The sequence below is a fragment of the Seriola dumerili genome, unplaced genomic scaffold (assembly GCF_002260705.1).
Source record: "Seriola dumerili isolate Sdu_G_001 unplaced genomic scaffold, Sdu_1.0 BDQW01000149.1, whole genome shotgun sequence".
Taxonomy (NCBI): Eukaryota; Metazoa; Chordata; class Actinopteri; order Carangiformes; family Carangidae; genus Seriola; species Seriola dumerili.
The window spans coordinates 11,209,530-11,334,836 of NW_019174404.1; the positions used below are offsets into that span (position 1 = coordinate 11,209,530).

General features: G+C 39.5%; 7 protein-coding genes and 1 long non-coding RNA gene across 10 annotated transcripts; 3 read left to right on the forward strand and 5 right to left on the reverse strand.

Annotated features, from left to right (window-relative positions):
• The first annotated feature begins 5,099 nt into the window (after positions 1–5,099).
• On the forward strand, positions 5,100–8,667 carry klf11 (Kruppel like factor 11). The gene is made up of 4 exons (XM_022751328.1): positions 5,100–5,281; positions 6,131–6,409; positions 6,797–7,775; positions 8,030–8,667. The coding sequence occupies exons 1-4, from the start codon at positions 5,243–5,245 to the stop codon at positions 8,329–8,331; spliced, it is 1,599 nt and encodes a 532-aa protein (XP_022607049.1). The 5' UTR covers positions 5,100–5,242; the 3' UTR covers positions 8,332–8,667.
• Positions 8,668–11,195: 2,528 nt separating this feature from the next.
• dnaaf2 (dynein axonemal assembly factor 2) lies at positions 11,196–13,890 on the forward strand. The gene is made up of 3 exons (XM_022751293.1): positions 11,196–11,256; positions 11,368–13,199; positions 13,291–13,890. The coding sequence occupies exons 2-3, from the start codon at positions 11,442–11,444 to the stop codon at positions 13,684–13,686; spliced, it is 2,154 nt and encodes a 717-aa protein (XP_022607014.1). The 5' UTR covers positions 11,196–11,256; positions 11,368–11,441; the 3' UTR covers positions 13,687–13,890.
• Positions 13,891–13,923: 33 nt separating this feature from the next.
• lrr1 (leucine rich repeat protein 1) lies at positions 13,924–19,044 on the reverse strand. The gene is made up of 5 exons (XM_022751294.1): positions 18,429–19,044; positions 16,959–17,057; positions 15,797–16,049; positions 14,840–15,314; positions 13,924–14,741 (listed from the first exon to the last, which is right to left on the reverse strand). The coding sequence occupies exons 1-5, from the start codon at positions 18,609–18,611 to the stop codon at positions 14,486–14,488; spliced, it is 1,266 nt and encodes a 421-aa protein (XP_022607015.1). The 5' UTR covers positions 18,612–19,044; the 3' UTR covers positions 13,924–14,485.
• A 1,880-nt stretch (positions 19,045–20,924) lies between these two features.
• LOC111226002 (transmembrane protein 151B-like) lies at positions 20,925–25,874 on the reverse strand. Its single transcript, XM_022751075.1, has 3 exons — positions 25,705–25,874; positions 25,579–25,620; positions 20,925–22,840 (listed from the first exon to the last, which is right to left on the reverse strand). Exons 1-3 carry the CDS (start codon positions 25,756–25,758, stop codon positions 21,209–21,211), a joined length of 1,728 nt encoding a protein of 575 aa, XP_022606796.1. The 5' UTR covers positions 25,759–25,874; the 3' UTR covers positions 20,925–21,208.
• A 536-nt stretch (positions 25,875–26,410) lies between these two features.
• On the forward strand, positions 26,411–42,267 carry rpap1 (RNA polymerase II associated protein 1). 2 transcript variants are annotated; one of them, XM_022750875.1, is made up of 27 exons: positions 26,411–26,449; positions 27,170–27,369; positions 27,587–27,735; positions 27,983–28,075; positions 28,328–28,508; positions 28,620–28,784; positions 28,896–29,126; positions 30,100–30,215; positions 30,367–30,465; positions 30,836–30,937; positions 31,033–31,200; positions 32,081–32,260; positions 32,401–32,535; positions 32,646–32,816; positions 34,207–34,364; positions 34,490–34,660; positions 34,767–34,962; positions 35,264–35,373; positions 35,558–35,753; positions 35,853–35,999; positions 36,384–36,526; positions 36,866–37,298; positions 38,192–38,310; positions 38,426–38,657; positions 38,847–39,023; positions 40,435–40,491; positions 41,551–42,267. In XM_022750875.1, the coding sequence occupies exons 2-27, from the start codon at positions 27,174–27,176 to the stop codon at positions 41,698–41,700; spliced, it is 4,275 nt and encodes a 1,424-aa protein (XP_022606596.1). In that variant the 5' UTR covers positions 26,411–26,449; positions 27,170–27,173; the 3' UTR covers positions 41,701–42,267. The 2 variants fall into 2 exon arrangements, with proteins under 2 accessions (XP_022606596.1, XP_022606597.1); XM_022750876.1 differs by lacking the exon at positions 26,411–26,449 and adding an exon at positions 26,559–26,600.
• Positions 42,268–54,215: 11,948 nt separating this feature from the next.
• Positions 54,216–64,940, reverse strand: LOC111226174 (NLR family CARD domain-containing protein 3-like). 2 transcript variants are annotated; one of them, XM_022751283.1, is made up of 6 exons: positions 64,917–64,940; positions 57,957–59,739; positions 56,378–56,554; positions 55,688–55,864; positions 55,413–55,459; positions 54,216–55,059 (listed from the first exon to the last, which is right to left on the reverse strand). In XM_022751283.1, the coding sequence occupies exons 2-6, from the start codon at positions 59,426–59,428 to the stop codon at positions 54,533–54,535; spliced, it is 2,400 nt and encodes a 799-aa protein (XP_022607004.1). In that variant the 5' UTR covers positions 59,429–59,739; positions 64,917–64,940; the 3' UTR covers positions 54,216–54,532. The 2 variants fall into 2 exon arrangements, with proteins under 2 accessions (XP_022607004.1, XP_022607003.1); XM_022751282.1 differs by lacking the exon at positions 64,917–64,940 and adding an exon at positions 61,403–61,741.
• On the reverse strand, positions 60,777–66,140 carry LOC111225897 (NACHT, LRR and PYD domains-containing protein 3-like). Its single transcript, XM_022750936.1, has 4 exons — positions 65,776–66,140; positions 62,262–62,915; positions 61,974–62,140; positions 60,777–60,806 (listed from the first exon to the last, which is right to left on the reverse strand). Exons 1-4 carry the CDS (start codon positions 66,068–66,070, stop codon positions 60,777–60,779), a joined length of 1,146 nt encoding a protein of 381 aa, XP_022606657.1. The 5' UTR covers positions 66,071–66,140.
• A 3,043-nt stretch (positions 66,141–69,183) lies between these two features.
• LOC111226175 lies at positions 69,184–71,255 on the reverse strand. Its single transcript, XR_002665291.1, has 3 exons — positions 71,184–71,255; positions 69,494–69,579; positions 69,184–69,261 (listed from the first exon to the last, which is right to left on the reverse strand). It is a non-coding gene; the product is annotated as an uncharacterized LOC111226175 (long non-coding RNA).
• Between the last annotated feature and the right edge of the window lie 54,052 nt (positions 71,256–125,307).

A 125,307-nucleotide genomic window follows, 5' to 3' on the forward strand; every position in this document is an offset into this window, starting at 1 on the left:
GAGGGTAGTGGAGGCAAAGATTTCCACCTTTGAGGGAAAACATCCCAGAACCTATAATTGACCTTTCTCGCAGCAGGCATTTTGACACATAATAGCAGTTGATTTTTTCTACTGAGACGTGTCAGTAAGCCACACTCAGCTGGAAGTTAATCAGGTCAACCTAAGTATATAGATAAACTTAGTTCATATACAGTTCTCCCTATGTTAGTGTGGGTTCACCCCAGGTGAAGTCAAATATACGAATCTCAGGTTGATTCTGAAAACACATGTTGTACCATGTGTACATTAAGTGGATGTCTTATTTTCAATACAACAAAATGAGCTTTAATTATCAGAAAAAATGCATTTGTCTCTGCTGAAACCTTAACACACTGAACACAAAAGAAAAAAGTGCTGTAAGTGTCCAGTCTCCATCTGTGCATGAAAGCAGCCTATATTCTTCCTAAATGTATATATAGGCATTCATATTTGAGATACTTAATAGAATATGAAAAAAAGACCATTTCATTTGCGGTCTTAAAAATGTGCTAGGTCTCTGAAAGCGGTGATGAGAAATAGAACAGTATGTACTTCTTTCACAGTATTGTGTGGAGAGCCACTTCAAAAGAATAACATTCCCCCTCTTGCCAGACAACCAGACGGATTACTATTCAAAGTGTATGATTTAATAATTTCACAGATTTCTGAGCCTTTATCATTAGGCACCACACATGCTCAGACCGTCTCCAGTGGAGCTCCTCCTGGGAGCCTTCAAAGCTGCCTCCTGTTCCTCATGTTGCCAGGACAGCAGACAGAGAACTAGCAGCACACCAGTCTGTGTCTCATAGCAACAGATTGGCTCTAGAACCCCATTCTGACCAATCAGGAGTGAGGCGCTTGTAGAGGAATCCCTGTTGTTGCTCCATTGCAATGTGTAGGAGGAGAGGGGGTGGAGTCACATGGTGTGTGGTACACAAAGCATCCTTCAGTGCAGAGTTGATTGTAAGAAAAAATAAATATAAAGAATAAAATAAAATAAATAATTTCATTGATCAAAAATCTTTGTCTTGACTCATTTTCAGTAAAAACTGATTCAATAAATAATATTAAAATCAATTTAACACACAATATACACAGAAAAACAGAAAATACAGTACAGGAAATACTGAAAAAAAACAGACAAAAGGTTAACAAGGAGCTGGAGCAGGAAATGAAAAATATTTCCTCTTTATCTCTTTTATTTTTCTTATTAGTGCTATTAGTGCTATATTACAGTGACTGTAATATAACATGTAAAAAGACTGAGGTGGATTTTGAACATGGAGATGACTAAATAATGACTGAATTTCTATTTAAAGCTAAAGATTTCCTTTAATATGCTCCAGCATGCTCTTGACTCCTGCAGTATGTGTCACTCACAAACAAAATATAGGTTCCCACCCACCTTCCCATACATAAATAATACATTGGGCCCAAAATAGCATTCTGATTTACAGGAATCAAGAAAACAAACTCTCTTTAATCTTTTAAGGAAGAGTTTTGGTACACACCAATTGCCCTTACTTTGGCTTGTCGTTTAGTTCATAATCTTTTGCATAATGTGGTCTGTCTGAACATCAGATTTAAAAGCAGCCAGAGAAGGGAAAAAATGAGGGAAAGAAGGAAGGAAGGAAGAAAGGAAGGAAGGAAGAATGAAGTATCCTTCTTTAGATGTTTTCTACACAGTCTGGGATCACTTTACTTGCTGTGTCCTTTCACCTAGATGCCAGCCTGTAGTGATGGTGGGGAGGAGCAACTGACTGACAGTTTTCCACAAGTTCAAGTGAGCACACAGAGTATTCTGGATGCTTGCGTAACATTAGCATTAGCTTCTTCTTTTTAAAAAATGATCACAAGACCAGAAGGAAGAAGCATAAGAGCAAGTGCTATTGCATTATCTTCAACAATAATCTGCAAAGTCTGCATTGCATCCAAAAAAAAATGTTGACAATGTTGACCAGTTGACAAGAGCATAGAGGGGTTTCACAACATCAAAACATTCCTCTTTCTGTTGCCCTAAGTTATTCATTTGGTTGTTTCCTGTTTGCTGTCCTATACAATGATAAGTGGCAATGATTAGTACCATAGGGACTTGGTTAATAATCATATCTATAACCCTTGTAATGGTGAAGTGGATGTTTTGGAATACTGAATGCAATCCCCATAGATTTTACCTTTAAATGTTCATAATATTTAACAATAAAGCAGACACTGATTATCTCTTTGAAGCATTCCCACACTGAAAGATCTTTAAAAACATATTTATCAAAAACATGTCACACATTAGCAGTCTTCAGTGTGACTTTAAGTGCTCCAAAGTTAATTCAGACAATAAGGGTGTGCTCTCACCTGAATGTAAACCAATTTAAATTTATGTAAATTTATGAACAACCTAAGACCTCATGTTGCTCCTCTCAGCAATCAGTACAAAACAACATTATAACTAGTTACGTTTTAATTATAGTCTAGTCTGTTGTGGCAGTCTATCTAATATAATAATATTGTAGATTTTGAGTGGAGATACTTCACGTGGAAGTAACACTCTTGTCTACATGACAATGCCTGTGGCTGCCTGTCAGGGCTCTGGGGCTGTTAGTGAAATATAGCCAGTAACCCTGCTGGGACAACTCCCCTCTTTCTGAGTCCACTCTTGGAGTTCCTGAGTTGGGGGAGTTGGCCTGACAGGGGAGGTGTGCATGCAGAGGCCCAGATAGGGCCAGTGTAACCTTTCCTCCAGATTCCCTAACTAAGTTGAAGCTGACTGCCCCACTTATATCACAAACAGGCTGCTGTACTTAGGCCCGGGCTGCCTGTCATGCCTGCGTGCTAACTCGTTTTCCCTGTAACTCCTCCCTCTTCCCCTCTCTTCTTGCTAACTGCTGGCACTGAGGTTGCACAGCTATAGCTCTCGGCCCTCATTGCTCCCTGAGGTCATGCTTATGTGAGTCATACTGAGGCACGGCCTTCGATAGAGGCCAGGCGCTGCCAGAGCCAGGCCAACACACCTGCTACACTCCCTTCTGCTGCAGGCAAGCTGCAAACAAACAACAGTTTAGGAGTGACACAAGCTAAAATGTGGTCATATGAGGTTTTTATATAAATGAGAAAGATTCAAACAGAATGTTTCCTGTGTTCATGGAAATAACCTTGGGTCTACAAAAATGTTCACCGAAGGATCTTGGTTATATTGAATAAGTAATATTTTTAAAAGCATATCATGGCACTTCTTTCATATCATGGCTCCCAGAAGTTTGTTGGGGCTTCTGACACATTTTTGCCTTTGTCTAAATGCAGTTGGTGATGTAACAGCAAATGTAGGTCAAGACCATTTTGAATTCTCTGACATGTACTTATGGGAATGATCTCATAGAAATAGTCTGACAATAGGCCACATGAAAAACAGCTAAACAAACATTTACATTAACATTAAGTTTAAGGAATATGTTTAGTATCAGGAGAACAAAGCATAGTATTCTTTGCTTTACATCTAGGACAACAGGTTATCAGTACAGTACATCTGCACGTAGACTTGAATGACATGGAAAATCTTTATTTTGAGGCTCATGTTTCTACTAATGTAACTGTAAAAATAATGTATGAATCGAAAACCTAATATAACCTATATGTCTTTAAAGGGAGCTCTAAAGTTAACTCCACCACAGAGTTCCTTAAATAATAGCTACATCCACAGACCATGAGTGGGGTACACCAGTTAAACTGTTATATTTATCTTATTTTAATATTTATAGAGTTTAATATGTAACCTGGTTTACTATAAAACCACCAAAAATATCAAATGCTGGAAACATTTGAAAGGATAATAATAAATTATTAGGTGTTAAAGGCCACAGCGATAACATGGATTAAAAAAGCATTCTTACGTTGTGTTGTGTTGAATTTGTGTTTGTGTAATTAAATGTGAAAGTGATTACAAATGAAGAACTTGTTTATTTGATTTTTCTGTTAGAAAACTGCACAAATATTTCCAAAAACAAGATAGTATACTTCATCTCGCACTGGTGTTGCATTCAAGTGTTGTGGGAAAGGTGGGGCAAATGACTTACATGCCCCTTCACTTTCAAGGTATCAACAGAGCTTGAAAATGTTTTCTTGGATAGATGCTAAAGTTATATGTAATCAAGTCAAGGGAGTATGGCATTTTTCAATTGCCTAAAAATAATATGTTCATAATATGGTTCAACCTTGCCAACTTAAACCTTCTTTTAAAGGTTCTGAAAAGTGTAAACTACAACCTCAACTGACAACTTATGAATAACCTTTGCATACAGTGCAAAATCAAAGATTGAGCAGCAGGGGTAGCAGGTTTTTTTTTAGTCAGAATTTTTAAATGCAATCCTTAGTGTTCCCAGAACAAAATTATTGAATATTTTACATAATATTTTATCTAAAATCACCAAATGTTGTGACAGACTCAAAAAAACAGGAGTACCTACCTTTGTTGCAGTATAATATAGTCTCAACTTTGAAAATTTCAGAAACTACATTGATAAAAGAAATGATAAATTTTAGCCTTACAAATGCACAAGAAAAATATAGTAGGCCATATATCTGTTTTTGTGAATTTGCCTTGTGTATAGATTATTTGAAACTACTACTGTGTTGTCCATATCAGCTATTATGCGATTTCTCCTCATCAAAAGATATTAATTAATTTGATTCACAATGTTGGATGGCGAATAGAGTGTTTATTCGGTAATTTATTTATTTTAATGACTTATATGTTGTAGCATCTAGCCGTCGGGTCGTTTTCAGCAAGCTGTTCCCACAGCACGTGAACATATCATAGACTGGATCGACCTTTCGCCTAGTTTGTCGGCTGGCAGTTCATCGGGTTTACCCTGACACTGCTGACTCCGCGGCCACGCCCACCAACGGCCACGCACCCTATTTCCTCCAACCGTCCAGCGAGCACGCACTGTTCACGCGCTCTCTGCTCTCATATTGGCTGGAGCTCTGCACACACTCGATTATGATTGGCCGAGTGTTGCCACCCGCCGGTGCGTGTTGTGAGTTTTGTTTTTCTTTTTCTTTTTTTTCTCCTCCCTATGTTTTACACACACAGCTGAGAGAAAAGGCAGCCAGTCAGAGAAAAAAACCACCTCAACCATACCACAGTACAGGCAGCAGCACTGGCAACCGCCGTCTCTTTGTTCTATACTGGCTTTGACAACAGAAAAGTGTTATTTAAATATTTTATTCCTCAATGCCATCGCGAAAATTCACGGAGATGGACTCACACGGGGTAAGCCAATTCTTTAAACGGATATTTATTTTGTGTTTACCCTTCAGTCCAGTGTCAGTCAGTTGTTTACTGATTGATTTGATATTTCAGTACTCAAGCCAAGTCATCAGCTTAGTTCAACATTTTTGCTTATTTTTATTAATATTATTTGGTGTCACGTTAACATCCCAGTGGTTCCAACTCAACCCGACTAAATTAAAATGGAAACACTTTTTTTAATTACGCATTTATATTGCAATTTTGCATTTGCATTTTTATTGAGTCTTTAAAATGTAATACCCCATGTCTCTCTGTCTATCTGAACAAACAGTGTAATTTTGTACGGGAGCCTGTCAGTGTCACCTGGATAAGTTTTTGTTTAGGATCAATTACATGATTTGTTTACTGTAAAAATGTATATCAAAGTTGTAACGTGATAAGCCTACTTCCTGATGTAAACCCGCTTTATGGGGATTTCACATGGCTCATCTCGGCAGCACGTCACTGTTTGGTCTATATTTGGCAATGGGAGGTGTCCTGGCTCTGAGCCAAAGCTAGTGCATGCTGGGCTGGGGTGTAGTCACCAACACCCCCTCTCCCTTATTGGCAGCATCATGCAGTTTGGCCCGGGAACTTCAGATACAGGAACAGTGACTAAATATATAACTGGAAATTGGAAGATTTTTTTCCATTCTGGTTAGTAGAATAGAAACCTTCCCTTTTGTTTGTATTTATGCCATTATCAGATCTGAGTTGAAGTTGAATCAACACAGCGTATCATGCAGTTGAAATTACCCATGAAAACTAAATGATGTGGTAATACTTTTGTTCTGTCTCCTTTGTCTGATGTTTATTTATTGTTCGTTTCAGACTGAGTACATGGATCATTGTCGGTCCTACGCAAAGAGAAGGCGGCATGACAGCGAACAGTCTGCCTCCAGTGGAACCAATGGCCTGGAGTACACGGACCTGGAGGCAGCTGAAGCGCTAGTGTGTATGAGCTCTTGGGGCCAGGGCCTCTTCCTCAGCAGCAACAGGCCAACCCCCTGCAAGCCCAGACCGCTCACCCCGGCTTCGGACTCTTGCGACTCCCTCCTGCCGCCAGAAATTCCAGAGCCCCCAAAGGACTTTGTGTCTCTCTCCTCTCTGGTAAGACACTCCTTATATATATATTGAAATCACACAGAGCTGTAAAACCAATGAGATAACTGATGTTTGATTAGTAAAACATATTCCTGAATGTCAAGGCTGACATTAAACCCCAAGGCCTTTTGATTTAATGACTAAAGATATCTGTAGTTTATGACATGAGACTGGGGGTTGACCCTCAGACAAAGTTTGTCCTTGCAGATGCAGGGTCATAAAATCTCAGTTGATAGCTCAGAGTGATCATTATTCTTATGTGTACCTGCATGCCACTGGTGATACTTATCTCTGTAAACACAGTTCCCTGTAAAACTAGGGAAACACACCATGATATTATGGTATGGGGGTACCCTTCAATTCCTTTACCTTTATATCTCCCTTCATTTCTAGTGTATGACTCCCCCTCACAGCCCCAGCTTTGTTGAGACTTCAACATCCAGCACTGGCCTCCAGTCAAGCTCCAGCCTGGCTGTGTCTACAAAGCCCTGTGGGTCCGGACTCCATCAACCTGCCCAGGCACCCATTACTGAAAAGGCCCCTTCTCTCCCCCCTCCATCACAGTCCTGCAGAGCCATGGTGACCAGCGTCATCCGCCACACCGCAGACAGCACCCCCTGCCAACACAACATTCCAGTAGCCCCCAATTCAGAGAAAACTAGAGACTCGGTAATGGCTACAATGGTCTGCCAGCAGCAACAACTGCAACAGCAGCAGCAGCAACACATGACAAAGACTGAGCATATAATAACACATCCATCTCCTCCTGCTCCTCTCACACAGTTAAAGACAGAACAGCAGCCCAGTCCCTCAAAATCCTGTTTGGACAATGTCCCCACCCCAACTCTTCTCAATACTCAACCGCAAAACAGCCCACTCCCTCCCTCTGTTCCTGCAACCCTGTCCCCACCTCCAGTCACCAGCCCTCAAATCATATGCCAGATGTTCCCTGTCAGCAGCCAATCAGGGATAATATCAGCCTTCATCCCCAGCGCGGTTCAGACATCCAGTAGTGGAATTCGGACTGCCACCACACCCATCCTCCCCCAGCCCACCTCAGCTAACACCACCCCTGTCCAGCAGTCCCTCATCGTAGGCTCAGCAGTGCCACAGGGCACGGTGATGCTGGTTCTCCCTCAGTCCTCAGTCTCTCAGGCCCCTCACTGCTCTCAGACTGTCATGACCCTGGGCAACACCAAGCTGCTACCTCTGGCCCCGGCGCCTGTGTATGTGCCAGCGGGGCCCAGCAGCAGCACCGCAGCCACAAAAATGGACTTTTCCCGCAGGAGAAACTATGTCTGCAACTTTCCAGGCTGCAGGAAGACATACTTCAAGAGCTCACACCTCAAGGCTCACCTTCGAACACACACAGGTGAGCATTTACAGCACATTCAAGAGTTTCGTAAAATTGTGTGAGGATGTGGAATAGAATGTGTGTACAGCAGATGAGTGCTGCATCCTGTTTGTAAAGCATTCCTTCTTTGGTCTTGTTATTCTTGATGGAAGAGAGTGAGCTCATTGTTTTATGTCAAACAGGGCACTGTGACGCGTGAAGATTTTATGACTGCAGTGTGACTCACTTGCTGACTCCCTACTCCATGTTTTTCCTCTCTTTCCCTCTCTTAGGTGAGAAGCCTTTCAGCTGCAGCTGGGACGGCTGTGATAAGAGGTTTGCCCGCTCTGACGAGCTCTCCCGTCACCGGCGAACACACACTGGGGAAAAAAAATTTGTCTGTCCCGTGTGTGACCGGCGCTTCATGCGCAGTGATCACCTCACCAAACATGCACGACGCCACATGACCACAAAGAAAATTCCTTCTTGGCAGGCTGATGTTAGGAGCTTGAACAAAATGGCTGCTGGCAAAACACCTCCCTCAAAACCTGGCCTTGCCACACTAAGCATGCTGGTACCTGCCAGTTCAAAGTAGACAATGAACACTGCCACCCTACCCACTCCCAAGATGCCACAGGGATATAGGGAGCAGCCAAGCACACAATGTTGCTGCTCTTTTACTCATGGGAATGAAAAAAAAAAACACATGCACTGGACTCTTTATTTCCTCTCTACTGCTCATTTGTATGTGTATTTTTCTCTAAAGGATTCTTATGTTTACTTTGATATAAGTGATGCACCCTTGCCAAAGCCTATGTATGAAGTTTGTCTTATACATTTCACTTTCTCCACCCCTCCCACAACACTTTTTCTTTATTGTGTTAATATATATATATATATATATATATATATATATATATATATATGTGTCTATGTGAATGTACTGTTTGTTTTACTATGAAATGCATTTATTTGTCATATTTGGGAAAATATTGACACAAAACAATGTAAATATAAATATTAATCAACAATACCATGATTATACTTTGATTGTATCTCCCTGTCTAACTTTTCATATTATTTAATACATATTTGTAATAAAAAAAATATGAAACAAGTCATTTTCTGTTCTCTTTGTGACTTTCCAGTATCTAATCCTGGGAAAATGATGTTGGATCAAAGTATAGTCACTAATCTTTGGTCATCTCACACAGAAATGCAGTGAGTCTGCCCACATCCTGTGTGCGTCACACAGTGACTGCCCCCCACCGCCGCCCCCCTCTTGTCAGCTGAAGCTCACTCGTGTCCTTTAAAATGTGCTGACTAGCCTGTGGGTTGCTTCCTGCTGGCTGAACGATTTTTCTTTTTTTTTTTTGGTGTTATAAAAGCTCTTGTGAGACCATCTGCAGACATTTTGTCCTATTCATTAGCTCAGAGCCAGAATGCTTGATGAGTCAGGGCAGACAAAAACAGACAGAGATTTGTTTGCCTTGTATTGGAGTTCATTAACAGATCACTTGAGCCCATTCAGCCCTGTCACATGGGAACAAGGAGGCGGTGGGGCTGTGTGGTTGTTGCATAATACAGCACCAAATTTCTTTCATTCAAAAATCTTTTATCAGTCTGGTATATTTTTGCAAAGAACTGACTATACTGAGCCTACCCTAGAAAAATACATGGACTAAGAGAAAGTGGTTTTAAGTATTCACACTTCACCTGCAGACAGTTCTGCAGTTTGCAACTGAAAATTTTATAATGTAAACTATAAAAAAGAAACTATGGTTCTGGACTAAGACTGGCTCCCTGTGATGCATCCATCCTCTCTCATACACACATTCATAAGCAGTGGTCCCACACCTAGTAACAGCAAACCCCTTCCAATCAGACAGTGAGAAATATGAACTGTTGGGGGTGCGACCAATCACCTCTCTTCCCTGCATACCCGCCCCTTTGCCTTACTGACCGACATACTTACTGGCCGTGTGCCACCTGAGCGGTGGTCTGCAGCGACACCTGCGGGTAGGGAAATGTCACATCACAATTTAACAGATGATACAGTATTAAGACACGATCGCGAAAACATGTAGGTGACAATATTTTCACACACTTCACATTTGGCGTTTATAGATAGATAGATAGATAGATAGATAGATAGATAGATAGATAGATAGATAGATAGATACTTTATTTATCATGATTATTGCCTAAACATGAAACTAGGTTGTTTGTCCTTTGCCAATGCTATTTGTAACCAGGGAACTCAAACTTTATTCATCTGCAAGGACATTAAAATTTCAATACCAAATATTCATGATATGATTTGATGATTTTTGGTGACAAGGAGTAATTATCTTTATTCTCTTTCGTCTTTTGTCCCCTTCAGTTTATTTTGTTGCACTATAATGTTCCTCTGTGTATCACTTACTAAATGAATGTGACAAAAATGACATTTCTTTATAAAAGTAACATAATTTCTTTTGCTCATAGGAAGATTAATTACAGTAGCATATAATTGAGAGGTTTGCTTTTAAGGAATCATAGTTATTAATGAGGTGGTATTGTCAAAAGGTCCACTGTACTCATCCAGACTTCACTGTATGATTCCAAACAGATTATCTTAAATTGTCAATTTGAGTATCAAGTGTAATTTTCTTTAAACAGTAAATTAAATGTATTAAATGTACTCATTTACATTCGGTTAGGAGCACATAAGTGGTATAGTGTAACTATAAAGGACATTTTAATGGCAAGTTCATTTGTCCACTAGGAAACAAAACAAAAATAATTGATTTGTGGGTTGAATCGATAAATAATGTAAAATTTTATATTTTCCTCAATTAACAACTAATTTCAGTTGGATTTAATTAGGGAGATATTCATGAAAATTTAAGTATTTTAAGCAATATGGAGTACGAATGGCATAAATCTATAAACATGGCAAGGGTAGGCCCTTTTTGTACTAAAATGTGTTAGTAGGATAAAATAACTGTAAAGTATTCACACCCCTTGCACATTTCATCGTGTTATGTAAGTAATTTAAAATTGATAAAATGTAGTTGTTTGGCAATAAAATAACCTATATACTTTTTTTTACTACTTTATTACAACTGAAATCTCTCATTCATTAACTGTAGCCTAAGTATTCAGACCTTTTAGTCCTGGTACCCCACTCTGAATTATAGTTCATTCCGTTTATTTTAATTATCCTGGATTCATGGTAATATGTGGCAAATTCTATTGCCTGGACATTGCCTGGAAGACACTGTAAGTGCAATGATCTGATTTTATTTATGTTTATGGCATATTGATAATTGTTTCTTACTCTTATGTAATTAAATTAATTATGTAATTAAAATAATTTAATAACGTGTCGAATGTGCATGAGAATGTTTCTCGGGGAGGTGTTTTCTTGTTGCATTGGCCCTCGTGTTGCTATGGTTACATCAACACAACCGGGTAGTTTTTCTGCCGTTTGGAGATTGTGGCCGCACAACACGAGCTAAAACACATTCAACTGAAGGTAAAAACGTGACAAATGCTGCGTACTTTTCGTATTTTATTGAGACCAGATTGTAGCAGTTAATGTGTCAAATTTTAACTTCGCCTCTAAACTGTTTTTTTGGACGTCTAGGTCAGAAAAGTTGGCCGGTAGATTTTGTCCGTTAACTTCAACCACCTCAACGTTTCCTCCTCGCAATCACCAGCATGGAGGTCGGAGAAAAGTTAAAAGAACTAGACATGACAGTGGATGAAATCGACAGACTGACAAAAGCTTTCAAAGACGAGAAATTCCGGGGACTGCTACGCGAATACGCACAAGAATTATCAGACCCCGAGAATAAGAAAAGGTATGAAGAGGAGATCAAACTTTTGGAGCAGGAGAGAGGAAACACCATCGAGTTTATCAACCCGGAACCCTTTAGGTCTCTCAAAACGAGCGTGAACGGCAGGCAGAAGTGTTTTATCAATATCTGTGCCAATGATAAAATTGGTAGGCCTGCATGTGAGTGTGGCGTGTCGGAGTACGGCCGCAGAGGGCAGTGCTGGTCCTTACCTCACAGTCTGCATCCAGGGAGACCAGACACAGATCCAAAAGGGAACAAGATTGTGATCTATGATGTTATTTTCCACCCTGACACTCTCTACATAGCGAGCAAAAATAAGAGATTCATGGATATGGTCGACAACACGGCCATTCAGGGGATCCAAAATGCTTTTAAAGTGACTCTGGACAAAAACAACGTGCGAGAGATGAATACCAGGTACAAGGGCACCCCTCGGCCTTGTGTCATCCGAAAACCCATACCTGGATACAAAGCCAAGGAGCCCTCAGAGAAGCCTGACCCTCTTGCCTTCCCGTACCCAGATGAAAAAAGACCTACCACATCCTCACAAACAAAACCTACAGATTCTCCTGCAACAAAAAACAGCAGTGATGTCCAACCTGCAAGCTTCCAGATCCAGCCTCAGAAAACTAAAGAGCCAACCAAACCGAACTACACCATAAAATATCGATCTTTTGTTGACCTGCAGGACTTTAGATGCTCCAGAGACTCAGCCAGGAGCCCCAGGCCCAAAGAGATAGTGGTCACCATCGACATGCCGCTGCTGAAGTCCGTCACAGACACCAGCCTTGAGGTAAAAGAGAGAAGCCTGCTGCTAGACTCCAAGAAACCAGCTTACAGACTGGAGCTGCCTCTAGCCTACCCTGTGGATGAAGACAAAGGAGAGGCAAAGTTCAACAAACAGAGAGGACAGCTGACAGTCACACTGCCTGTTCTCCCATCTAATGAGGCTTTTGATTTTGCTGTAGGGCCTGCTACCACTGTTAGCGATGCTCAGGGTGTAGGTGACGGTGAAGGGAAGGGAAAGGAAAATGAGGAGGTTAAATGTGAGGAGCAGAAGACGGGAAGTAAGGAAGGTGAGGAGGACCAAACAGGTGAGGAGAAAAAGGAAGTTGAAGAGGAGGATCTGAAGCAGCAGACAAAGGTAGAGAAAGGTGAAGAGGAGGAAGGAGATGATCAGATGGGGAAAGGTCAGGAGGGCGTAGAGGGGGAGGAAAGTGTATTCGGTGAGGAGGAAAAATTGAGAAAGCTGAAGAGAAAAGAAGAAAAAATTGAAGTTAAAATTGGTTTGGAGAGGGAGGCAAAATGGCAGATGAAATACAGAGAAGGCCAAGAAAGTGATGCAGAGGAAAGAAGAGTTGAGGATCGAAAAAGTGACAAGATTTCTGATGAAGTAGAGGAGGAAGAATTGAAAGAGCAGAAACAGGAAAATGAGAAAGAAGATGGAATATTGACAGAAAGCCAGTCCCTTTTAATAACTTCTGAACACGCCTGTGACACAAGTGTGGGGGGAGAAGTAAATCTGAACTCATGTTTGGAATCAACACCCAAAATGAAGACTTTAGACATCCAAGAGGAGGCTGAAAAGACAAAAGAAAATGTACAAGGAAGTGAACAGGTAAGATAAATCCTGACAATCTGGTTGAAGGTAGAAATGTGATTGACCTTATCTACTAAATTCTTTCACCTTTTATATGTCTCTGTTCTAGCTGGAAGCAGATGCTACATTTCTGAATCACACATCCAGTGAGGAGTCCTACACTACTGCTGCCATTACTGCTTCTCCCACGCCAGCTGTGGCCACCACTTCAAACCACAACACTGTAAAGGACTGCTGCATTTCCCAGGGGACTGAAGCGCCTGCAACAGATAAAGCAAATGAGTCGAGTAGGGTTTCAGATTCAGGAAAGCAGGAGGAGACGAAGGACATGGACGAGGATGACTTGCCGAAAGAAGAGATCTTTCAAACTGGAGAGCATGACAACAAGTCACCACCAGCCCTATTGAGGGAAATTGATAAAGATGGAAACGAAACAGTCATCAGTGATCATTCCACTTCTGTTGGGTTCATCTTCCAAAACAGCCTGATCTATGAGCTGGACTGAGGACTGTGTGAAAGAGTTGAGGAGGTTTTCTTGTATTGCAGCAGTTTTAAAAGCAAGTAATCTCAGTTAATGTCTGCAATGTCTCATATTAAACATTGTTCAGGTATTAAAATCTGACCTCTCTCTTCAGTCACATAATTCAAGTATATGACAAAAATGACATATGAATAATTTTAATATCCCAGAATAAACTACTAAAGACAAGACAGTGAATACTTTTATTTTATTTAACTTTTCACATGTATATAAAAAAGTTGTGGGTCATTAGCACAGTAAAAACCAACTCCCTTTCGGTGACGCCTATGGACCCTGAGGCACTCTGTTCAGGAGATTTATCTGATGTCTTTATTCCCCTGCTTAGTAGAAGTAGGTCAGTAGGGGAACCTGCATTTTTCTCTTGGAGGCAGGAAGAACAGAAAAAGACAACGTATGAGATTCATTTTGTGTCAGTATTACTGCCCACTATCATTACATACAGTCAGTGTCCTGTAGATACAGTCACAGCAGGTATGAAGGTACTAGTGCTCGTCTCTTAGTCCATCCTTGTGGGAAGTGCATTATAAGTTGAATGTAACGGTAAAACAGGCAGCACTTTAAAAACAAAGGTTAACAGAGTCAACACTGTCCTTTTATTTAAAGGCATTACCAGAAAGCTGTACCACTGAGCTATTTACTACTGCAGATTCCTCTTGTTATTGTCTCCTCAGATACAGTGTCTCACAACTTGCAAACTACTGCCGTATCCACAGCAATTTCCAGCTGTTGGTGTGTTTTCAGTAAAACCAGAGTTTGTCGCTGCTCATCTGATTCCTCTTTGGAGGGAGTTGTCTAAGAATTCGGAGTAGCAGGAGAGGGAGCAGAAGTGCTGCTGCACGGGTGCATCTGTGCCACCCATGTCGTCCACCAGGACCACGGTGTGTGAGACTTGGTGCAGATTCATGCTAACCGCCGTCTTGATGTAGAAACTGATGCAGACACGGCCGCAGTCACAGGTCTTGGCTAGTTCGAGGTCCTGACACAAGTGGGCAGGGATGAGGTGAGGTCCGTATGGTATCCTGTGAAGGGAATCAGAAAGAGTAAGGATTTCATGTGTTTGCTCTAAGAACAATCCGCATACTAAGTAAATGATATTCTGATCATGTTTAACTCTAACCTGAGGTTGGACACAGCTCTGGAAGCCATCTCTTGAAGCGGAAGGGGGAATGTGAGCTGCATTGTGTGGTCCAGAGGATTGGGCTGGATAAATGGGTTTCCAAACAAGTCCAGGTTCTCCAGACTCAGCTTGCGGAAGTCACTGGGCAGCACAGCCAGCTGGTTGTGCGCGGCTGACAGGAACCTCAACTTCGCGAGTCGCCCGATGTGGAATGGCAAACAAACAAGCTCATTGTCATCCAATTTGAGGTTCACTAGTTCTCTGAGCTGGCAGAACTGAGCGGGGAGGGACTGCAGTCGATTCTGGCTGAGGTCCAGGAGCTGGAGGGTCCGCTGCAGGGTGGACAGGCACAGGGCCTCGCTGAAGGCTTCCAGGTGGTTGTTGTGGAGGATGAGTTCAGACAGGCAGCTGAGGTCTCCAATGGTGGCAGGGAGTTTCTTGATGTGGTTGTTGCTGAGGTCGAGCTTGCGGAGAGCTGCAAAAAAATAGCGGAAGAAAAGTTACCACTACTTAACACTACACTAATAAAACTGCAGGAGAGAAATTTTGAAAGAAAAAAGATATCAGCAGTAGAAGTTGAGATATTCTAACTTTCTGTCACTAGTAAGGGTCAAGCTCTTAAAGCACTGGATTCTACAGTTCCCATAATGCAACTTATCAAGGTTACTTTCTCACACTTTGAAAAGGTCCCTCCAGACTCACAGAAGACATTATACAACTACTTTGACAGGTTGACTAGGACTCTTTATGACAAGTAAACTGACATCCATGTGTAAAACTGATGGATTCCGGCTTTAAACCTGTCAAACATTAAACTTATCAATGTTCTGTCAACTTGTCTATAAAAATAAAAGGGAGTCAAGTGCAGAAACAAAACATGAATGAAGCACTACCAAACTCAAGAGGCCAGAATATCATTTTAAGCACAGGGCCGACAACCTAATCAACTCACTTTACCTTTGAGAGACAGCATCCGCATGTCCACACGTGAAAGTTTGCAGTAGGAGACCTGCAGCTGCTCCAGAGAGTAGGGGAAGTTGGAAGTAAGAGGGTAGTCCTTCTTGGAGACGATGGTGAGTTTCTTCTTGGGTTGCTCTACGTCCCTGGCGCGAACAGGAGTGAGTGTGGATAGAGGAAGGCTGCTTGTGTCGCTTCCTCTGTCTGCCAAACGAGCAGCTGAGAGGAAGTTTTTCAAGCTATTTGCATCAGCCTAGAAATAAATAAATTTAATAACGTTAAAGACAGTTTGATAGATGAACAAGTAACAGAAACAGCAGAGTTTCACAGTTTCTTCTTGGGTGGTTGTGTATGAACCACTTTGAAATATCTAACCTAAATTCACTAGCCTAGAATATCCTGACACACTTCCTTTGAATGAACATGATGAACTTTTTGCTGTTGGGAATAAAAAATGTGTGAGTGATTCAGGATGGAAAGTACAAGGATTAGATGCCATTTCTGAAAACTTGTACAATCCAATACTCAACGTTTTTAAACACTGAAATGTTCATTTAAATTTAAAAGGTATCGTCATGTTTTTAGGCCAAAGTCTCTGTTCGGGGTATCATGGTGTTTATAAAATTGTGGCTTGGCAGGGTAATTGGACTTTTTGTTTTCCTTGTTTACCTGCATTATGTGGTGTCAGTCAGTTTGTGGGTATGTGAGTGTGTTTCTGTCAATGTGACAGGTTGAACTATGTTAGAATCTGGGTGAAAGGTCACCACTGTTTGAAAACAACCAGAAGAGCTTTACAGCAGCTGGAAACAATGAGGCTGCTATGGTGTCTATCCAGGCACTGGCTGCAGTCAAAACAAGGGTATGTGTCTGTCTCGTTGAAAAATTAGCACGTGAACAGCCTGACTCTTGTCTCTGACTCCTGTGTTGTTCTCTCCCTGTATGGTAAGTCTTAGAAAAGAGTAAACAACACGATTAATAAGTGTACTTCTTACACTTTTCAACAAAAGACCTGCATATGTCATATGTCATTTTTTAATCACCTGTGACTAATTTTTCTAAGAAATGAGAATGAAATTGCAACTTCATAAGTCTGAAGATCTTGTTCCCCACTTATAAACACCTTCGTGCACAGACTGTTATTACAACACGCTGGATGACGTACCTTGCTCAAACAAATGTCAACAGCAGGTTCCTTTAATCTCACAGTGGCCTTGCCTTCTTCCACAAACCACGTGAAGAACTTCTCTATGTTGTCTTTTAGCTGCAATAAAAAGTTGGCAGATGTGAGTAAAGGAAAAATCCATTTCACAACATTAGGGTGTGCAATGAGTGAATCACTTTACAAGTGTAGACAGGATTACTGAAAGCGTTTCAACCTTTATGTCATCAAGCTGGTTTAGACTGAATTTAGGGAGGTATGACTCAGAGCTATAAATCAGAGACAAGTTTTTGAGAAACAATAACAAAAAACAATACTTCCTATGGTTTCCAATCTAGGTCTTTTTGAGAAAGACAACGATGAATGATTAAATAAAAGTAGATTTAAGTGGCTCTGGGGATTGAGTAAACTGAAACGCAAAAATACAGTCAATAAAGGTTGATGTTTTGCCAATGCCTGTGTGATACAGTAAATTTAAAAAAGAAACGATGACAGAAGATCTGGTTATGGGTTGATAAATTAATACCATGGCCTCTCATTTTTATGTCTTTTTGAACAATACTCATTAGAACAGCTAAGAGGAATGTAGCATGTAAATAAGATGACCTTGCACAAACTAAAATGCTTTATGTGACCAAGGGATTTAGTCTGTGTACAAATGTATCAGACTGTATATATTTCCTTTTTGCATCAAGATATTTTCTTTTTTTGATACTTATAGTTGAAAGGAGGAAAAGACCAAAAACAACATAAGGGAGAATAACAGTCACAAAACTACTGCTGAGCTGATGTTAATGAATAAATGTTTCACTCATCAGGTCAGTAACAACATGACTTCATGTACAATCTTTGCCCTTAATCGGAGGGCTGACTCAGGCAAATTTAATCCTTATGTTTAAATAAATAAAATAAAATAATAGCATATAAATGCTGGGATAGTCTCGAGTCCCCTGCCCCAAGACAGAGGACAAAAAGTTTAGAAAATGGGTGGATCTGTGGCTGAAACATAAACAGATACTACATAAACAGACTCAAAATAACAAAAGATCCTAGACTTGTGAGCAGGAAATGTGAAAAGAACTGTCATTCAATACATTACTACAAGATGTGTTTAATGAGGCTAAACTAAATTTAACATTGGTTGTCGTTGTCATTGTGTTTTTGTACTCTTAAAGCTGCTCTTGTATCTCTCTATGATGGAGGGTATTATTAGCATAGGTTACTCTGTTGTTTTCAGACTTTATCTGGCCTTGAAATATCAGGCCTTGAGTTTAATATAAAAAAAAAAAAACCCTCTTGAATTTTACTTGAAGCAGCTTGAACAGTAATATAACCAGAAGGATCTTGCAATCAGCCTGATTTGGAAAACAACAGAGGCCACACACCCCAGGATATATTATAAATGCAACCCCAGCTGTGACAACCAACAAATACAGTATAGTTTCTAACAACAACAACAACAACAACACAGACCTTGTACTTTGATCCTGCCCTGTCTTTTGCTGTGCAGATCATCATGTAGATGTTGCTGCGCTGACTCGTCTTGTCCAAATGCCTCCCGATGGAGAGCACCGCTCTCGTTCCCTTCCCTCGACTTCTCATCCCAAACGTGGGGAGCATCCGATTCACCACCTCGACATCGCACTGCAGCTTCATCGCAACCAGTTCACCAAAGACTGAAATCCGGCTTAATGCCGAGTCCGAGTCAACTAAGGATCTAAATGCATACCAGAGCAGGAAAACTTTCGCGAAAAAGTAACGCTAGCTGGTTACTTACGCACCGGAGCTGGTGACAGACTAACATCCGTGGTCGACATGGATGTCAACAACAGCAGCTTTCTCTCTCCGCAGGGCAGCAACTGCCTCTGAAAGCCCGGAGAAGACACCTCATGCAGCAGGAATACTACAACTTTCGAGGGTAGCTGCAGTTTTCTTGTCAGTATCTTAACGAACTTTAACTATAACTATATTGTCTTAAACAGTTTTCGGGTGTCAGTTGGTCAGTTAGCTGCCGCGCTAGCACGATCCCGCGCGCTTGGGAAATGACGTCAGTGAGGCGGGCGTTAATGCTACTCGCACGCACATTGGACTGCAGAGGGACAGACCCCAGAACGGCTTCAGGTTACATTTAACAAGCGACACAGCTGTGTGCTGGTGATGTTTGACTGCGCAAAGTATCAATAATAAAAACACGACCAATAATCAGCTCCAGTGGTGGAGGAAGTGTTCAGACAATTATAACTTCAAAAAAACTAACCAACACCAAGTTAAATTATGTCTCAAGTGAACTCATCATCTTAGTCCATGTGTATAATATATTTTTTTTCTAGAGGTTTTGATTTGGAGTGATATTTACTGTTGATGTCAAACTCCATTAACTGAAGAAGACCATGAGATGTCGTTTAAAGCTCCTGAATAAGCAGTTAAATGGTCCTTTAGCTCAGATTTTTCTTAAACTACTATTTCCAAGGTACAACTGAAGAATGAGGCTTTACTGTATCTACATGGGTTGGTAAAACATTAGTTTGGTTAATAACAATTCATTGGATTGATACATGAATCAATGAAGATATATGAAAACATATTTTAAACACACGAAAACCAACCTCATAACCATAACCATAGGCCTATAACGTAACCATACTGTAAATATAGTCCTTCAAAATGGTGACATCTAGTGGTCAGCAGAAAGAAAGATGTTCCCCAAAAACTATACTATATATATTATACTATACTATACTAATAATCTCATAATATAATATATAGAAGACCATAACTCTGAATGAGGCTATGCTTCATACTGTGTACTTTAATTCTGACTTTGCTGATATTAGTTCTTCACTTTTACTAAAGTAAACTATACTACTATAATATATTCAATCAGATTCAATCAGGTGTTGATTTTTGTCATTTTTGTGGTGCTGGTTCCCGAGTTTTTTTCACGACATCATGCCTTTCTGTCTCCTCTTCCCATCGTGGGGACTGGAAAAATATTAACAGTGAAGTTTGACAGTGGCCTCCTGCTTTTGTTTCAAGCTAAAGTTTTGTGTACAGATGTGGGGCCTCTACAGGGCTTCTCATTAAGATAGCACAAACCCTATTTGCACAAACCACCCTCTGCCTTGCAGCCACAATGAAAAGTTGTTGTTTGGGGTAATTGAATATCAGCGTATTTACTCGTGAATCTATCCACAGTGTTTCTCCTCTTGCATTTGTACTTGGGGACTGCAGAGGCACCAGTGAGCCGTGAGTCTGAGAGTGTCTGACATCGTCACCTCAGATCAACAAGATCACAGGAGAAACTTAACTCTGATCTCCCTTCTTTCTAATCTTCTGTACTGATGCACACAAGAAGCACAAGAAGCAAGTTTGTGACCTTAAAAAAAAAAAAAAGGAATTTGCCACACTGATAAGATTCATTGTATGATTTTCAAGTTTTTAATCAACTCATTTGAGAGAGAGAGAGAAAAAAACATCACCTGCAATTCCATCCTGTTATGTTACGTCTTCAGACTGCTCCTTATATTATTACTATGTGTTTTCACTTTGAAAACATTCTTTTCAGTCGGACAAGGTACAAGTGAACAGATTCATATACCTTACAAGTTGATATTAAATACTTATATGCAATTACCCTTCACTTAATGTTCTCCACTCCACTTATCTCTCATTGATCATTACTAAAATAATAATAAATAAAACAAAAAACAGAATACTCATGTCTTTGGTTTCACCTTGCTCTCTATTAATAAACTAAAAGACAAAACCTTTGGTAAAAACATGCAGCTTTTCTTTTTTTTCATTCTTACATATGCCTCTAGGTGGGATGTACCCCCCACATATATACTTGACAGACATAAGAACAGGTTAAATTTAATTTCCCTTGATTTTTGAAAAATATCAGTGATGACGTGTGGGAATGCTCAGATCGTGCAGTGTTATTTATCAAAGGTATATATGCACCAATCCTCATCAGTTTTTGACAGTTATCATTTACTTATACACATGACAGAGTCTTGCTACCACAAGGAGAGTATGACAATGCCAAGGTGACAGTGTCCCAGTGCATGTAGCTACATCACACCTGCATCTGTTACTTTTGCTTCATATTTACAGTGGGATTTCCTGAAAGAGCACATAGTCTCCATAGATCTTCATTAATGTCATTCTGTCTATCCAACAGTGACCGACTCTGCATCACCATCCTTTATTACTGATCTATCTTGACTTATCAGTCAGTGTCAGTTTGTCCTTTACAGAGCCGTCTCCACACTGGACGACCCTCTCCGTATATAATAACGCCTCACCTCCCCCCCGTCCTCACTGCCACAGCCCTCAGGCCGATGTACAATGAGAACTGGGAAGAACCGAGCGTCCCTATAAGTAGGCGGGCTGTCGCTGAGGGCTAGCTGGCTGGAGTCGGACCTGTAGCACTGCTCATCCACGCAGCAGGGGTCCGTCAGATTGCTGCTGCGGCTCCTCCACAGAGCCACAGTGCGATGGGAGCCGTACATGCGGCAGAGAGAGAGGCGAGACGTGTCCGACGAGAGGTGGGACTGGAACAGTGCTCCCCGGCAGGAGAAGATGGAGGAGCAGCTGGAGCTTGTGACGGTCCTCCTCCTGCCTCCCCCGTCTCCTTGTCCAGTCAGCTCGCTGCATTGCTCGCAATCAACCTGGCTTTGGAGAGCGCCGTAACTCTGTGCAGTCTGGCTGCTGTCCAACAGGAAGCAGTTCGAGGATGAGGTGCATTCAGTGTCGTGTAGTGAAACAGAGTCTGCTGTGCTCATGTTTATCAGCATGGCCTCCGAGTAGCTGGGAATCACCTGTCGGTTGCAGCGTATGTGCCACTCCATTTCAGTGCTGTCCAGTGTGTCTACTCTGGGGACAGAACAAACAGTGTTATTCCTCACAGGCCTGTCTTCATCCAGAGGAGAGGGGCTGCTCTGGCTGTACTCTAACCCAAAAAGTTTCTCTATGCGGTAGTGCACATAAGCGGTGCGGTACTCTATGAGCACTCTCAGAGGCCAGGACAGCATGAAGAGAGCTGCCAGCCAGAAGGCAACCTGGGAAGTGTACCAAGGCATCCTGTCTGGGTCTACAAAGGCTATCAGGTTTTCTCTGAAGTCCACATTCTTCAGCTGCATCCCCTCCCTGGCCTCCATGTAATCGTCCAAACCCTCGATCTCAGAGAAGAACCTGGCTCTCTGGTTGAGGTAATCATTTTCTGGGCCTGCCTCTGTGAAGCTGAAACACTTGGTGAAGCGCAGGCGAGTTGCCGGAAATCCCTCCAAGCCTCTGAGGTCACGCGATACATCCTTCATCCCACAGTGGCTGTAGTCAAACTCTCCCTCTGCCACATGCGTGTTCACCCTCTCATGGTACACCTGTGTGGTGGTGTAGGCGTCCCCGTTACGGTATCGAGTGACTTGCCGAGTCCGTCGGACAAAATGGTAGCTGATAGCCTTCCACCATATGCAGGGCTGGGCCTGCCGCATCCGCAGCACACGCTCATACACGCTGTCCACATCTGCTTTGCACTGCAGGTCGCTCCTGGCCCTGCAGTGCCAGCACTCCACCATGTACAACACATAGAGCATGAGCAGGAAAGCCAGAGGGATGTAGATGTAGCCGTCAGAGCAGGGGCTGTCGTGGTAGATCATTGAGTGTCCTCCAACGCCCATCCCAGACGCCCCCCGTAGGGAGGAGGTGAAGGAGGCTGTGAAGGAGGAGGTGAGGGCGGGGTTGAAGCTGATCTTGGTGACCCGGGTGAGCTGACACCAGGCCACCGCGCCCATGCAGCTGTACATGAGCAGGGAGAGCAGCAGGCAGCGCCAATGGGACTCTCGGCAGACACAAGCACCCAGGGACTGCTTCACTGGACGCTGCTGCAGAGACAGAGAGAGAGAGTCATAAAGAAAAGGCACTTAGAGCAATGAGCCCCTGAAACATGGCCGTGGTATCATGACTTGCAGTAGAAATGCAAATGAACTTGGCTGCACTATAAATGGCCAAGCTTTTCCATACCTAAGCACAAAGTAAATCAAACTAAAGAAAGCTCAGTGGAATTCAATTAAACCATGTAGTGTCCCGGTGAGGCTGTGAGTCAATGCAGCTGACAGATAAATATTAACTGAACTGTTTTCACACATCTATCTCTGAAATTATTTTAATTTATATTGCAGTAGGGCAAATGTACTTGCTAGAAAGGATGCCGCATTAAAACCACACTGTAACGCTTATCTATATGCAGACAGAACCGTAAAAATCTAGGAGATTCTACCCACAGTTAGAAACAGAGCCTGATTGAAACTGGGTTTTTCATGCAGATACCTATATTGATATTTGAGATTTAAACATTTTAAAACAATATATTAGCGAATATTAATTTTGTAACATGAACAAACATTTGTGATGAGTATCGCACACTGAACGCTACATTTTACAGTGTAAATAACAATCTTGCCAGTGCTCTCTGGTGTACATACTATGACACAGTTACTTTTTTTTTCTTTGGGTTTGTTCTGTTTTCTTCTGTTAGATGTGGATTTGATTTTTTGGACAATAAGTTGAAAACATCTAAACATGTTACCTTGGGCTTGGGAACTTGTGATGAGCATTTGTAGATTAATACATGATTTAAAAAAAAAAAAAAAAAAAATGAAGCAATCGATTGGTGACGGAAACAATCATCACTTGCAGCCCAACATGACAAGAATGTTACTAAGTATATGTACTATACATAAATACAGTTTGTAAATTACTTGTACTTTACTTGAGCATTTATTTTCAAGCTAATACATACTGTACTTCTTGTCCACAGATTGAAATAATTTACTTTTCGTTCTACATATATTTACTAGTTAATAAATAATTGATCAACAACTGCATCAATAGCTGATATAATATGGCACATTATAAGACATATAAATTATACAATATATAAAATACTTAAAATTAGGTCCACCTTAACCGATATACACATATAAACACATAAACACTAAACTACTGCTTACATGTCAACACATGAGTTTTAATATAATATAATATAATATAATACACATCTGTACATCTCTCTCTGCTCTACACTTCATCTGTAGTACTGCTGGTTAGCTCAGAGCAGACAAACAGAAACAGAAAGTGCTCACCTTTGCAATACTGACCACAAGTCAAATTATCCCATTCAGCAGAGACACTGGCCCAAAGCTATTTCATCAGTAACACTAACAGTAAAAGAAGCTGGAGCGTAACCCTTTATGCATGAAGAGACTGAACCAGGAGTGAAACATTCACTGTAACTCGTTGCAAATGGAATTGGATCCCATCCTGTCAGTCACATTCATGGAGATTTCTGAATATTGTAATATTATTGTTTGTTTTTAGAGAGACATTTCTCCCTATGAGATCCAGTGATGTTGTACACAACCTCTGGTGTTTTATGGAGTGAAAGGATTTATGCTGACAACCAGCCATCCATTACTGCACTGACACAGGGGTGGAGATGTCACTTTGCTGGTTCCTCCTCAGTTATTTATGGAGCAAACAGGGATTCAGTTCTTGTGTAGCAGAGAGGAGGGACTCTTCAGTGGTCCAGGCTGCAGACATTAAAGTCTATGTACAACCTTTACTCATTTACCTTAACAGCATATTGGGTGTTTTTTTTCCATCATGTTTTTATGCTATAATGATGGGAGCAAAAATCTCCCTTTAAATACTTCTTCTGATATTTTGTCAATTTCTAAATCTAGCCAAGGTTATCCCAGTCAAATAAATAAATAAATAAATGGGATCACAGTTTATCCTTGGTCACACCAGAAGAGTTTTTAAGCAGCTGAGTGAAATCTGTTGCCTCATGACACATGGGAAAATAGAGTTTATGAAAAAGGCACAAGTTGCTTGTACCTAATGTTTACTTCAATCTACTCAACATGACCAAGTTATATGGATAATGGCTCTGAAGACAACTTGTGTCATTTTACTGACCCTGCATGGCCGGCGGCACACCGCCAATTGCCCAGATGGATGGAGTAATTGGCAAAAAAGACAGAAAGGATTGTGGAGCAAATGCAGCCACATGCAGTTACACTTCAAATGGACTTATCAACACTAAGGAGGGGCTTTGCACAAAAGATGTAACTCTCTTTGGAGCAAAATATATCCATTTGTTAATGGGAGTACCTTTCCACATCACTGGAGTCTACTGCCACGATGTGAAATGGACTATTTTGACATTTCAAACAAGCAGAAACGCTGTTTGGCTGCAGGTGCAAGCGGTTGTACTGTAATGGCAGAGAGGGGATATCAAAGGATAGCATTCATTTTCTAGTGAGCTACTACAGCACAGAAATCAAAATATAGTGATTTAAATGTTGAGCCACACAAAAGAACATTTGTATATTTTTAAGTAAAGTAAAACATATGGTTAGGAAACTTGTATCTTATTGTGGCCTTGTTCTATGTTGCAGGAACAGGTAGTTTATGGTTCATTGCTTACTTTATGTCATTGCTTACTTTTCTTGAAGTCAGTCAGTTATGAGAACTGTCAGGTATACAGTCTCAGCTGATATTTGTACATAAGTGTCTTTTCTTTTACTTAAAGCTAAGATAAAGAATTGCTTGTACCTACCTCCTCCGGGACATCCCTCTCAGCCGGTGAGTCTTCCTCCTCCTCCTCCTCCTCCTCCTCCTCCTGCTCCTGCTCCTGCCCCTGGTCCTGCTCCTGCTCCTGCTCCTGCCCCTCTCCCTCAGCAACATTGGGAGCGCTGGCCGTCGTGTCCTCCGCAGAGTCCAGTTCGGAAGAGAGCATGCTGCACTTTTCGCATGTCAGAGAGAGATTATAAACTCACTCCTTCTTATTCACATGCTCTGCTCTAGATATCTTTCCGTTTGCTCCCCCGTTTTGTGCCCCCTTCAGCCCCACAGCGTCTGGGCCGAAGCCAGCAGGCTGCTGCTGCTGCGGCTGCTGTTGCTGCTGCTGCACGGAGCGGGGATCCCGTGGTGGTCCTCCCGACTGGCAGGACGGAGGGGGGCGGGGTTGAGGGATTTCACCGCAGCAGAGACAGCAGAGGTTGACCATGATGCAGTTAGCGAGGCTTGTTGTCAGTGGCCAATGGTCTGCAGTTGAAATTACCTAATAAAACCATAAATCATAAATAAAACAAACAACATTGCCCTGTGTTCATCCAGGTACCGGTTGTCCAGTCTTCTGCAGGAGGAGCGGGGGTGGTGGGTGGGGGGTATCTTCTCTAGTATATCCTGGATGTTCCGCGACATAAATTACAGAGGATACATTAAATATTCGCTAACAACTCAGCAAACTCAATATTGTAAGCCTTCTATGCCTCTAAATTACCTACTAATTTGTGACAGAAGGACGTCGACACGCCTTCACTTCTCGGGCGGAGCTCTTATTTTGAAGGTGAGGTTTGGTGTCACATTAAAAATCTTCCGTGTGTTCCCCGAGTGTTGAGTATCACGGATCCTGCGCTTAACTGAAGGTTAGCTAACACAACCGTTAAACGCTTTAACGCAACAAAAACAGTCTCACTGTGGTGATACTTTTTGGTAATGTTTTGGATAACTTTCAAGCTTCGACTGAATCTTAGCTAACGTTAAGATAACGTTAACTGTACGTCTCATTCATCTCCGGTGCGTGTCCGATGTAAACTTCAGTACACATGAAAACAAATGAGTTTTGTTTAGCTAACATTAGATATGGGTAATTTATTTGGTTAAATAGTTTAAGTTCGTCGCTTTCTGTCCTTGCTAACCTAGATAGCGTCTGTTCCCAATATTATTAGCCACGCTAACCAAGTTCAGCCTAAAGTCATGTGCAGATATGAGATTATGTTGAATTCACATTATAATATTGGATTAAGATGGTCTCAAATCTGCCAGACAAAGCTATCAGCTAAACATAGTATGGTGAGCCAGAGTTAGCTTGAATGGGTTTTAGTTAATTTTCCGATCTCATCCTTTATCTGTCATCAGGGGCATAGCTGTTATTTTGTGTTCACCCAGCAGTTTTGGGCCCCTTGAATCTACACCTTCATCATCGTCACCTTTCACTCCAGCAGTTTTGTGCCAAAGTCTGTTTCTTCATCAAGCAGTGTTAGGTGTTTGAGAGATAAATGGTTGGGCTCAGGCTGAAGTAGACACTTGTGGATATTCGACACAACTCTTGCAATGCCATTGATACTGTGTTTTGTGTACTTCAGAGGGATGTTGCGGCGTCCCAAGCCAACCGACTCGGAGGCAGACCTCCTGAGGCAGCAGGAGCAGTTTCTGACCTCTGGTGCCCCGTCTGCTGCCAATGTGGTTCGTCGTCCTGACAAGAGGAGAGGCGAGGCTGGAGGGGGAGGAGGAGAACCCAACGGGGAGAACGAGGGAAGTCAGAGGGATGTTGTCACCATAGAAGGTATGAAAGTTTTACAGACTGACAGTCCACAACATTTTGGGGTTTTTCCCTGACTCAACATGAGGCTAAGATGGTCCTTAACTGATGTAATAACCATGTCAAATTTTTAAGGAAAATGTAACATCTGACAACAATGAAGAGCAAATATTTGTGGCATATCAATAAGATTCATTAATATTACACCAAAAATAATATTCATGTGTATGTTTTTCTGTAGATCTTCCAGACCAGCTCCCTTCTCTGACACCAGCCCCCCCGAAGAAGTCTCGTTTTAAAGCCAGTCGTGTCACCTTCGAGGATGAGGATGCTGAGCAGAGGCTGGACAGGCACGACACTCACATCAGTGCTGTTCTCTCCAGGATCGTTGTAAGTTCTGGTTTTAAAAGTCTAACCCATACTTTCCTCAATAATGGGAAGTGAGGAATCAGTGACTTTAAACTCCATGAAGTAGCTGATATTGGCAGTTGGACCTCACCCAGTATAAATGCAAGTTGTGTGTCACACGCATCTTGTGCTTGTTCTTCTCAGTTCTTCAAAGTTTGTTTCTTTTCACATAATACATAGTTTTAGTTTTTTTCACCCATGAATAAATAACATTATTCTTTATTTCCAGGAGCGAGATACCAGCTCTACTCCAATATCTCTACCAGCATTCACAGGCATGGCTTTCCCCAAAGTACTACACCGCTCAGAAACCAGCAGTCAGGTACTGAGATGTTAATGTCCCTTCTTCTCAAGCTGTTTGAATTTTGAGTGCTTAAGTCTTTAAATCAAGACAATTTAAAATTGCAGTAAACCATGGCCATTTAAAATTAAGACAAATATCACATAGTACTTTAAAAATGAATAATTTTACTGTTCATACTTGTGTCTATTGTTACATTAATTTGGCAGTGGGTAAAATGATCGTGGTTTACATGCATTGTAATATTTTAAGTCAATTACTCCTTCCGACCAGGTGCCTCTGTCTTCAGCCGGAGGAAAGAAAAGCATCTTTGCTCGTCAGATTGCAGCTCAGAGACTTAAGGAAAGAAAGACGCCATTACACTGTGCACCTGAAACTGGTCACACACCTGAACCCAGGGAGCAGAACCTCCCTCCTGAGACATGTATGGATACAGATCAGACTGATCCTGCAGGTGATCATATGAATTGTGTCCTAATTAATGAGAACAATGTTTTTTTTTGTTTTTTTTTCACCAAACACCCCTTTGGACATTATTTAATTCTCGCTCCTTTGGTTTCTCTAGAACCACCTGTAGTCTCAGGTCCCAGGCTGTTGTCTGGTCTGGGGCTTGGGGGCCCAGATAGCTCGGGGGAGACCATGAGGATCCATAGGGAGAACCAGGTCAAACTCCGGGCGATGTCTCAGTCTGAGATACTAGATGAGCAGAAGAAACTCTTATCTCAGCTTGGTAGGCAGTACTTCTCTACTTCTCCTGTTTTGTATCTTGACTAGTACATCAGAACCGCTTTTCCTTTTTGTAGGTACCACAGTGTATAACACGATTATTTCTGCTTCCCAGATCCGAGATTGGTGGAGTTTGTTAGATCTCGCAAAGCCCAGAGCGTCCTGTCCTCAGCCTCTCCATCCGGACGTCCCGAGGGCAAAATCAGAAAGGAAAATTTTCCTCTTGAAAGTGTGAGCAGAGAGTCAGAATCCTCCAGTGCTGCTGAGCTGTGTCAGAAACCCCAAGAAGTGGAGATGGAAGAAGAGGACGAGGAGGAGGAACTGTCACCGCCACCTGCTGTGATGAGTATGATGTATTCAAAATAAACCCTTTCATCACTTCTACCTTGCCAGTTCCTGCTCTCCAGATAAAAAATAACCAACAGGATTTAGGTCATGTGGATGACTAAGCTATATAATTATCTGACATCACCTCTTGCTTGGTGAATTTATAACCGTTTTGCTGAGGCTGTATAATCATTTGATCAGTGCTACATCTCAGAGCAGTAGCTCACACACCAGCTTACCTGGCTGTCTGCCTGCCATCTCTCCCTCCATCCCTGTCTCTGTCTGTCCCGATCTTCCCGCTCTTCACTTTCCTTCCCTCTTTCTCTCCACTCTCTCAAGCATCAACCTTCTAATGTGAGATGCCTCTGCTGCATGGCTCAAATCCAGACATAAAGCTGATCGTTGACTTCACTTTGTGTGATTAGCAGAAAGGCCAGACTGAGCCAGAAGTAGCCACTCTCTGCAATTAAGTTACTGCAGATCATTCAGAGAATACTCCCAGTGCTGATGAAAGTGTTGCTAATGGATCACATGAAGACAGATCTTGCACATCATTTATACCATTCTGTTTTACTGAGAAAAAACAAAAAAACAAAATGAAATGAGTAAAGCTGTTTACCCATTATTAAACGTTATTTATTGCCTCTTCTACCTGCCCTTCCACAAAAAACAATATATCCTCATTTTGGGTTGAGCCACTCGCTGCCTCAACTTCTTACAGAGCATCTTTAAACATAGCTGGATGAGAGTTTTTTCTGTCACATTACAACCCACCTCTCCAGGTCACTGTTTGTTGTCATAGCTACAACAGAGGACATTTGTGAATGCCGTTTGGCTCTGTGAAGCACTTTGTGACTCATGTCTGTGAAAAGTGCTATATAGATAAGCTTTACTTACTTAAAATTTTTGTACCAATTAATACAAACAGTCATACATTGTTAGCTAACATGCCTCCCCCCACTGTGTGTGTTTGTATGTACATGTGAATTCAGAGGAGGATCTGCTGGTGAAACCTCAGAAGGAATGGGTCCACATGGATAAGCTGGAGCCAGAGAAGCTGGAGTGGATGAGAGACTTGCCTGCACCCAGAAGGAAAGGAACCAAGCAGGTTAGGGAGATGTTTCTTACAATACCAGTCAGACAAAAAGAAACATGCCGCTTTCATTCATTTCTACTCAAAGCCTTAGTGACAGGTGAAAAGTGTTTTCCTGATTAAAACGCATTGTGTACACATTCTGTGGTTCTGTGTTTCCTGACAGGCCATGCAGGCTCGGTTTGACTTTGCTGGGAGCTTGATCCCACCCACTGAGGATCTTCCCACTCACCTGGGTCTGCACCATCATGGAGAGGAGCCAGAGGTCAGTAGGCACCAAGTTAAAGTACAAAAAAAGTCTCTTTTTATTTTAGTTTTTCCCCTTTGTGTTTGGATCTCACATAAGTGTCATAATGGTGGCTCACTGCTCCCGGTATAGCTCTTTTAGTTACCTGTATCGCCCATTTGAATGCAGTGTTTTGCGAGAGAGCACATTTATGAGGAAGTCTTTGAATCTCACAATCTTAAACATAACCTGCCCTTGATTGAAATGTCTGCCATAGCCTTGAGTGAATGTCATGGCCTTTAAATTTTGAGACTGGAAGCCAGGGTCATGTCAGAGTTTGTTTTTTAGACCCCTGGTCTTTTTTGTTTGTAATGATTTCATTCTTGACACTGAGGATTTCTCCCCCCAGCGGGCAGGTTACTCCCTGCAGGAGCTCTTCCTGCTGTCTCGGAGTCAGCTCATCCAGCAGAGGAGTCTGGCCCTCAGCACTCTAGCCAACATCCTCTCAAAGGTACACAAACAAACACACACTCACTCAATGTCACGCACATTATCTACAGTGCCTGCACTCACTCATGCTGCATTTTTTTCTTTTTTACCCTGTAGGCACGTACTGGAGAATACATGTCAGTTCTGAAAGGCAGCGTGACGTCCACCCTGCTCGACGCCGGCCTGCTCTTCCTGCTTCGCTTTGCTTTGGACGACAGTGTGGAGGGAGCGATGTCTGCGGCTGTACATGCACTTAAAGCACTTCTAGTGTGTGCAGAAGATGAAGTAAGACAACTTGAAGCGTTACAGCATGTTATTAAGGCCCCATTAAGACCTGGCATTAACATTCGTCTTCAGTGATCTGATCACAAGTGGACAGCTCTCGGTACATCATTTCACACCTGCCATTAGAATGCATCTGCATGTGCATCTCGAGTGGCCACTTGTGAGCGGATCTCAAATCCCTCCTTTATATGTAAATAAACATCTATGTGTTGTTGTTTTTATCCTGTCTGACGGGTCTGTTGTCAATGTGTATGTGTATGTGTTTGTCTGGGAGAGAGAGAGAGAGAGAGAGAGAGAGTGTGTGGGGGGGAAGGAGGGGTTGAGCGAATCATTGCACTTCGCACAGCTCACAATGAAATAAGATTTTAGCTGTTTGAAATAGTAAAATATTTTCTGTGGCGGGACTAATTAGACTGAGACAGAGGATGTCAGTAGAGTAGGCGGACCTTTAATGTGGCCCAGGACGCGTTCACACTGCTAAAATTGTGGCCAGATGTGGCCCAGACCACCTCTGAATGTGGTCTGAGTGATCGGATCTTAAATGTGTAGAGCTGTCCACTTGTGATCGGGTGTTAATACCAGGTCTGAACAGAGCCCAGAATATTAAGTTTTTTTCATTTACATAATGATGTAACTTGATTCATTTTAGCTCCAAAGACTCAAACAAAAAAAACTTAAGGAATGATTATTAAGTGGATCTGTGAAGTGCAGTTCAAAAACGAATTAACATTGACAGATTTCACAACATGTCATAACAACAGAACTGAAAACTGGCTTTGTGTAAGATATAATACAATGTGGTTGTCTGTCACTGTTCCTCTGTGAGAGTTTCTCACTCCACTGTCCCTCTTGTTCTTATCCAATTTGCCTCTCCTCTCAGGAGTGTTTGGACTGCACCTTCTCCTGGTTTCGTGGCTTGGCCTCCTTCCCCCTGCTGCCGTCTGCTCAGGAGGAAGAAGATGAGGAGGATGAAGGGCTTGACGAAAGTATGAAGGAGACAGCCAAGGACAGGGAAGAGAGGAAGAGTGATCATGATGTGGCCAGGCAGGATGTTGTCAAGGTAAAGGAGCCGAATTCATTCTTTCTTTTTATGTTTTACTTGATTTCCTTGTTTTTTTTTCAGATCTTTATCTTAATCTAATGAAGTCCTGTAAATGAGTGATTATTGTTTTTTCTTTGTTATTCTTGTCTGTGTTTCAGGGTCTGCTTAAAATGAAACTTCTCCCCAGGCTGCGTTACATCCTTGAGGTGTTTCGACCATCTCCTCGAGTGGTCCAGGATGTCCTGGACATCCTGACTCGCATCGCCAGGCACTCCTCCTCATCTGCCACACAGGTAACCACAGTAACGGCCCACAGTTTCACACAGTCATTCAGTCAAAATCATGGAATTACGATCTATTTTTCTTTCTGGCCAAATTCAGTAGGAATGTATTTCACTCTCAGGTGCTGGGCTGTCCTCGCCTGATGGAGACGGTGATGTCAGAGTTTCTTCCCACTTCGTGGACAGCGCCATCTTTGCCCCTTCCTCAGTCTGTTTATGGACTCCCACTGGCAAGCGCCATGAAGCTCTTAAGAGTTTTGGCTACCTCTGGCAGACATGCCTGTGCCAGACTGGTAAGTGTTATAACGTTGTACAAGTGTAAGGAAGAAATTATCATTAAGTAACTATTTGTTTTCTGAAATGCTTGGATGAACTGTGTCTATATTGGTTTTGATGGTATCGACAGACGTGGCTAAATATGGTGGTACCTTTACAGCTCATTGCAGCAATGCTCCATTCTTCCTGAAAAGTGTTCAAATGAAAAGCTTTTTTTTTTTTTTTTGTCTAACCCTAACCCCATGCTTGCACAGGACGGAACAAAGTAGCTTTTTTGAAAAGATTTTTCTAAAACAGCCTGCACAAAATTATTGGTAGAAGTGGTGATAAATCAGTGTACTGTAGCGATGTTTCAAGCAGACTATTGTCCTCAGTTAGTATCACAGGTGTCTTCAATCTTATAATCAGTCATTCAGCCGATTTTAAACGATGAAAAGTCCTCGTTGTGCACTTTGGTGTCACCACACCGAGCACGGGCCAGAGAAAGAAATCTACACACGCTATCTGATGAGATAAGGAAGAGCATGATCAAGGTAAAGTCTACAAGACCAAGGAGCTTGATGTTCCCGTGACCACAGCTGCCAACATTGTTAAGAAGTTTAAGGTCCAACCTCCCGGGATGTGGCCGCCAGAGGAAAATTGACCCCAGATTGAACAGACCCCACTTTTAAAAAGAGAAATATAAAAATGTCAGAGTGGAGTTTGCTAAAATGTTGACAAGACACAATACTGGGAGAATGGCCTTTGGCTGACAGATGAAAGAAAATCAGATCTTTTTGGTAACTCACATCTGTTCTGTACTCATGGAATACAACTGTAGAGGTCTATTTAAGAGCTACCAAAAGTGCTTCATTGCAGGGATTGCCTCAAAAGAGTATGCTACAAAATATTAGGGTAAGGGTCCCAATATTTTTGTCCATGCCATTTTCATTTGTTGTAGTATTTAGAATACCACGCACATCAAAAATCAAAAGTAACATGTCTGGTCTATTATATAGAGCACTTTATTAATCCCAAAGGGACAATATTTTAGATATTGAACGGAGAATAGAGGTTACTGTTTACTTTTGTCAGTTTCAACTTATTTCACACAGAGAATTTTTTAAATGGAAAGGCACTTTTAGCCACATCTGTATTTGAAAAACTGAAATTATATTATTATTATTTTTATTATTAATTGGACCATACATTTTCATTACATATTTATTTATTTATTTATTTATTTAGATTTGGATCCCCATTAACCACTACCAAGGTAGTAACTACTCTCCCTTGGGTCCACTCAAGTAAAAGGGTTCCTTTAATACTTAATACTTTAGAGTTCCTTAAATACACTGCTCACATACAGTATTTGTAACCTCTGTTGTGTATGCGTTAGTAATATATCCTGCTCTCTTCCCTCCCCAGTTAAACTCTCTGGGTGTGAGGGAGCGTCTGTCTTGTCTGCTGAGTGCTGAGCCCGGTGAGCTGCTGCTGGAGCCCACCGAGGCCCTCAGGATCACCATGGAGGCCTACAGGCTGTGGGCTGTAGCAGCCGGCTACGGACAGGCCTGCAGCTTGTACATGTAAGCTAACATCTGAGAGCAGCTCTGGTTCTATGTCTGTGTCTTTGGATGCTCAGATGTTTAATTTAACCTCTGCCCTTCCCTCTCAGTACCCGTCTTTGATTACTGTCGTTATTTTTCCACAGAGACCTGTACCCAGCCCTGGTGAAGGAGTTGCAGTCTGTGCACCGAGCGCTGAGCCCCTCAGATCCTCTGTTGCCTCTGCAGCTCCAGCGGGTCCTGGCTCTGCTCTCTTTACTCACGCAGGTCACGCACACCGCCGGATGCCATCAGGAGCTGCAGGCCGGCATGGTCAGGTACAGATGAGTGACTAAAAAGGATTGAGAAAACCGTGCTGCTACATGTGTCATCATACAACACTCCTCATCATCCACATGGTATCCTCTCTGTTTTTTACCACAGCTCTCAGGGAGAAGAGTGCCTCCCTCCTCCTGAGGTGTCTTGGGGTCATGTCACAGGGTTGCAGGCGTCCTTGTTGGGCCATTTGAAGGGGTTTGTGAAGAGCCTCGATAATCCAGTTCAGACAGACAGCAGCCTCGCTCTGATACCAGCTTACCTGGTCTACCTAGAGGCTTACTATCATCAGCTCTCCAGACAGGTACCATTTCTCACTTTGTACTCCTTACCTGTATGTGTGCAGGTAACTGTATGTGTCAGTCTCATTGCGAAGTCACACAGGTGATACTTAACAATTAACAAATCCTTGATTGTTTCTGAAGGAAACATCTGTAAAATGAGAAATTTGTCCACATCAGCATGGTTGAGCTATCTGTACTTTACCAAGCTATCAAGAGTTGACATTTAGTAGTTCTGGCTATACTTCAAGAAAAATGTAACAAAATGTAGACATATTGCTGAACCCAAATATTTATTTTATATAATGTAACTTGGTTCCTCAGAATTGTTTCAAGCCAGTGGAGACTCTTCAAGAGCTGGAGCAGCTCACATCTGAGGTTCTCGTTCCTTTGTTTTCTCACCATGCTGTGCAAAGCCTGATCAAGAACCTCAGGTATGTTTCATTTACTTTCAGTTAATTCTGTTGTCAAAATAGCAGAAAAAAGGTCACAGTTACTTTACAAAGCAGTTATTTTTTTGTTTTTTAAAAATTATAAAATATCTGTTTTACGTATTTTACAAAACCTTTTCATTAATTCTTTATTCATCTTTATTTGTTGTTACCTCTGCTACACCAGGTCTTCCTCAGTAGTGTGTAATGTCCAGTCTAGTCATCAGGACCCACAGACCAACTCTAGCCTCCCTGGTTTGGCCTGCCCAGGCTGGAAGGATCGTCCGGGGCTGGTGGTCCCCAGCTCCCCCTTCCCTCTTCTCACAGGCCTGGGGCTCCTTCTGAAAACAATCACAGGCCTCCACAAAGGTCTCAGCTGTAAGGTAAATCAGTTTACATTTCGCTACGAGGTTGCTATCTTGTGGTGACATATAAAAATCCCATATATTTAATCTCAATTTTTCCCTTTTCTGTATCTTTAGTTCACTGGTCTCCTGCTGTCAGAACCTGTCATTGGTTACCTGCGTAGTTGCAGTCAGGCTACACCCACTGTGTCTCACACCAGAGCCTGGCTTCTCCGACATGAACACCACCTCCTCTACCTACTGCTCCGGCTGGCACACAGACTGGTAGGCTCCAACTTAGACAGCGCTCTCCACCGTCATCAAAACGCCAAATGAGGCGATATCTTTTGGAAGAATGGTGTCCGTGGAGTTCAGAGACTTGTATGATCAATGCCAAGGAGCACTGAAGCTATTCTGCTGGCACAAACAGCCAAACACCTTACTAAGACACTTTTATTTTGTTTTTACTTTAATTTGTCACCTGTAGTGGCAAGAAAAAATTAGTGAACCCTTTGGAGTTACCGGTTATTTTTCATAAAATGTGATTTGATCATCTCGTGTATAAATTCACGTTTCATCTGTGATGATATTTACATCATGTATCATCACCATGAAGCTGTTTTTTTCTTTGTGTAACCAACCTCATTTTTACTTTTTGTCTTTTTTCAGGTTCCCATTGAGCCAGAAGTAGCAAGACATGCATCACTGTACCACCAGGTGGCGCTGGTTCTGCTGCCATGGTTGTTACCCGGCAGTGAATACCTGGCACATGAACTGCTCTCCACCATCCTCTTCAACAAAGACTTTATATCGTGAGTTTAGATCATTTTACTGAGTTTAATTTGGGATTAAGTGCCAGTATGTGCCAACATAATCACCACTGTAAAGAGCCTGAGATAATATTCAGATTTTTTTGTTTTGTTCACTACATATATAATGTTCTGTCTAAAATTATATTATATATATTGCTTGAAAACAAGACTCATACTTATAATCTAATTTGAGGGATTAGATTATATTCAAAATTACATTTCTTTGGAATTGGATCTAATTAACAGATGACCCATTTCCACCAAAAGTGATACTCAATGTTTTTCGCTTCCACTTTGTTCCAGTGTTTCTCAGTTTATGTTTGTTTGTTTACCTTCCAGTGAGGGCCACAGCGGAGGACCGGAGGCTGTAGAGCTGGGGGAGCTGAAGCTCCACGAGGGAACACAACACCACACCTCTCCATCTCTCCAAACTGTCGGCGCTCTCCTGAGAGAAGCCTGCGTGCAGCTGCCATCCATTCGGGGCTGCTTCCTCACACACCTGGCCCATCTGGAGTCATCCGTACTGGTGTCCCAAGACGCCATCCTCGGCCGCAACCCCTGGATCAACTCCCATCTCCTCCCAGAGGTCAACGGTCCCACCCTGCCGTCTGATTGGCCTTTCATCCCACTCATCAGCCTGTACGAGCGAACAGGGGTTTCTGACGGTGGAGGGTTAGCGGTGGAGGAGCTGCCTCAGGGGGCTCTGCAGGTGGTGACCCACTGTCTGCAGTGGCTGCTGCTGCTGGAGGTCTGGAGGGAGGACGCTCTAAAGGTACAAATTAAAGTCAAGTTGTTTGTCTAACACAAAATCACAACATAACCTTAAAGGACTTTGCAATCTGTACAACATACAGCATGCTTTATCCTTAGACACTTGAAACGAATAAGAGAAAACTTCCACAAAAATAATAATCTATTTCTGAGGCTCTGACAGTTCCATCTAAAGCTAAATAAAATGTTTGTAATAGTTAGAGCCAAATTTATACCGGATTTGTGAGGTTGAGTTGTCAGTTTGATGTAGGGGGTAACAAAATCAAATTGCATATCATCCAACTAAGTTTATAACGAAAAAAGTTAGAAATGAAACAATTACTCAGTTAAACAATCAATAACCTTTTAAAAAACAATATAAGAAAGTGCTTAACATTGGAAAAATGAAAACAATTCAGCGTCACACACAATTAAATCAGATCCAGTAAATAAAAGTAAATAAAAGAAATGGAATAAAATACCCCAAATATGATAAAATAAGATTGATGACAGAAAAATAAACAAATGCAAAACATGAAATTTAACTTCGGGCTATCATTAATAAAAGAATATGTTTATTGAAAGATGTTACTTATTGATTGATTGATTATATAATGGATTAACAATAATTTTCACACAAAAACATCCTCTGGTTCCAGCTTGTAAAATACGAGGATTTGCTGCTTCTGTTTCGTATATGGAAGCAATATGAATATCCTTTGGACGGCTAAAGCAGGGATCTGATAAAGTATATTGAATAATAGACAGACTAACTGATAATAAAATAACCATTAGTTACAGCCTTACTGGTCATTATTATTGATCCTGTGGTGGTGACGCTCCTTTGTGTGTCTCATTCAGGAAATCACACATTGCATTTGTTTGTAACATCCAGAACATTTTGTCATGTTGTAGGTGATCCCCCCAGTCGCTAAGCTGGCCCGCCTGTCCTGTGTGTTCCTGTGCTCCAGTGACTTGTTCCTGGAGAGACCCGTTCAGAAACTGACCTGGGGTCTGTTTAGATTGCTGACCAGGTGTGCTATAACATCAATAAAACGTTTAATATCCTTTTTCTTGTTACAAAAAATCTCAACCGAGCACAGAGTAGGGTGGCTTCGATCCCGATAAACAGAAGGTCTTTATTTACAGGCGATCCAGACTGGACTCTTTGGACCTGAACGCCCCTCCTCCAGGTTTAGCCTCCTTCCAGGACCTGTATTCAGCCCTTTTGGCTCAGTACGAAGCCGTGTCCTTTGGAGACCGGCTGTTTGGCTGCTGGGTGCTCTTACCCCTGCAGAGGAGGTACAGCGCCACCATGAGGCTGGCTGTGTTTGGAGAACATGTGGGGATGCTGAGGTCATTGGGAGTCACTCTGGAGCAGGTACTGATGATGATGATGATGATGATGATGATGATGATGGCGTTAGTGCTTTTAATTTTCACTTGCTTCCTTTTCATCTTTTTGAGTAGTGTTACAGCTGTTGTCTGTCTCATTTATAACTCAAATATTCTCTGATCATTCAGCTCATGATTTGAAATTATTCTGATGTCTCTGTCTCGTCATTTGAAGCTGTCCGTCCCTATCGAGCGGTTCACCTCTCCCCCTGAAGACTCCCTCCCTCTCCTCCGTCTCTACTTCCGCTCTTTGGTAACTGGGACCCTGAGGCTCTGCTGGTGTCCAGTCTTGTATGTGGTTGCCTTGTCTCACGTCAACTCCTTCATCTTCTCTCAGGATGCTGCAGCACAGGTACAGGCACAGCATGGTGGCAATGGCACCTCTATAGTTAACACTGTAAAGGCAATCAACATATCAATCAAGTTGGGGTCAATATCTTTGTTTTAATTGAAGTGTGAAAACTGAGTAGTCAAAGTCCAATGTGGCCAAAGAATGTGTTATGGAAAATGATTTTTGGAAAAACACATTATTCATTTTTTTTTAGAAATAACAATACATCAACCACAACAACAACAACAACAACAACAACAACCACATAGCCAGTTTGAAATAGCACAGAAATTAATCTGACTTTCCCAATATTTCAGTGGATGCTTAATGTATAATGGGATGTCCTTGTAAAAAAAAATTCAGTTAACTTAATGCATTTATAATAATATTACACTACTTTGCACATACCTTATTAAAGTGTTGTCAAAATGGATAAGTCTTTCTTTTCCTTGGTGGATCCATCGCAAACACAACCAAGCCACTGGCACGCAACATGTCGATTAGTGTTACAAACCAAAAACTATGAAAATACATCATTCCTCTCAGAGGTCTTATATACACAGTCAAATATTGCTCCATAATTCGGACCGCCACCAAAAGCAGTCATGTGTTACAGACGGGAAACGAAGCTTCACACGTCGTCAGTTACATCATATGTCCAAAATGATACGTGTCGATTAGAAAAGCTCAACTATACCCGACACACACTATGAAGTCTCGACCTCTCACGTAACATCACTACTACATGGCACACAGCTGAACAAAAACAGCCCTCAGAACAGATGGAAAATATTTGACCTTTGTCAGCGCTGCAAGTGTTTTCCTGGTTTATAAAAACTGCTCCCCGAGGGCTTCAAAAATGAATCCGAGCCCCTGACTGTTTATTTATGTTAAGACTGTGCTTGGTGGCATTCAAAAAAAAAAAAAATCAGCCACAGTGAAACCCTAAGGCAAACTGCCACATGCGTAATGACTTATCAAACCCAGAGGGTGCTGCAGCTGCACGGACTAAGAGGCTGGATTTGTGGGAAGAACTCATCTGTTTTTTAGGGATTTACGCACATTTTCTGCGTCATATAGGAGCTCATTGGATGCAAAATCTCTACATCTCTAAAAAAGTAGTCCTCATGTTATTGATTAACTGTCAATGGAACAGCCAAATTCAACTTAGTTCTCTCGTGTTCATAAATAGTGATTTCTGGTCATGGTATGTGACTGCTGTTTAACAGCACGGTTTTGGATTTAGCATCCAAGAATACAAAACACATTTACCAACTTAAGCTTATTTACTTCACTCAAAAACACATTATTTCAGAGCTGTGAAGCAGAAAACATTCATACACGCTGGTGGGGAGTTTCAGTAAACACTTGAGTGCGTCAGTACAGTTCATCAGTGAGGCCTTTGATCTTTAATCCCCTCGTCCTTTTCCAGGAGGTTGAAGCAGCTCGGCACAGCATGCTGAGGAAAATCTACTACCTGACTGATGAGGTACTCCTCTCCTTTGTGCATCCACTGCTTGTCTTTCCTTCACTTTGTCCCGCTCTCTCTGATCTTTATATGCTGCAAGGTGTTTATTGATTGTACCAGCTTTTCCCCTTCCTTCTCACGTAACTCTCTGACGATATTTTCTCCACATTCCTCTGACAAACCAGTCTGTTTCTTGCTGTTTTGTATCTTGTCGACCACCGTCCAAGTCACCGTTGGCCTGCTGGACTGTTCCCTTTTCCATCTATGGTCATTGTAGCTTAGCTTTTATTTCATTTGTCATGAATGTTCAGTGGTTTTGTGTTTTTATGTCTGTGGATTAATTATGTGTGTGGTGATCCTTTCATCTTTTTTCTTTTTATGTAGAAGATTTTTTCTCAAGTAATTCAGTTTCTTTATAATGTCTTTAACAATTAGTTTCTGTTTTTGTTCCAGCTGCAATTTCAGTAATAATCCTGTTCCTCTAGTTTTATTGAATAAATTTGCAACTTAAACTCCTGCTGTGATGTAATTTAGAAACCTTGTGTGGTTTCTAACAAGCCGAAGGCTTTGTTTACACTAGTGGTTCTGTTTTTGTCTGGCGTACCCCCATAGCTCTGGCATCATGTCATGTTCCACATGTTCATCTGAACTGATTTTTAAACTGGATCTGATTTAACACTATTAATTATATAAAAGTGGATATTGTTATACAGTAATTTCATAGAATTGAACTGTCACGGTTTTGGTCAGTTTGGTCAAGTTTGTGTTTGTACTGCTACAACTTGGAGCTGCAGGATTTCAACTGTTTATCAATTACTTATAACAACAGTACAAGTTATTTATTTTAACTTTTTCAGCCATTTGTCCACTGCCCCACTGGGGAATGATTGTTTATATACATTTTTAAATCAAATCATTATTTTTATGTATTATTTCTTTTAAACGTAGTTGAGCTACTCCACAATCTCCCCACATAATAACTGCAGAAATACCCCTCAGGGACCAAACACCCCAGGGTGGTCTACACCAGCTCTTCTGCTGTTCTTCTCACCTCTGTCTCTCTCTTTATTTCATATCCAGGTGTTGAGGAACCACTTGCTGCTCTTTCGTCTTCCTCAGCAGCACTCAGAGTTTGGCTTTGAAATGTACGAGCAGTTGCCTCCCATTAGGGCGAAGCGCTTGGAGAGTGTCCTGGGACTGCAGGACGGCAGTGATGACAAAGGAGACTGAATGAAGCAGAGAGTTTGGAAAAACACAGGCGTAGAGCCAAAAGCAGAAGATACAGAGAAGTGACAGTACAGGACTGAAATGGAAGGAGAGATGAGCATGAGTAGAGGATGCTGGAGAAGAGAGGTTAGTGGTGGGAGACAAAGTGAGACATTCATTTCAAATACTAAAGGTGTCTCATCAAGATGGAACAAGAGCCAACATGGTCACAAGAAAAATTTCCATTGCCTCTTTTGTTGAAGGAAAGAGAACCTGAGGTATACTTGGCCAGCCCTGAATGAAGTAGCATTCACAAATAATTTTAGTACAAAATAATACAGGACCATCACTGGTAAAGATCTGGAAGCCTGTTTAATCCGTTTGGGGGGTTTCTAAGTTTACTCTAACCTGTCTGAAACACAACACGGCCAAAAGCTAAGTACAGATGCTAAAAATTAAGTGCAGATGCAGTGACGCATGAGTCCCATAAACGTTTCCTCTAAGGGAATGATAGGAATGACATGTTTTTCCTTGTGACACCAGCACTTTGCCAGGGTTACTGTGCATCTGTGTGTGCTTAAAAAAAAAAAAAAAAAAAAAAAAAAAAAAAAACAGCCCAGGACAATTCTTGGCATCTGAGTAAAGAAAAATATCCTACTTTACAAGTGCCTGAAATTGTCTTCTTTGTAAATAAAACATGATTTCAAATATGTGTAAACTTTAGTGTTTTTATTCTTTAATCACTGTATGACTCAGCACTGCAATTATAGCCCATAAAAATAGTACATTCAGATCGAGTCTCGGAAGAATTTAGACAAGCTGAATCCATTGTTCCCTCTCAGTGTCACTGATCAATAACACTCACTCTGAATTCCTTCACTGACAGAGACTCCCAATACTTTTCCATTGAATCCGCTCTAATTGTTGCCAGTGTTAAGTCAGATTTGGAAAATGCCCATAAGGTGCTGGTGTGTTTTCTCTGCATGTGCTTGTACAGCCCCTATTAGTGCTCGGTTAGCTGACGAGTTAACTGCATAGCATTAACAGCTTATCACATGCTGGTGAAGTTAAAGTCCTCACTTCAGTCTATTAAGAGTCCCACATTATGGCGAATTTTAGGCATAACATATAGGAGATGGAATATATAATAGTTTTTGAATTACTTAGGTGCATTATAAAGCATCTGAAAGCGTTTTAAAAAATACATCTATTTTCCAGAAAACCTTATAATACGCTTCTCTTATCTTAAGCTCCTATCCTTTTCATGCTCATGGTGGCTTGCAGGATAAAGCTTCAGAAAGACCAGATACGCTTGAAAACAATGTTTGTTCTTGTTCTGGAGATGATAGCTTGGTTTTTATTTTTGGTGATGACCCCTTTGAGGCAAAGCAGTTTGAAATACAACAGGAGAAAATAACATAGGGGTAGAATTGAAAATAATTCAGAGGTAAAAAAAAACAAAAATAAAAACCCCTCCAGGCTTCATAAAAATTGCAGAACCAAAGCTGGAGAAAACTCTCCAATAACTGACATAGCCCTCATCATCAGATAAAATGAACGTGAGCATGAATCCCTTCAGATGAAATGAGGTGTAACAAAAACTGGATGCTTTGTTTGCGGTTTTGGTGTCAGTGAAAAAAGTTAAGTCAGTGCTTCCAAAATGATGACGATACCAAGAAATATGAGGAAAACAGTTTCTGGACAACAACATTTGCCTGTTAAAATGTATGCGTGATAGCAACACGTCTCATTATGGTTTTACTGGAGCTGTAAAATTCACCCTCCACCTTCCTTTTTCAACATGTGAGATGTTTCTGAAGTGAGGTCAGTCTACTCCTGGAATAAAAGGCTCGTACAAATTTCACAACAGACTATTCGATGCACCTTCAGATTCTATTTATACAGTCCATTTACCTGGTTTTGACGTCATGTGAAAATTATTATAGGCCGGCCTTAATTATGCTGAGTGTCATGTGACTGCTCTTTTTATTGAATCTGTATTTGTCTGCGCGAGCAGGATGTTTTCAGTTAAACAACAAACTCCTACAGCCTCCAGGGAGGAAATAAATTCCTTCTGGCATTATGTATACAATAACAGCAATCTGATACTTTAAAGGCCCCACCTCAAAATCACAACCAAATATATAAATTTCTTATGAAACATTCAACTTGTGGCTTCTAACACACTCTCTTTGTCTTCAGTCCATCGTGCAGTAATGAGGTTGTTGAGGTGAATTTCTGTTTCGGATTAAACTGATTTGACTTCATTTTTCAGTTTCAACGTTGTCCACATTTTCACATTACATATCAGAGTGTGGATTGGCACCAGTCAGTTTGATGTCATGTTGTTTATTCATTCCTTTGTTTCTTGAGAAACTGAACTGCCCTGACATTTTGTTTAAGTGATCTTTTTTAGACAATAGACAAAAAGTCTATTGATTTGTTGGCTGCTCTAGATTCTCGTTCCAAGTTAAATTCCTTGGTATGTAATTAGCCGGTGAAAGACAATGGCACCTCCTGTGGGTACTAATACTGGTCACACGGTCCACTCCACATCTGGTCTGTATTTGGTCACATTCATGGGGAAATATGCCGAATTGTTTGGCTACATAAGCAAACAGCCCCACCTTACTTAATTGCAAAATTGACCAATGTAATTCAAAAGTAAGTTATCTACAGGGAAACTACATTTAACGGCTGTTACTACGACTAGAATTTATCCTTTTACCCTGTTTCTTATTACTGTAAAATGTTTTTAACGCTTTTCCAAGATGATTACATAATATTTCTCAATGAACGTTTCCATTTGGATAAAAATAGTAAAAAGATTTGATAAAGAAATAAACAATAATCCTTTTTTCTGCTGCTTCAAACTTCTTCCAAACTTTTCTGCTGTAGAGAAAATTATTATCAGTGCATTTTTTAAGGACTTGTATTTTTTGGATCCTTGTATTCTCCTCTGTGTTGACTTATTCATTCAGCGCAAGTAAATTTTAGTCCTTCCCTTAAAAACCTCTGGAAGTACAGCTAGAAGAGCTTTTTTTGGATCTTAGAGAATATCATTGTGGAAAACCTCTGAGGGGATCAAATACATCCTTTAAAAAATTTCTTAACTTAGGTTTTTGTGTGTGTGTGTTAGTGTGCTGCCAGTTTGTTGTCCACATTTTCTCTAACACTTATCTGAGGGAGCTGGGCACCAGTTTCCTGTTACCTGCGGGGGTCTTGAAGAATCTTGTTATTAACTTCTATTTAAACTCCCTGGAAATATTACAATTAGTCACCTACCAACTTCTCCCCACGTATCTAATCATAAATCCGGTTTCATTTCAGCTTCTCATCTTTTATTTCTAAAATGTTGTTTGGGTTTGTGGACAAGAACATTAGATACACACTGGAAAATAATTAAACCTAATTTCCTTGTGTACTTCTCAAAGAAACAGTTTTAATGAGGTGGGATTTTTTAACATTTGTGTTGTAAGAAAGCGTCTCAATTGTAGGTATCTGAAAAATTCAATCCTTGAAAGTGCAAACTCCATTTCTTATCAGTTGGAAAAAAATATTGTTTTAACTGTGAGATCATTTATCTCTAAAACCCAAACATTCAAGTAATACTTTGACATTTTGGGAAATAAGCTTATTCACTTTCTTTCTGTCTTTTGGTAAATACAAAACAATCAGCAGGTGAAGGTGACCAAATCCACCTAACAGCACCCTATAATTTACAAATTAACGGGTTATATCTAATTAGTTTAATGTGTAGAAAAATGAAATTTTAAGAATGAGAAGTTGTGATACTTTTGGATAGAGTCAGACGAGCTGTTTTCCCCTTGTGTCCAGTCTTTACACTAAGCTAAGCTAACCAGCTGCTGGACAGACAACCACACTTGTGAGTGGTATTGAACTTCTCATCTAACTCATCTTTATCCTTCAGGATCTTTCAGTCTACACATCTGTCCCACGAAATCTGCAGAAAATCTGCATTAGCCAGGATGACAAAACCTTGCAGGGCCTGGTTTTCTGCAAACTGTGCTGACTCGATGATGTCTCAATCTTCTGTCAGCTAATAAAATTTTTATAAGACTTTTAGGATATCGAACACTGTATAATAGTACTTCAACACATCCCACTGCTGAAAGCTAAACTCCTCTGAGTCACCCATTTTTACTCAGCTGCTCTAACTCAGGAAATTAGAAAGAATCAAGAAGCAATTAAATTAATATTGCTGAGATTAAACCTTTAAATAAAGAGGTTGAATAAATAAGCTGGTGCTTTGTTTTTATTTCTCCTTTGAGAGAAGTATAAACCATTTGCCACAGAGGGGAGGTATAATTATTCCTCTAATAAAAGCCACACTTTGAAATTCTTCTCAGGTATCAAAGACAGAGCCATGTATGTATGTAATGTATTTCCACTAATCTTGGATAGTCTAGTCAACACCTACAAACATGGTCAGCTCTGTAGATACAATCTGGGTGATAACGTGTCTGAATGTGGTGTACCACACAAGGAGCACACTGGTAAGGAAAGTTAATCTCAGAGATTGTGGGACATGAAGAGCGAGGTTGGTGGATTCGGTGTCTGGTGATTTGACCAGAGCCAGCAGTTTGGTGTCTCTCTTTGATCCGGCGAGCACTGCATTGGGAAGCCTCTTAGATCTCAGACCTGACAAAGGACTCACTTCAAGAATTATGTGATGGAAAACTGGTATTAGACACATTGAGTCTCCCCACCATACATGCCTGGAGCAGACAGCGTGAGTGTGAGGTGTAAAAATACTTTCAGGCCCAGACAGAGAAAGTGAAACTCATAGCTGTTGTGAGAGCCTATGAGGACGTCTCCTTTTGGGTTTTGTTTTGAAAATGATATGATATATCATATGATTATATCATGTTATTATTCCACAAGTTTTTGTTGTTCTCTGCAAGAAAAATGTTGTCTGCTGGATGCCTCGCTTTAAACATCAGTTTGACTATACTGTATGTGAATATGCACACATCGCCAGTGATGGAAAGTAACTAAGTACATTTACTCAGCAGCTTTACCAGCTGTACCATTACACAGTATTGCACCAGAATAATATATAATTTATAATAATATCCTTTATTTTGAAATGGGGCCCCCCTGAATAATAAGTACTTTAATTTTTGAAAATTTTACATTTCTTTTTAATTATATTTTAATGCTGATACTTAATACTTTTACTTAAGTACAATTTTGAATGTGTGACTTGTAACTGTAATATTAATACTTTCACTGAAGTTAAGGATCTAAATGCTTCATCCACCACTTGCTATATTGTGATTTATGAATTGATTACTGAAAATATCCACATTCATCAGTGTATAAACTACTTGCTACTGGCACACAAAATGCTCTATTGATAATGCACACTCAAAATCCTTGAACACACTATTGTGGTGGATAGCTGCCTACTTAAAATACGAAAACAGTTATACAATAATAACCTTTTTATAATAATGTTCGGTATGGACAATAAGAAAAATGAAAAGCAGAGTAAAAGAAAACTATTCTTTGAAGATGGTATGTTATTGCTCCAGTGGCTTTCATGAATTCCTTTAATTTGAGCTGAAAGTCAACATGAGAGGAGTAAAATGATTAAAAATGAATACACCGGGGCAGCTCCCAGAGGATCACGCCTATGAGCATGCTGAGTCAAAGAAAAATGCCTGCTGGAAAAAAAAGAAGAAAAAAAGTGTTTTTTTTGGGTGTTTTTTTATTTGTTTGTTTGTTTTTACACATTAAAGGCTTCATCAGATATTCCACTCAGATCTAAAATCTCTCATCAGTTAGATGGATAGATAGATTAGATACAGTTTGAACAGACTGCAGCACAAAGAATGTCAGATGTTGATTCCTGCGGGAAGAGTACTCAACCATGTCCAAGAAACCGGCTAATGAGCTCTCTGTGATAATGAAAAACAGGTATTTGAGCTGGTCTTCCAAGATCTCTAATTAACATTAAATATTTCTGACCTCAATGACTGAGACAACGTGCCTATTATTTATGACCAGTGCGTTGCTTTCTAAATGACTCAGCTGCATAAGTAGAATAATTGGCTACCCCTGACAACCTTAAGTTCACTGCATCATAATTCACTCTATTCTTTTAGCTTTTGATGTCAAACGAAGTGAGCTTTGAAGATGAACAATAACCTTTTCTAATGTTGTGTGTAGCTCATTCACATTTGTTACAGAATCATATACAAAGCATCTTCAAAGGGCCATGCAGCACGCTGTGTTTCACATGCTAAAAGCAAGCACTTTGCACTTCATTATCTGAGGATTGTGACGGGCTGAACTCAGGTGTAGATAAATGATGACAGGAATTCACTTGGCTTCTTCTTCTTAAATGTATTTAATCTAAAAAGGGTGATTATGTTAGAGCAAACCAACAGTCTGTTTTTGGCACCCTTTTTTTCTTGGCTCTAGGAAACTTTTTTGAGAGTTTTAAAGTCTTATAGATGCTGAGGTTACAATTTACAGGTTTTGTGGAGTAGTGCTAAAACAGTTATTTGGCTAACTGGTTATATTGGATCGAAATATCTCAACATCTTTCTGGATGGATTGCCATGAAATTTGGTGCAGGCATTCATGGACCCCAGGAGATGAAACTGGTTACTTCTCTTGACTATTCCTCCAGTGGTACCTGCAGGTCAAAGTTTTCACTTTTCCAATGAAATATGTCAGAGAAAGATTGGCAAAACATTTTGTACTCATGCCTCAGGGACATAGAATCCTACTCACTTTGGTGACCCCCTGACTTTTCCTCTGGCGCCATCATGAGGTTGACAACTTTTCTGGGTTTCAGTGAATGTTTTAAAAAAACTACCGGGTTTATTGCTACAAGATTTGGCTCTCACATTTATGTTCCCCAAAGGATGAATTGTGTGCTAATTTGTGAATGTTAGCATGCTTACATGTTGTATTAAGATTGTGAACATTGCAAACATAATGACTATATAGTCATTGGGTAAACATCAGCATGCTAACACACTAATGTTAGCATTTATCTCAACAAAATCACTGTACCTGATTATAGCCTCGCAAAGATACTAGCATGGCTGTAGACTCGTAGCGTTCAACTGAAATGCCAAATATTTGATGCTTCCAGCTAATTCTCTGCATGTCCCTGTATGAATTAACAACAGTGTTAAATTCTGAATATGGAAAAATTTTGTTCAACTCCTTAAAAATTCCCCTGCAGACAGATTATTGTGGCTAAAGATTCAGTGGGCGCCTCAAGTCGAGATAAGAGATTTTCTTTGAAGACTAGGACAGCTTTACAGTATGATTTTTATGCTCAAGAATTCTTTGATGTGAAAAAAATCCTTATTGTAATTCTCCTGTCTCACCGGGAAGAGATGCTGTTTAGACAGATGTCACTCTTTCAGTTCTCTGCTCCAACTTTCCAAAGTCTGAGACATGCAGGGGCTTAAGTGGACTAAATGAGTGTCACCAGGTCCTAATGCATTAGGCGCTGTTGTAATTCACTGAAACTGATTATATTAGAGGGAGGACATGATGCTCTCACGATGTCCAGCTAACAAAGCCTGCCTTCAGGCCACAGCCACTCTTACGGCAGGTTGAAAACGACAAGAAGAGAGAGCTAGAGTAAGAGGAAAAGAGGCTAGAAATGTAAATGTGATTTTACAAAGCAGCTGGTGTGAAACTTTTAGAAAGTGTGGCGTATGCAGTTTGCATTTATAAAAAGCACAGCATGCATGCATTTGACTGTGTTAATGCATGTTTATTTGTGTGTGATGTATGTAAATTAACTGCATTTATTAGAATACATCCCACAAAAGCTTTATTAATGAATATAGATTAATCCCTTCCACTGAGCCTCCCTGAGTTCAGTGATTGAAAAAAGAAGAACATACTGAATATATTAAAGCTAATCCTGAGGAGTTGGTGTGTTCATTGTGGTGTGTGTGTGCACGCATGTGTGTGTTACAAACTTCTAAAATGCCAATAGCCTACTCTCACTAGGCCATTCATAAAAAAGACAGCACGTATGAAACAGACCAGACAGAAAGAGGGCAAAACATATGTATCAGTGTCTACATTTACACATATAATGGTTTATTTTCCCGGTAAAACTGAATTGATGCACACTAACATCCTCAAACTACGTCATCTGCTGTGTACGTGTTCTCGCTGCCACTATGTGATCGTGTCAGGTTGCCTGCTCGTATCTTGTTCTTTTTTGTCCACTGCCTCTCTCTTTCTCTGAAGTTTGGGGAACATTAAATATTCAACAGCCAGCTAACGAGGGCCGAGCCGCTCGAGCTGGGCTGAGATGTGTAAAGCTGAAAGGGCCGTGTGTCTCAGCATGAAAGGGAGGGAGTAGGATTCACAAGATTACTCTTTCAAAGGCCCCGTCGAGTGGTCAGAAGCTCACTTTAATAAGAGATGAGTTCTTTTAGCTTGAAGCCACCTGGGAATTCTTCCACTTCCGCTGTCTCTGATGTGTGTGTATGCATGTGTTTGGATAGGTGTGTGTTGAGAAAGAAACAAGAGAGAAAAGGAGAACACTACAGATAGAGAAGCAGAGAGAAAAATCTGGATTTGAGTCTGGGTTATGTAACTTCACTGTCCTTATTTGCCTTGTCAGGTGTATATGAACCAAAATGACAATTGCCAGACACAGCATTTATTGTCAGGGCAGGCCAGAAGAAATAGAATGGAATTAATTTTATGTTGTGCATGCACGTCTGCGACTGCCTGAACTATAGCTAAATAGATTTAGCACAAAAACACCTGTTTGTACAAATAGTTAAAGGATACTATCTGTTTATGAACACTACTATAACTACTTATCTTCACATTTGTATCCATCTTTTCCCTCAATTATGATATTGTACTTGCTTAAAGCTACACTAATAAAATGTGTAATGTAAAAGATGTTGCTTGAAGTGATGAACTCAGCTGACTACCGTTTCTCCTCAGCTCTATGAAGCATTTTAGCATATTTCAGTTCCTTTTATTTGTTTTTTAGCCCACAACTTTATTGTTATGGTTCATTTTAACTGCTCTCATTAGTGTGTCATTTTCAGTGGTAGGAAGCAGCTGAATAAAAGTTTTAAAATAGCCCCAGTGACTTGTGCCGCGGCGCGTTGCCCCTGCTCGAGTGAGCGCAGCTGTCAAATTTCAATCTAGTTGAACTTTGACACCTGCGCGCTGTGACGAATACCCGCGCGGCCAATAGAAACGAGGCATCCAGCCAGGCACGGAAAGTAAATGGAAAGTAGACTTGAAACCGGTCGCTGTCGAAACGGAGCGCAGACCGCGTCCTGTCTGCAAATCCCAGGCTGTGACAGCGCATTGCTCTGTGGTGTTTTGTGTTCATCATTAGTATCTGGTAAGTAAGAAATGTTAATATTTTTATACAAACAATAATTGCACTAACATAACGAGATGTTAGCTTAGACAAGCTGCCCGTGACTTTGATGGTTTTTAACGATATATAAGCCACAGCTAGCGTTACTTAGCTAACTTAGCTAGCTGTCGATTAGCATAGAGCCCCTGCATGTGACGACATCGCTCCTCTTCAGTTGTGTGTGATCTCTCAGAAAGGCAGTGTAAAAGAAATTAATCTTTTTTATGAATCTTTATAGGATGTTAATGTGTCAGTGTTGTGTTTACAGTTTGATGTTTTGGCCACTTGGTGAAGCAGAAAACCTGGCAACACATCATCATCGTATAAAGTCGTGATGGTGAGTATCGTCAAACAAGGGAAATATCTCTTTTTAGCTGCTAAACGCTCCTGTGTTTTCACAAGCTAATGGCTAACTGCGGTGGTCTGCTGTTTGGTGCTGGACAGGAGGTTTCAAAGGTTTTTCACTGAAAATAGCAGCATGTTGATGCCATAAACAGTAAGCTGAGACATGCTTTAAAGAGGCAATCTCAAAGATTTTCACTTGAGTAAACATCTGTGTAGTCACTGTCTTTCACTGAATGAGTTAACATGATGGTGATTGAGCCTATGGCCCAGTGATGACAGTATTGCAATATTTTTTTGCATTTGTATGAACTGGGCGTCTGTGGCCACAAAAAATGCTTGTATTAAGTTGCTACTAATTCAAACGAAATATTTCCTACTGTTGTAGCTTCACATTTAAAGCATTTAACTGGAGAAACAACCAACTCCTTTCATTGCGCCCTACAATTCATAGGCTTATGCCATGTACAGCATGAAATCAGATCTCTATTGCTCACAGATTGTGGAAAAGGGCTTTTTTAAAAGGATGTCTTTATTAAAATGTCTTTATTAAAATGACAATAGTTTGTTTCACTGCCACCAGAACCCTGTGACTTGTGGTATTAAACCACATGTGTTGTTAACACCAGGAACTGCAGGTGTCGTCAAATCAACCAGGAATGAAATCTTGGGTGATGACTGCACTTTGTCACTATAAGCATGATCCCTTTTTAATATAAAAGAAATTGAATAGTGCAGCTCTAACTTTAGCAATTAATATGGCGAGTAGGAATACTATGCTGACAGACCTAGTAACACTCTAAAATAACAAGGGATTCGTCCTTGTATTACCTCTGTAAGTTTACATTGCACACCACTGAATCTTCTATCAACACCCCACATGCTGCCTTTATTTCCTCAGATGTGATATTTCATGTTGTACACAGTGGATCTAAGCAGCTTGTGCATTCCTTCTGCATGAATTTCATTCATTCATCTTTGGGGTTCCTGAGGGTAGCTTGACAGAGTTGTCTTAAGATTCAATGTGCCCACATTCATGCATGAAGCTTCATGAAGCCTTTAAAATCTTTGTCTCTCAAGTGCACATACATCACATTCATCAAGATAAGCTTCTTTTGAATTCTTAAGAGATACTGAGATACAATAAATTGCAGGAGATAGATTAATAGTTATAGTTAAATTACTATCTTTATTGTCTTATGATTATTCTTAAAACATTATTGTCTGTCTTTGAAATCTTTTGTCACTTCTACTTAAAATTTTGATTTGATGTTTTTGTCTAATCTTCCTGCTATCTGGGCACAGCTGATTGAGCCTCTTTTTAGCTCTGCTAGTTTTCTCATATTACTTTTTAAGTGGTGATTATAAAATTGCTGCTTGTAAAACCTCTATTGTAGCTGACAAATTCTGCTGATTGCCATCCAATTTAATATGATTCAGTTTTGGAGCAGTTTATAACTTTTTATAACTTCATATAGCCTCTTGTAAGTTATCATTGATAATTACAGACACAGGAATATTTCCTTTGATTTCTCATTGCTTCATGGCATCATGGATAAGACCCTTTCTAATGCACCTTTCTGTCATCTGAACAGGTCTGCACTTTTGATCATATGTTAGTGATATGTCAAACCTCCCCACTACTAACTCTGTAATAACAACCTATGAGTGTGTAAGAAATGCATTAAAATCTAGGTAAATGGAAAAGGTGGAAATGTAAACGCTTCTCCATTACAGCCATTAACCTACAATAAGGACATTTCTCTGATACAGCAGTAGGTCAGAGTGAATGAGTCAGTGCACACTAATTTATTAGCCCAAAAGCTGTGTGTGTGTGTGCGTGATCTGGAGACTGAACATGCATCTGCATTCACTCACCCATTTATTTCTCTCTATTGACCAGGCTTTCTCTACATAACATGGTACAACTCTCAGCACTTTTTTCCCTCCGTCTGGAAGGAAAGGTAAATGAATCATGGCACAATGTCATTGTGCTGTCTGTCAATTGTACACACAATAAGACAAAATTAGTAAAAAAATAAGACAAAATTGAATTAAATTGTAATAAAAATCAAATTGGCAACAAAATGGAAGAAAGTAGGATAAGAAAAACAGACTTCAGTAACAGAAATGGGGAAGAAAAAAAACTTTTTGCAAATTAAATATATAGTTATGTATACACTTACCTACATATATGTATCAATGTATATACTATACACACATACAGATCAGTTCAGTTGAATAAAAAGCAGTTTTATTTTACAGGCATAACGATATAATTTGGTAAAAATAACTATAAAGAAGAATGTCATTAGTCTGCATGTTTCAACCTTTAATATATTTTACATAGTATTTGTAAATGTACCAATGAGTGCACATAGATAATCCAAAATGAAATCCCCCCTGGCAGCCATGTCCAACATTACATAAAAACAAAAATAAAATTGTGACAATTTATTATGGCTGTAATAGAGTGGTTCTCTATAAACAGACTGTGGGTTCTTACAGTCTAACCCACGTGTGCACATTTAAACATGAAATAGATTAAAATGTAAATGAAACTATTTTCTTTGAACATTTAGTAGAAAAACATTTGTAGAAAAAAACACTAGACTAGTTTAAGGAAATCATTAATACTTTCATCAATTTAGGCAAACAATAAAGTAAAAAACATTAAGTGTATCACAAACCGTGTACACAGGTTTTATCAGCTCACAAAGCAACTAGCCATAGAGGAGCTTGATGCCACCTGAAGTATCAGAATGATTAATATTGTGAACACAATGTACATTGTAAGTAAACATTTGTGAAAACTTAATGTTGACAATGATATAAACATTTTGCATAAAAAGACAGTTTTTCATTTCACAGCTTGATGTTTTACAACAGTTTGTATTTATTTTCACAATCATCATATTGTTAATATAACAGTCAGTGGTTTCACTTCATTTCTTCCTTTGCAATGTTAATATTGACTTATAGTGTGAACATTAAAGAAAAACAACACAACATAGTAATGTTTCATATTATGGTACTGAAATGATGCAGTTTGCTAATCTATCAAAATGTCAAGTAGAACATCAAGTCAATCACTTTTTCCCATCTCAGAGGTGTTCACTCTATCTCACACAAAGTCACAGTGCCTCTCTTAAACCAGAAGCCTGGGAAGAGTGGTTTTGTGAATTTGGCATGGAAGGTGTGTATGAGGCTCAGCTCTCCTGATGTGACACTGTAATAACTCAGAGAGCCACCATCCCAATCCAGAAACACTGCTATTTTTTGGCAAGGAGACAGTTGAATTTGTTCGGATGTATTTCCATGTATGGCAGTGTATCCAATGCCTGAGCAGAGCAGACTCCAGGACATGTTATTGCATCCTAGGCCACTATTTCTGTCCCATTTCCTACCCACCTCTCTATATGACACTGCAATGCCAACCATTCCTTTCCACTCCACCTCCCAGTAGCAGAGACCTTGCAGACCCTCCTCACAAAACACCTGAGTCCTCTTAAACCTTTCGTCGTTTTCAGGTCGTGCAACCTTCTCCTCCACCTTGTGTACAGTTTTGATTTTTCTGTTCCCTTCACAAAGAACAAGCCTCCTGCTTGCTGTGTCCTCATTGAACCTCAGGTCTGCAACATCTAACAGATACAAACAACACATAATTCAGTGTGTTAAGTGGTTTTTGTGCAGTTAAAAGACTACAAAACATTTAAGCATGCCAAACAACACAAATGAAGATGATATCTAAAAGAAGAGTAGATATGAATTTTATTTGTAATTTTAAACTTGATTGAAAACTTGAAAAAAAATAGCAACAACTTTTACAAATAGTCAAAGATGTCTCATGGTAAAAAGTATACATTATTACAACCTGTACTACCAGTGACATTTGGCGACAGGCATATTATCTGATCATCATTTCAAAACTATCAGGCATGACGATATACTGAAGTAATAAAATACTGGAAGTCAGTTCCAGAAAAAGACTTACATTTCTTCAGTCCTGGCTTTAACCGATGCGCTCCACAATGGTCCAAACTAAACAAAAGGAAGATAGTGGTACTGTCACTAACTGGAATTTTCAATTTAAGTACAGATTAAGCGATTTAACCACTTAGCTTATATTTAACTAGTCAGTAAGTATGAATCTTTGAACTGAACTGAACTGAACAAAATGAATCAAATCAGCAAAGTGATTCATGATTTCTTCTTCTATTAGATTTGGTGTGTAGATGTATAGTAGTACATCCTGATATCTTAACATACCACAGTGTCATCAGCTTCATATTTGAATCATCACGTATAGCAGAGAGCTCCTTTTCCCCGTTGTCTCCTGGGTGATTGTAACTGAGATCCAGATGTTTCAGGTGAGAAGCTGTGTTGGACTTGATAGCAGAGGCTAGGACAGAGCAGCCTTTCTCTGTCACCTGACAACCTGACAGCCTACACACGCACACGCACACACACACACACACACACACACACACACACACACACAGGTGTTTATGTTTCTGGTTATGACATCACAAATGAAAGTGTTTATTTCCTGACAGGTTGTTGTTTATACATTTTGAACAATTTGCTTTAAATTCTGTCACTGCATTTCCATGAATTATCTAGACTACTGCAGTCTAATGTGTGACCAGGCCTTAATGCTGACTAAGTGCTTAAGTATGTGTCCTGATTATGAAAACAAAGGAAACACACGTAAACTACAATGTGAAGGACGGTGTAATTTCCCATAGATTTTTATATCAGGACAGTATACAGTACAAATGGCAAACAAAACTAGGTCAAAACCTAGTATATGGCTCGACCACATATGGTCAATGTGCAAATTTAAGGACGTAGTAGAACCACTTTGCATTTTTATACATTACAACCCCCAACCCTGTTTGTGATATTGTGTGGGTTTTCTGTTGTTAAAAATGCATAGTAAATGAAATATACACTTACTTGAGAATCTCCAGTTTACAATGTACACTCTTTAGGCCTTCGCCAAGTAGCTCCACACCTGAATCCAGCAGGTCATTATGACTCAGGTCCAGATTTGTGAGGTTAGAGGATGCAGCCTTGAGGACTGAGGATGTTAGACCTTTGCAGGACTCCTCAGTGAGCTCGCACCAACTCAGCCTGTAAAAAGATTTGTAATCAGAAATCTTGCCGGACACATCAGCTGTGCACTGTTGCACTGGCTAACTGCTTTTAATTCTTTGGCTTTGGGATTATGGTAAATGGGAAGACAGTGAGGGATCATGTTAGTGTTGTTGCACTTATTTGGCTGTGGTGTGTAATTATACTGTAGCTTGCCCAATTTTGCAGAAAAATGGCAGAAGATTTCTAATGTAGATGTTGCGCAATTTTGCGAGCCAACATGGCACCTGACTTCTTTTTTGATCAAGTTATTAAGCCATATACTGATACTTAGTGATGATGAAGATGATTCCTTAAAAGGGAGTTCTTCCTCTCCACTGTCACCAAGTGCTTGCTCATTGCTTTCTCATATATATATATATATATATACATACATACATATAGAATTGAATTGAATTGCTTTCTTTGGCAAAGCAGAGTCAGGTGGTGAATTTGGAAAACGTATAAAATAAGAAACTTGGCTGGAGGGACTTGTGAGGCAGGCAGGATTAGATTGATGCTAGGATTAATTTATGACAAAAAATCTTGGGATAAGGTTAGTAAAGGACCCAACATGTTCTTTGTCTTAAGGTATAGCTTCACTTCAGCACATTCTATAAACCAAGCCCTATCAAGGGGGGTTTACCTGGAGACAAGTGCTTAAGTGTCTTGAAGTAGTGTTTAGAAGAGCAAGTGTTTGGAAGTAAACTCACCAGATTCAAAAAGGAAACATTGTATTGAGGGGGTGAACAGGCAGCACTTTTGAATGATGTGTAGCTGCTGAAGGAAGGGGCTGGAAAATGTGTAACTTGTGGGTAGAAACAGAGCATGTTGTGTATTTGAAGAGCTTACGGTACCATAGAGAATGCAGGACAAATGGCATATAAGCGAAAACAACTAAGATATAGGCAAATCAGTTTTGTCCATGCATGTATTAAGGAGAACTGGATGCTGCGTTCAAAGATTGCATACCCTTTATTCCTACAAAATTTGCTCGCTGGGCACATACGCCAAAGAAAAAAAAAATCTGCTTCCTCACATGCTAGCAGTGTATTTTCTGTTGATTTGAAGTATGAGGTAGCTGAGGAGGCATGTTTGTTTAGTTTGGTGGATTAGGCCTTATGATACCAGTGTTGACAACATGCTAGTTAGCTTAAAATGTTGTGAGCTATTTGTTGATTAGCATGTTGATGATAATAAAGACAGAGGTGTATGGTGGTTACTAGGGTGAGGTAGTTATAAAGGGTTGTTTGGTTTATTTTGGTGGGTGCCAGTGCTGGCAACAACACAACAAGCCTAATGATAGATCAAGAATCCTGAAATAAGTAGATTTAGATTTTGTTGTTAATAGCAAGATAATAAAATCATATTTGCAAGAATAATAATTTTTTTAAGTACTTACGAAGTAGTTTTGGAGAATTTGACCACTGGCAACATTCCCAGAAGAACTTTCTCTGATTTCAGGTACTTTTTCAGATCAAACACATCAAGATTTTCATCTGACATCAGCAGCACAAAGGTCAGAGCCGACCACTGGGAGGCAGAAAAATTTTCAAACCTTTGAGACCGTAGTTTCTTTTTGACTTCTTTAACAAGAGAATGATCATTCAGCTCATTCAAACAGTGGAAAAGATTGATCTTTTTATCTGCATCACTGATCTCTTCATTGATCTTCCCTTTGATGTACTTAATTGTTTCTTTGTTTGTCGCCTTGTTATTTTCTGTCTTTTTCAGCACCTCTTGCAGTAGATTTTGATTAGTCTCCAGAGAGAGACCAAGCAGGAAGCGGAGAAACAGATCCCAGTCTCCATTTTTGCTATCTAAAGCCTTGTCCACTGCTGTCTTGTAGAAGTCTGATGCAGGAGAGTCTGCAAGCAGATTTTCACATTTGTTACTGAATGTGTGAGAGACATAAAAAGCTGCCAGAAACTCTTGAATGCTCAGATGGACAAAACAGAAAAACTTCTTCTGGTACAGCCCACATTCTTCTCGTTTGACCTGAGTGAACAACCCTGAGAAAACCGCAGTTTTTTCTATGTTAGTACCGCAGTCTGCCAGGTTTTCTTCGGTGAAGAGAAGGTTTCCTTTCTCTAGTTCCTCGAAAGCCAGTTTTCCTAAAGATAGGACTGTTTCCTTGTTCCTTGTATTCCAGCATGAATCTGCTTCAGAACTCTCACTTGTCCCCTCTTCTCCATACTTCACATTAGCCTGTCTGCATTGCAGCAAAAGAAAGTGTATGTACATGTCAGTCAGAGTCTTGGGCATCTTCTCTTCTTCTTCTTCTTTTTCTGGGGGTAGTTTAAATAAGTCCTCCAGAACTTGTGAAGTGATCCAACAGAAGACTGGGATGTGACACATGATATAAAGGCTTCTTGATTTCTTGACATGTGACAAGATTTTCTCTGCCAAATCCTTATCCTTATCACTAAATCTCTTCCTGAAGTACTCCTCCTTCTGGTCATCATTGAATCCTCGGACCTCTGTAACCCGGGCAACTTTATCAGCAGGGATAATATTGGATATGGCAGGTCGGGATGTGATCCAGATTTGAGCTTTAGGAAGCAAGTTTCCTTTGATAAGGTTTGCTAGCAGAACACTTACTGAAGTTACCTCTCTCACATCTGTCCAATCCACACATTCACTGAAGTTAAGATCAAGGCGACATTCATCCAAGCCATCCAGGACAATCAGAATTTGATACTTGTCATAGTCCTTTATTTCTGATTTCTTCATAGTGGGAAAGAATTGATGAAGAAGTTCCTCAAAACTGTGTTCGCCCTCTTTTCTCAAGTTCAGCTCCCGGAATGGAAGTGGAAATGTGAAATATATGTCTTCATTGGCTGTACCCTCCGCCCAGTCCAGCATGTACTTCATTGATGCAAATGTTTTTCCAATGCCCGCCACTCCAATAGTTAGCACAGTTCTAATGGGTTTATTTTCTCCCGATTTGAAGATGTCATGATATTTAATTGGTGTTTCTTCTGGTTTGTATTTCGCCTCTTGAACCTGTCTGGACTCATGCTGAGCATTGACTTCTCCCCTCTCCCCCTCTATGATGTAGAGATCTGTGTAGATCTCATTCAGAAGAGCAGATGTTTTCTGCCTATCAATCCCCTCAGACACCCGGGCAAATTGCTCCTTCAGCTGAGATTTGAGGTTGCGTTGACTGGTGATATCAGGCTTCTCTGTAAGAAAATATAAAAATGATCATAAATTATCATAGTACATAGGATTACATGATATATTTTACATTTGTTTAAATACACACTCTCCAACTAAAAGAGAAGCAAGGTTTGTCCAAAGAGTGACATAAGCCACGGTAGTGGTCCCACATCTGAACCCTTTGTTGAATTGTGCAGCACATTCTCTTTTGTTAAGAATCTGCTAAAGAAGTGGCTGAATATGACTGTCATGATATTTCTCCTGTCTTCATTTACTATCCTGAATTAGGCTGTTTTCACACTTAATGGTTTACTCATTAAAGCACTAATTTGCACCATTCCCAATACAATTGTAAAGATATAATATGGTATCAAATGTAAACAGGTAAAATTATGCTTCTGTTTTTCACTGGCTCACAAGCCTGTCACACATGTGAGGGTGCTCCTGAGTGCACACTCGTGCTGGTGATGCTCCATTGTTACGTATTATTAATTTTAGTGTTTTAATATGTCTTATTAAAGGCATTTTTAGTAAGAGTCCATTTAGTTCTGGGGTAACACTAATCTAAACTAAATTAGACTTAATTAGACTCACTAAACTATGTCAGAGAGAGAGCTCGTGTAGTTACCCTGTGACATGGGCTGTGTGTGGAAGGCAGAGACATGAATGGCTCCAAGTTTATTATTGTTTGTCTGGTAACACTGTGCAATAAGGTACACACAGTCCTGAGGGATTACCAAGAAAAGTAAGTGAGTATTGAATCAAGAATGACCTGAAAATAGATTAATTCACTAATAAGTAATTACTGAATTACTCTGAATATGAAGATTAATATCTTGGCTGGACCTCAACAGCGGGGCTGGCCCTGTAATCTGGGATGTTGGTGTCTGGCTGACTGACTGACTGATGATATTTCCACCATTGGTCAGCCGAGTGCCTTGTCACTGAGTTGGAGATTCTGGTGCAGTTTCTATAAGGGAGGTGTTTACAGTCTGCAGTGTTGCCAACTTAGCACATTGTCATTAGATTTAGAGATATAAACTGCTTGCAGGTATAAACATCAGCAGCCTCCCCCTCTCAGCAGCATTACCTGCAGCAGAGGGAGGAGGATGGAGGACATTAGTGATAGTGACCTTTGTCTGTGTTTTTCATTCAGCTTCAAACAAAACTGTATGTGCACACTTCAATATTTGTTTAGTCATTGCAATATTGAACAATGTTATTGCACATTGCAATTTTTCCTCGTATCATGCAGGCCTACTTTCATTACATGTATCATTATTACTAAAGAAGGAAGAGGAATAACTAAACATAACACACCAAGCAGAGAGGAGGGAATTTGATCTATTCAGGCCAAAAATATTTGGAATGTCAAGAAAAGCAATATGATTAAATTAAATTATTCTGGTGTGAAGGAGCCAACAGGAAGTCAACCAGCTTGACCAGCACAAGTCTTGGTCTGTTGTGACTCAAGACAGCTAATGAAGCCAGCTATCATCTACATTTGTTTCTGAGTGAGAATACACTTCTTAGGTACTTTACAAAAACGTCATTTACCTGACATAGACGTATAACTCAGCATGACAAAAAAATATTCAAATAAAATAAAGTAAATATAGCCCAGCACTTCTGTAAACATGCTTGGGGTTGACTCTACCCTTACTTATGAAGTTTTTATGAGCTTACCTCGTATTTCTGTCACCTTGTCAAATGAGTCTTCAGGTAGATGTTTAGCAGATGAAGGTCTGGAGGTTATCCAGAGCTGGGCAGAAGGAAGCAGGTTTCCTTTGATGAGGTTTGTCAGTAGCACATCCACTGAGGCTGGCTTTCTGACATCTGTCAAGACATCGCTGTTGTTGAAGTCAAGAGGAAGTTCAGAAGTGTCCAATCCATCCAAGACAAATAAAACTCTGAAATGTGCATAGTTAGATATGACATATTCTTTGGTTTCCTCGAAGAAATGATTAAGAAGTCCCACCAAACTGACTTTTCTCTCTTTTATCAACTTAAGCTTAGAGAAGGTAAGTGGAAATATAAGTTCCTCATCTTTGGCTCTTCCCCTGATGGCATTTGCTGAATCTTTCAACCAAGTGAAAAATGAACTCTTATTTTCAGCCCACACTTTGATGAATTTTTGCACATGGAAGGATTTTCCAATATCAGCTTCTCCGATAGTCAGCACAGTTCTGATTGTTTTTCTGTTTTCATTTTTGAAGATTTCAGATATTTCAATGACTTTTATGACTGATTTTGGCACAGTCTGCCCATCTTTGTCTTCATCATTGACCTCGTCTGTGCTGACTTTTCTAATGATGTGTTCTGTGTTCTTCTGGTTAGGATGACTGGTGTCTTCAACTTGAGTGATTTCTCTACTAAATCTTTCTCTCAGGCTTGATACCAGCTGCTGTCGGCGCTTTGAGGTCTCTGAATAAGTAGAAAATGTTCAACATATTATACCACTTTTTAAAATTATCAGTGTAATAAAAATGATGACATACAGATCACACAATCTAGTATAACCTATGAAAATGTCCTTGTATTTTACCTTGACATTCTGTCACTCTCTGAATATATCCAGGAGGAATCTTGTCGACTCCTGAAGGTCGAGAGATGATCCAGAGATGAGAAGAGGGAAGCAAATTCCCCTTGATGAGGTTTGTTAGCAGCACATCCATGGAGGCTCGCTCCTTTATATCACTCAGGTCCTTGTTGTTTTCAAAGTCAAGATGAAGTTGACATTGTTCCAGGCCATCAAGGACGAAAGCTATGTTATACTTGTCATAGGCGGGAACTCTTTGTTGCTTGATATCATTAAAGAAATGATTAAGCAGATCTTCCATACTTTGAACTTTGTCTCTTCTTGAATTCAGGTCACTGAAATCAAATGGTACTATCAAGTCTATGTCTGTGTTGGATCTTTGTTTTGCCCAGTCAACCATGAACTTCCTTGATTTAAATGTTTTACCAATACCAGCCACTCCTTCCATCAGCACTGTTCGGACTTTGTTTTTCTGTGAAGATCCAAATATTTCTTTGCTTTTTACTTTTTCAAGTGTTTTTTTATCTTCTGTGTCTTTGAGAGTTTTTATCTCGTAGAGGTCTGTGTGACTCTCCTGTTTACTCTCTTCATCTTCATAATCCTTGACAATTCTCCTCTGCAGGTGTTTTCTGAGTCTCTGTTTAATGGCCTCTTCAGTCTCTAAAGTGAGAAAATATTGTAGAAATTGTTTAGAGACTTCAAAGAAGGAGTTATGTTGTAATCACAGTAATTTTGCACTCTGGAGTGAAGTGACGGCATCTAGATAATGCAGTGTAAGCAAAAAATAAATACATTTTTAGATCCAGTGCTCTCTCTTTAGATTTGAAAATTGTTAACCCTGAACTCAGGCCATTCCCTGAAAATCAGACATACTGTGCAATGGAGTTTCTTTGATGTGCTTATATTAATAAAGCAAACTGTATTAATGTAGAAAATGATATGTTTTAAGTTACCACTTAATACTTATGCCTACTCTATGAAGGTTCTAGTAGCTGTAACTAGTAGCTTTGTTAAAGGTTAATAAATGTTTTACTAATGTGTTATAGATCAAATTTAAAGCATAAATTAGAAAAAACATTTGGGTTACTAAGTTCTGAAAAACTGGCTGATTCATCCTCTAACATGACACTTGCTTTTGGTCTTTTTTTTACAGAAGACAAGTGGTCAAAAGGTGCACTTGGTCTTTATTAAGAATAAAAGACCCAACTCAAAGGACAAAATAAGCGTCATGCTGATGATACACACATGCTAAAGGGATTCTTCTCTACGTGGCAGCCCAAATATTGTTCTTGGCAATGGCTTAAAAATGATCGACTATATAATCAAATTATTAACCAAACTATTATCGTTAAAAAAGCCATTCATTATGCCTTCAAAACCATTTAAATAGCCTTATTAGACAGTGGTAGTATCATTATGATTTTGTGTCATCATCTCTAATCTTCCATTTTGTTCTGTCAAATTCAGCCGCCTCATCCTAAATAATAAAAGACAGAAAACATCTTAATTGTTTTGGTTTATGTTGCTGAAATGCTCAAGTGTACAAATAATTATAGACTTATGTGATATTGTGCACTTATAAAATATTTTCCACAAAACTATTCCATGGAATCATAAAGTAATAAATATTTCTTTTGTGATGTGTGCAGTACATGTGAGGGCTTTCTANGTACATAATCAAATTATTAACCAAACTATTATCCGTTATTAAAGCCATTCATCATGCCTTCAAAACCATTTAAATAGCCTTATTAGACAGTGGTAGTATCATTATGATTTTGTGTCATCATCTCTATAATCTTCCATTTTGTTCTGTCAAATTCAGCCGCCTCATCCTAAATAATAAAAGACAGAAAACATCTTAATTGTTTTGGTTTATGTTGCTGAAATGCTCAAGTGTACAAATAATTATAGACTTATGTGATATTCTGCACTTATAAAATATTCTTCACAAAACTCTTCCATGGAATCATGATGGATATAGGGCTGGCTTCCGAGCTACTCTGGTTTCCCAGCTGCTTGGGAACTGCAGAGGAGCTCTTTCAATACACTGAACCTCGCTTCCATTATGGAAAATAAACTACTGTCATCACATGTATCATAATTAATAAAGGAGGCAGAGGAATAACTAAACATAAGACACATCGAGCAGAGAGAAAGGGAGGGAGAGAGAGAAGTCATTTGTAACGAGGCTTCGCACTAACTGCTATGACCAATTCTACATATCAAACAGAGGGAGTTAGACATAAAAACCTTCCTCTAATAAACGTCTGTTACGTTCTGCAGTTGGAAGTTAATAAAAGTTAATGTATTGTGGATCCCCATTCGGTCCAAAAATATTTGGAATGTCGAGAAGAGCCATATGATTAAATGATTTTCTCCCATTCCAGTGTGAAGGAGCCAACAGGAAGTCAACCAGCTTGATCTGCACAAGTCTTGTGACTCAAGACAGCTAATGAAGACAGCTATCATCTACATTTCTTTTTGAGTGAAAATAAACCTCTTAGGTACTTTACAAAAACTTAATATTCATGACATAGACATTTTACTCAGCATGAAAAAATAAATATTCAATTAAAATGAATTAAGTAAATATAGCCCAGCACTTCTGTAAACATGCTTGGGTGTGACTCTAACCTTATGAAGTTTTTATGAGCTTACCTCGTATTTCTGTCACCTTGTCAAATGAGTCTTCAGGTAGATGTTTAGCAGATGAAGGTCTGGAGGTTATCCAGAGCTTGGCAGAAGGAAGCAGGTTTCCTTTGATGAGGTTTGTCAGTAGCACATCCACTGAGGCTGGCTCTCTGACATCTGTCAAGACATCGCTGTTGTTGAAGTCAAGAGGAAGTTCAGAAGTGTCCAATCCATCCAAGACAAATAAAACTCTGAAATGTGCATAGTTAGATATGACATATTCTTTGGTTTCCTCGAAGAAATGATTAAGAAGTCCCACCAAACTGACATTTCTCTCTTTTATCAACTTAAGCTTAGAGAAGGTAAGTGGAAATATAAGTTCCTCATCTTTGGCTCTTCCCCTGATGGCGTTTAGTGAATCTGTGAACCGAGTATAATAGGAACTCTTATTTTCAGCCCACACTTTGATGAATTTTTGCACATGGAAGGATTTTCCAATATCAGCTTCTCCGATAGTCAGCACAGTTCTGATTGTTTTTTCTGTTTCATTTTTGAAGATTTCAGATATTTCAATGACTTTTGTGACTGATTTTGGCACAGTCTGCCCATCTTTGTCTTCATCATTGACCTCGTCTGTGCTGACTTTTCTAATGATGTGTTCTGTGTTCGTCTGGTTAGGATGACTGGTGTCTTCAACTTGAGTGATTTCTCTACTAAATCTTTCCTTCAGGCTTGATACCAGCTGCTGTCGGCGCTTCAAGGTCTCTGAATAAATAGAAAATGTTCCACATATTATACCGGATTTTAAAATGATCAGTGTAATAAAAATGATGACATAGAGATCACATAATCTAGTATAACCTATGAAAATGTCCTTGTTTTTTACCTTGACATTCTGTCACTCTCTGAATATATCCAGGAGGAATCTTGTCGACTCCTGAAGGTTGAGAGATGATCCAGAGACGAGAAGAGGGAAGCAAATTCCCCTTGATGAGGTTTGTTAGCAGCACATCCATGGAGGCTCGCTCCTTTATATCACTCAGGTCCTTGTTGTTTTCAAAGTCAAGATGAAGTTGACATTGTTCCAGGCCATCAAGGACGAAAGCTATGTTATACTTGTCATAGGCGGGAACTCTTTGTTGCTTGATATCATTAAAGAAATGATTAAGCAGATCTTCCATACTTTGAACTTTGTCTCTTCTTGAATTCAGGTCACTGAAATCAAATGGTACTATCAAGTCTATGTCTGTGTTGGATCTTTGTTTTGCCCAGTCAACCATGAACTTCCTTGATTTAAATGTTTTACCAATACCAGCCACTCCTTCCATCAGCACTGTTCGGACTTGGTTTTTCTGTGAAGATCCAAATATTTCTTTGCTTTTTACTTTTTCAAGTGTTTGTTTATCCTCCTTGTCTTTGAGAGTTGTTATCTCATAGAGGTCTGTGTGACTCTCATGTTGACTCTCTTCATCTTTATAATCTTTGAGGATTCTCTTCTTCAGGTGTGCTCTGAGTTTGTCTTTGGCATCTTTCTCTAAAGTGAGAAAATATAGTGCAAATTATTCAGAGACTTCAAAGAAGGAGCTATGTTGTAATGGCAGTCATTTTGGACTTTTCAGTGAAGTAAAAGCATCTATACAATGCAGTATAAGTATGTGTTGCCTTGCTGAGTATTTCCCCTGTTTCCCTGTTGTTTGTTAATTTTCAACATTTTCAGCAGGACACCACCTTAAAGTTACATAGTCTTTTTCATTGTTTGTAAATAGAGACAATTTTTAGAACCAGTGCTCGAAGTTATATCTATTTCTCCATTGATAAATTACAATTCAAGAAATTTATCTTACAACACAACATAGCAAACTGTATTAACATAGAAAATTATATTTTATAATTAGGTACCACTTTATAATGATACCTTCTGTATAAGGTTCTAGAAGTTGTAACTAGTAGCTTTGTCAATGGTTAATAAATGTTTTGCTAACTGGCTGGGTCATCCTCTAACACGACATTTGTGTTTGGTCCCTTTTACTGAAGACAAGTGGTCAAAAGGTGCACTTTATTGGGTCTTCATTAAGAATTTAAAACTTAACTCAAAGGACAAAATAAGAGTCATGCTGATGTTATACACATGCTAAAAGGATTCTTCTCTACCTGGCAGCCCAAATATTGTTCTTGGCAATGGCTTAAAAATAATCTACTGTAATTTATTAACCAAACTATTATCCATTAATAAAGCCATTCATTATGACTTCAAAACCCTTTAAATTGCCTTATTAGACAATGGTTGTATCATTTTGATTTAGTGTCATCATTTCTATAATCTTGCACGGTGTTTTGTCAAATTCAGCCGCCTCATCCTAAAAAAGAGACGGAAAACCTCCTAATTTTATTGTCTTGTGTTGCTGAAATGCTTGAGTTTACAAATAAATTATAGACTTATGATATTCTGCACTTAGAAAATATTCTCCACAAAACTATTCCATGGAATCATAAAGTAATAAATCTTTCTTTTGTGATGTGTGCAGTACATGTGAGGGCTTTCTACCATATCTGACATATCCTCTGACCACTGTCATGAAGACACTCTGTCTAATTTCAGTGTATATGTCAATTTTGGCTGGACCGCAACAGCAGGGCCAGCCCTGTAATCTGTAATGTTACTGACTGATGATATTTTCACCACTGGTCAGTTGTGTGGTTCTTGACTGAGTTGGAGTTTCTGGTGCAAACAGGGTCTATCATGTGGTGTTTACATCCCGCAGTGTTGCCAACTTAACACATTGTTACTGGATTTAGAGACTTTTTTCAAACAGATTGCGTATAAACCTGGTACATGACTGGATCGTGTAAGGATGCTGACATGGCGGGTAAGGGCTACAGCTCTTGTTACAGGCAGTTCTGGTTTCCTGACTGATCGGGAACTGCAAGGAAGCTGAGGAGCTCTTCCAATACACTGAACATCACCTCCATTACAGCAAACTACTTTCATTACGTATATTATTATTACTAAAGAAGGTAGAGGAATAACTAAACAAATGACACACAGAGCAGAGAAAAGGGAGAGAGAACGAGAAGTCATCAGTAATGAGGCTTTGTACCGACCGCTATGAACAATTCTACATATCAAACAGAGGGAGTTTGACATAAAGATCTGCCTCCAATAAATGTCTGTTGCGTTCTGGACTTGTGAGTAAATAAAGGCTAAACTATTGTGGATCCCAGACGGCGTCTATGCTCTTTGTGAAAGACAAAATAAGACAGATAGTCCGTCTCAGGCCGCCCCAGTGACTCGCCTGGTAGAGTTCGTGCAATTTGGGCTTAATCCTTGCTGTGGCAGCCAGGGTTTGAGTCCAGACTGTTGCCCTTTTGCTGCGTGTTGCTCTCTCTCTCTCTCTCTCTCTCTCTCTCTCTCTCTCTCTCACTATGACTGTAATAAAGGCAAAAGCCTGAAAAATAACTTAAAAAAAGAAAGATATTCCGTCTCTTCTAACTTTCTGTCTGGAATTAATTTACACTAAATACAGCTGAAATCACATCACTGTCGTTGTCTTTTATGTGTTTAGTGATTTTGTTGGACGACGTTGCGTTTATAAAATCAGGATTTGACCATAGGCATATAGTGTATATACAGTATATATATATAGCCCTATATCTAGTTTATATAGCCATATACTAGATTTTGACCCAGTCTTGTTTGTACACAGGTCAGTGTTACTGCAAATCTCTTTCTTACCTTGACATTCTGTCACTCTCTGAATATATCCAGGAGGAATCTTGTCGACTCCTGAAGGTTGAGAGATGATCCAGAGACGAGAAGAGGGAAGCAAATTCCCCTTGATGAGGTTTGTTAGCAGCACATCCATGGAGGCTCGCTCCTTTATATCACTCAGGTCCTTGTTGTTTTCAAAGTCAAGATGAAGTTGACATTGTTCCAGGCCATCAAGGACGAAAGCTATGTTATACTTGTCATAGGCGGGAACTCTTTGTTGCTTGATATCATTAAAGAAATGATTAAGCAGATCTTCCATACTTTGAACTTTGTCTCTTCTTGAATTCAGCTCACTGAAATCAAATTGCACTATCAAGTCTATGTCTGTGTTGGATTTTCCTTTTGCCCAGTCAACCATGAACTTCCTTGTTTTAAATGTTTTACCAATACCAGCCACTCCTTTCATCAGCACTGTTCGTTTGTTTCTCAATAAAGATTTAAATATTTCATTGTAGCTTTTTACAAGTGTTTGTTTATCCTCCTTTCCTTTGACAGTTTTTATCTTATAGAGATCTGTGTAACTCTCATGTTGACTCTGCTCTTTATAATCTTCGAGGATTCTCCTCTTCAGGTGTGCTTTGAGTTCGTGTTTGGCATCTTTCTCTAAAGTGAGAAAATACAATAGAAATCATAAAAACTTCAAATGAAACACTGTAGTAATTTTAAACTCTGGAACACAATGATGGCAGCTACTAAATAGAGTGTCATGTGATTATCAGATTGTGTTATAACTTCAGTTAAAGCCCAAAGAGGAAAATGGCATTACAGTGTGACTACGAACATCCAGTGTTATGACATTTTAATTCCTTTTTCAAATGTATCTTTGTTTGCGTACCTGAATCTCTGGTGAAGTTAAGTGGGTCATCCTCAGACTGGATCCTGGTAACTCTGCTGGGCACTGGTTTCTGTGACTGGGTCCGGCTTCAACACAGACAAAACATTTCACTGTTCAGTGCTCAGTTTGTGTCAGTGGTGTGCCATCAGTGCGAACAGGGCACGCAGTGCTAATAATAGACATCAGTAGAGAAATACTAAGGGGGAAGCCGTATATCTCTCTTTACTGATGCATAGAACAGCTCTCTTACCCATAAAGAATCTCATATAACCTGTTGCATTCGTCATGTAATTTACTGCCCTCTTGTGGAAGCAGTAGGGTATTGTCTCTGAAAGCTAGCTTGACCACCAGCCGTTTGCATCTATAGTTTCTGTCATGTTTATGGATGTGACTGTGTCTATGCTTGTCAAGTGTAACGGAGTAGTAAGTGATTCTACTTGCTCAAACTCATCTCACACATGATCTTTCCCATGGTCATTAAAGGCAGCACCCCTGTAGCTTAGGGTTGTGCACCCCGGGGGGGGTTAGCAAATGTGGACCTCGCTGTTCCCCTGGTAGGTGCATGAGCTATGAGCTCCGTAATTGTTATATTAATTATTTAAGTTTTTTATACTAAGAAGTGGTTTAAGTATTATTTTCATAGCTCCCGAATGGTCGAGCAAGTCCTTTTTTTTTTAATCAAAAGTTGACGGTATTTTCTGTTATTAGTGTTAATAAAATGGTTAGGCTACATATGTTAGCTAACCTGCACTTTATTTAAATTTTTTTATTTTACATTTTTCAGATGTGTGTGAGAGAGGAAGGCCGGGGTGTAATTGTGTGGTTGACCCCTCTGCCAGGTCCCAAATAAAAGACCCAGTGCCAACAGTAATGGTCATCGTCAATTAATACAGTACACAACGCACACAGAGATTACAAGACCGCTACACAAGCAGAGAAGGGAGGTTATTTTTTTTATATTTGCACATTGTGGATAATCCTGGGCTCTTTGGTAGGTGACTTGCTACAGCAAAAGTGTGCTTGTCAAGCGTTCCTTGACTGAGCTTCTAACATTTTGAGATCAGTTATGATATTGCACGCATTATACACATGGACATATGTGTGTTGAAACTAAACTTGAGCAATAGAAGATTACTTCAACAGTCTTTTCTTCCTAAATTTTCCTAAGCTGTTCCTCTCAGGAGTAGCCCAACCAAAGTCCAGACAATGAGCTAAGAAAGGTGAAAAACACTCAGGCAGGAAAATGCAGGATTCTGCATTGTCATTGGGGTTTGTTGTTGAGGATTACCATAGCATTGATTTTTAGAGATTTTTCCTTCATACTGCGCATTTGATATGTTTAGTGTCAGCTCAAAGGAATAATCCTAATGCTACTACAAAAATGAAAAAAATAATTTAATGTAACAAAGATGGACATCCTATACTTTATTTGATGTCAAATGGTATGCTTCACTTTTGTATTAACTTTTACAGTGAATGCGCATATTGTTTTTCCTACCATGCCTCTCACTTTTCATGGAAACATTGCTAGGTGCAGGAGTGACTAGTCTGTCTCACTGAAGCCTTTTTTACAGTGTCAAACCTTAATATTTCTCATATTATTGGTGAGTTTCAAGATGTAATCTAGTTTCTTTTCTCTATAACTCCAAATCTTACTGTATCAGAACCCTAACGTACTAAAATATCTTACCCTGGTTCTCCTTCACTGACATTGGGAGGGTCGTCCTTCAGTCGGTCACTTTTCATGGAAACGTTGCTGAGTGCAGGAGAGACTGGTCCGTCTCGCTCAAGTGGGCTTTAAAACAGATTGTAAAAATGTTTTTACAGTATTGAACCTTAATATCGCTCATATTATTGGTGAGCCTCAGAGTAGAACTTATAATATTTCTCACACAACATTAATAAATATCTTACCCTGGTTCTCCTTCACTGAAGTTGGGAGGACCATCCCTGGACCGGTCACTTTTCATGGAAACATAGCTGAATGCAGGAGAGACTGGTGTGTCTCTCTCAAGTGGGCTTCAACACAGATTGTAAAAATGTTTTTTACAGTGTCAAACCTTAATATTTCTCATATTATTGGTGAGTTTCAAGATGTAATCTAGTTTCTTTTCTCTATAACTCCAAATCTTACTGTATCAGAACCCTAACGTACTAAAATATCTTACCCTGGTTCTCCTTCACTGAAGTTGGGAGGACCATCCTTGGACCGGTCACTTTTCATGGAAACACAGCTGAGTGCAGGAGAGACTAGTCTGTCTTTCTCAAGTGAGCTTTAAAACAGATTGATAAAAGCCTTTACACTATCAAACATGAACACTTTTAACATCTTCAATATTATTTTTGAGCTTCAAGATGAAATCTATAGTTTATTTTCTCTATAACTCTAGATCTCACTGTATCAGAATCCCAACATACTAAAATATCTTACCCTGGTTCTCCTTCACTGAAGTTGGGAGGATCATCCCTGGACCGGTCACTTTTCATGGAAACATAGCTGAGTGCAGGAGAGACTGGTCTGTCTCGCCCAAGTGGGCTTCAACACAGATTGTAAAAATGTTTTTTAAAGTGTCAAACTTTAATATCACTCATATTATTGATGAGCTTCAAGACGTATATACAGACAGAAATGTCAAAAATGTTAAAACCATCCCCCTACGTCTCCCCTACCCCACATCCTTTTCAGTACACGGTCAGCTATGAGGCTAACTTATTATTTTGTCAATTTAACACAGTATAAAAATGTCAGAAACCAAAAGAAAAAAAAAAAACATAAGAATTTACAAATCTTCGTGATAATCACTTAAGATATTATAAAACAAATCAATTTGAAAAATATATTGTTTCACTTTTTATGAAAAATACAAAGAAAAAATGTCAGCAATTCAATTTAAAGTGATTTTATCCCAATTTTTGTCCATTTTTTAATTTAAATCCTTTGTATGTGTACGCTTTTATAAATCACTGAAAATATTAATAAGTTAAATCTTTTCCCTCACAAACTTTTAATGGTAATCAGACATAAATGAGATACTGTGTGAATGCCACATATCAGCACTTTCAACAGTTTTTTCAGCTTGTCTGTGCATGATAAATAAACAAAGTTATGTTATTCTAAACAAACTCTCTCAAAAATGTTTATAGCTGCTTGTTGACAGACTTTTTACAAATAGTTAACAGCACCTTCCAAATAGGCATTTTCCCAAAGGCCTTAAAAAGTTCAGTTATTAAGCTTCCACTAAAAAAGAATAGCCTGGATGCCTCTGTAATTAGCAACTATAGACCCACATCAATTCTACCCTTTTTAAGTAAAACAATTGATAAAGTTGTCTACCAACAACTTCACAACTTTTTAACTTCAAATGGCTCTTTAGACAACTGGATCTCAGTGCTGCTTTTGACACTGTTGACTATTCAATACCATTAGGCAGACTGGAAAATTGGGTTGGACTTAAGACTGTGCCAGTCCTAAACTGGTTCATGTCCTATCTGCAAAACAGGGACAAATACAAAGTGAGCAAGCTAACATGACCTCATGAGGAGTATCATATGTGGACAACACTCAATTATATGTAGCTCTGTCAACAAGGGACTATGCTCCTATTGACTCACTGTGTCTGTGCATTGACCAAATTAAAGAGTGGATGTGCCCAAACTTCCTCCAAATAAACAAAGTCAAAACTGAGATAATTGTTTTTGGTGCCAAAAAAGGAAGGCTGAAAGTTGTTGCACATCTCGAGTCCCTTTCTTTGAAGCCTAAAGTCAGAAATCTTGGTGTTATTATTAACTCCAATTTAAATTTTGACTCCCACACAAAGTCTATTACAAAATCAATCTATTATCATCTTAAAAATATACAGTAGCAAGAATTAGGAGACACATGTCCAAACAGAATCGAGAAAAACAGGATGCTATTGTGTAGTGTCTCAAAGAATTGACTTAAAAATATTGTTGGTTGTCTGAAAATAACTTCATGGTTTAGGGCTCAAATGAAACATGCTCAGTGTGGGCACCAATGAATAGACTCGAGGGAACCTAAAAGAGATCACAGAGAATCTTTCCCACTTCAGCAGATGAATGTGAAAACAGCCTTCTAGTACCAGTATCTGCACATACAGTATCGTACATCATTCTGCACAAGGGGAAGACTTTTGTAAATATTACTTAGTAGTGAAGCATCCACATCCTGGTTAGGTTCCACTTACTTGTCAGTTGACGTGGCCATAGCTTTTCCCTCAGACAAGTTGCTTGGAGGCAGTTTGCCCTGTTTTCAATTCTCCAGTGAAGCTGAATGCAGTGGTTATATCCTATTCCTTTGTTACAGAGTTACATTATTTCCAGCTCCTTGTCTTTTTCCCCAGGCTACAGTTGTAGCAGAGTCTCATGCTGAAATCACATTCTTTGTGTTTTCCAGATATACTGGCCTTTGACACACAGGCTGCCCAACACCTTCTTTACAGCAGGCTTTAATGCAGGCTCCCTCCACATTGGCTTATGTGAAGATCCTCTACCTCCTTTTGGTATATCAAGAAAATGTGCTCAACGTCTAGGAGCATTATGCCTTCTTAGGGTGTTATCATGGGAGGACAAAGTCAGTGGTTGATGATTAATAGAATCAACTATAGTATGTGGACCTTGACCTTGATGTAGTTTATAACATCTAATATGGTGTGATTAAGGATTGATTCCCACTTTTCCATGACCTCAAAGGTTTGTATAAATCAGGAGTGTAACTTAACAGAGACAGTAAACAATGCACATTATATATGTCTAACGAATACATTTCCATTTCCAAAAAAGTGTTTTTAGCCCTTCCTACAACTAAATAATATGCTATGTTATGAATCTACAAAATAAGCACCTGATCAGAAAAACAAGTCCAGATGAAATAAGCATCACAAAGGTAACAAAGGCTACAGCCCTGATGTGAGCACATTATAAGATATCATTAGGATAGCAGTATGTTCGAGTATGTTATGCATGTGCAATTTGTATGCAAGCATGTGGCCATGCAGGTCATACATAGTTCGTCTCATCTTAAGAAAGTAAGAAAGCAAATGACTAAATCAGACAAACAAAAGTACATGATAAAGTACACAGGCTACAATCTTGACAGTACAGGTGAAGTTCAAATCCTTCAATTGCATATAATTCATACAGCCGTTATCTCTAATGTGGGCTTTGCCTCTATGTGTCTTCCTGTCAGAGCACCAGGAAGGGGAACACAGTGGAAACACCAGGGATTGAGGGGAAGACAGAGCAGATCCTAACAGCAGTGACCACTTATGTCTTTCTCTTACTATCCACTTAGTGATGGGACATTAAGGTAATACAGTAACTCAGCCTATTTCTTCTACTCCTGGCTGCCAACCAACTGTCAAGCTTCTCTGAAGTATTTTATAGGGGAACTGATGAGTGAGCCATACATATGTTGTGATATAACTTTTCAGTTTTGTAGTCGCTGGCTCTCGGTTTCCCTAAATGTCAGCAACTTCAAAGTTGTTTTCATTTGAAGCAGCAGCACAAATTGACATGTCAAAGATCCTGCGGACCTGAGTAGTGTTTTGTATGAGAGTGTGTGTGTGGTAGAGGCAAAGATTCAGTGCACATGATCAGCACCTGTTGACTGCTTCCCTCCATGTTTTTTCATTACCTGTGCAGTTCATTGAACCCTAATTACCCTCACAACATGACTCACCTCTTCCTGCTCCTCCTCCTCTCTCCTCATCTCTTTACATCTGCTAACCGTCCTCTACTTTCTGCCTACCCTCCGTAAAACAATAATTTTGTATTGCACGTCCATAAAGTTGACTCGTGAGACAAATTAAAAGAACAATGGTCAAAATCTATGCAGCAGAGTTTGGATTATACAGACTTTTACTAAAAAATAAAATGCCTTAAAATGCAGGAGCAAGTAACTGACAACAGGCAAGGGACAAAAGTTCATTTCAGGCAAGTGTTTGAGAGAACTCAGCTTAAACCTCAGTCATCTTCTTGTGTGTGTCAGCCTTATTTGGTTGTCAATGCTATTTTTTTAAATTGAAAAAACACCTTTGTGCTACATCTTTCAGACTCCCTATTTTCAACAAACACTTGACAACAAAAAACAGTCCAAGCACAAGCTGAGAAAGATAATGCATTTTTAATATCAGTTTATTAAGTAGTTATAAGTAAATAGTAATAAACAAGATTGCAGGGTTACATATGTGATCCTGGTGCACAAAAACACAAATAAAAATAAGGAGAGAAGGACAGAAGGAAAGAGAAAGGCAAATTGTTCACTTCTGCTACTGAAGTGCAGATGCAGGAACATGTGCCACATCAGTAAATTTACAGGAGAGAACCTGACGATAGACCTTTGTGTACTTTGGACATGAAGTGATAAAGAGAACAATGAAAATGAAGAAATGATCGTGTGTGTGTGTGTGTGTGTGTGTGTGTTGTACTCCACTAAAAGGTCATTTTGTAAAACAAGCGTTTTGCCACTAACTAGTAGTGCTAACCTGAGGTTGACATTTGTGATTTGTGTCAGCAGCTATCAGAGGGATTGTCATGATTTGTGGTATAGACATCCAGGTCCCTTTAAGGATGAACTGTAATATTTTTTGTTTTTAATGGCACAACAGAAGGTGTGAGCAATCATGTTATGACCCCAGTGGTGTTGTCTGGCGTTGCTCTCTCTCTCTCTCTCTCTCTCTCTCTCTCTCTCTCTTCTCCTGCTCCAGGTATCGCTCCTCCCCCAGTGGAGTAGGTGAGCTTCATGCAGCTGTTCCCACTCACAGTTAGCAGGAGGTATAAGAGTGGAGAGAGGGAGCCCAGTCAGTGCCAATGGGCCAGTGTATGGCTGTGTGATTGCTTAAGCCTTGTGCCGAAGGAGGATGCCCTAATTACCTGTGTTTTCTTTTGTTCCTTGGCAGTTATTGTTTAGCTGTAAAAATCCTGAGTTTTCAGATCATGAACTGCTCCTGTTCTATATCTGTCTCTACATGTAAACCTGTTATTGTGACTGAATACATAAAGTGAAACATGTCTTTCACCTCATGGGATAAAGTACAAGGCTGGGCTAAACCCAAACTAGAACTCTCCACACACAGTAGACAAAATTCGTCATCCTCAAAGTTTTGTCACAATACAGGGTTGTGATGAAACTGTATCTCCCATGAGAAGAAATATTTTGTTCTCTTTTTTGTAACAAACCCAACCTGCCCTGGCAGAAGTGCAAGGATCACTTACTGGTGAGAGATTTGATATAGCACAGCTGATGTCATGAAAATCACACTGTGGGAAATGAACAATCCCTTCAATCTATTTTCACTCTGTGCTTTTCTGTCCCTTTCTCTCCTCTTTCATTCTGTCTTTATTGTTTTTCCATCTCTGTGACTTCCTTCTCTGTCCTCCTGCTTTAATTTTACTTTCTCTTTTGTCAAGCATTCCAGCAAGATAATACACAGCATTGTGTAGAGAGGTGGAAGAGAGGAGTGTGTGATGCAGACAGGTGAGCTAAATGAGTTGGCAGGGCAGTCAGACTGTGGGTGACTGACAAGATACGTTTATTTTAGCCAGAAGTGTAATTACATGACATCTCAGTTCACATCACTCACTCTGCTATCTCAGTGCTTTCTCTGTTACACCTTCCTGCTTCTCTCTCTCTTTCTCTCTCTCTCTCTCTCTCTTTCTCTCTCTCTCTCGCTCTCTCTCTCTTCTCTCTCTCTCTTCTCTCTCTCTCTCTCTGTGTGAGGGGCGATGTAATCGGTGTATGGATGTGCTTATAAACCCATTAAAACTGTCAATACTGAAGTAATTACTTGGAACAAGAGCTTAATTAATCATTATTAAACCCCCTCAGTGTGATGTGATGCACTTACACAGACACACACACACACACACACACACACATGCACTTTCAAACACAGACAGTTATTGATCGTGTTGGCAGGATGTGCAGGATGATCATAAAGTAGGATTTAGTCGACCTAGGCAATGCCCGAGCCACTCCCTGGGGTTATGTGTGTGTGTGTGTGTGTGTGTGTGTCTTTGTGTGTGTTTGTGTGTGGTCACTACTCAGTTTGTCCTTGACTCCAAGTGAATGTTTCTGCCAAATTTGAAGGGATTCCCTTGGGGAGTTCCAGAGATACTGTGTTCACAATGCCAAAATTGTGTTTTGTGAGGTCATTGTGACCTTGACCTTTGACCCATGACCTTTAACCACCAAAATTTAATCAGTTCGTCCTTGAGGGAAGGCGAATGTTTGTACCAAATTTGAAGAACTTCCCTCAAGGCGTTACTGAGATATCGTGTTTACAAAGCCAAAATTGTTTGTGCCAAATTTTTTTTTTTTTTACAAATGTTCACTTGGACTCAAGGGTGAACTGATTAGATTTTGGTGATCAAATGTCAAAGGTCAATGTGCGCTCACAAAACATTTCTGGCCATAATTCATAAGTCATACACTAATTATGACACAATTCAAGTCACATATCTGTAAGGACATGTGAATTGAATTGTGTCATAAAATATTTTAATCATATTCCAATTACATTTTAAAGTAGGTTTTGTAATATATATATATATATATATTTTTTATAGCTTTCTCTGGCATTCATTGTTCATTTCCAACCCCATACTGATATGTTTTTTGATAATATCTTCAGCAATATTTATCTGAAAAATTTTCTCCATCATGCTTTTTTTTTCTTTTTTTGTTATGGCAACAAACACATACAAACATGTATTTTGTCCTTGTTTCCATGAACAGCAGCAGATTACACATGTGCACTACTGCAGGCTGCAGACAGCTAATGCTGTTGCGAAAGCAGGGAAATCTGGAATTTCACCTCCTTTCCCCCTGATGTAGTCATTTAACTCTCACATGGTTTGATGTGATTCGTTATGAGAATTTAATTTAGTTTCAGTTTGGAAGAGCTCAAGCCATTAAGGCTCAGATTGATGTGCAGTACCAGGCATAGAGACTGTTTGGGGGATATAGCAGTAGGCGGTCTTCTGTCCCTGCTGCTTTGGCTTTCTCTACTTTACTCACTCAATCCAGCTGGCAGGTCAAGCCACATTCATTCTGGTGATTCTGTGTGTGTGTGTGTGTGTGTGTGTGTGTGTGTGTGTATGCGTGCAGTATGCAGTTGTTTTGACATTCCATATGTGCAGACGGCCATGACGTTACTGGCTCTGTAAGGACCACATCATTTTCCCCCTGCAGAGTCCATAAGCTTCACAGGTTTTCTCAGAGAAATGCTCTTTATATCAGAATAAACAATTCTCAGGACAGATTCAAGTGTAATTTGCAGCTGAATGTTTGATGGTATGATTGTTTCTGAAATGTGTTTGTGGATGGAAAAAGAGCATGCTGGTGGTGAAGAGAAAGCTGGTAACATGAAAGAAAAATGTAAACAGACTAGAGATGTGGTAAGTTCATCTGCCACCTCCTGTCATACCTCAAACATCACAACTTTCTGTTTCTTTACCATTTTTACACCTGTAGATCTCCCTCTGAGTTTTATCCCTCAAAGGTTTTACGTTTTTCTAATTACTTTTGAACCCCTGCAATTTGGTTACTGTGTGTTAAAAGGGTATCTTTCACATAGTTGTTTTTATACTGATGTAAAATTAAAGCTGAGGCTTGGTACTTAAAAGTAGTATCCATTGTCATTGTTTCATTTCAAATTAAGTGTGATGAAGCACAGAGCCTGAAGAAACAAAACAAAAAAATGTGTAATTGTTCTAATACCTGAGGTCAGGACTGTACATCATCAACCATTGTTTATTCAGGGAAGACTGAGCATTAAGCTCTTTTACAGCAATGCCCTGAAATCACACTCACAGAAGGATATAATATACAATGACAACCACATTGCTAATAGAAATAAGATGATGAAAAAGTCCAATAACACAAATAACTAGAAGGCATATCTGGTAAGAATGGTATGCAGCAATAAAAACAGTAAAATGTAGAAAATATTGTATAAAAACAATAAATAACCATATCTGTGAATCAACCGAAGCAGGAACACTGTACAACAACTATATCATCTAGCATACACTTATAATAACCTACTGACACAAACCTGTCTAATTTCAACATGTCTTGGAATTTGTTCCATTTATTTGGTAAACTAAAAGTTTATTGCACCAAAAGTACATCCAAAAGTACGACTTCAGTATTTATCAGAGTGGTTTTGAGAGAAGATGCATGACCGTATTCTGTGCAGTGAACCCAGTTTAATTCTCACCTTCTTTGTGAGCTCGAGCATGTGTTTTAAAGGTGCTATTTGTAAGTTAGCATTAACAGCTGTTAACTGACCAGTCTAGAATAAATGAATTAGCATCAAAGAGTTCAGCATCATTTTTCATTCCTTAATTACCAAGAGCTGTCTCCAGTGGTGGAAAGCAAGGCTTTTGTTTTGCTTCTATTTCTAGCATCCAGTGTTCCCTGAAGAAGTAGCCCTGCTCAGAGGGTGTATTATAATTACATGGCTCAAGCTCTTGGCGAGACTGGTAAGTAAACAGCTGTTAGCTCCTTTAAATGAAACCTTCTTATCCAGGCAAATGCCCAGATATTTGTAATTTTGATATTTGTCTTTGAGCTGTCCCATCCAGGGAATGAATACTGTAGGTATAACAACCACACATTCTTCAACTTGTAAACAGTATAGATTTAGTCTTAGACTCATTTAGAACCAATCTAGTATATTTTAAGGATATCTGCACGCCGTCAAATATATCTAAGATTTGACACAGCATGTAAATGTGCTTTGCAGTTGACTGCTGAGGCACAGATGTTAATATACAAAGTAAACAACAATGGATTACAATGGAATAATTTGAAGAATTTTACAACAGTTTTTTTTTCTTTTACTGTATGTCCTTCAATTTTTCTATTTGTTTTGGCCACTTTTCCCTAATGTCCTAAGTTTACCTTATCTTTTTAAAGAGCTTCGGCTCCTTGTTGTGGGCTTTCAAATCCCATACAGATTTGATATAGATTTGAAAAATTAAATTTGACTTGATTTAAAGCAGATTAAAATACAAGGTCATTTTAGGACAAGAGAAGATACTGACAGGGTGACAAATTAATGGGTGACATTATTCAAAATTATGCTTGCCCAAAAATGTTTGGCTTGAGTTCTTCTCAACAGGAATGTATGTGTATCGTTTTCATTGATGATTTTGCCAGAGACAAAGAGAACATAAATTAATTAGTATCTGAATAAGTGATCTCCAAACTCTGTGCTTTGAGTGGCATGATGGACCTAAAGAAGAACTACTCTGTGCTCACTCAACACCGTGCTCATCCATCACCCCCAGAACACACTAACAATGAAATTCACATTAGAGAGCTGCACAGTCATTAATAACACCAGCTGCAGCATCACTGTCAGGCTCATGTAGAACGTAAAGCCAAAGATATTCTCTTTAAAAAGCCCTCTGAGTGCAGGTTTCCATTTCAACCCCCCCACCCCCACCACCACCACACACACACACACACACACACACACACCTCATAAAGCTGACACAGCAAGGCATGGCTTCCTGATGCTCCATGCTACATGTTTACATAGCTCGTCCTGTCAGATTACCCAGCTGCTGTAGGCACAATATATACATTTCCTGGGATTTGTTTTCTCTCCACTGCATGGATATGCAAATACTGTAAATGTGGAGTCCAGAAGGATTAGACATCTGTATGAAATGGCTCAGGTTGTGAAAAGCCTGGTAAAGTTACTCTTTAAATCTGCGGCATGTGTACAGCACATATGGAGAGACTCCCCTGAGCTTTGAGTTGCCTCTCTTGGCTTCAGGTCACAGTCAATTTGTTGTGGAATTTTCCCATTTCCTCTGGAGTTAGGAAGGTGTCCCACTTTTTCAATATTGCCATGAAGACGGGATTTGTGGGTGTAACCTGAGGTTTGATGGGATGAGTGATTGGAGTGTGTAGCATGTGAGTGTGTATGTTTATGTGTAGGTATGTACTGTATTACCAAGTGTGTTCCTAGTCCATTGCCGTTATTTCCCATCTAGGGGGAAATGGACAGCGCCAGGCCGTAAGACATTACTTGCAATTACAGTTTCAAAAATGACATCTACTAATCCCAGTAACACTCCATTCCTTTGACACTTTGGGGGTCGTTTTTTTTTCTGTCTTATAGGATGTTAAATGCAGGGCTGATATCAGTCTCCTCTCTGTGTTCAGAGGACAGACTGATTCCAGTTTCAATTTGTGACCTTAGCACTTCAAACATTACTCAAGCAAACCAGAGTGGAACAGTCCAAATGTTACTTTTTACTTGTTCTCCTGCTGCATCAAATGTGTTTTTGTTTAATACTGCCTACCTGATGTGATAAATCTTTGCTCGGATCAAAACCTGTGTCTAAATCCAACATTTCCACAGACTGCATTTCTACACTTGGAAGAGTATAAGGGCCACATGTGAGAAAAAAAAAATTGTTTTAGAATTCTGACTTTAATCTAAGATTTCAGAGTTTAAAGTCAGGATTTTCTAATCACTGATTATTTCTTTGTTGTATAACACACAGTTCTGTTTGCAGTTTTTAATACCTGCTGCCAGCAACTGTTTATGAGTGAATATTGATTGCAAATTCATTCATTCCACATGTTGGGGATTAAAGACATGTGGGGAGCAAAGAAAACCATGGGGCTTCAAGTCTTACTGTCTAATTAACAGGATGGAAAATAAGAAAGTGGGCAGCCACAAAAACAACAGTACAGGAGAAACATTTGCTTTGGAGGCGAGAGCAGTGAAAACTGTACAGTTTAAAGTAAGAAAGTGTATTCATTAGCTGATTGAACCACAAGCACATAAATACAAAATGAAAGGAGAGGGCAGAGTTTCTTATATCCTCAGGTCATCTCAGCTTTGACTTAAACTGGTTATACTAAAAAATGTGACGACAGATTGAAAATGTGAACAAAATGTGAAAAACAATATTCAGATAAGTTAGGCCTCGCATTTCCAGCATCTGCTCTGTGGTAACGGCATAAAAAGACCACATCACAAGAAAACTTCAGCTGGCCCCTCAAAAAAAAACAAATGATTAACATGCATCTGTCTTGTATGACATAGTTTATAGGTCACAGAACTGTAACAAATTTGGTTTTGGGGGGTATAATTGATCCAGTATGAATAGAGGGAAAAGGTCCATGGGAGCAACCACAGTGCTCTGTGTTTGCATGAAATATATTCAAACAGGATCTGACCACATGCTGTGTCAAACACAAATTTGAAGCATGAATTAGTACTTACCCTGCAGGTCTCTGCGGTATGCACACAGACACACAGACACACAGACACACACACACACACACACACACACACACACACACACACACACACACACACACGTACTTACACACTGAGTAGAGTTTGTGTTGACTCAGGAGAATCAGCAGCAGCAGCAGCATCAACAGTATAGTTGATCACTTAAATCAGATTTTTTTTTACTGCTTCTGCTCTGTTCAAAAGCCAAATCCTGAGTGAGAGGTTGGTGAGGTGAAGGACGGACAGGTCACTCTGTCAGCACTGTGTCCCGCGCCATCACTATTATTCTTGTTACCTCATCGCTTCCTTTAATGTAAAGAAAACAGAGTCAGCATCTCTGAAGTAGTCACACTGCAGTTTTTAGGCTCCCTTGTTACTTAAAGTAGGATGCTTTAATTGTGCTCTCTAAAATAACAGACATATTTTTTACAAAGAGAGCACTACATGAATTTCCCCTAGGGGATAAATAAAGTATCTATCTATCTATCTACTATGTGTATATATGTATATATGTGTATATATATGTATATATATATATATATGAATGTTTCAGTAAACACACATTTCATTTCTGAATTACAGCCAAACCCTAAATGGTCTGACCTCTGATGTACTCTTAACATGTCCATGAACCACGTGTTAGTTTGAACAACAGTGGCCTAATTGTTAACATGTTTTTCTTTTCAGCTGTCTGCTTCCAGTCGATAAAACACTGAGAGCAGTTTGACTACAGTTTTAGGGCTGATAATTAATCATCAGCGTCCCGTGTGAGGAAACATTAGGCTCATATTGCAGCCCTCTAGAGTTTTTTGTTGTGTATTTATTACGTGGTGGTTGGGATATTAATGGTGTTCGTGTTTTCTGTTGAAAGTGTTGTCATCTGGAGTCTGTTTTGTATCACACTATTACATTGATACTAAACACAGCAGCTTGTCTCTAATCATTTTAAATTAGATTTTAGTTCACTGCTTGTTTTCAAGCATTGTAGCGCTCTGAAATCTCTAGAAAAGGATGCATTCATCTGATTCTTAAAATCACAAAATTACATTTTTCATTTCTCCCTTTTTGTGTTGTAGTATTTGAGTAATTTCTACAGAAATATTTTTGTTATTACAAAATTCATCAGGAAACAACACTTGGAGTCTACAGTGATGCTAGCAGCTCTGTGAGGCTATACTTAGGGACTATTTTGAGCTAAGAATACTAACATGCTCACAATGACAGTGCTAGACATTAAGCAGGTATAATGTTTACCATGATCACCATCTAATTTACAGTGTTAGCATGCTAACATTTGCTGTTAGGCACTAAACACAAAGTACAGCTGAAACTGAGGCGAATGTTAATTGTTTATCAACCATAGGCCTACAGCCATGCATCTAGCACAGTAAATGACATTCATCAGGCTGTTAATGCACAGCCAAAGCCACGCTGCGGTGGTTAGAGCAGCCTTAATGAAGCAGTGAAGTGCCATCATGGCTCCCCATTGATGTTTTAATGGAATTGTTTGTTGCAAATTGCAGAGGTTCTAACAGGTCAGCAAGTTTATTTGACCTGTTTTTAATTATGGCACTTACGTCATAGGCTGACTGTGAGCAGCAGTGGGTTTATTATTGACCATGAGGGACATTGTCAGTTTGTGAATCTGGTAAACAGGAGATTCAAGTCTGCAGTGATGTAAAAGCAGGAACTAAGAAAAGATACCCAAGCTATAAGCAGAATCATCAACAAGTGTTTATTAACCTGGTCGTTTGTTGTATTAAAATGCCCCAGAACCTGAAATAGAAAATGCATTAGATCTAATGATGTTTTGTCACTGCACTTAGTCTGAGCTAAATTTTTCAAGCTGAAAACATTGAAAAACTCTTGGCTGCTGCACCTTCAAGAGCACAGTACATGTCCAGACATAAAACCTTCCCATCAAGTTACTTACACACTTCTCGGTAAGCATTAACTTTTGTGCTTTGATGGTATCTAAATGTCAAAGTAAAACCACTAAAGGTATTTGAAAAGTCAGCATTTGTCTAGACATCTAGTTTGCATATAACCTGTTAGAACAGCAGCTAACAGCAGGAAATGCCAAACCAAACATGCTACAAAAACCTTTCATAAATTTACAAAAGCTTTACACAATCTGTCACACCGCAATGAGGTCTAGTTGGGGTTTTGTCCTGTCTTCGCGTTTTGTCTTGTCATTTCCTGTTTTAGTTTGAAAAGTAACTCTCCTCTCGTTTCAGGTCACTTGCCCTTCCTCATGTGTCTCAGTTTGATTGCCCTCTGAGTGTTTTCACCTGTTCCCCTTGCCCAGTGTTTAAATAGCCGGTGTCTCCCTTTGTCTTGTGCTAGTGTGTTTCGTCTGCGTGCGTGCACCCCAGCTCTTCTTCACAGCCCTTGTCGCAGCGTTCCTGAAGTTTTGTGTTCTTCTTCCTCCAAGTGAGAGTTTTGAGTTGCAAGTTTATATCCTAGTTTAGTTTCATAGTTAAGGATTTCATAGCCTTTTGTTTCCTCCGTGTGGAGTGATCTTTTGTTTACTTACCTTTTATAGAGTAGAGCCTCCAGTTGGCTGGAGAGTTTTTTTATTTACAGATAATGTTTAATAGCCCATTGTGTTTTCCTCCTTTAGTGGAGTGACTATTATTTTGATATTTTTCATAGCCTCATGTATAGTGAGGGTTAGGTTTATAGCCTATTTATTTCTCCAGTTGGAGGCGCTCTGACGAGACAATAAAAACGGTCACTTGAACCCTGCATCTGTGTCCTGAGTCCTTGCCTGGTCGTGACACAATCAGGGTAAAGATTGTCTTTGGATCTCCTTTGACTCTGCATTTATGAAATGGTTGATTATTACCACTCAGATTCACTCAATCACACATTTAGTGCTGTTCTACCACACTCACAGTCACACACCAGTGATATATTAGAGGCAATTTGGGGTTCATATCTTGCCCAAGGACATTTTGACATGTGGACAGGAGGAGCTGGGGATCAAACCATCGACCTGCTCTACCTCCTGAGCCACAGCCGCCCAAACAGTTTAAAACACTCAAATTATGAAACATAAATTTAGCACATCTAACTACTTCTTAACATTCGTAACAAATCAGTTCAGTTGTACACAGCAGTAAATAACTCCATCTCACACTGCAGTTTTTATTTTCCTATTTTGTTTTATTTCACTGGCATGATGAAGAAAATGATCTAAAACTAAGATAACACCAGCCAGTCCCTTGTGGTTTGTGGTGGGAGAGATGCTAGATTGGATCATGGAAATGTGACCAAAACAAACATTTTTCACAGCAGAACGGAGAGTGTAAACTCTGCTCATCTGGTTTTATTCATAAAGCTATGCACCATAATTCCACTTTTAACAGATAAGGCTGAGCAAAATCTCTAAAAATTAAAAGTATAAAATACCTCTGTAACTGTTTAAAATGATCACAAATGTGAGGAGTCAAATACTGCTTTGGAGTGTCAGGGATGGAAAGGTCATTTTCTGTCTTTTATGACACCTGAAGAGTGTGAGGCCTCCACAGTCTTTTAAGCTGCTCATTCAAACCCTCCACTTGGGGTTGTTGCTGCAGTCATGTGGCTCATGTAGCTCAGAGGAGGGCTGCCTTTACTGTGCAGAAACATAAAAATTGGCTGTACTTGGGTGACTTAACTTTTACTGCTTGTCATCATCTGTAATTAAATATTTGTGTGGCTCTTTGGTAAAGTCCATTTTGAGTTTTTAGATGACAAGTGCGGTTGACATATTATATGCACTAAAATTAATTTGACACTTACATGGTGGTTACAGGAAGTGAAAAATAGAACCAGACACGGGGGGAGCCTTTTCATCACAGGTCGAACATTTTTTCAAAATGCAAGGGCCAAAATATTGTTTTTCAATCTGTTCTGTTATACTATGAATGACCCTAAGGTTGTTTCAAATTAAATAGAGTTTAGGCCTGGAGTTTCACCAGATGATGTAAGACACATAAATGGACTGAATTATCCTCACTTGGATAATGTAAAATTGGGCTGCTAGCAATTATTTTCATTATCAGTTAATCTGTTGATTATTTTCTTGTTTTATTGATCCATTGTCAAAAATGGTGAAATCTGCCCATCACATAAGTCTCTTTGTTCATGAAATATGTTTTGACATGTCACAATAGTAAAAACACAACTGTAAATGATAAAATGAATGATGGCTGAATTCCATTTAGCTGCGGCCTGGTAGTGTGCCTGTTGGCTCACTGTCACACTGTCATGGCCTCCAGGGAGTATTGTGAGTGTTATTAGTAACACCGGCCGTTTTGCTGCTCTGAAAAAGAACAAAATTGCCACAGTTGAGAGGCCAGACCTGGGTAATGTCGATCGTCAATTGACAATTCATTGACTAAATGTTTTCAGTAGTAGAGATATTACAAACTTTTTAGCTGAACCGGTTACACCACCGGTCAGCTGAATGCTGTGTGACTGAGTGAGGAGCTTACACCGAATATTGGAGTTTCCCCATTGGTCATTGCTCTTGTGACAATTTGGACGAACCTTAGCTATTTTCCGTAGAGGAGGGTCACCAGTATTGCCCTATGAGCATGAGGTCAAGCTTTACCTCGGCAAGGCACGCCTCTCTATCCTGACCATACGACAGATTACATGAATGAGCTTTTAACTTTCTCTTGGAATGATCATTTTACAAGAGGATATAGCCGAAATCACAGCACAGCCATGTTTTTAACTTATGTGTGTGGTGATTTTGTCAGACGATGTTGCTGTTGTAAAATCAGTGGTGAGCACGGGGAGTAGGAGAGAAGCAAACAGATAAAGGGGTGAAACCAACTGATACTCGGCTGAATGAAAAAAAGCCTGCGACGCTGTCCAGCCGTAGGCCTTGACCTAGTCTTGTTATCTTTGTTAACAAATCTACTTTGACTGTTAGGGTTTGGCCCCTTTCTCTGCAAAGAAAGAATGCAAAAATGTGGATTTTGTTTTTAAAGTCTGATGGATGTGGGATAGACTTAGCAGAAAGATGTGACTGGACTGTTGAAGCTGCTTTATGGCCTATAATTTGTTTTATAGTCTGAGAGTTGCAAAAGAGGTGTGTCAATTACTATGACATTTGCAAAGTTTCAAATTGTCACTAACACACATACAGTATATTACTGTATGATTTAAAGAATCATTCAAATGACTACTACTTTAAGGAAATTGTACAGTATGTCCAAAGCTCCTTTTTGTTTTGGATTTCGGGCTGACATGACATGTACACTATGCCATTTTATCATGCTTTACACTTTGTGTCTGGATTTTGAAACAATATTAACTGTCCGTGTTTACGGGCCACTATCTTAAATAAGTAAAATGGAACACATGCAGTATCTAATGGGAACAGAGGACATGCTTTTTCCTGTGAGCAAAAGTGTCAGTGTCTGTATGTTTTTTATTGTTTGTTATTATGTGGCTTTCTGCAGAGCATGTCATGCTGAGAAAGACAATTTAGTCTGCTGAGCATTGTAGTCTAAGTACAGGTAATTGAAACACACATGTGCACTTTGATACCTTATATTGCTCTCATTTACGCTGAGTAAAGGAGAGCATATGTTACGCAGCTTGCGTCTGTGCCAAGACCTCCTCCTGTACTGTTTTAATAGAAATGGAGGTATGAGGCAGGACAGCCAACAGGGAATATGTCTTTATACTGTCTCTGCAAATACACAGAGAGTAGATATGACTTTTAACTGATCACCATCCAGAAAAGAAGACCATTAGTGTGTTTGTGAGTGATCTAACATTGAGGCTTCCTTCTATGGAAATCCAGACGCAAGAAAATATTCCATGCTGAGCTCAAAACCGTTGTTCGCCTACCTCAAAAGGTTGTGGGCAGTGTAATTAGTTGTGCGCCAGAGACAGCAGCCAACATTAACAGACACGTGATTGTAGTCCTGGACTTGACCATGCATAAACAATGAAAAGCACCCTGAAACCATTTTCTATCCGTCTGGATCATCCCAACCTTGTAAAAAAAAAAGAAAAAAAAAGCTAAGGAATAGTTATACCTTAATTTGCTTTTTTGCTGTGAGTACAATGACAAGATTGATACCTTACATCTGTCTGTTAAGTATGAAGCTATTCTTTTGGTTTCCCCTTCCTCTCTTTTTTATTGTGTCTATTTCTGCTAACATAATCACCCTATAAACCCCTTGAATGTTTTGGTAAATAATGCTGACTCTTCGTTCAGGACAGTTCTAATATTCTTCTATCTCCTTCATTCCCTCATCATCATTTACTCTATTATTCTCTGCTCCGCTCATCTCCATGTTATTACACCTACTACAGCTCCCCTTGACTGTTCAGGAATTTTCCATTTGTGCAGAGCATCACCCCATGGTTTGCTCTGCAACAAGGTCTTCAAAGGGGCTTCCAACAATTTTTAAAATCTGCCTCAGGAATTGGTGTTTTGCCACAGGAAAGGAAATTAAATCCAGTCAGAGATTTTATCTTTCATGCCAACATTTCCAGCAGTAAAACCACAGCCACAATTTTTACTCAAAATTCCTTTTTTTTCTTTTCTTCTTTTTTTTTTTTTTACAATATCTGTCTTAATCTCTCTCTCTCTCTCACACACACACACACACAGTGAGTTTAAATCAGCTGGCCTTGAGCTAAAGTGCACAAAATCAAGTGGGAAATGTGTTATTTATTGCCTTAGATGGGGATCCTGTGCAAACCTGCACAGACAAGGAATGTGATCTGCTTGATCTTAACTGTTCTGTTGACATGTCCGACAGTTTGGGCCAATGAGACAGGGAGCAAGAAGAAAAGAGAGATCTCATTTGTCCACTTCTTGTGGAGTTAATGGAGGATGATATAAAGGTACATTTCGTCTCATAAACTGTCATGTCAATCAGCTGCAGAGGACTAAGTTTACAGTAATAACACAACTTTGTGGGGTATGGGGAGTGTTGTTTAAGATAACTGGGACACAATAAATTGGGAGACACTTCCTGATGGGCCCCTGATAAGATTGTCTTATACACAGAACATATACACACACTAACGCTTACACACACACACACACACACACACACACAAGATGGAGGAAAAACATCCTGATAGCCCCAGACAGCTCCATATTTCACATTTATTAGATTAGACATCAAGAGCAAGTTGTTTCCTGCCGACTGTGAGGGTAAACAACATGTTCACTGCTGCACGACAACATCTGTCAATACATCTGTCTGTTACCTACTTAAGTTATAAAGTGGTGGATTCAGAGAGGCTTAGCATATTGTAAATTTAAAAAGCGAATAAATGTGGCAAGTGAATAGGAAACACATGCATCAATAAATCAAGAATTTGCTGCAGTTTTAAAGGTCATCCTCGTAGTTTCAGCCCCTGCATTTTTATAACTTTTTTAGATAAAGAGCAAAACAGGTAAAAAGCAGTATGAGGACACATCTAAAAGAAAAAGTTTACCTGAGCACAAGATTTGCTTAAAAACATTCCCTTTTATATTGTCCAAATCCGTGGGAGGTCTTTGTGGACGACCAAGGCGCTTTGGAAGGCGCTGTGGTCTGATATAGAGCAGACTTTGCTCTTATAGTGTCTTCTTACCGGTAAGGCTCAAGAAGTATTTTCTACACTAAGCATAGCAGACAGTGAGGACTATTCAAAGGTTAAATCTGCAGCACTGAGAGCTTATGAACTGGTGCCTGTGGTGTATCGTCAGCAGTTCATGAAGATAAGGAAGTCAGAAGGGCAGACTTATGTTGAACTTCTTAGTGAGTTGACCAGTAAGTTTAATCTGTGTGTTGCAGCTTTTGAGGTAAAGACTTTGGATGAGTAAATTTGTTCTTTTAGGAAAGTTCAAACATATTCTCCCTCAACATGTTGCCACTGACCATAATAAACAAAAAAAAGGAGGTAGCTGAGGCTGCTGTGCTATCAGATGAATATACCTTAACCCATAAGATAAACTCAGGGGGAAGGAATGACTTAGGGTGCAGAGAATATCTGTGGTGGTGGTGACAGCTCAGTACTGAACTCCTCTCATGGCTGGCAGGTGATCAAAGTTGATCCTGTAACTTTCGTTTTGGGAAGGGTCATTGGAATCATGAACGCCCATTTCTTAAAGCAAAAAACAAGTCAGACTTAAGTAGCAGGGGTCCTAAGCCTGTTGCGCTTACTTCTTCTGTTCACCAGTGTCATGTTCCGTCCTGATTTAGGTTATGTTTTCTGTTTCTTTGGTTTTCACTTCCTGTTGTATTTTGGTGCATGTCTAACATCTCCTCTCATTCCAGATTTTCACTTCCTGCAATCGCTCCTGTGATTGTCAACCCCGCCCCCTAATGTGTTGCACCTGTGTCTCATCGTCTTCCCCTCCTAGAGTATTTAGTCTGCGTGCTCCCTGTGTCCCGTGCCAGTTCGACTTTGCTCTTAGTGTCAAACGTTCCAGCAATCTCTCCGTCTTCCAGCAAGTGTGTTTATTGCCAGTTAAGTTTTTTGACCAAGAGTTTAGCCTTAACCCACTGGATTTTTCTGCCTGTTCTGATTTATCACCCGTGTACCGACCTTGCCTGTATTAAAGGCCCTTCCTCGGATCACTGTCGCTGAGTTGTGCATTGAAGAATGAAGAAGATGCTATAGTTGCTGTCAAGCTGTATACTAAAGTAACATCTGCTGTTGCAGCAGTCCCTCACTGAAGCTCAGATCGGCCTGAGTTGCAGTCTCAGCTCATATTGAGTTCAGAAGAGTGTCATCCAGGTTAAACACCTGTGATGTAACTGTAACTGAGGGTAACATGTTACTTCCTGGACAGGACCAGGACATGCCTGTCACAATTCTGAGAGACATCAGTGCTTTAGAGTCCTACATCCTTGAGTCTGTTCTTCCTTTTTACTCAGCAACAGATACTGGCAGTTTTTACTGTTTAGGGAAATGAGGATGAAATTGTTGTTGACACATTTGTAAGATGTGGTGTTGTCCTCTGATTTGATCAAACTGGCTCCTTTGTTTCCTATTCCAGCAGTTTGTTCCACTTCTGAGCGACTCTTGATCAACAGTGTCGGCCCTCATCGTGGAGAAAGATGCACTTGCATTGATTTGGGCATTGCAGCATTTTGCAGTGTACATAGGCAGTGGTGGGGGTTCTTTGGTCGTATATACCAACCACAATCTTCTCACCTTTTTCTTCAGACCTTTACATCGACAACTCTTTCGCCACCTTTGTACAGCTGAAGGAAAAGTATTCATTCCCAACTTCATATTTCTACCGCTACCTCCAGACCAGAGACTACGCCTGCACAAATATGTCAAACTTTGAGCCAAAACGAAGATGTGCCTTCTTTAAGACCTGGCCAGCAGAATTATATACAGTTTGTTTCCCATATTAAAAGATGACTATTGTATTTCAAGTAGTCCATGAGTTATGAAGGAAAATGTAAAAAACTGTTACAGTTGCCCCTGGCCTCCACTAATAGATGTTTAAGCAATCTGCACAATCAGCTGCACAAGTGGAAAACATTTCTGAACAGCTCAAATCAGAGTTAATGTAGGAAGTCTGGCACTGAAATTTCCTTTCAAGCCATGTAAAATTAATCAGATGTACTGTTGCGCACACTTATCTGGCTGCAGCCCTACAGCCAAAGGATCAAGTGGTTCAAGTCATTGAATCTGTGGGTTTCCATCGTGTCTGAAGGGTTCTTCAGCAACACATCAAACCCCCAACAGCCCCACAAAAGCTGCAATTGACCCAGGACTTTGACCTCCCTGCAGCCGAGGGCATGTAAAATAAAATTACATATGCCAAACAATAAGAAGTCACAATGATGTTTCATGGTGAGGTTTATAAAAAAAGCTGTTAACTAAACAATGTGTTCCAATCAGTTCTTTTTTTGGCAAGTGGTAGATTCTTTCAAATGCACAAATGGTCAAAATCCTTCCAGAAAATCAAGCCAGAAAGTTCATCCAAATTTTTCTTGTATATGGAATAACAAGAAAAACATGTCACATCATTGTCCTTCAGGCTAATAAGATGTGACTCACAGAAAAGTTAGAAACCACATGTTAGGCCAATGTAATGCAACATTTGCTTCAAATTAATACACTGACACAAGTGTTTTTTACATTATGAGGGTTTTTTTAACTTTTACACAAGTAAAAGCAACACTTAACACTATAATGCTGTCCAATTTAAAGCATGAGTGTGGGACTTTTACATATAACATTAAAGCCCTTGCTGACACTGATGTACCCAATCAGCAGAGGGGAATCTCTGTATTTCACAGTAGTTTTAAATCTGGTGTGTATGGCAGATAAACCAAGGAAGTGTCCAAGAAAAGTTTCTGCTTGTGAAGAAAGAAAGAAACTTGGCCAGGAAGGATTGCAGGATTGTTTTTTTCTTAAAAAGCGCTCAACAGCGACGACAAACATGGATCACCATCAGTGTGGGGTTTCCTCATTGGAGAGTGCCTCGTTGGTTGCTCCCTTAGGTCCAAGCTGGGTTCGCTCAGTGTTTGTGTAATTATTTTCACTGCCACAGGGGGGAGGCAAACGTTCCGTACTTTGGGCTTTTTTTTAACAGTCTGAAGTGCATGGTGCGATTGTATTTAGGGCATGTCCAAATCCTTTTTGCTATTTTAATGGCAGAAATAACAGAAATATCGCTGCACCAGGCGCTTGGTTAAAAAGGGTTGTGCTTAGCCTCTTAGTTAATTGTGGGAGTAAACCAATGAGACCGCCATCTTGCATTCCCTTTAAAAGCCTGGTGCACTTGCACCATGGCACATTGCTATTATGACAGCGCAATGTTTCACATAGAATTAGTTCACATTTGTGCCGAGTTGATTACATATGGTTACTGGCAGTGAACCCAGTCCTTGCAGCCAGCAGCTCTGCGTACGGCGATGGGAAAGGAAGAGCTGAGCGGATCAATGCACTGCGCACAGCTCTACTAAGAAGCAACGGCACAAAACCCAACATTACACAGATTTTATATTATGCAAAGTGTACATAAAAGTTCATTATTAAACTGTGATGGGATTAATTTGGTGTAGGTGATGAATTGGAAACACTGTGGTGGATTTACCAGGTAGTAAGAAAGAGCGCTTCTTTGCAGAGCCTCATTTATGTCCAAGAGACATCCATGATGCATGTCAGTGGTGTTCAACAAAAAATCTGCCAGTGATTGCTCTGACCTTCTCAGGGCTGTATTGTAATGTTCCACCTGACTTTTCAAACATCTGAAGTGCATTGTCAGCACTCTGCTTGTGCGAAACCATCTTGGCAATGTGCCCTTGAAATAATAGTGAAATACTGAACCATTGACTTGAGACCAGGTTTTTGTTGATCAATCTTGCAATGCGTCAACAATGCGCCTGACCACATTTCATTTTAAGACCAACACCAACACCATGTACACTCAAATGGCCGCAAGTGTATTTGCTATTTAAACAATGTCAACCAGAAGTGGCAACTGCGTCAGTCTGAAACTAGCAAAGACACTTGCCTTTCGCTTTGTGCCTGATGGTCCTTTAGGTTTAACAAAATAACAGTGTTAAAACAGAATAGGATCAATACCTTTCTCACACAGTCACATCAGAGACTGCTCATTAAAAGCTTCAAAAAGCTTCAGAGATTATTTCAAAGGGAACTTTAAAGAAAAAGTTATGATATGTCTGGCAGCTGTCAGATGGATCATACTTTTCTAATAAGATGAAAGATTTCTGACCTTGATCTCTCGAAATGAAGAACCCTCGTTTTTATACTTTTCTCTCTATCTCATCCTCCATCACCCATCCTCCTGCCAACAAACCAGACTACGTCACGGCAGAAGAAATGTCATGTAATGAGACCAGAGACAAATCCTTACTTCTGCAGGCGATTCAAGGTAATGAGGTTCTTCTAATTGAATTACATGATTAGATTTGAGATCATCCTGAGAGACGGAACACGTGGTCAAACAAAAGTCAGGGCAAGAGAGGTGTTGAGAGAGAGATGACAACTAGGAACCTTAATGCCAGACGACCTCAATTTGGTCACTCTTACAGTAGTTAGAAATGATGGAGGAACACCATGAAATGCCCACAGTGCAGGCATAAAATAAGTAATCTCAGGGACCTGAGCAGAAAGCCCCAGATGGGCCTCACAGAGAACAAAATGTCAACTGATGGATGTTGGAAAGAGACCCTACAAAGCCCTCATATATAAAAAGTTCAAGATGCTCCATAAGGCCCAAAGAAACGCTCCAGGATATTGAAGTAAAGCTCGAGAAAAATTTTAAGCCTGCAATAACAGATTTTTAAGCCACTTGAGGAGCAGCAGAAATGTGCTGACATGTAATGAACATTTATATTAATTTGGCAAAGCAAATAGTTGCTTATTTACACATCCAGCAGTTATGGAACAACATAATCATTAATTTGGAGTCATGTTTGTGTGCACCTGACGGATATATGTTTAATATCTTTATACTCTTTTTTTTTTTGGTCTCCTCTAACCCCTGAGGGAAATATTTGGCTCTTTAGCTGCTAAATGCTGCTCACCAGCTAGCTAACTTTGCCATGTTTGCCATTTGGTGCCATAAAAAGTCATGGGTCATAAGATCAAAACACTGAGCTAAAAGATAAAACACTCCATTGACCTGAGAGGAACTGCAGTGAGTGGGTGATAATTCTTTGTGGATTCGTCACAATGAGCAACAGTGTTCACATTAAACTGATTAGATTATAACTGCTATAAGGAGAGGAATTCAGAAAGACCCAAACTAGAAAAGTAATTTTAACTTTAAGAGCCCAAGCTGAAAACTGTTTGCAGAAACTGCAAAACTGCATTTGGTGGACTTAGAATAACTCTGATGAATGTAGAGGCTTTACGCCTGTTGCTTTTCACACTTGATACAGTTTGCTCCTGCAAGCTCAACCACTTGAAGTAAAGTAGAGAGAACAATGTAGCAGTGGCCTGCATTCAGATGTTCACATTACATGCGTGTGTATTACACACCTTGCCAGACACACAGTGCAGCTGAGTTACAGTCTGGTCTACTGATCTTGGAGAAAAATGTTAAATGGTTTTGAAGTGGTGAAACAGAAACCTCAGTGCTTGAAGCACTGTGATCTGTTTTCTTTGTTCCCCAGGTTACCACAGAAATAAGATAAATTTTAACAACAAGACAATCAAAGTGTGATGTCTTGACTCTGTAATGCTCAGAGGCTTGAATGACGAAGGCCAGTGTGAAAGTATATTGCATTAGAGTATTAAAACATCTTTGTACATCTTTAATAATAATAATAATAATAATAACACAATTATAATAATAACTTTACACTTTTGTTCCTTACATATGATATATGAACATGAGATAATAATATAATATAGGTGTGCTATGTGAGTATTATGTCATGTTATGTAATTATCAAAATCACTTTTTATCCATGCTAGAAATTACTACTAATACTATAGATTATGGAGAATATGATTTTTAGGTCTCTGCGTTGGCGACAGCTGTAACCACAGACATTATGTTTTCAGGTTGTCTGTCCGTCCCATTTTCATGAATGCCATATCTCAGGGGCGCCTTGAGGGAATGTCTTCAAATTTGGCACAAACATTCAAAGATAAACTGATCAAAATGAGTAAGTTTATGAAGTTTTTGTATTGGTTTCATATTATTTCTGCTTATTATATTCCTGTATGTTCAAGTGTTTTGTGTGTTCTTTCCAGCATGGGGGCTGATGGTCTGATATATGTGAGGCTGAGTGCTTCCAGATAGTGGCTATAAATCTGTCATCGGTTACCAGCAGCTAAACCAACACAATATGTTTGTTTGTTTTGATCTCTTGAATTGTATAAAAAAAAGGACTGTTGTTTGTCCCTGTTAGTTTATTGGTTTTTCTTTGCCACTTTGTGTGATTTACCTACACAGGCCTCTGTATTAAGTGCATTGCTATACATGTCTATTTGTTATCCTAAACTTAATAAAAAACAGCATACAAATGCTATGGATTGATTTGTCCTTCTAATAAAAATATCATATTAAACTAATATGCCAACTATAGGCTATTGCTTTAATACTGAAAGCTATATTACCTAATATAAATGTACAAATGTTACAATATGAACAAATGAAGTTTGTCAGAATGGGCAGCACAATGTCCGTTTATCTACAAATTATATTTTTTCCATATTGCATAACTTATTTTATTTGCTGATTTTGTATTAGCATAGTATGCTAATTAGACATACGCAATAATGTAGAACTGCGACAGTTATTTAATTAATTGATTTAAAACCTGCAACTATATATTTCCATCATTTTCAAGCAAACATTTGCTGGTTCCAAATCCTGACATGAAGATTTGTTGTGACAGAAAACTGAATATCTTCAGGGGTTTGGACTGTTGAGTGGTCAAAACAAGCATACTGCAGATTTCACTTTGGGGTTTGGGATATTTTGAGGGTAATTTTTCACTATTTGTTGGCATTTTGAAATCTAGATTGAAAGATTAACTGGCAGATTAATAGATAATGAAAATAACATTTTGTTTCAGCCCCACAGTAATGAATCTCTTTTTACTCACTGACAGGTTGCTCCTCTGAGACAGATGTAAATCTGCTCTCTGATTTCAACCGCTCAACTCCTGAAAGCTGATGAACTCCACAACCTTTTTCTGTAGATGATGAAATTTTTTTGTTTTTAGCTTCTCTTTTCTTTTTTTTTGAGTTCTTCTGAGCCACTGTGTTACTCATAGCAAATATCAAACGATAAAAGAAAACGACAGGATAAATCTATTCTGGTATTTCTTTTTTGCTTTTTCACTGACTGAAAATGTTGTTGTGTTTTTTTACTTGTGTAACTGTAACTTGTACATGATTTACGCAGCAGGGTTGCAGCTTTACTGACAGCAGGCCTTTCCCATTCCCAAACATAGATGTCAAATTATCATTCTTTGGCATAAGTGGAGAAAATAAAACCACAAGTTCAATCTTGAGCTCAACTGATTCGCTGCATGTGTTTAGGCTCTAGTGTCCTTTTACAGATGAAGCTGACTGATGTGACGTCTTCCTGGCCTGCTGCAGAAACCAATTTATAGACTAAATCTGACGGCAGTTTCTCGGATTTGACTTGGAGTTCATATGTGATTCTGCAGATGTGATGACAATAGCACACTGATGTGCACAGGTGGGAGCTGGAGTATTAGCTTTGGCCAGTTTTCACAGCCTTGTTAGGATACACTTCTGTAGGTACACCACATAGTGTAGCTGTAGCAGCATGAGAACATGTCCAGTGGTGTTTACGTTGGATGTAGATTCAAAGACAAAAGAATGTGGAGACATGGGAGGCTGAAATGCAATCATGGCTGTCTTATAATTCGAACATGGGGAGTTCTCCTTTACAACAGCAAATGTTTGAGAGGGGCAGTTCGAGGGGTTTGGTAGAGACTTCTTTGGAGAATAGAAATCAGACAATCACAGTCAGTGGTTTGCACTGATTGAGCTCTGTTGAAATCACAGTGGTCAAATCAACCAGTGGAAACAATTCTTTTTGTTTTTACAAATGAATGATGGCAGAATGATCCCCCGGAGTGAATGAGGAAATTTTGCATTCAGGACACTTTTGGGAATTAACTAACTGAACTGAACTAACTGGAAACTTTAAACTGGTTGAGCCTGTTAATTTATTGCTATTCATTGCCAAAGGGGGATAACACACAAATGTACATAAATCATGGCCGGAAGAGGGGTACATTTTCCAACAAGTCCTTCAAGTTAATGACAAAATAGGCTACTTTGTTTGTCCATGCTTGCTAGAACAACCGAGAACAGATGTCCCTATGAACTTCGTTTGTCTCTGCTCTCCAACACTGTTACAAATCACTGTTTAGAAATACATATTTTGTATGTTGTGATAAAACCATAGTAAAGGTTTGGTTAGGTTTAGGTTAAAATACATATTGAATTTAGGATATAGGATAACATCATTTGACATGTTTCTCACATTTTTCATTAAAAATATGTTTTAAAATGAATTTTGATTTATTTAACCAGTTTAATAAAAGACCATGAGTGTCGATACTGATTTCCTGCTTTTCTGGGTAAATACATTAAAAAACAATAAAAAAACAAAAACGTCAGTAACAGTTTGCACATTTGTTGATTTAAAAGCATGTAAGCTAGTTTACTCCCTTGTTGAACTGTTTGACTGGCTGCAGTTTGAGGCAAAATTTAAATCTTAATGAAATAAAATGTGTACATAGTACATAGTTTGGAGTTTCCTGTATCTTAACTTCAGTCCCTGCTGGGGCAGGTTTCACAAAGACATGGACTTTGACTATTGCTTAGATAATAATAGTCAGACTTAAGATAGACGTCTAAATTTATCCGTTGCACAAAGCAGTTTAACTTAAACTGGACTGTGGTACAATGAATTCTGGGTAAATCAAGACTTTTTTCAAAATAAAAAAAATGGCCGACCAACCACTGAGCTCTATTTGCCCCAGCAGAAAATGTTTGTCTTTTGGAAGAATTCAAAAGTCACAAGGACATTTTACTTTGAAAATTCAACAAAGAGTGTTTTTTTCCTGTTTTTTGTTTTTGGGTGCTACTGCTCAGTGCAGGTATCATTGATTGTTACCATGGTAACATTAGTCTTAGGCCTGAGTTAGCCTAGGAGTGATGTGTCTAATTTTTTTTGGCTGAAAATGGTAGTTGAAACGGTCTTACTTGCATTAGACAACTCTATGAGACTGGCCTAAAACTACAGACCAGTTTAAAATATCTTTGTGAAACCAGCAACACCACAATCATTATTTAACCTTAACCAAGATGTTATGATGCCTAAACCAAATCAAACTTAACCACAGCAGTGTCAGATCAGAGAACGGTTTTATTTTTATTTTTAAGTTTTGTCGCTCTGTTGAAAGTGGCGTCAGATGAGAAAAGGCTTATATGGTTATTTCTATAGGATGGACCAGCAACATATTTTGTTTTTTAATTGGGAGGATTCCTCGCAGAGAAAGTACTTCTTATTAGTTGTGTAGCAGCTGAAACCTCCGGGTTGAACTTGCTCACCTCAGCCTCAGTGTAACAGAGTCTCTCCTTTGCAAAGTCACATATGTTGAGAGGATTATATAGAGAACAATTTTTGTTGGAAACATCAGGGAAGTATTATTTAACGCAGCAGCAGGAAGCCAAGATTTACGAGTACACTTATGGTTTACAACCAAAATGTATTCTGGCTTGTATCTTTGTAGTATTTTTCCTTTTTTTCAGTTTAAATTAATCATAGTGTTAGTTCTGTCGGAGCACCTTTGTCAAGCTTGGTATCAGCGGTTTCATGCTTCACAATCATTGGCTCATTTACTCTCTGTTAGGTTATCAGCTGCATAGTGATGTCCAATCATCGCCATGCAGGTGTACAACAAGGTCATTTGTTTATTGTTCACCAATCTATTTATTAAGGGGGGTTAGTCCTCTCAGCAGAATTGTTGTTGCTGCTCAGATTCTTAAAGAACCGAGTCTTTTCCACCAAATCATTTGCTATAAATGGTTAATCAGCAGAGGTGTCTTCTTGTGAGAGAAATAGGAAGGTATATCAAGACAATCCCATGGCTGATGTAAGGTGTATGATGCCGCAAGATTAGAGGCCAAAGGTTGCTAAAATGTGTTGTTTATTAGCATCATGATGCTGTTTGCAAATTCAAACATAACTGTCTCAAAAGGTTGTGGCCACATTATCCTGTACAGGAATGTGAACCCAGGTTAAGTTGGACATCGGAAGTGGCTGTCTTTTCTCTTTCAAAGGCTGATGAGAAGAAAGATCGGTGGATGCTGTTGAACTGTTATACTCTGGTTCCAGACTGATTCTGAGGGAAATACTTAATTATTAAAATATCTTTTCAGCCGTTTTTTGCTGATTTGGAAAGAAGAAACACATGCAATGACAAAAATTTGTCAGCTTTAAGGATGTCTGTGGTTCCTAATATAAACATTAGTTGACTGAGTCACCAGGAAGCCATCTGGCTTCATATAATTTTTATCCTTTAACAAAAATGTCTTTAAAAGCCTTTTAATGGGCCTCATGATGTCATTATGAGTGCTTTACTTTCTGTGCATTTCCTGTGCTTATCATTTCACTTGGTCGCCTTTGTGACAAATTCTGAGTAGTAATTCAGCGGCACGTTTGTGTATGAGCTAACAGTATCGACCACTGTTCATGAAATATCAGATCCCCTGTGCTCCAAGACTGGCTTTGAGATCTTTGAGAGGATGACCCTTTAAAATCAATCATCCCATATCCTTTGGCGCCGCAGTGACAACAGTGACATTTTACACCCCTCAAAGAGGAAGTTATTATTCTAGTCCAATCTCTCTGTCTTCCCCTATCCTGAGGCTATTTTCCTCCCACTCCACAGCCACCCTCACCCGTGCTGTCGCTCTGCAAATCTGCGGGTTTACAAATGAACATGAAGGTAAACTCTTTCAGAGGGCTGATGAAGGAGGCCGTGTATGATTGAAGCACCAGTGTCTGTCTGAAGAACACAGAAGGTAGGTCCATATAAAGCAGAGACAAGTATTCAACAAAAACACATGAGAAAGATAGATTGGGATTAACTGTAATGAATATAAAGCTGTGGAAAAATTATTATATTGCTTTTGCAAACTTTGGGTCAGTTTTTCTTCCTCCGGCGAATGCGTAGATGAGCCAAAACAATTCTTTTAATAATATAAAGGAAAATAAAGCAAAAACCGATCTGACAATTCAATGTTTGTGAGCTTTTCGTCATTCCACCTTTCTGCTTTAACACAATAAGAGTCTTTTATATATATATATATATATATATATATCTATATATATTTTTTTTTTTTTTGTGTGTGTTATGAGACAGGTTTAGGTGTGAGTTTGACTTTTTTCAGAAACCTCATCACATCCAGCTTCAGTATTGAATGTTTGTTTTTACTGTGGATGGAAAGTACAGAAAAAAAGTTAGTTAAAAAGTAGTGTGACATTATCTGAAATCCTGCATTTGGTTAAAAAATAATTAAGATGGCATGGTAAAATGTACATCCTGTAAGTATATGTACATAACAGACTCTAATGATACACTGTAAAAACCACCAGTGATTCGTATACATTACATCTTTACTTCTGCATTCATTTAAACCACAGTTATCATAGGTGCAGGACTGGAATAGTCTACTTTGATCTTTTCTCATGAAAAGCTAAAAAAAATAGAGGTGATGGTTGTTTGTGTGTTTAAGCCGTTGATTAGAAACACATGGCAGAGCATACAGTGCTGTCAATGGAAAAAACATGGCTGAGGTAAAGAACAGCAGCAATTTTACCTTGAATGTGTGTTACAAAAAAAGCAAAGCACAGTTTTCATGGTTTTGCTTAGGTGATTACTTTATTTTTATATATATACTGTCGCCCATAAAGTTGGAATAATTTTGTTCTCAGACAAAATCCTCTGTTTATTCCTATTTAAATGCATCAGTAATCACTTTTGACCAGGTGCAATGATTACATTATGTGTCCCAATTACCCAGATGAAATAAAATAAATCACATTGTCACAATCATTTCATGGAAAAAGGAAAAAAATATTTTATTCCAACTTTAGGAGCAAGAGTAGATACATACACTTTTTTAAATTTTTTTTTTATTTATGGTTTATTTTTTGGTCCTGTATGTATGAACTAAACATTTTCATATGCCAGAACAGTGGTGTAGAGTAACTAAGTTACTGATATACTATACTTTGGAGCTATATCCATTTTATGTTACTCTGCATTTATAAGTTTATAAACAAAACATTACTGATGCAGTTTATTAAATTAAATTAAAATTATTAAATTAAAATACCCACAGACAGACAACCTGAACAAGTTACCAGGCAACACACAACAGGCAACAAAGGTAGCAGGTACTCTGAACCACACGGGAACAAAAACAGGAACATAAGCAGATGATGTGCCAGAGAACAAGGGAAGGGAACTGGTGTATATATCAAATCCAAGGTTGATTATTGAATGAAGTGCAGGTGGAGAGAGGTCAAGTGCCTGATGAGTGGAAGCTGGTGTGTGTCACTGTCTGCCCCCTCAGTTCCCCTCAGCCCTCACCTCTATCCTCTGCTCAGGGCTCCCAGGCCATGTTCCTCCCTGCCCACACCTGCCATGCTTCTTTCACCCATTAGATGTCCTCTCCCTGTTCCCCTGTCTCCCACATTCACACACCTGTTTCCATGCTCAACCTGCCATTTACTGAAAAGTTTTTACTGATTTGAGCTAAGTAAAGGCTTTTTACTGATAAATTACAAAAATTACACAGTGGTCTTTGCTTTCATATGTTGGTTATTTGAAAGGGATAATGCTCCAAGATCTGCTGTCTGTATCCACATGTTTAAAAAAAATAATAAAAGGCACCGTAAAACCACAACCAAACCACATATTTCACTTTTTTTCTTTTTTCATTCTTTTTTTTTTTAAGTCACTTGAACTTCATTTTTTTGGTGTCACCAGCTGCAGCGCAGAGCACAGAGATAAAGTAGCTAAAGAAACTCCTCCTGACAGCAGGCTGAGTGAAGCCTGAAAAAAATGAATGTCTCTAGGACCAAGAACCCTAATGATTGGTGACTAACACACAGTGAGGAGAGAGACAGAGAGAGAGACAGAGAGAGAGAGAGAGAGAGCAGGGTAGGAGTGGAGATGAGGGGGGGAGCGGAAGGGGTGGGGTGGGGGGCGGGGGGCAGGAGGCTGTCGTCACTGGGAGCTGCAGCAGCATCAGCATCACCGGAATGAGTAACAGTGCGCAACTTGGAGAAACAACTACACTGTCCGGGGGAGCGTGATTGTATGTGTGTCCGTCAACTCTGAGCTTCACGAGTCTGTTTATCACGGTCTCTTCAACGTATTCATGAGGACCTAAAGGTGCCATATAAAACAAAAAAAAACCCAAAAATCCTACGCGGACTCTCTGTGGAGCTGCCGGAAAAAAGGGAGCCATGGATTATATAAGAAACCAACATACTTATCTCTCCATCCTCCTTTTGATAAGTAAGTAGAATAATCCACTTTTACCTTCATTAGTATTTTCTAAAGCAAATCGAAACGTTTCAGCACAGTGAAACTTTTCGCTCTTCAGCGTTTTATTACTTTATTTTTGCTCTAAACGGTTGAATGAACCAATTTGCCAACAATGTGTGAAATTAATGAGCTGCTGCTGCTCCGTGTGTCACCGTGTCACTCGCAGGGATCACATGTTGAGTATTTGCTCCTGTATTTAGACGGAGCCTGTTGCAGTTTATTTTCACTTCTTTGAAACGCGGTCCATATGCAGTGACACACACTCTCTCTCTCTCTCTCTCTCTCTCTCTCTCTCTCTCTCTCTCGCTCTCTCTCTGTCTCATTCTCTCTCACGCACTCATCCAAAGGTGTTTTTCATATCCACTTTCCACTTTGAAAAACTGCATCATTTGAGGTGTCATGCTCTCTTGAGGCACACTTGGGAGAATTTGATTTACATTCATTTACACTGCAGAAAGGGAACAAGACTTGGCAAGAAATGGGCTCTGCAAATGGTCTCATTGCACTCTGTGGGTTTGCAGTGTTGTAGCTGTGCTGTCAGTGATTGTTTGAACTAAACAGAGGACATTTTTCACAATTCTCTTCACAAATTAAGGTTATGTGTAGATGTGATTCAGTGAACGTCTTCATGGTTCAGCCAGTACTGAAAAGGGTAAAACCAAGTGTGAAGAGTTATCAGCACAGTGAAATGGTTGAATTATTCACAGGCTCTGCTCTGCTTTCCGCTCACGTTTAAATCACCAATCAGTCTTTTTATTGATTTATTTTTTACGTTTTGGTATTGATTCCAGATTTCTTTGTTAACCAGAAAAACACATGTTTATTTGTGCTCCTTGTTTCCCAGATCTGACTAGGCTTAATGCCATATGAATGGAGTGAGTGTTTAGGACCAGCACAGACATGTCATGTGGGCATAGAAATTATGATGAGCTCACTTGGATCCATCAGAGCTGGCTTATTAGCATCGCTGTAACATTGTCTGCCTTTAAATGTTCCCATGGAGCACATTAGTTCACCTTTTATATGTTAAAGCCAGATGTGGGTCACCTGCTTATCCTGAAGTTTTTGTTTACCACTGCCTGTTTTTTTCCAGGAATTGTTTCTCATATAGTTTGTGTTGCCTCACACAGGCTTCTGCCCTCTAATGTAGCACCACATGCTTTGCACTCACGGCCTTGTATCTACTGGATTTGTGTGTACTCTTTGTGTTGAGCCAGTGATGATCAGTTACAGATAGCTCGCTCCACTTTAATTTTCTTATACAAAAGTCAGACACAGGAGTGGTGGGTCTCTTGGCCCGTCTCCTCTTTGGCTTTTGTAGCCACAGTGGCTCGACCAGTGTAAGTAGCTTTTACTGCAGTCAGTCCCAGTGAAAGGAGAAATCCCAGAGTGAGCTATGCCAAAACTCCAAACCCCCCTCTGTCTGTACCTGAGTCATATCCAGCGAGCAGCAGTTTTTGTTGAGAAGATGGTGAGGGGCAGTTCTCCCATAGCAGCAGCCCTGTCCCCCCAAAATTACGTTTATATACCACTAATGTACAACAACAAGTATCATGTTTTACTGTAAACTAAATGATCCATTTACATTTTTCAACAACAGTGTGAGGAAAATTTCAATAAATGTATCTGCAAAGAGACAAAATGCTGAATCTACAAAATGGCTTTAAAAAGTCTTCAATATCTTTAAGTAGTTTCCCTACAATATCCACTTCAGCCATTTAGCCTCTCTACTGGTAGCAGCTAGATTAAACAGTTTTATGTTTATGTCAAAGCAGTTGATTTAGATTAGCAAGAATTAAAAAAAGGAAAGACTGTTTAGGGGAATTATGAAAAAAGTCGAGACATGATGTGTTTATTTTTAGGAACATTTATCTAAACCCACAATCTTTTCGTATTCTTAATCAAACTGCTTTTGAGGCCTACACCTAAACTTTGCATGACCAACCACCCAACCATCTCCCCACGACTGACCAGAACACCTCCTTCTAGAGAAATATAAACAGCCAATAAACATTATCCAGGGAGAAATTACATTTCCTGCAACACGTATTTGGCTAAACATATTAGTATAAATTTCATTTCTAGGACACATGTGACATTTGTCCTTATTGTGCTGCTTACTCAGGCAGTGGACATGTTTGTAATCAGAAGGTCAGATCCACCTGGTTTTTCTTAAGTTGTTAAGTTGTTCTTGAGTTGCATGACCGTATCTCTGCAGTTTTGGTAGCATATCTATCTAAATCTTGTAAAAAACGTAATACCATACTTGCTTTAAACATTCTACATTATATCAGTGATCACACCATTATTCCTAAACTTAAGTTTTGTTTCCCAGTACCAGTAGGTACCCAGTGCTTTCTATATTTCTTTCCTGTTAAATGCCATATTGTTTCTACCATGTTCCCCATAGTCTTTTTTGCACCTTAATTACATTTATAAGTTCCAGTCGGAACCAGAATTTTTCAGTAGTATTTTATTGGTACCCAATTCATACAACAAATGACAGTGTAAATTACAGGCTGTTATTATAAAGTGCTCCCTGCTACCTTCATCTTTCACAAGAAATCATAGTTAGATAAAGAATTTACAAAATTCACATGAAGCATAGAGCACAGTAACTTAGGAACTGAAAGGTATAAATGAGAGTGATTTACTGTTTCAAACTGTTACATTCTTCAAGAAACATGTTTGAAATGTGTCTTTTTCTTTTCAAATTAAGTTTGCCGTCCATTTATGTCATTACTCAATGCCAATAAAATGTCTGTCTTTGCTGCAGTGTGAGATACTAGCAAGATAACTGAATATTTTAAGAAGTATATGGATGGACTGTGCATGGGTGTAGGCAGGGTGAGATTTGTGAAGCCCCCTCCCCGTTGGGCCGGTAGCAACGGATAAGGACCTCTTTTCTAGTTCGATCATGTGTCTTGTCCTTTCCTGTGGACACATGTGGGATGTGATCGTATACAACATAACAAAAGTTTATGCTAATTTAACATGCCGGAATTAAATCCCCCTTCAGTACCATGGATAGCGCCACTCAGCCAGGCGTGCCAAAACACTTATTAGTCTGACTGGCCATCGCCACACTGATGGGCCGGTGAATAAATCCATAAACTTTTTACCAGCCCTCACTGTGTGTCTGTCATTCACTCACTGAGAGTGAGTTGTGCTACTGGATTGGGTTCACATATGTTATCAACCCTCACCGACGCAGTCAAGCATATAAACAGAATCGCTTTCTTAACTCGTAACTTTAACAGGGCAAATTGGAGCGGATCAAAAGAAGGCATCGTACTAAAATACTCGTTTAATAGCAATTACATCTCAAACAGAAGAAGTTGAAAATAAAGCCCTATCTCTAATACAAGCCTGTTATATACCTGAGGTAAATAAAGGCCACAGTCAGTCTTTAACAGAAGTTGAAAAATGTTGTGGATCTGCCCTGATGTCATATAATCAAAATGATTTGTGCCATATCATTTTGAAAGAACAAGGGCCACAGGGGTAAGTTCAGCACCAGTGGTGCAACGTCATCACCCAACTCAACTCTATCACTCAGTCAGTCAGTCAGAGACATTGCGGACGTGGTGAAGTCCCGTGGCCAGCCCAGCCAAACATGTACAACACATTTCTCCTTCTGTGGTTCATTACAGCCTCACAGAAAGATTCTTAAAACAAAAATGGAGGATGTTTTTGACTCACTCTGTCCTTACAGTTGTCAGTGCTTGTTCGTTGTAAGCACTCTTTGCATAGTATAAAGATGACAAAAATTCAACACAGCTACTGTAAGAAGCCAGCTGTATTTCTTGCCAATATATACCTTGTGCGGCTGGATGGTTTACAGTAGAAACACTAGAGGGATTAACATCGCTGTTTCAGACGCTTAACTGTTCCCTTCTCCCCTCCCCTCTAACAGCTGTGCCAAATGCCAAGTTGCATCTTCTAAAACGGTACAGAGGAGAGTGCGGCCAAAAATGCAACGTTGCCATTAGTCTTTAAGAGAGAGTGCTTCATTTCACAACGAGTCACGCCATCATTTCTACCAATTACCTCTGCTAATTTCCCAAGAAACGCGCATCGAAGAGAACGCTTTTGTTATCGTGAAATAATTTAAAACATGCAATCCCACCCTGTTGTTCTGTGTGTGTGCTATTTACCTTTTCCGTTCGCTGCCCTGTTTCCGGCCTCCAAGAGCAAAAACCAGACGAATAACATTCTCACATTTCAGTTTAGGCCCCAGTTTTTATTTGACTTTCGTTTTTACTGACTGAAATAAAGGCTAAAGTGATTTGGGATTTCTTGACTGTGGAGATATGACTGTGAAAATGTGCGCTTCAGGAGTAAATATCACAGTTATCACATCACGGTTCAGGTAATAACTGTGGAGTCTCATGTTGTTTTGAGCGTTGATTAAACACCAGCGACTCTAAAACATCAGTAACTCTGTGTATCTGTGTGTGCATCTCTGCATGTGTGATTGTGTGTACAGCTTTAATGATCACTTTTAAAGTAAACATCTGCATTCACTTAGCACCTCTCAGTCTCCATGTGTTTCTATCACTGTTAAAAAAAAGACAGGTCTGAGCTGCACTTTATCAGCAGCGTCTGAATCAGCTTCAATCAGCAGAATTTGAATCTCATTACTCAAGGCAGCACAGACTATAAATCACACACACGGCAAGTCAAGTCAAGTCAAGTTTTATTTCTATAGCACATTTCATTCAGAGGGCAACACAATGTGCTTTACATAAAGTGACAATGCAACCGAAACACAAACTCACACTCACCTCCAGCATTTACGTTTTGTTTAATGTCATTCAAGTCAGATTAAACCCGTTGGTTTAATTTAGGTATGAAATTTACCCTGAGAGTAAGTGGTATAAATGCTAACTTGATCTTTTTGTGGACATCAAACAAACGTTAAAGGTTGACCCTACTCTGACCTGAGAGGAGCCGGGTTACTGTGTAAATTGATTGGTCCCAGTCTCGCTGGGAATTAATTGCGTTTTCACTGGAAGATCTCAGGAGTCAGATGTCTTGCTTGGTGGATTGTGCGAACATGATTGCTCGGTTCAGCCTTTTCTCAGAGGTGCAAACTTCATCACTTTTCTATCAGTATATTTTTTTTACTTTTCCCTGCAAAATGTCTAATTTCCTTGGGATGTCTCCTTCCAGAATTTCTCTGGCAGGCTTTCAGGACAGACCTCATGTTTTGGCACTGCGTCTCTCTTTGTGTTTATTGCTTTCCGCCTCTTGAACCAGCAACATACTGTAGGAGACAACAGAGTGTTTCCTCCTGTTTCCTTGTAGTAGTGTTGCTGGATGAGAGTCTAATGTCTGTTGCTCAGGTGTACTTACAGTGTAATGATTTATCCACAGCCGACTAAAAGAGAGAGAGAGAGAGAGAGAGAGAGGCGGCAGATCAAAGCTCAGCCTCAGAGGCATCACTCTGCTGGCTGGCTAACAGACAGATGAGCAGCCAGCTGTGCAACTCTTATGTTCAAGGGCGTCTGTGGGTTGAGGCAAAAACCAGTCATATGTTGTTAAAGGTTTTATTTTTTTGAATTCTTTTCATCAAAAATAGGCAAGAGAGACACAGTAGGGAGCAACATTAAAAAAAAGACATAAAACTGACTGATGGCAAGAATTTCAAAACGAGTGAGATGTTAGACTTCAAGTCAATAAAAAACAGAAAACGAATAATGTTTTAATTTAGGGCTATAACTAACATTGATAACGTAAATTATTGATTCATCTGCTTATTATTTTAGCCTTTGAAATATCAGGAAAAAGAAAAGTATGCATCACAGTTTCAAAGAGAAGAATGACATCTTCAGATGTCTTCAAAGAGATTCAATTAACTATCACATCATAAAATAAAAAAAAAAAACAGCAAATTTGAGATTTGAGACATTTGAGAAGTGGTAACAGTTTTGTTTTTTTTTCTTGAAAAATTAGCTAATTGATTATTCGATCAAAATAGTTGGCTATTAATTTTAGGTGGATCCATTAATATTGATTTATTGACCAATTGTTTCAGCTAGTTTCATTTATACTGCTGTGTGTAGAAAGTTTAAAGTTTGGCGCATATAACAAGGAAATGACACCATTGTGATGTTGAAAGTGAATGTACAGATGGTCCGTTGATTGATTTTTCTTAATTGGCACAACAACAACAGACAAAAAACAGATTGTCGGTAGAGTTTTGTGTAAACTCACTCCAGTCTGCTCATAAAGCACCAGAGCTAATAACACAGACCAAAACCTTGCGGATGTTTACCCTGGAAAAAGACATTGCTGTTGAGTTTTCAAATTAATATTTGGCACCTGGGGGACCACAACAACAATACAGATAATAAGCTCTAGACTTTGGTAGATCATAGTTATCTGATTAAATAGGTAGAACTCCAAAAAGTGACCATAAATGATTAAGCAGCGTGACTCCCAGTCGGATACTATCAGTAAGACTGCAATGAATTGCAAAAACATCTTTTGGGAGACAATTATCTTAAATATGTTAAAGCACAGATTGTGCCAATTTGTCAGTTCTTCAAAGCTGGGTTTCATTAGATGAAGTGGAACTGCATAGTGTACTGTGCTTCTTGAGAACAGAGCACATGTTGGGTCTTTTTTTTTTGTGATTTATTCAACGACAAATGCAAATGTGTGTCTCTGGGGATGAAGTCAGTGAGATAATAGTGGAGAATTATGTGCTTGTTTTTTATAAACAGGCAGTCATCATGTGAGTAAATGTCTTCACGTCCACAGGTGGTGATTATTATTGAACACTGTCAGTATTTTCCTGGGGAAGGTCGCACAAAAACTCTATAGGTTTTCTACTTAAATAATGACAGTTAAGGTTTCATTTCTCCTTAGCTGAGGGAGTTACTTAAAGGTGTTGCACAGAATCTCAGTGAAACAACAGTGACGGAGACAGGCAACATTAAAGAAGTGCACCGCTGTCCCATCCTCCTGTTGTTTAGACACAAACTTCACAGGGTTCAGCAGACGGGTCAAAGCGATTGAAACTCAGTGAATGACCTGTGGACATGAAATACCTCGACTAAACCTGACCTTTCCTTAACAGGAAGATGATAATATTTCATCATTATTACTCTCTGATTTTAAACCAGCAGCTGGAAGCTTGACAATGACATCAGACTTTAGCTGACATGAATCAATACTACATCGTTTATACTGGAGATGCTAAATAATGAGTAGTTGGCCAAAATAAAAAAAACAGCAGACTGCTCCTTTACCGCACAACCGAGGAGAAGGTGGTAATTGTTGACACCTGTGAGGCAGTGAGTGCAGCACAGCTGTGGAGAGGTTGATAATTGCTGACACCTGCGAGGTAGTGTATGTGTGTGTATGTGTGTGTATGTGTGTGTGTGTGTGTGTGTGTGTGTGTGTGTTGAGTGGACAGACACATTGCAGGGAATAGTGGGATGACTTGGAAGCTTAAATCAATGTTGATTCTCATTTATATTAAGTCATAGTGAGCTTATAGTGGAGTGAAGAATCCCTGAGCTCCATCAGACTCTAGGACGCCTGTTGCCGGCAAACACCAAGAGCAGGTTTGATTGTTCTACTTTTTTTTTTGTTTTTTACCTTTCAGCTCCTGTGATGTTTGATTAACTGCTCATTACCAATCATATTATTGGATCATTTTACTGAATTTGGTGACACTCTCTTGGCTTCTATTGCTGGAAGCTGCTTTCGTTAGAATCCCTCAACTGCCAGCCAAGAAATAATCTTCTTCTTTTTCCTCATTACCCCTCTGCTAAGAAAAATTAACCCCACTCTGCTCTCCCCACTCCGGGAGCACAGACGGAGCTGTCTCATATTTTCCCCTCTGTTGGACATTAACTTCTCTCCCAGCCCAGACTCTCCCTTCTCTTGAATACACACTTCAGTCTCCTCAATATGAGACTGAATTCCCCATACACCTACACCCTCTCACACATCAACCCATCAGTTACGTCTCTATGTAATAGTAATAATTCCCAATCCCCAATGGGAATGTTATTTACTATTTAACTGAAAATATCGAATTTATGACAATTTCTTTAAGACATAAAAGATATAGTAAAGAAAGTAGAAAATGAAGGTCATGCTGTTTTTATTGTTTCTGTCATGTTCATTTTCCAACATCTGTGCAGCTGTCCTCCCCACTTTTTTTTCCTTCTTTCTTTATGTGACACAAAGATGAAGGAAGTTTGTTTTTAGACATAAATGCTTCACATTTCACGGGCCCTAAACTTCCATGTGGTGAGGAATAACTTGGGGGGACCTAGCATTGTTGAATTCAGAGTTAAGAAGAAGAACAATACATCGGAACATATTTTTGAGTCTGTGGTACAGACAGACTGATGTTACTCTCTGTGTCTGTCTATTAAAGGACCAGTGTGCAGGATTTAGTGGGATCTGTTGGGTAGAAATGGAATATAAAATTCATGATTATGTTTTCATTAGTGTTTTATATCCTGAAATGAAGAATCGTTGTGTTTTCATTAGAGCTCTTTATATCTACAGAGGGAGTGGGTTCTCTCCTGCCATGTTGCACCACCATGTTTCTACAGTAGCCCAGAATGGACAAACCAAACCGCTCACTCTAGAGATGGCCTTTCACATGGGGGGGGGGGTAGTTCGATCTGCAACCCCACTGCTAGATGCCACTGAGTCCTGAGGAAGGAGGCACTGAAGAAATCACAAACAGAGTGACTGTTTGGCTATTCTGGTGTTAATATAGCAATTGTTTCGCTCAAACAGACAATCAACATTTTGTTACCAGGAAACAATTTAATATATTTGACCTTGTGTTTTAAATTTCCCCATATTTCGGGAACTTTGCTCTAGCACACTCAGGAAGAATCGGTCCTAAATCACGGGGCTGCAGATAGTCATTTAAGTCCAATAAAGCAAAGCAGTGAGTCATACAGGAGGCGGCTCTGGCTCTGGTTGGTCACAGTGATGTTCTGGCTTAATTTATGGCTCAATCATGAACTGAAAGACACAGTTTATGAATGAAGTATGTGCACACTTTTCATAGACACTGCTGTTTGATCTCAGAGGAGGAAGGTCAGCTCACCATCTCATTCAGACTGAGTGGGAGTTGGAGATGAGACGGGCTGTTTCAGTCCCTCCTCAGGATGTTATCTAGACAGATGTCAGGGCAACCACAGTACAGACTCTGTCAGTTCATGGAATTAATGCCTGCAGTGCAGCTGTGCGCTCGCTCACTGCACTAATCATTATAAATGCTTTGAGTAATACATATGCTATTTTTATCAATGTATCGACTTGCTGTGTCAAGTAAGTGTTATTCATATGCTTTTGCAGTATTTTTAACCCTATACTGTGAACTGTGAATTCACAGAGTCTGGATGATTTGAAGTCTTGGGAAACAAGTCCTCCAACATAAGTAACAAATAAGTCGCTTCGCTTTGCCTCCCAAAATGAGAAAGATTAGCAATGGATCAAATATTCTTCACCTTTGTTCCCCGATGGTGGAACAAGCTACCATATGCTATCGGAGCAGCAGTGTCCCTCTCTATCTTCAAGAAACTCTTGAAGACTCATCTCTTCAGACCTCATTTACTGTGCACTTCTTTAGCTGATCTCGTTGCACTTTTTCCTATTGAACAGATTTAGTACTTAGTGCTTAGATATGTTTATGTTATTCCTCACTTGTAGGTCATTTTTGATAAAAGCATCTTCCAAATGAGTAAATGTAAATGTGGCGTTAAAAATGTTTCTTTCTGCCTGTGCTTGACATTTACAAAACGTATACAGTTTCATGACAAGCGTATATACCTCACAGAGATGAAACATGTCTGGCAAAAACACATCATGTTAATGCGGTGAGAGCTTTTCACCATCACCATCACTGCATTTAGTCAAATCACATGTTCTGTTCCCATGTCAGTTAACTTGTCCCAAATCACCTTGAATAAAAATGCTGATCATATCCATATCTGGCTGTCAGAGAAAGGGGGGAAAACAGACATGAAGTGTCTGAAAGTCAGTGTGTTTTTGTTGAAAAAGGAACGACTGAGAAGAAACTGCATACCGGTACCATATACCAGCTAACTGGAGCCAAGCTGCAACCAATTAAATCATAAATTGAGTTATTGGACTTAATTCTTTTGGAAATACCAAAAGCCTGATTCACTGCACATGAATGGGTCTTCAGAAGTGTGTCTGGATGCAGAGACATCTCAGCATCTCAGCAGAGATGGACATATTTTGACATAGTGATGCACGGTTGTAATCTAGTTCTTATCAAACATCTGAAATAATGGAGCCTTTTCTCTAGAGGGGAATGAACCTCTTGGCCTCAGTTTACCAAGACAGAGAGCTGAAGGGTGGAATAGATCAAAAAGTATATTTTGTGCTCCTGCAAAAAGAAACTAAAGAACTGCTCATTTCTCTGCTTGATTTAGCTTAATGGATGGAGTGTGACTTCATGGACTGGTGTAGTGTCCATTTCACATTGTTTAATTGCATAAATGTAAAATTTAAGGTTTTATACAAGTTTTTTCTGCTGTGGCTGTTTTTGATGATTCCCACCTGAAGAACGAGGGAGTGTTTTTTTAGAACAATGTAGGAAGTATTTTACTAACAAGCCATGCATAGTGCAACTTGATTGTCTGTTGTGTTTCTTCATGGAGCTCATGGATCTGTTTATCACCGAGCTTACTTTTATAAGCTTTTTTTGTGTTTAGCAGCTGAATTGGATCCAGTGTAGAGTGTGAAGTGCTCAAAGTGTTGCCATACGTCTTCACTTGAACATTGTTATAGACTTTGGGTTTCATATATATATATATATATATGTATACATATATATGTATATATGAAACCCAAACACACACACACACATTCTTTAACCAGCCTGAGTGTGTGGGATTTAAATGTATAAGTGCTGAGCAGCCCTGTGGGAAATGAGCCGAAGGAAAAATAAAACTTGACAGTCAGAAATGAGGTCTCTATAATGGTTCCTGATGAAATCTTTTTGTCAGGTCATATTTTTATTCTGTAACTTAGGGCATAGATTTATGACACAGCACTTGTGTATTTACATTTTGTCTGTTAATTCTGGATTTCTGTGACTGCTCACAAGAAATGACAGCGTATGTTGTGTTGTTCAAAGGCCTAAAACATTTACCTCACAATGGACCTCTAGTAAAATATTGTATGTTTTGGAAAGATGATTGGTTATTGACATTTAAGTTTTTCCATTTTACTTTCTTCACTGTCATTGAGCTGCAACAGTATGGTGTCATTTTGGCTCGCCGAGTCTGTCATTATATCTTTCGCAATGATTGCTTTTTGAAGTTTTTGCATCGATACATTTGAGTCAATTGTGATCATAATACTGAGCACAGGCTGAGGATTAGCTTCAATTTCAAGTAGTAATGAAGGCTGTCAGAAATTGTTCCCAAGTTGCCTAAATGTTTATTCTTTTATCTGCCCATATTAAACCTCTGAGCACATTAAGGCTAATTTGAGGGTCTTGAGAGAGTTTTGAGTTTGCCTCTACATGTTTAATACCTCTACTCTCTAATGACCTTGCAGATGATTGACAGAAAATTAGAGTAGAAAGTAGATTTATGGTTCAGAGACATGCTGGTATGTACAAATGGTTTCCAAATATGTGTGCATCTGGAACTTAGTAGATGGGGTTTTTGGAGGTGATAGCAGTGTTTGCTTTTTTTGGATGGGCCTCTGAGCACAGACAAGAGCACAAATGTGTCTTGCGGTGTTTCACGGGCAGATGAGAGATGGAACATGAAATGCAATAACAATGTGTTTAAAGTTTAGGTTGGAGGCGTAGTGTTACTTTAAATGGGTACTCACTGCATTTGAAAAAACAAACCCTGAACTGAAACAATTACTCTAATGCTTTTACTGTTGACACTTCCTCGTAAGAGTAATTTCTGACTGATAATCAAACACCAAAATAAACAAGCTGTTCCCTTCTGGGAACAAGATTAATATGCTTTGAGTTGCACATTGTGTGTCTGACTTTACCAGGATTTTAAAATCCTAGCAAGTTCAGCAAAGTTCTGTACTTTTCCTGGTGAAGGGTTTTTTGGGGTAGTTTTATTTCAGATCCAAATCAGGGGTTTAAAGCACAGTTTCTCAGCCTTTTTCTTGCCTGTCACTTTCTTTAGGCCAGAACCCCAGCAATCAGATAGATAGATAGATAGATAGATAGATAGATAGATAGATAGATAGATAGATACTTTATTTATCCCCTAGGGGAAATTCATGATTCAAGATTGATGTAGAATTGAGAATTATTTATTTTTATTTTTCAAGTGCATGATGGAGAGCAAAGCTGACTATATGGAAATACTGACATACCTGTATTTCATATATTTTTCTTTTTGTTTGTTTGTTTTTGGGGGAGGGGGGGGTTGCCATATTTCCAGGACCCTACCTGCTCATCAGGTGGCCCCACATTTGAGAAACCCTATTTTAAGGATGGAGGATGTTGTAGAGACTGTGAAGTCCTCTGAGGCAAATTTGTGATTTGGGGTTTTTTGAATGCTGTATTTGACAAACAAACAAAACAAAAGTGGAAAATGGAAAATGTGTTAAAGTGTTTCTGGCCCTTTAAGCCTGTTTGTTTTCATCTTTTTTCTTTGTCTTTTTGTAACATCTGGCAATAATCCAATAAGAACTAACCCACTTAAACCAAATAAGTTGCAGTATGCATGGACAAGAATTGAATTAGAGCATTGTGAACTTCATTGATCCCAGAGAGAAAATTGAATTTAGGTTATATTATTATTGCAACATAAAAGACATATGTATATATGGTCAGAACACATTAAAGAGCTGTAATTGACCACATAGCGAGAAATGATCATGGATTATAGTATGGTTTCACTCCCAGTAGCTTATTGGTTAATGTGATTTGTAACAAAGCACATGTTGAATTAATACTCAAAAACAGCTGTTCAGTGTTTCTCCTATAATACTGGGGGATCCCCCTAGAAACCATAGAACGAATTTTTTTTTAAAATTTATTTACAGTACCTCATTTATATGCAGTTTCACTTATTTCAGCTCAATGGGAGACTCTCTACTGTGTTTCGCTGTCATCTGCTGTCATCTGTTTCACTGCATTTGTGCGGAGGAGAGACAGGTTGACAACTCCTTATGTTCACTGCAATAAAACCTTTCCAACAAGTATTATAAATACTTTTAAAAGCAAAGATGGACAGGTGTCGACCCCAAACATCTGAAAGTAGGCCCAAAATATCAGCGTTTCTTAAACAAATGTGGTGACATTGGAGAGGATGCTAGCAGATCTGCTGCTGATGGCAGAGAAGCTACTCCTGGCCAGAGCACTTGCAGCTCTGCTGCTCCTTACAGCTACACCGAGAAGCCGACAACTTCTAGGTTGTTGTTCAGATAAAAATAAACATAGACATCATCTTCAACTTAATTTTCTCAATTTTCCAACATTTTCATACACAATGCTATTAATTTACTTGAGAAAATGATCTGCAAATTAATCAATATTAAAACAAGTCAATTTCTTCTGTTACAATTTAGGGCTGCAAATAATGCTTAAGTATTCCATGGCTTTAATGGACTACAAACAAGCACCTCCTCTTCAAAATAAGAGCCTGTCTCTGTATAAACAGTGTCTCAGCTCTTCATGGTAGATCAGAGAAGGCAGTTATGGTTGCACTTGGTAGATTTACATCTATACATTTACATTTACTAATTTGGAAGATGCTTTTACCCAAAGCAATTTACAAGTGAGGGACATCACTAAAGCTTCAGTGCAGTATAGACCTATGGGTAAGTACTTAGTGCTACATCTATTCAGAGGGAAGAAAAGAACATTTATTTTAAATTTCTTCTAAAGAGCTGAAATATGATACTTGGTACTATTTTAGGCAGCAATTTGCCCATGTGAACCTTGTTTCTGAACCTAGAAACAGTCTTAGATTCCTGTTGCAAGAACATGGAAGAAGACATACAATTTAAATTGCTTTTCCAGTGAAAGGTAAAGTGAGGCTTGTGTCTAACAGTCTAATTTCTTAAGTTTAATTATTCAGACTGTCACTGTGAGAAGCATCTTTTTAGAGAGTAATGAGGGTTCATTTTTATTTCATTTTCTTCTCTTTGCCAAAGGTGTCTTGGAAATGATATTCTGAAAGTTTAAGCAATGGGCACTGCTTTATTACACTGCAAAACCGCAAGCATCGTGTACAACACTGGTTTGAATCTGAATGGAAGAATACATTTATTGGCTTTTCTTCAGAGAGTCAGATGAGAGGACTCTCGTGTATGAAGCTGATTAGCTTCGCCTACCATTAAGACAGGGAAATGGCTAGCATCAGCTTGTGTAAAGGTAACAACATCTGAGACTGTTGCCACAATAAAAACAACAAACTCGTTTCAGAGAGTGCCCCCAAATGACTTATGATAATGTTCAAAGGACAAAGCCCTGTTGTGGCTGTAGTAATTATGACTGAATGAATAAGGGAAGCAGGATGATGTTATTTTATAATCACCAAGTCCACTATGCGAGCAGGTCGGTGGGTGGAGGGACGAGTGAAAGAAACGTCTGACTCTAGCACGGGATACTACTGTCTGTTTCCCATTTCCTGCTGCAGGTCAACATGGTTTTCTTTAAACTGTGCCCATGATTCTTCCCTATTAACCATGTGGTTATTATTGTAACCACGACAACAAATGATCCCCATCCTTAACGAAGTAGGCCTAGTAATTTTAAGGCACTTCGTGATCTCTCCCTGAACCTAACCAACTTATTTTGTACCAAACATTAACCATGGAGTTGTCTCATCATAAAACTTTTTTAACAATGATTTGTAAGGGACAGGATAGTTGCAGACATATGATGTCGTCCTGCTCTGTGTCGGTCTGAAGAGAAGTATTTTGTTGTTTCTTTTGAAGGACTTGATGCAAAATCTGCCTTCCAGCACCGACAAAGCTGACCAATTAACACATTGTATCTTTCTTGGTCAATCCAAACAGCAATAAAAACGAGATGCAGCTTTTCAGGAGACAAACTAATTCAGAGTAGTGACTTCCAGGGGATGAGACTTACAATGTTAATTTGTGAATTTTAGGCGTGTGCAGGGTGATTTGGTGACCTATTTGACAGGCCAGCTCCCTGTTTCCCCCTATTTCTAGTCATTATGCTGAGCTAAGCTAACTGTCTCCCGCCTCTAGCTGAGCAGATAATGGTATTCATTTTCACAGCTACATCTCGATGGGCTCTGCTTCGTATGCAAATAAGTATTGATTGCCAAAATGTCCAACTGTTCCTCTAACTTTTACCTTCCCCTATACTGTTCATCCTGACTCTACTTCTTCCTCATTTAATATAAACAAAGCTGTGTTTGTTCTCAGTTCCCTCAGTCCACTTAATGATATTTTCCTTTGGCCTCTCTGATCTTTCTGATGATTTTCTGACATACCGCCAGACAAATAGCAGCCTGAAACACCAAGAATCCCAACTGCAGCGTGACTCATTACAAATTGGTTATAATGCACAGACATATTGTCGAAGGTGTTATAAGTATTCCAGCCTGGAGGATCAACTCACCATGACGATAACCATGCGCCGTGTGTTAAGCTTGTGTTTGTGGTGGCCTGTTCAGCTAATGCATGTCCCCTGGCTGTGGGCAAACATGGAAGGGTCACTGAACCTCTGTGTTTATCTCTCCAGCAGCCTGCTGCTTTTTCGCTGTCAGTCTCTCTTTACAATGTGCTCCACTGAAAACAATTTGTGAATGAATCACTGCATCTGTAAGTTCAATATCTACCCGTGTATGTACTGCTCTTACCTCAATAGCTCCAGTAAATGGCAGCGATGGATGGGAATACTGGCGAATACTACATATTTTTTTTCATGGAGCTACTCTGTTTATCACCAGCTTACTATCATAACCTTCTTTTGTGTTTAGCAGCTGAATTGGATCCAGTGTAGGATGTGATCTTACTATAGTTTTACATCACCTCAGTGTCACTGTTGTACCATCTGTTTCCAAAGAAAACACTGCCCTCATCCTTTGTAACCAGTTGCTGTTGAGTTAAAAGCTTCCCAAGCTAATTTTCAGACATCTAATTGACCATATGTCTCTGAAAGCTTTGCTTAGGATTTGGTTTAGTGACAGACACACCATTAACACCCACTTTTTATGCCTGAGATGGCGCTTTGATCACGCTGTACACGCTACAGAGAAGTCAGTGCTAAAGTTCTCAGCGGAGAGCGAATGTTTTGTGGGTGAGACTTTCGTTTTATCTTAGTGTGTTCCGCTCATTTTTCGTTTCTCAGTCCCTCTCATTAAAGTATTGGAGAGCTCTGAGGCACACTTGAATGTGCTCATAACTGCACACTTGCAAGCAATTACAAAGGCTCAAACACCCTCAATAGCTATGTTAAACAAGGAAGTGTAAAAGATTTACAATGTAAGCCATGGTACTTTTAGTGGAGTGGGTTCAGAAAAAATGGGCACTACTGTAACAAATGTCCACTCACAAGGTTTCTGTGAAATGTTCTTGACATGTGTAAACTAGAAGAGAATTGATTGTTGTTTGAAAAGCTACAAGACAACACATCAACTCTTTTAGATAATTTGATATGTAATTATAATTAAGAACAAAAACTCTTTAAAAAGTACAATTATATTTTAAAGTAACAGTCCAATCAATTATACAACTAATCCCTAAATAAAATATATATTATCATAATTATTATTAAATCCTCAGTCTCATTGAGATTGGAAGACACCTGTGTACAAAAATAAACATGTACAGTTTATACATAGACAGACCAGACACACATACATTCACCAGCATTAAAAAATAGACACACACAGATTATTCACAGTCGCACATTATACATTTTCACATTTAGAAAAGCATGTGCAAATGTGTTCGTAAATACATATGTGTGACCTTTTTAAATTATATATATATAGTGAAAATCACTAGAAAATTAAAGATGACATGGTGTTTTTTTATAATGTTATCAAAGAAGAAAAAACCAAAAACTACAATGTTTGTAATTACTGGCGAGCTTATATTTACGTTAAAAAATGTGTATCTTTTAGGGTCCAACTGATATGCTGAACACATGCCGACCCGTCTCTCTCTGACTTAATACTTACTACACCACAATGATGATGTCAAAACTAGGACTGTTGAATGGCAGGTAGTGGTATGGCAAGGCCAAACAAGGTACTGCTTAAATGTTCCACTTTTTGCTGAACCCACCATATGTGAGTTGAATCTTTGAAGAAGGCTTCCCTTTGAACTTCCTGTCAGAAGCGCTTATGTGTGTTCGTGTATACGCTTGTGTATGTTGTGTATAATGTGTGTTCTGCATGTGCTTCATTTCCATCTGTATTGTTTTTCCATGTCAACGAATCTTTCTTTAATCCTCCATCTGTCTTCATCTCGATGGTGCAAAGTTGTCATTGGATATTTTAGATCTTGGCTCTCTTTATATCACTTCGGCTGTCTTCATGTGTCTTCCCGGTGGGAATAAAGGATAAGAACTGGAAAGGAATGAGGGTTTTGAGGGCATCAGGGCTCTGTTAAGCAGTTGGAAAGAGAGTGGTGAGGCTTCACTCTCACTCTCAGCAGATCATGACAGAACTTGGAGATGGATTCCTGGCTTTTAAGACTTTAAGACCAAGTTGCACTTAGAAAAGTTTTATTTCTTTTTTGCATTTTTACAATTTAACTAGTTGCAACAGCCAGCAGCATTCCTCATCATGTTGAAATGTTTTCCAGAAGTCAGCTGTAGTGCTGTTGTAAAGGAAAAGGGATTTAACTTCATTGGGTGTCAATTGTAGCCTGCCATCGTCTCAGACTTGTTTCTAGCAGCGTGGTTTTATAGATGTCGGTCTTTTGATCTTTCCATCACTGTGGTCCAGACTGAAATATCTGACTAACATCCAGAAGACTTTGTTGGTCTTCTTGCTTGTGCCACTTTGAGTTTGACATTTGGGTTGTTGAGTCAAATATCTTGATTCTCATGACATTTGGCACAAACATGTAGGTTGTATGATGAAACTGTCGGTGGACGAGTTGCATTGTGGGCAATGTAGGCATCAGGTTTTGAAAAGGATGATGAATGCTTGGAATAAAAAAAGAGATCGCTGACTCGATTTTGATCCTTTTTCATCATAAGTGCTACTTTCATGAGCACTGGAAAAACACATGATTTTGTGCTGAAGTGATGCAGAAATAGCAGATAGCAGATGGCCTATCTGATTAAAAAATAAATAAAAAATGCATGGCCTTGTCATCAGAATACTGATCTGAGACCTTCTGAAGCTGCAGGGTTATTTTACCTGACAAGCAGCCAATACTTACAACGATTTTCCAGACAGCTTTGTAAACAGGCCCAGATTTCTTTGTTGTCACACATTTCACTGTGGTGTGAACTCCAGGAGGAAAGTGAAAGATGAGACGGTGGGAGAAGGAGAGGAGATGGGTCAGGTCTATCCGTGGCAAATTGGCCAAGGCTATTTTTCTGCCTTTTCTGTTAGAGAACATTCGCTGAGATGACTTTCCTGAGCAGCTCAGGATCTGCAGCTTTTATTGCAAAGCCACGGCCTTGATCTTAAACAAAACTACAAACAGCAGCAGCTCTCAGCCTTTTAAAACGCTGCATACCTTGATACAGTCTGGAAGACAGCCTTTGCTTTCTATACAGCGCAGACAGCATTCAAAAGTTCCACTGTGTTCAAAGCCTGTGGTCCACTGCCAGCGTCCTGGACTGTCATCAAAGCAACGGACTGCTTTTCTGGCTAATGATGGGGCAGATGATTCAGATCATTCACTCTTTTATCATTCCCTCTTTTTCATAAAAGAGAATGTCTTCGTGTTTTTCTGACTTTTTTGTCCCCTCATTGTTTTAAAATCCAAACTGGACAAGGGGAAAAAGGGAACAAGGCAATGAAAGGAAGTTTGAATTCAATGGGGAATCCCCCCCAAAAAGAAAAAATGTTTGCTTTTTTTGTGTTAATAATAGTCTGTTAATATTTTTTTTTCTTTCAGATGAATCCCCTTCTTTTTTGGGCTGTGTAATTTTTCCAGTTTCCGCGTACAGGAATCCATCCATAGCTGCTTTTATTCCATAATTACTGATGAATAGCAAGGCTGCCATTCAGCTACATGACCCCCTCGCCCTCCCATCATTATCATCACTATCTGCTTTTAATAAACTGTCCTTTTAGTCATTCGATTTGTCCTGCTTGACCTGTTTGACCTTGCCTTACAGGCACCAGAGAACAGCGGGTCACTGTTCAGTGGACATCACAGGGGTTAAGTTGCGATGACCCACTGAGTTATGATCTTCTCTTTCACTGTCTAGTGCTCACGCTAGTTAGTATGTTGAATACCATGTCACGTGTAAAGTCTCAGTCATCCTCCATCCTCCATGTCCTGAGACTTCAAGATAAGACTGTTGGTTGTTTGTGTGGTGTTTGATAGTGTCCCTATTTCTGGATCAGCTCTGTGGTTTTTACATCCATCTATCTATTTTCAGTATCACTTGTCACTTTCAGGATTATGGGGACTGAGGCCAGTCCCAGCATGCAGTAGGCTCAGGGAGGGTGTACATAGAACAGGTTACACGTCTGTCTCCGAACCTTAGAAATCAAGACGGAAAACCAAGAGCGTAGGTTTGGTTTTTTGTCATGGGGACTTGTGATGTGCACGTGTCATTGAAAGAGACCTGCAGCTTCAGTCTTAACTGCCCTCATCAGTGATTAATGTTCAGTTCTAGTGTCTTTTTAGATGAAAACTATAATTATGCAAGGTCAATTTTCTTTGATAAGAGGAGGTTGCTCTTTTTTAATGTCCATCTGTAAATCCACCTCTATGGTCCTTGCTAAAATGTCTCAACAACTATTGGATGGATTTCCTCTAAAGTTTGTGCAGGGGTTTATGTTCCCCAGGGAATAAATCCTGATGACTTTAAATACCCTCTGATTTTTCCACCATATGGTTTTCTGTGAAATGTATAGAAAACAATTGGTAGGATTTCCATCAAATTTAGTCCAGACATCTGTGTTTATCATAGTAACTGTGGTGATCCCACCTCTAGTTCAACATTTTGCTTAGTTTGGTTCATGACTACATATAGTGAAGTCTGAGACCATTTTCCAATATCCCACTGTACTTCCAAAACTAATCACATGCCTATCAGCCTCAGTTGCACTTTGAGTTTAGTGCTAATTAACAAATGTTAACAAGCTAAACTTAGATGGTGAAGATAGTAAACATCAGTGGTGTTAGCATTGTTATTGTGAGCACGTTGACATGCTGATGTCACCACCGTGCCTAACTGCAGCCTCTCCGAGCCACAAGCATGGCAGTAGACTCTTAGTCATGATTAAGCCCTGAGTGGTGTCTGCAGATCTTCTTCTTCCTCTCAGGCTGTGGACAACTCAGACCAATTAGAGCATTTAGAGCAGCCTGTACTTTAGAAGCAAATTCTAGGCTTGAGAAGCACATTCACATCCACAGACAAATTCACCAATAGTGCTATAAGGAATATCTACTTTTATTTTTTTTATCTGGAAATCATAAATTAAGTATCTAATCTAACACTTTTTTTTTTACTAATCTTATTATCATTTATTATTATTATTGTCATGGGATGACAAAAAATATATAATAAGGCACAAAGTAAGATAATGGCTTTTATGAGGAGTGACATCAAATGATGCACCATACAGAAATGGTAAATTGCTTCCATGTTGCCTCACCTACGGCTAATGCACCGAGAGGGTGGTCGCACAAATGTGCTTTGCTGAGTATCTTACATAACAGACAATTAATCCTAATAATTCAAATTCGATGTATTTGAGGCTTACTGTAAATAAACATGTTGGTTTATATTTGAAGTATTTCCCTTGCTTTTATTTGTATGCACCATGTTAGTAGGTGATGTTGGCAAGAACCCCACTTTAGTTTATTCAGGCTTTAATTTCTCCTCAAAACAAAAATGAAGGAGATGAAGAATGTAAATGGTTTGAGTCGTTGTAATTTAGGCATTTAAAATCTTCCACAGTGGATGCCATTCCAGCTCCCATTAGAGTTGGGACAGAGTACACTGTACAGGTCAACAGTCGTACAATCTAAACGACCTTACAGGTTGCTTGTTCCTACCCCACCAGCAGCAACCGTACAAGACCTTTGTTGTCATGGTAACAATAAGAGACATGTGGTGAAGCTTATGGAATAGCCATGCTTTGGTTAGGTTGAGGCAAAAAAAACGACTTGGTTAGGTTTTCGTACTTGAGGTTTGGGCTAACATAAATACTTCCTTAAGGTTAGAGGACCTTCGTCACCGTGGTTACAATAAAAAGAAACGTGGTGAAGGTTGTAGAACAGTAATCTAGAAATGAAACCACTTTGGCTGTCGGTTTCACACGGGAAATGA

Coding starts and splice junctions, on each gene's coding strand:
- rpap1 (XM_022750875.1), top strand. CDS start 27,174: ATGTTGCGGCGTCCCAAGCCAACCGACTCGGAGGCAGACCTCCTGAGG. Junction 28,785..28,895: donor GAAACTCTTATCTCAGCTTG/GTAGGCAGTACT, acceptor TCTGCTTCCCAG/ATCCGAGATTGGTGGAGTTT. Junction 34,365..34,489: donor CAGGCCTGCAGCTTGTACAT/GTAAGCTAACAT, acceptor ATTTTTCCACAG/AGACCTGTACCCAGCCCTGG.
- klf11 (XM_022751328.1), top strand. CDS start 5,243: ATGCCATCGCGAAAATTCACGGAGATGGACTCACACGGG. Junction 5,282..6,130: donor CGGAGATGGACTCACACGGG/GTAAGCCAATTC, acceptor TGTTCGTTTCAG/ACTGAGTACATGGATCATTG. Junction 6,410..6,796: donor TTGTGTCTCTCTCCTCTCTG/GTAAGACACTCC, acceptor CTTCATTTCTAG/TGTATGACTCCCCCTCACAG.
- LOC111226174 (XM_022751283.1), bottom strand. CDS start 59,428: ATGAAGTACATGCTGGACTGGGCGGAGGGTACAGCCAATGAAGACATA. Junction 56,555..57,956: donor AAATTCTCCAAAACTACTTC/GTAAGTACTTAA, acceptor ATCTTTTTACAG/GCTGAGTTGGTGCGAGCTCA. Junction 55,865..56,377: donor TGTAAACTGGAGATTCTCAA/GTAAGTGTATAT, acceptor GTGCGTGTGTAG/GCTGTCAGGTTGTCAGGTGA.
- LOC111225897 (XM_022750936.1), bottom strand. CDS start 66,070: ATGGAAGATCTGCTTAATCATTTCTTTAATGATATCAAGCAACAAAGA. Junction 62,916..65,775: donor GAGAGTGACAGAATGTCAAG/GTAAAAAACAAG, acceptor TTCTCACTTTAG/AGACTGAAGAGGCCATTAAA. Junction 62,141..62,261: donor GAGAGTGACAGAATGTCAAG/GTAAAATACAAG, acceptor CTACTTATTCAG/AGACCTCAAAGCGCCGACAG.
- lrr1 (XM_022751294.1), bottom strand. CDS start 18,611: ATGAAGCTGCAGTGCGATGTCGAGGTGGTGAATCGGATGCTCCCCACG. Junction 17,058..18,428: donor GGGCAGGATCAAAGTACAAG/GTCTGTGTTGTT, acceptor TTTTTATTGCAG/CTAAAAGACAACATAGAGAA. Junction 15,315..15,796: donor GCGGATGCTGTCTCTCAAAG/GTAAAGTGAGTT, acceptor ATTTTTTTGCAG/CTCTCCGCAAGCTCGACCTC.
- LOC111226002 (XM_022751075.1), bottom strand. CDS start 25,758: ATGCTCTCTTCCGAACTGGACTCTGCGGAGGACACGACGGCCAGCGCT. Junction 25,621..25,704: donor CGACGGCCAGCGCTCCCAAT/GTTGCTGAGGGA, acceptor GAGGAGGAGGAG/GAGGAGGAAGACTCACCGGC. Junction 22,841..25,578: donor AGAGGGATGTCCCGGAGGAG/GTAGGTACAAGC, acceptor CTGTCTCTGCAG/CAGCGTCCAGTGAAGCAGTC.
- dnaaf2 (XM_022751293.1), top strand. CDS start 11,442: ATGGAGGTCGGAGAAAAGTTAAAAGAACTAGACATGACAGTGGATGAA. Junction 13,200..13,290: donor ATGTACAAGGAAGTGAACAG/GTAAGATAAATC, acceptor TCTCTGTTCTAG/CTGGAAGCAGATGCTACATT.